The 144,179-nt window shown below is 32.8% G+C and overlaps 13 protein-coding genes and 1 long non-coding RNA gene across 21 annotated transcripts; 8 read left to right on the top strand and 6 right to left on the bottom strand.

Annotated features, from left to right (window-relative positions):
- Positions 1–2,491: 2,491 nt before the first annotated feature.
- Positions 2,492–3,967, top strand: LOC105802932 (transcription factor MYB108). The gene is made up of 3 exons (XM_012634840.2): positions 2,492–2,837; positions 2,938–3,067; positions 3,156–3,967. Exons 1-3 carry the CDS (start codon positions 2,678–2,680, stop codon positions 3,745–3,747), a joined length of 882 nt encoding a protein of 293 aa, XP_012490294.1. The 5' UTR covers positions 2,492–2,677; the 3' UTR covers positions 3,748–3,967.
- Positions 3,968–18,048: 14,081 nt separating this feature from the next.
- Positions 18,049–21,422, bottom strand: LOC105802933 (uncharacterized). 5 transcript variants are annotated; one of them, XR_008190797.1, is made up of 4 exons: positions 20,969–21,422; positions 19,766–20,373; positions 18,465–18,597; positions 18,049–18,313 (listed from the first exon to the last, which is right to left on the bottom strand). XR_008190797.1 is itself a non-coding variant. In XM_012634842.2 (3 exons), exons 2-3 carry the CDS (start codon positions 20,325–20,327, stop codon positions 18,515–18,517), a joined length of 645 nt encoding a protein of 214 aa, XP_012490296.1. In that variant the 5' UTR covers positions 20,328–20,497; positions 20,969–21,422; the 3' UTR covers positions 18,049–18,514. The 5 variants fall into 5 exon arrangements, 1 of the variants encoding a protein (XP_012490296.1); XR_001136334.2 differs by having other exon boundaries at positions 19,766–20,497; positions 20,879–21,421; XR_008190796.1 differs by having other exon boundaries at positions 19,766–20,497; positions 20,924–21,421.
- A 14,803-nt stretch (positions 21,423–36,225) lies between these two features.
- LOC105800945 (uncharacterized) lies at positions 36,226–40,711 on the bottom strand. Its single transcript, XM_052623692.1, has 5 exons — positions 40,346–40,711; positions 39,982–40,207; positions 37,446–37,540; positions 37,179–37,367; positions 36,226–36,909 (listed from the first exon to the last, which is right to left on the bottom strand). The coding sequence occupies exons 1-5, from the start codon at positions 40,709–40,711 to the stop codon at positions 36,226–36,228; spliced, it is 1,560 nt and encodes a 519-aa protein (XP_052479652.1).
- Positions 40,712–43,632: 2,921 nt separating this feature from the next.
- LOC105802930 (WRKY transcription factor 23) lies at positions 43,633–45,525 on the bottom strand. Its single transcript, XM_012634839.2, has 3 exons — positions 44,837–45,525; positions 44,465–44,608; positions 43,633–44,326 (listed from the first exon to the last, which is right to left on the bottom strand). Exons 1-3 carry the CDS (start codon positions 45,223–45,225, stop codon positions 43,921–43,923), a joined length of 939 nt encoding a protein of 312 aa, XP_012490293.1. The 5' UTR covers positions 45,226–45,525; the 3' UTR covers positions 43,633–43,920.
- A 17,525-nt stretch (positions 45,526–63,050) lies between these two features.
- Positions 63,051–64,698, bottom strand: LOC105802938 (uncharacterized). The gene is made up of 2 exons (XR_001136336.2): positions 64,152–64,698; positions 63,051–64,060 (listed from the first exon to the last, which is right to left on the bottom strand). It is a non-coding gene; the product is annotated as an uncharacterized LOC105802938 (long non-coding RNA).
- Positions 64,699–65,600: 902 nt separating this feature from the next.
- On the bottom strand, positions 65,601–69,343 carry LOC105802926 (pentatricopeptide repeat-containing protein GUN1, chloroplastic). The gene is made up of 4 exons (XM_012634834.2): positions 67,151–69,343; positions 66,371–66,587; positions 66,056–66,240; positions 65,601–65,963 (listed from the first exon to the last, which is right to left on the bottom strand). The coding sequence occupies exons 1-4, from the start codon at positions 69,070–69,072 to the stop codon at positions 65,699–65,701; spliced, it is 2,589 nt and encodes an 862-aa protein (XP_012490288.1). The 5' UTR covers positions 69,073–69,343; the 3' UTR covers positions 65,601–65,698.
- A 13,002-nt stretch (positions 69,344–82,345) lies between these two features.
- Positions 82,346–87,433, top strand: LOC105802939 (ribonucleases P/MRP protein subunit POP1). Of its 2 annotated transcripts, XM_012634851.2 has the most exons (11): positions 82,346–82,961; positions 83,057–83,153; positions 83,269–83,376; positions 83,459–83,689; positions 83,870–83,988; positions 84,072–84,593; positions 85,160–85,268; positions 85,351–85,705; positions 85,845–85,937; positions 86,282–86,449; positions 86,574–86,770. In XM_012634851.2, the coding sequence occupies exons 1-11, from the start codon at positions 82,504–82,506 to the stop codon at positions 86,624–86,626; spliced, it is 2,313 nt and encodes a 770-aa protein (XP_012490305.1). In that variant the 5' UTR covers positions 82,346–82,503; the 3' UTR covers positions 86,627–86,770. The 2 variants fall into 2 exon arrangements, with proteins under 2 accessions (XP_012490305.1, XP_012490303.1); XM_012634849.2 differs by having other exon boundaries at positions 82,347–82,961; positions 85,351–85,937; positions 86,574–87,433.
- A 927-nt stretch (positions 87,434–88,360) lies between these two features.
- On the top strand, positions 88,361–92,495 carry LOC105802942 (peptidyl-prolyl cis-trans isomerase CYP21-4). 2 transcript variants are annotated; one of them, XM_052623749.1, is made up of 8 exons: positions 88,361–88,522; positions 89,147–89,330; positions 89,539–89,578; positions 89,859–89,909; positions 90,627–90,712; positions 91,397–91,534; positions 91,664–91,814; positions 92,003–92,495. In XM_052623749.1, the coding sequence occupies exons 2-8, from the start codon at positions 89,179–89,181 to the stop codon at positions 92,087–92,089; spliced, it is 705 nt and encodes a 234-aa protein (XP_052479709.1). In that variant the 5' UTR covers positions 88,361–88,522; positions 89,147–89,178; the 3' UTR covers positions 92,090–92,495. The 2 variants fall into 2 exon arrangements, with proteins under 2 accessions (XP_052479709.1, XP_012490309.1); XM_012634855.2 differs by having other exon boundaries at positions 88,368–88,582.
- A 600-nt stretch (positions 92,496–93,095) lies between these two features.
- Positions 93,096–95,285, top strand: LOC105802941 (beta-carotene isomerase D27, chloroplastic). Of its 2 annotated transcripts, XM_012634853.2 has the most exons (9): positions 93,096–93,443; positions 93,517–93,603; positions 93,711–93,815; positions 93,896–93,995; positions 94,106–94,197; positions 94,281–94,361; positions 94,460–94,528; positions 94,637–94,762; positions 94,889–95,117. In XM_012634853.2, exons 1-8 carry the CDS (start codon positions 93,300–93,302, stop codon positions 94,736–94,738), a joined length of 780 nt encoding a protein of 259 aa, XP_012490307.1. In that variant the 5' UTR covers positions 93,096–93,299; the 3' UTR covers positions 94,739–94,762; positions 94,889–95,117. The 2 variants fall into 2 exon arrangements, with proteins under 2 accessions (XP_012490307.1, XP_012490306.1); XM_012634852.2 differs by lacking the exon at positions 94,637–94,762 and having other exon boundaries at positions 93,131–93,443; positions 94,889–95,285.
- Positions 95,286–102,566: 7,281 nt separating this feature from the next.
- Positions 102,567–103,409, top strand: LOC105802943 (uncharacterized). Its single transcript, XM_012634857.2, has one exon. The coding sequence runs from the start codon at positions 102,567–102,569 to the stop codon at positions 103,407–103,409; it is 843 nt and encodes a 280-aa protein (XP_012490311.1).
- A 979-nt stretch (positions 103,410–104,388) lies between these two features.
- Positions 104,389–105,207, top strand: LOC105801471 (uncharacterized). The gene has a single exon (XM_012632761.2). The coding sequence runs from the start codon at positions 104,389–104,391 to the stop codon at positions 105,205–105,207; it is 819 nt and encodes a 272-aa protein (XP_012488215.1).
- A 6,025-nt stretch (positions 105,208–111,232) lies between these two features.
- On the bottom strand, positions 111,233–112,207 carry LOC105802944 (uncharacterized). Its single transcript, XM_012634858.2, has one exon. The coding sequence runs from the start codon at positions 112,137–112,139 to the stop codon at positions 111,456–111,458; it is 684 nt and encodes a 227-aa protein (XP_012490312.1). The 5' UTR covers positions 112,140–112,207; the 3' UTR covers positions 111,233–111,455.
- Positions 112,208–126,316: 14,109 nt separating this feature from the next.
- Positions 126,317–126,739, top strand: LOC105800946 (uncharacterized). Its single transcript, XM_012632300.1, has one exon. It carries the CDS (start codon positions 126,317–126,319, stop codon positions 126,737–126,739), a length of 423 nt encoding a protein of 140 aa, XP_012487754.1.
- Positions 126,740–137,424: 10,685 nt separating this feature from the next.
- On the top strand, positions 137,425–138,304 carry LOC105802945 (uncharacterized). Its single transcript, XM_012634859.2, has one exon. The coding sequence runs from the start codon at positions 137,474–137,476 to the stop codon at positions 138,149–138,151; it is 678 nt and encodes a 225-aa protein (XP_012490313.1). The 5' UTR covers positions 137,425–137,473; the 3' UTR covers positions 138,152–138,304.
- The last annotated feature ends 5,875 nt before the right edge of the window (positions 138,305–144,179 follow it).

Raw genomic sequence — 144,179 nt, 5'->3', positions numbered from 1 at the left:
GGTCTTAAATTATTTAATTGGAACTATTACTTAGTGCCTTTCTCCCTTACATTTGATTAAGGGAACTCTATTGTTTAATGCTTTTCTTAAGTCAAAAGGAGATAGCATTAACATTATTGTAATAACTAATGGTCTTTGTTTTCATATATTTATAGTTTTGATGACTGTTAAAATACCTTACATGTAGAACAGGAGGTTTGAAATAGAATTTTAGTGCACGAAGCAAGAAGCTTCTATTTTGACTGCCAAACTGACTAGCAGTCAACCTACACGTCCATCCCTTGTTTTTCTTCTATCTATACTCGTATCTTTAAACGCAAACTTGTATTCTTAATACATGATTTTTATACTATAGTAAATTATAAAAGCGATTTTAATATTACGCGTAAGAAAAATTGCAACTGTTAATCCGGGGGTTCTTCCATCTTCCTCTTCATTTAAAAACTGCAAAAGGCTTAGGCTGGGGAGCAGATAACTGATTAGATACTGATAATTTTATATGAAATGGTAGGACAATTCATGAATATTATAGTCAATACCACCCTTACTGGTCTGAATTTACAAAATCATCCTTCTTCTGCTGATAATGACGAGGCAAGCTTAATTCAGGATTTTCAGTACAGGGATGAGGGAGACTCCCTGTTCAAGTAGGAGTAGTTGGTGATTTGTGTTATCCTGTATCAGATGTTGAACCACACTAATTACGACCAATATCTCATGATTGTATGGTAACACCTTCAAACTACTTTACGTGTGAAGAATTGAGAAAAGTTACTGTAGATTTGGAATTGTTGAACGAAAATGATGGGTGGCAAAAACTAGAAGAACCAACCCCATCATCCATTTATCAACGTAATTTTTTTTGGGGGCAAAAACAATATTTCATTTTCAGTTTCAGTTTGAAAATGGTACTTGCATGTATAAAACTTGATAATTTAAGAGAAAATCGTGGGGTTTTTTTTTGTTTTTTCTGTCAGCACACCATTCGCAGGAAAAAAAGTACACATTTTGCACCAATCTTGCTGATCCATTTCAGCTTTCAGTTCATCAGTGAAAAACAGTTTATACAAGTCACAATCCTTTACCAGCTACCAATTTGACTTCCCTTTGCTCTATCACCCTAAAATTCTTCCTACTACCCTAGCTCACCTAACTCATTTTTGTTTTAGGATTACTGGTTTCAGAAGCAAACAACATTTCGTTTGCAAGGCCTTTTGTCATATAATTAGGATACAAAATCCTGTGTGTTTCAATTTTCGAAGAGGCTGATCAATTGGCACTTAGTTTGCTTAGTAAGATAAAAAGAAAAAAAATGAAAAGATTGTAATTTGAGATAGAAAAAAAAAAAGAATAAAAATAATTTCTTTTTCACTCAATGCTCTATTAAGTTGATAAAGAAAGAAGAGAAAAAAGAAAGAAAATGGATGCAATTATTCTTCCAACACACCGTTTACTAGTTAATACCCATGCTAAGTTTCATGTTTATGGAATCAAGAACGGCATTCCCAATCCACGCAAGTCTCAATCAGACTGTTTCTTTTATCCTGTTAAGCACTTGGGTTGAGAAAAGGAGAGTAAAACTCTAGCTTAATTCAATTGGAAGAGGATGGATGTTTGAAATGTGATCCCAAGTTTATGTTACTACTCCAGTAGGGAGTGGTCAAACAAATAAAGATGAAGTGCATTGTCGTCGTAACTGTGGCAGAAACAGACTTCCCACTCCATGTTGCAAAGGCCTGCTATTCTTCTCACCAATCCCAGTCTGCTCCTTCTGGCATCCACGGAGCTAACCACGTTAATAACTTTGCGTTGGCCTCAATCCCCTGTAATCCTTGGCATATATATATTTATTTAATATTAATTATTACTAATCAATATAAATATAATATTAGGATAAATTTATTTTATTAAATATAAATATAATTTTTAATAGTTTTTATTATATATAATCATTTTAATATAATGTTGATTATTTTTACGATTAAATTCAAACACATATAAAGTAATTTGTCCCTAAAATAATTAATTTCACTACTTCCATTATTTTTAATTTTTCGTTCAACTCAACCGTTAAACTAAACAGATCAAATAGAATTAGACGTGATTGCAGTAATACTTGGCCCTTAAAAAAGGTGTAAGCAAAGTCGTCTCATCATCTTCACATGTTGCAAACCATATCAGAACAAAGTGAAGAAAACTATAGACATATGCGTAATAATAAACAAAGACAACTTGTCCCTATAAGAAGACCCTTTTTTTTTTTTATCTATTTGCCATTAGACTGTCGTTTTGGTCTTCACAATTCATACTCGTATGATTTGTCCAATTGTGCTCGTGAAACAGATATGAAAAGTCAGACAGTCAAATGCCAAAATAAAAAATAATAAAAAAATCACAAATGGGTCCAATAAAATAGTAGTATTCTGCTATCAACTTAATCAGTTTGATTACTATGATTAATCTCGTGGATCGTCAAACATGACCTTTTTTCTTGTTTATTAGGAGAAAAAAAACTATTGTTTAGTTTCAGTCTAAACCCATGTTTGCCGCTGTCTATATAATCATCCTCCTACCTAATGTACTCGTAAGCTATCTTCATCCCAAATTCAATTCTCAAATCAGCTTAGAGGTTTATCCTTGCCTCTCCGACTGTAATTAACCTGTTTTAAGTTGAGAAATGGATGTTTACAAGAGAGGTTTCATATCTGAAACTTCAAGAAGTGAAGAAGAGATGGAGCTAAGGAAAGGTCCATGGACTGAAGAAGAGGACTCCATGCTTAGGGCGTATGTCAATATCCACGGCGAAGGTCGCTGGAACGCTGTTGCTCGCTTATCAGGTTAATATATATAGCGTAGTTCCTTTCCCTGGTTATTGAAACAAATTTGGTTTTAGCTTTTATTCGTAATTTCTCACAGTATGAAATGAAATGTGCGCAGGATTGAGAAGAACCGGTAAAAGCTGCAGATTGAGATGGCTGAACTATATGCGACCAGAAATCAAACGAGGAAACATCAGCCTCGAAGAGCAGCTATTGATTCTTGAACTCCATTCTCGCTGGGGGAACAGGTTTTTTGCTGGCTTTCCTCCTTCCTGCAATTCAATAAACATAAGAATGATCTTAGGCTAATCTTTTTGACCTTTTGAAACTGTGAAGGTGGTCGAAAATTGCACAACACTTGCCTGGAAGAACAGACAATGAAATAAAGAATTATTGGAGAACAAGAGTCCAGAAGCAGGCCAAGCAGCTTAATTGTGACGTTAACAGCAAACAATTCAAGGACGCCATGCGTTACGTTTGGATCCCCCGTTTAGTTGAACGGATCCGTGCTTCATCCGAGTCTCCCTCGAGTCAGCCTTCTACCACCACCAACACCACCTACAATGATCGTATCAGCAACATAAGCAGCAGTCAAATGAGCTACGCAAATGCGAGTGGGTCGGTCCAGGTTGACCCAAGTCTTCTGCCCGAATTATCAGGCACGTCATCAGACTCCCTCGACACCCAAGTCTCTTCCGTTTCGGACCTGACCGATTGTTACAATCCACAAAGCCTTTCAAACTACTTACACAAGGGGTTAGGTTTGGAAAAGGAGGGAGCGGCCACATGGGGCAGAGATGAAGAATTCCAGGCGACAGAGGAGCATAGCAATGGTTGGTTGGTTGGTGGTGGGGAGTCATCGATGGACACTGTGTGGAATGAAGAGAATGTTTGGTTTTTACAGCAGCAGCTTCATGATGGGATCTAACCACATGAATTCGCTAGCGTGACGGTTCCACTTTTTCTATTTTAAACCATTGTCCCCATACTGTTATCGGATGATGGAGAATATGAAAAACACAAGTTTCGACTAACATCGCCAAATGCACTGCCTTTAGAATGTAAATGATTCACGCAACATTGTCAGGGTTTATATGTAGCATTAATTATTAGTGTGTTCTGAAGAAATATCTTTTGCTCTGCTCTAATCTACTTTGTTGTTTCTTTTTATCATTATTCGAGCATTCATAGTTTAATTTTTATTGAAAACAAATTTTACTAGTGTTACACAATTTGTCAATGGAAAATATTTTAAGATATGATGGTAGTATTTGTAAATACGTATTTTATTATATATTTAACATGTATCATACAATAAATTAAATAAAATTAGATAAAACACTCATAAAATAACAATAATAGTATTTGAGTAATATGGCAGTTTAATTTTTTCGAAAAGAGTGCTAAATAATCTAATTTCTATTATAGGCAGATGAATTGGAATTAGTTGTATGAAAGCTTGAAAAAATCTTTAGAAACTTGATAATAATTAAAGAAGAGAATTGCATAGGTGTGGAATATCCTGGAAGTACAATACATATATATCATGTATGTATGCTTGTTTTCTTGGTTTGTCTCTATAAGCAAATGCATGGTTTGACAGTTTGGGTGAGAATGTGGGATAAAAACTCTCCCTCCCCAACATTGTCTGTGGAGACAGATCCCATGGATCCTTCTTTTCTTTTGGCACATTTTCTTAATGTTTATCCAAGCAAAGAATTAGATCTCGTGAGTCGTGACTGCTGCTGCAACTTGGAGATTCTAGCAGAGGAACCTTTGTCATTGGTTTATTTAATTTAAAATTGGAATCAAAAAGAAGAGGGGCCTAAATATTCAGAGGGGAAAAAAGGGTTCATTTTGCATTGGATTTTCAACGGTAGCCGTAGGGTTCCAAGCACTAACTGCCGAAACCGTTGAAATCATGTCCAATTAACCAGTCACCCCCATTGAATCAGTAGTCAACTCTAACTCCCATCCATGCCACCCTGCCATTGAATCTATTCTTATTCAAATTTATATATCTAGACTCATTCCATGTTGGAAACAATCACACATTCTCCACGCTATGAGTCATTGCATGATGGAAAATTAAGTAACTCAATGTGAACGTGGATCGAAGAGAATGGCAAGTTGGGAAATACTATTTATCGGACAACAAAAACTCTTCAATGCATACACTAAACGAGCTGATTATTCCAAGCCAAAATTTAAACAGTAGGCAGGCACCCATTGGTGCTAGGCTTGACTCTTATAGCCTTTCCCCTAATTATAGGGTGAGATAATTATTAATCATATTGAAAATTGAAGGGAAAGCCAAGGCCTTGGTCTTTTTTCCCCAGATGCAGTAGCCAATTGTTTTATAAGTTGCTTCCTTCCAAGTAAACGTTTTAGTGGAGTTTAGAAATTGAATTGTGGGCTGAAAATGATTCTCCCTTTCTATCACGATGCTGTCACTGCTTACCTCAGCCTGCTGCCCGCGTTTTTGTTGTAGAGATAAATGTCATATTTTATACCCATATTTTTTTAAATGTTGAATTTTCTATTTGGTACTTATGTTTTCATAAAATATTTAATATGATACATGAAATATCAATTTGTGGTATCTAAAGTTAGCATTGTTAGTAAATACTAAATCAACCTACTAAAATTCAACATGTGAAAACTTTCTTCTTTTGAATCATAAATTCTACATGGATGATATATTATTAAATAAAACAAAAGATTAACCTATATTAAATTTTAAAAATAACTAAACTTAAACCTTTTAAAGTTAAACCATGTTGTTTATGTTTAGTTATTTTTAAATTTAATTCTAACATAATGTTATTTTATCTATATGAAATTGATGATTTGAGAAATCAACCCATGTGTCGAATTTTCATTTAGTAAAAGTGGTAACTCCAAGGACATTGATAATACATAGATTAATAGTTCAGGCACTACATTAAACATCTTCAAAGTACAAGTGCTATATTAAACATTTTATAAGAATATAAATACCAAATAATAGTTTAAGTACCACATTACGCATTTTCAAAGTACAAATAACATTATCTTATTATATTTTTGTTATCGGCCCGTTCGCATTTGGGCGATTATTGAGATTGAGCCCATTAATCTGCCCATCAAAACGCCTGCCTTTAAATTGGGTTTCATGAGCTTGGATCATCAGACCTGACCCTGCTCATTCTCTACTCCGTTATATCACTGACTCACTTCACCAGCAATAAACTCCACTTAACTCGCCTCCATTTATATAACTAATTATATGGAAAATATTTATATATTGTATATTAATATTATTATCATTAACACGTCTAAGACCCATTCTTTAATTCTGAAAATTAAACTAATTTTGATTACTAATAATAATTCAAAAGTTTTTAATAAAACATTAACATGTAGCCGTAGGGACATGCAAATTAAGGTCCCATGGTGGCTAAGAAAGTTCATATTTAATTTTTAAGACTTTCCAATATTTTTTATTTACTTTATTTAAAACATTAATAAAATGTTTCATAATATATAAAAATCACATACCGTCAGTTTCAAAAAGAAAAATGACATGCTGTCAAATGTCAATGCAAGCTTATATAGGGACTGGGAACAACTGAATTCTAATCTAGTTATATATGATCAAGGGTTAGATAAAGGCTGTGTTACTTCTTTCGGGGGTCTTTTTTCTGTTAAAAACACATACATCAGCTACCATCTGATCTGAAATTAAATAATTTTTGTTTCCAGGTTCCTTGTTATAAAGTATACAAGAATGTCATACACTTAATTCTTTACTCAGAGTAATGCAGAAAGGAGAAAAAGGAAAAAGACCAAGAAAGTAAACACCATACGTAGGGCTGGGTTGTCAAGGCCATATGCAAGGGTGATGAGCTATTTTCCAAGTGTGGGCATCCTCCTCCTTGCCCGTGGGCATCCAAATGCAGCCTTGGTGTCTCACATCATGGTTACTGTCTTCAATCTCTACCTTGTTCGACAAAAGATCATGATTTTGGCATCTGATCATAAGCGCCTTCGCTAACAAAATTAAAGAAGCCATGCTTTCCTCAATTGCGTCCCGGGCATATATAACACACTATCAACCAACGTCATTTCTAATTAGCTTCTCAGCCACTCCCCTAATATAAAATCCTTATCTCCTTAACTACTCATTTGAATTTGGCCAAGCAAATCCGAATTTATTCCCAAAAGGAAAAGACTGTGAATCAAATAATTTGGTTGGCTGGTAAGAAATGGAGTTGGTAAACTGTTTATGTACTGCTTTGCTTTGTTTAAAATTATAAGAGAGAGCTACTTTTTCATAAACAAATTGTAAGTTGGACGTCAGATATATTCATGCCATTGGTGCCAGTGTCAAGGGTTCTGATCTGATCACGTAATTTACATTAGTCAATGAGCGTTGGACGACTACCTCACACAACTTTTTGTAGTTTGAAAATATACATACAGGTGGGAATCAAAATTTATCATGGTTCGCCTACTCACAAAATTACCCTACATAAATTAAAATTAAATAAGCATATGAGTCCCATGCAAGATAATTAACATCATATTGGTGGGTATATCGTTTTTTTTTTTACTAAAATCCATATGTATTAATATTGATCTATTTCGGTATACCATTTTAATTTTATCGATATTTAAAAAAAATACTTAATGTATAAAAATATATTTGTAAATATCAACTTAACAAATAGAAATCTATCAAATTCAAAATTAATAATAAAAATCCATCATTCAATATGAAATTTTAAGGATTTAGCTCATTTCTTTTATTTTTTGATAAAAGAAGTGTTGGCCAATATATATATATTAAATTGGGTGAATAACTTTTTATTATATTTTAAATGCAAAAGAAATTTTTTTTCAAAACTTTACATGCCGGTAGTATGTTATTGGCTACATCCAATTAAGTTTTTAGCATAATAGTAAATAATTAAAAAAATAATTTTTAATATTATTCATGCTTCAATAGGTACACCATATTTCAACCAATGTGATTGAAATTAACCGAAACGAGTCAATGTAATTGATTTAGACTGCAAATGTTACCAAAATAGAAAGAAATATTAATTATTTCGATTTAGCACCAAAATAGTCCACACTGATCAACAATACTAAAATCGATGTGAAACCTACCACGATGACCATAAAATCATATCATAATGGGTATGATCATAGATTTTTGTCATTTTTATTATGAAGAAAAAGAGCTAGCTGTTTGATAAGTTAACTAAGTGATATAGTCACTTAGCGAATGTCTATCAACTATATCCTCTCTCTTTTTCATGAAAAACCATCAGGGTTTTGTAGGCTTTATTATTATTATTATTATTATTATTATTATTATTATTATTATTATTATTATTATATATATATGAAATAAAAAAATTATTTAGCAAAATAGATTGATTGAAACTATTTAGCATCATGGTTGAAATCAGCACCTGAAGTACCCGACTTCAAAATTAGAATATGCTATACAAATTTTTTGGTGCTCAAATGAAAAATGACACCCACAAAAGAAATTGATTTTGAACTCAAAATTTAATAAAAATAATTGATTCTGTTACTGACTCGAATTTAAATTAATCATTTTTTATTCTGTTCTTGAATCGAATCTAAATTTAATAAGAGTATTTTTGAAAATACTTCAAATTAAGGTAAAGCGATTGGGTCAGAACCCATTAGATTCAAGTCTTTTTTGCCAGTTGAATAATTTAGCTCAAATGACTTATTATCCAATCAAGCTATATGTCTAAATTAAACAATGAAATCAAAGTTTAGATCTCCTTCAATAAAATGTCCAACAAAATTAATTTTTCTAATTTTTTTTTATCATTGGAGAAGGGATGATTAGATAAATTTTTTTTTTTATCAAAGTTTAGAAGATGAAGCAAGTTGATGATGGGTTATGAGCTTCGAAGTGTGGGGCACCCAACCCATAGGAGGCTATATATTCCGCCAAGCGATCTAATCGACGGTGTCTTTCCAACGGTGAACTACGCAGGCACAATGCTTTGGAGTAGTACTTCCACATATCCGCAACAACAAACATGTACTACTTTCCTCTTAACGGACCGGGTTTAGATTGAATATATTAGTTCTTTATGTATCAAATTTATTCGGTTTGTATCACTCAATTCTATTCTTTTTTACGTTTTATATTAATAAAATGGAGTTCGAACCAAATTAATTTTTTATTAAATAGATTAATTTAATCTTTTTACTATTAAAAAGAGATTAATATTTATTTTTTAGTTTAAATTCAAATAAAATATTTTATTTATAAAATCATAAAAATTTTAAGAATATTAACAATTAAATAATAAATGATATATTTTAAAAATAATAAAGGTTAACTCTACAGATTGATTTCTTTTTAGTGCTAGCTGCTAGAGAAGACTATCCTCGTAACCTTCCAAAATAGAAGTTGATGCTGAATATAAAGATCTCCTTTTCATATCATTTTACTTTGGACAGTAGGTAGCCTAGTTTTCAAGTACACTTCTTACATGAAAACATATCCACTAAGCCAACCTTTACATTAATACCGCCTGTTGTCCGTCCATATAAAGATATCAGAATAGCCAGGTCTTGCCTCACATTAGAGGTGTTCATGGGCCGGGCCTCGGGCACAACTTTTTTGGCCCGGCCCGAATAATAAATATTTTTATTTTTTAACTTTAAAATACTTTTAAAATACTTTTTTAAATTTTTTTAAAATACTTTTTTTAATTTTTTTAATTTTAAAATATTTTAAAAATACTTTTTTTAATTTTTATTTTAATTTTTAAAATAAATTTTTAGTATTTATTTTAAAACGGGCGGGCGGGCCGGGCCGGCTTATGAATTTTTTCGGCCGGGCTGGGCAAAATTCTAGGCCCATATTTCGGGCAGGCAGGCCCTGCCTAGGACCCGGCCAAAAAATTTTTGGGCTGGCCTGCCTACCATGAACACCTCTACCTCACATACATATATAGAGGTTAAAACATGTTGTTAGTTCTCGTATTTTGATAAAATTTGAGATTTAGTCCTTAAGCTAAAAAGTTAAAAATTAATTACTACCTTTTTCATTTAAAATTTCAGTCCGATCTTTAATATAATAAGTACTTTCTATCAAAATTTGTCAATTTAGAGTTTGATTAGGTTGCCCTCATATAATGTGGCATATGGTTGATAAAAAATAAATATATTAAATTGACAAAAACTACCAACGAAGATTATGATTGGACTAAGATTTTTAAATTGAAAAAGTAGGAGAATTGAACTTTTAATGTTTAAAGTATAGGGACCAAATCTCAAATCCTATACAAGTACAGGGACTAACAACACTTTTCAACCATATATACATGTATGCTTGTGTGCGAGCGATGATCAGCTTAAAAAATGGGTTTATGCTAAACACATCTAGAGGATGCCAAAACATTGAAAAAACTTGTATTATAAGTAAATTCTGAACTTTTAGTCATTTTATTGAATAAGTTCTCCTTTTAAATCCTTTTGACTGTTCTACTTTTTGTTAATCCTTACACAACAACTATATGGAATAAACAAAAACACACAACCACAGGTCTATAAATTAAGCTTTTAACTTCTGTCTCTCAATCTGATCAGTTTTTAGATGAGAAATAATTCAGCTTTAGATCAAAATTCATCCACTAGTTTTATCATTTTGTATTTGTTCTACATTATGTTAAGAAAGAAACCCGACATTTTAGAAAATTATAAAAACAAAAGAACAAAAATGGATATTCCAACCTTACATTTTGAAGGTTTGAATTACTATTTCCAGGAAGGATTCTTATTAAGCTTTGGCCTGCATTGCAACAGGAGACCAGCAGCAGTTCAGCACAACACCAGCAGTAAAACTGTTTGAAGTGCAGAAATGGAGCTGAACCAAATGCAACAATATGTTTTGATCCTTTTGTTCCTATGTAACTTTGGCTAGTTCATTTGTAATTTGTTCACAAAGTTAGTAGGATTAGTTTATGATTTGAGTTGATGTAATAGCTGATCAGCTATCTTTTGTGTGTAATTCAAGCAAATTTTAGTCTTGTATTAGTGGGAGCAGTTAAGTCATTAGGCAACTGCCCATTACTTTGTAACTCATATATTATTCAAATTTTGAATGAAAAATTAAGGTGAATTTTTCAGTTATCATTCTCCCAATTATTTTCATTTTGTTTATGCTTCGATTTCTTTGCTTGGTCTGCTGCTTTTGTTTTTGTTTTACTGCTTAAGTTCCAACAAATGGTAATTAGAGCCTGTCATCTTTGAGGGCCTCTGTTGTTGGTTGTTTTTAGCCAAAACAAAACTTGAAAAGAGAGAAATCGAAGCTGTTGGGTTTGTTTCAGCAGGATAAGTTTCACACCACCTCCACCACCTATGTTCACTAGAGAGAACTACCACATTTGGGTAGTTAAGATGAGAACATACCTTTAGGCGCACGATTTGTGGAATGTGGTTGAAAATGATACTGAACCACCTCCATTGAGGGCCAATCCCACCATTGCTCAGATCAGGCAACATAGTGAAGAGTGCTCCAAGAAGCATAAAGTAATGGCCTGCTTGCAGAATGGAGTATCATTTGTTATCTTCACTAGGATAATGGCCTGGAACTCACCCAAGTGGGCATGAGAGAAGCTGAATGAGGAGTTCATGGGGGTCAGACAAAACAAGGCAACAACAAGTAATTAATCTCAGGAGAGATTTTGAGAATTTGAATATGAAAGAGTCAGAGACTATCAAGCAGTACTCAAACAGAATAATGGCCACTGTTAACAGCATTAGGCTCCTTGGAGAAGACTTCAGTGAGAGCAGAGTTGTTGAAAAGGTCATCACCACTCTCCCTGAGAAGTTTGAGTCAAAGATTTCATCATCTGAGGACTCGAGAGGCTTGTAAGCTATCTCATTGTCTGAGCTGATAAACTCTCTGTATGCACTTAAACAAAGGAGGGCCAATAGGCAGGAAGAGCATCCTGAAGGAGCTTTCTAGGTAAAGGCCAGAGTAGGCTCAGGTTCAAATTTGAAAGGGAAGAAGCCTTGGCTCGATAAAAGGGAGAAATCAAGAGAGATGCAGGCAAGAAAGTGTTCCCACCATGCATTCACTACAAGAAGACCATACATTTGGAGAGGTACTATTGGTACAGGCCAAACATTTAGTGCAAAAGCTGCAAACAATTTGGCCATGTTGAGAAAGTGTACAGAAGCAAGGGGAAGGAACCTATTCAGTAGCAAGCTCAAGCTGCTAAGGATCTTCAAGCTTAAGAGGAGCATGTTTTCACAGCTTCCTGCTTTGCAAGCTCAAGCTCAAACAAAATCATATGTGACTAGCTAGTAGACAGTGGTTGCTCACACCATATGACAGCTGATGAAAAGTTGTTCACGGAGCTTGATAGGAGTTTTATTGTAAATATCAGAATTGGTAATGGCAATCTGATTGAAGCTCAAGGCAAAGAAGATGTTGTGATCAACACATGTTTAGGTAACAAAATCATTTCTAATGTGTTTTTTGTGCCTGACATAGATCAGAATCTGCTTAGTGTTGGTCAGTTAGCGGAAAAAGGGTACTCATTGGTCTTTAAAGATGGCTCCTGCATTGTTAAAGACTCATTTGGTCAGGAGTTAGCCACAGTAGTAATGACAAATAGATGCTTTATGCTCGATGTGAATCAACTCGAGAAGAAGGCTTACATTAGTCTTGCTGATAACACTGTTCTTTGGCATAGGAGACTGGGCCATGTCAATTTTAGATCACTTGATTTGTTGCATAAGCTAAATTTGGTAGATGATATGTCAAAAGTTGAATCAAGAGACATTGTTTGTGAAGTTTGTCAGCTTAGTAAGCAGGCTAGATTGCCTTTTCCAGCTAACAATGCATGGAGAGCTTGAGAAAAGCTTGAATTAGTTCATTCTGATATTTGTGGACCAATGAAGACTCCTTCATTGAATGAAAATAAGTATTTTATTCTGTTCATAGATGACTTAACCAGGTTTTGTTAGATTTATTTCTTGAGGCAGAAATCTGAAGTGTTTCTGATAGATTTAAAGCCTTAGTTGAAAACCATACTGGCTATAAGATCAAAGCCTTGAGAACTGATAATTGCACTGAGTATTTGTCTGATAGATTTCAGAAGCTGTGTGAGCAAGTTAGGATTCATCATCAACTAACTACAGTTTATACTCCTCAACATAATGGAGTATGTGAGAGGAAGAATAGAACTATGCTTGATATGGCCAGATGTCTGTTATTTCAGAGTAAGTTGCCAAGCAAATTTTGGGCTGAGGCAGTCAATACCTCAGTGTATTTGCTCAACAAGCTGCCAACTCATACTGTCAAGGACAAGACCCCCTTTGAAGCTTGGCATGGACTCAAGCCAATTGTATCACACCTGAAAGTGTTTGGCTGTGTGTGTTATGCTCATATTCTAGTAGAAAAGATGACCAAGCTTGAAAGAAGAGTTGTTCTAGAGAGCTTTGTTGGCTATATGATTAAATACTAAAGTTACATATTTTATGTAATTAATTTGGTATATTTATGAGAATGCACCACTAATTTTGCCATATTTATTGAATTTTGTGCAGGAATGTAATTTGGGGCTAAATAGAAGAAAAAGGAAACAATTAGGCTGAATTGAAGAAAGAAGCGAAAAAGGAGGGCCAAAGAAGAATTTTTCCAAGATTAATTAGCTGAAATTTTTGAGTTAGTGGGAGAATATTTTGGGATTTATTTTATTTTGGGATATTTTTTCCTTAATTTCCTATGACTAGTTGGCTCCTAATTTAGTAAATCAACTAGTATAAATAGAGCTTGTATTGTTCATCATTTCATCAATCAAAAAAATATTTAGCTTTTATCTTTCAATTCTCTCCTTTCTCACGTAGCATTGTTTCTTTAGCTTCTTTACCTTCAATTTATTCCTAGCAGCAACCAACTTTAAATCATTTGCAATTCATTTTTCAAATTCCCTTTTCAACCACCCACTTTAACATATTCCAACCCTCATACTCAATCACATCACCCATCTTTTCACCCTTTCTACCTTATTTATCAAATACCAACATGTCCCAAACCTTAGCCAACTAAACCCATTTTCAGCTTTAGGCCGAAATTAGCCTCGTCAAAACCCGTGAGTTACGAACCCGAGCCATTTAACTCCTAAAATTCCAGTACTTATTACTTTTCTGGATTAAGAGTATGATTTTGTCAGCTCATAAAGTCAGATCAACACTAAGTCAAAAAAGGCGTCGTTTGATTTAGTGTGATTAGACGTACAGTTGGAATTCCGAAAGGAACGTTTCTAATCGTTTTCTGTGAACACATTGGCGTGCCAAGTGGAGATAGCTGTTTGGTTCCGTCAAGGGAAGTAGTAACCGGATTTGAATACCCCACGCGGTTGAGGGCACTGGTTCGAGTTAGGCTCTTCTAGAACGCAAAGCTGCCGGAGTTCTAAATCACGAACGTTTCGTGGTTGTTCAATCGGTAAGAGTTAGTTATTGGACGTTCCATAACTAATTTACACAAGGAAGAGTTGGTGTCCGAGGCGTCCTTGGTAGCTATAACTAGCTTATTGGAAAAGAGGAGTTCATCCAGTTTCGAGGATCAGTTCAAAGACGAGGAAAATTCGTGCCTAAAGCTGAGCTCATTCTAATTAATTTTTCTTAATATTTATTTCACAGTTATTATTATTCTGTTTTCAACTTTTACTTTTGACATTATTTTCTTTATTAATTTGTGTTTTCAAATTTTATCCCCAAACGTCTTGGGCACGACAATTTGCCCGACATAAATCTGATCAAACGAACAACAATTTACAGTAAACCAGTCTCTGAGGGATCGACCCTACTCCATATACTGCATAATTTGCAACTTAAGGCGTAGGTTTATATTGGTGGATTCGACACCCATCACTATAGCAGCACTAAAAAAGGCTACAAGGTATTTGATCCTTCAACAAAAAAGGATTTTAGTGAGTAGAGATGTAAGGTTTGATGAAAAAAAGGTTTGGAGCTGGAATAATGCAGATGCAAGATTGATTGAAGAAGATCAGATGAACTGCGACTTTAAACCTGCTAAAGTAGAGTCAAGAAATGAAACTGTTGATGATGCTCCTATGAGAGGTACCAGAACTATTGCTGACATCTACCAAAGATGTAATGTTGCAATAGTTGAACCCTCTGACTTTGAAGAAGCTCTCAGGGACAAGCACAGGAAGAAGGCCATAGAAGCTGAATTGGAGATGATCTACAAGAATGATACTTGGGAATTGGTGAGCAGACCTGATCATAAGAAGGTCATTGGTGTCAAGTGAGTGTTTAGAGCCAAGTACAATGCTGATGGCTCATTGAATAAACACAAGGCAAGGCTTGTGGTGAAAGGCTACAGTTAGCAATATGACATCGATTTCATGGAAACATTTGCTCCAGTAGCTGGAAACAATTAAGCTTCTGTTTGCCTTGGCTACTCACAAGCAATGGAGAGTTCACCAGTTAGATGTTAAGTCAGCATTTCTAAATGGTTTTCTCAATAAGGAAATTTTCATTGAGCAACCAGATGGGTTTAAGGTCCTAGGAGAAGAGGACAAAGTCTATAAGTTGAAAAAGGATCTATATGGCCTAAATCAGGTACTAAGAGCCTGGTATGATAGGGTTGACACATACCTATCTAGGCTCGGGTTTGAAAAAAGTGTTAGTGAAGCTACACTTTATGTGAAGAAGTCAGAAAATGAGACATTGCTGATTGTTTCTCTCTATGTGGATGACTTACTTGTGATTAGAAGTAAAGATGAATTGATTAGTGATTTCAAAGTGCAAATGCAAAAAGTGTTTGAACTGACAGATTTGGGAGTCATGACATATTTTCTTGGTATGAAAGTAAATCAATCAGATCAAGACATTTTCATTAGCCAACATGCCTTTGTTTTGAAGATTCTTAATAAATTTTGCATGCTAAATTGTAAGATAGTCAGTACACCTGTGGCTCAAAGGGAGAAGCTGACTAGTAGTGGGAATCAAGAAAGGGTTAATGAGAAGGAATATCGAAGCCTAGTAGGTTGCTTGCTCTATTTAACAACAACCGGGCCTTATATCATGTTTGGTGTTAGTCTTTTGTCAAGATTTATGCACTGTTGTGATGTGGTTCATTTCAAAGTAGCCAAGAGAATTCTCAGATATGTCAAGGGAACTTCAAGTTATGAAGTCAAGTTTGAGAAGGGAAAGGAGCTTAGGCTAGTAGGATACTGTGATAGTGATTGGGTTGGCTTTGTCGATGACATGAATAGCACCTCTGGTTACTTCTTTACCCTTGGATCAGGAGTTTTCTGTTGGAGTTCAAAGAAGCAACAAAGTTTACAGCTGAAGCAGAATACATTGCAGATGCTGCATCTGTTAATCAAGCCATTTGGCTTAAGAAGCTCCTATATGATCTTAATGAAGAACAAGCTGAACCAACTGAGATCAGGGTGGATAACCAATCTGCAGTTGCCATAGACAAAAATCCAGTCTTTCATGGTAAACATTTCAAGATCAAATTTCATTTTGTTCGAGAGGCTGAGCAATCAAAGGAAGTCAATCTTGTTCATTGTAGCACAAAAACTCAATTGGCTGATATTTTGACCAAGCCATTAGGAGCTATTAGATTTAAAAATTTGAGAAGGAAGATTGGTGTTTGTTGCATACAGTCCAAGGAGGAGTGTTAAGCTTTGGCCTGCATTGCAACAGGAGACTAACAGCAGTTCAGCACAACACCAGCAGCAAAACTGTTTGAAGTGAAGAAATGGAGCTGAACCGAATGCAACAATATGTTTTGATCATTTTGTTCCTATGTAACTTTGGCTAGTTCATTTGTAATTTGTTCACAAAGTTAGTAGGATAATAGCTGATCAGCTATCTTTTGTGTGTAATTCAAGCAAATTTTAGTCTTGTAGTAGTGGGAGCAGTTAAGTCATTAGGTAACTGCCTATTACCTTGCAACTCATATATTATTCAAATTTTGAATGAAAAATTAAGGTGAATTTTTCAGTTATCATTCTTGCAATTGTTTTCATTCTGTTTATGCTTTGATTTCTTTTCTTGGTCTGCTGCTTTTGTTTTTGTTTTACTGCTTAAGTTCCAACAATTCTCCATGCAGAAGTAGCAATATTAATAATGGTAAATAATATTGACATGAAACTAAACAAACAATTACAGAAAAAATGTCATCATAAATAGAAATTTGTATGCCTTTTGGCCTGATTGCGGGAACAAAGTTCTTAAAATTTTGTTGTCTATCCCCCTAAAAAAAAAGAACTTATGTAAGAAGTGTCTTTATAATTACACTTGCACATATGCCTGGTTTGGTTAATTAAAAGGGATTTCTTTGTCATTTCAAAAATCTTCTTCCTACACTTGAGTAAAGATGCTAACGGCAAGGAAGCATATCATGTTTATAGCTATCTTGGCAGTATGGTGGGAAGGCCAAGGTCAGTTGGCCCCACTCTTCGACATGATCATAGCACAGGATGGATCAGGAGATTTCACTACCACCACCCAAGGAATATCATCAGCTCCGAGCTTCGGTTCGAGCTAGTTCAGGATAAAATTATGTGCAGGTATTTACAATGAGAACATTGTCATTAACAAGGAGAAGACCAATCTGACAATCAGTGGGGAAGGGATGGAAAGAGGTATTATCACAGGCAGCAGGAGTTATGGTGATGGCATGAAAACATTCGAGACTGCAATAGTTGGTAAGTTAAAAAATCTTTTAGTTTTAGATAGAAAAAAATTAATTATATAAGTTTGGGTTTAATTTTTTGTTTTACTCCTCTTTCTTGAATCATCAAAATGACAGAGATAAATGGTGATGGCTTTGTTCCTTCGGGTATAACTTTTCAGATTACTGCTCGCCTTGAAAAAAGGCAAGCAGTGGCATTGCTAACTAAAGTCAACTACCCGGCTTTTTACAAGTGTAGAATAATCGGGTTCCAGAATACACTTTATGCCGAAAGAGGGTACTAGTTTTTCAGGGAGTGCGAATAAAAATAAGGTATGGAGCGAATGAAACAACTCGTTTGAAAAGACTAAACAGATGCGAGTGTTTCTTCTCTCATCAACCACATTCTAATAATGGCTTGTTAAACCCCCTTAGCTTATCGATATTTTAAGAAATTAGGATTTTATATTGTCACTTTCTGCAGGAATATCCCAGTTTTGAAAGGATCAAATAATAAAATTTTGTCCCAACAAATTACATTTCTAACTAAACTTGTACTGTACAATAACTGGAGTGCTTGGCATTCAACAGCTCAGATATACAGAAATCAGCAAAGCCAGGTATCGCATCAAAATTTATTTACTTAAAGATCAAGAAGATCAATTGTACGTGACATGCAAAATACCACAATGACTGGCAACTTCACCCATTTTTTTTGCATCATCAGTCAACTTTTCTAGTTTCTTCTCCAAGAATTGAACTAGAACCTTGCTGCTCTAACAAGCTGCATTATCAACATGTAACACTCAGAAAAACCATTCATTGCATTTTATGGTCACCATGAACAAAAATGGGCATCTCTTGAACTCATGTACCGTTGGGAATGAATTTTTTAATCCAAAAATGACGAGAGGAATTTGTAGAGGAATTTGTACCTAGGAGGATCATGGTCATGTTTTTCAGTTGTAGGAAAGGTTTTGTAAAATTAAACAGAAATCAAGCCTTCACCAACCGCTGGTGCAGCAGATCCCTGTAACATCACAGTTGTGCCGCGTCTATGACATATACCTGCAAGCAATGTCTGACATGTCAGAAATTCCTTCAAATGGTAGATGTTATGGATTGTGAACCTCAAATTTTCCAACAAAGAAGGGTCTGGTACATAAATGGATAACTGGAGAGCACTTCTAACATACATTAAATGCTTATCACATTCCATATGATGAAACAAGCTTCAGGTTCTGTTTCTATCATGAAAGGTTTATGACAAGAGCTAGAAGAGTTACTTCAGAAATTATACTTTGTCTAGGAATCAAATTGTCAAGCTTAATGATAATGGCTTAAAGAATTAGTAAGATGACAAAAAATGATACATGGAGGACCCAATGAATGCCCAAAGCTCAAAAGCTGATTAGGATCTTTATAAGCAGATAGAGATCTCTCAAAATAAAGCAAGATGATGAATCGACTGATGTCAACTCACTGACCTGTTCTTTTCCACTGTCTACCTGGGAAAATATTAACGCTCCAGCTCACTACTCAAGAGTTCTCTAAATTTGAAAAGAAATTTTCATTCTTCTACAGAAAACTTCATATAGCATTCCAAAAATAATCTATTTACAACATTCTCCGCAATGTAAGGCTTTTCATTCTGGACAAACAATTTAATAGAGAGTTGATGTAGCTCTTTTCAATTTTTCTTTTCATATTGAAGGCTTATCCAACATAAGAAGTTAGAATTTGAAATGTGCAAATACAAACTTCCTACTAGAGATGATTAACTTTACAATACTTTTGGAGGAGTTGACATTGTTCCATGTCAAGACACAATAAATTGATGCAGTTGAAACAGAGAAAGCTCGTCAACAAAGTTTAAGCTTCAAATACATGTAATTATACTGCCTAAGTTGTATTCAGCATGCTAATCTTTCTGAAAGAGTTGGAACTTGATAAATTGACTAAGTTTGTGATTGCCAAACTAACATGCTTCACCTCTGAGACTGGCTTCAATCATACTTGATTGCTCATGAAAGCTTATACTAGTAGATAGTACATTTTAATTACTATTACTAAGGGCTAGTTTTTCATTGCTTTTGGAAAGTGCTGTGAAAATGTGCTTGTGAAAAGTGTTTTTGAAAAGCTTGGTTTAAAATATAGGAGCCAAAGATTTATTCTTGTTAGGAAGAGAATAATTTTTATCTATGTTCTTTACTGGAACTCAAAAGATATCAAATACCTTGAAAGAGTATGACAAGGCAAAAGATAACTGTGATGACCATAGCAAAAAGGCTACTGCTTGATGATGGCGCAGCATTTGCAGCCTTCATCTTCTTCATTGCATTAATTCGTTTAATCCTAGCACGTTTTCTCATGGAAAGTTCAGCAATCTCCCTCACCAACCGCTGGTCAGCAGCATCCAACAAAGGAGCTTTCGATGGCCGTGGAGGCTTGGGAGGCTTCCTAGAGTTTTTATTCTTACAATTATCATCTGCAAAGTTCTTCTCCTCAAGCGCCATGAGATCATGATTATCTTCCCCTTCTGAACTCTTGTCCACCCAGAATTTCATATTCTCATTCTCAACTGAGCCAAACCTTGAGGAACTACTACAAGAGTTTACACCATATTTGCCCTTGCCAACGCTACCAAATCTCAAAAGATCAGTCCAAACTCTACTAAAAGTTCTATTTGTTTGCAAATTTGATGAACCATGACCTTTGGTTCTTTCATCTTCATTGACTGTTCCACCACTTTCAAGATCTACTTCAACACTTGTTTCTTTTAAATACGAGTGATCCATTCAAAGAAACCTTCAGTGCCTCTGAAACCTTAAGGTACCTATATCACTGTTAAACTACTTCAGTCCTTGCCTACATGAATCAATCTTTCACTTCAAATGAAAACAAAATCCAACTAAAGTTTGACACTTTTGATCAAAGCATAGCCTCGACTTTGAGCAAGCAAACGATCCTGAGTTTGTTAATGAAAAATCACATATTAGTTGTAGAAAATATAGGGAAATGGACGGTCAACAGAAATGTTAACTTGGAGAACAAAAGGAAGGAAATTTTAAGAGTGGACTAACAAAACGTCATAACCAGAGACCCAATGGAACAGACCAAAAGAGAAAATTAGTCGAATAAGTGAATTTTCACTTCTCCAGAAAAAAAATTAAGCTTGATTTTTTTTCTTTTAATTGGCAACCAGAAGCAGGACAACAATCAGCTCCCAACCACTACCTTATAATGCAGTTCCACAATTGTAAATAATAAAGAGGCAGAATAATAGAAACCGGAATAAACCCCGCAATTTTATATTTATATATTCAGAAAAAAAAGAAGAGCAGATAACCTTTGAAATTAAAAGCCAGAAAACAGGGGGAAACTACACCCTGACCTTGACAAACACTTGAAGGTGAGACATAGCTATGTGGGAATGTACCTCAACTAAAACCAAAACGAGCCCAATTGGATGTCTACCAGGAATCTCATATCTTTGAATATTTCACCAAACTTTTTATCTTCAAACCGGAGCTGGTGACCATCTCAGCAAGCGCATGTTATTCAATTTAATTAAATCCTTTGAAAAAAATGGCCTTTTTAATATTTTTTGTGGGTTTAAAATTTAAAACTTGGAAAGGTTTTTAATTGTTTATAAATAGAGTAAAGCACTAAAAACTAAAACAGGAAAACAAAAGGTGATTTTGAAAAGTAGATGTTGGTGAAGTTGGAAGTGTCAGGTTCTCCGAGGATGGATATGGGTTGTTGCCGGTTGATCACAAGACGTGTACTAGTCCAGAATATTCAAATAACTTTTAGGAAAGAGGAAACAAAAGTATATTGGGTTATTAGGAGTCTTAGTTTTGGAGAATGCTATGCTTTTTCTTTGACTAAAGCTAGATCAAAATTTCAACCCGAATTTATTTAAACAGCTTTATTTCATTTGATGATTCATTTTATCTTATCCACTAATGGGGGATAATTGTTATACGTCAATTCAAACAGGCATTGCTTATATAGAACCAAAAAACAAAGTGGGCATTGCAACTAACGAAGGTTCCACTGACAGTCCACATGTCACAACCACCTTTTGTGTTTAATTGATATTATCAAAGGGGACACATGTGTTTTGAATTGAATAACAGAGCCCTTCTCCATGTTTGTTTTAATTAAAAGGATTAAAGCAATTAAACACAGCCGCTCTGTGATCACCGTCGTTTCTCCATTCATTAGTCAAAAGAAGACTGCATGCATATGCATAAACAAGCTACAACCTCCATCGCAGAAACTACAAAGCAAAAGCAAAACCATTCCCAAATGAGCATGCACTGAAATTGATGGCCAGTGTTGATGCATTTTCATGTTTAGATCATATCTTCTAATATATTTGGATTTTGGAGCTGAAATTTCTGGAAAACGACTCGAAAGATGATAAAGAAGTGGGCTTAGCAATTTATTAGTAGTAAGTTTTTTGCATTGCCATTGTCCCTTCACAAACCTCTATAATTATGGTCTTTGTTTCAAAATAGGAGGATCTTGAAGTGAGATCAAAACCATTTTTTGTTCAGTGTTTTTCAATTTCTTTATTTGTGTAAACTCTTAAGTTTCTTATATCTAATATATCTTTTTCATCTAAGTTTGAGTTATTTAATTTTGTTATGTTCTTCTAAGTTTTCAATGTTGAGGTGAAAGGGTGAAACTCTTGACAAATATTAAGGTAAATTCCATACTTGTTAAGTAAGATCTTTTATTTGGTATAGACAATAGGTGGCACACTGAATGCTTGGATAAATTAACCTTGATTTGTTGTAGACATATAAAAATTGGCATAAACATTTGAAATCTTTGTCGAAACCACTTTTTTGTAAGTTTGAAAATGGGAATCGACTTTTAAAAATGAAAATGGGAGTCGCCACCGATCTTTTATTAAGGTGTGATCGGTTCACCATTAAAATAAATTTTAGGTCTGCGAGATTTGAGAAAATAGAGTCGGTTACGCACGAGGAAGGGTTAGCACCCTCGTAACGCCCAAAATTGGTACCGAATCGATTGTTTAATGTCTTAGTGTTGAAACTTTAAAAAGATTTTAAAATACGATCCTTTGAAAAGAAAATTTGAGTAAAATGAATTGGAAGATGAGATTCACTTATTTCAAAGAAATAAATCGTCACACTCAGTAAGTTAGAGTGCAACATTTTAAATCCTCAAAATTAAATTTATCTCTTGACTTTTAAAACCTATGCATTTTGAGAAGGATATCCGATTATTTGGGTCAAACGGAAAATTAAAACCCAATAAGTTAGGGTTTAATTTCCCGAAATTCTTAAACATCAAATATTGTCTTTATTTTAAAATCGAGGTAACAAAATGTCATATCCAGTAAGTTAGGATCTGACATCTAGAAATCTCAAAAATTTTATTTTGAAATTGTATGGTTTTAACAAAATAAGTACTTGGCCATCTAAATTCATGGAAAAGAATTGAAACCCAGTAAGTTAGGGCACAATCCAATCGAAAACGATGAACACTAAGCCTTTCTTTTGAAGATTATGAAATAGCATGATTGTAGCATAAATTATATGAGTAATAACAATGAAAATAAATTAGATAAACGGATAAACCAATAACATACAAAATAACAATGCATTTAAGGAAATAAAATTGGAACATTCATTCAAAATAATAATGAAAATAAATAAAATCATAAAAAAACATATGTGTATGAATACAACAAAGTTTGAAAAGAATAAAATATATAAACAAGTAAATAATGATAATGTGTATGTGTGTATACATATACACGTATAAAATTGTAAAATATATAAAATATAAAGGTAGGTATAAATATATATTTATGAAAATTAAAAAATATATATATAGGCATATGTACACTATAACAATATGTATGTACATATATATATGTAAATTACAAGGTGTATAAAAATGTTAATATGTACATATAAGAAAATTAAAAATATGTAAGTGTGTGTATATAAGAATATGTATATATAACAAAAATTAAAAAGTATAAATGAGTAAATGATCATAATAATAATAATAATAATAATAATAATAATAATAATAATAATAATAGTAATAATATAGCTAATTAATTTAATAATAATAATAATAATAATAAAATAACGGGACTAAATTTAAAACAAAACAAAATCCCAGGGAGAAAATAAAAATAAAATAAGGTAAAAGGTCAATCCATGACGCGCATAGAGGGAGAGGGACCGATTGGGCAATTACCCCTAGCCCTATGCGCAACGTTCCACGTGGGACTGAAATGAAACAACTATAAAATTATATGGCTAAATTAAAATAAAAGAAAAGAAGGAAAAATGGGCTAATTGTAACGCGCTGCAAAAGCGGAGGGACCCCGCGCGCAAATAACCCATTTCATGAAAACGCGCAGATCCCCCCTAGAGCGGGTCGGATCGCGCGCGAGTCATGGGAGCTAAAACGGTGCCGTTTAGTTGTGTATAAAAGCTAAGAAAAAAACCCTAAAACATTTTAATCAGCTACAAAAAAAAAAAGAAATGAAAAAAAGAGCATCTCACTGCTCCATAGCCACATGAAGTCCGGCCTAGGGCTCCGCCCTTGCGCTGCCTTGTCTCCACCGTGCACGGTGGTTGGCGATACGCAAAAGGGCACTTTTAGCCCTTGGGTCGCAAGATCTTTGAGGGTCAAGCCCTTTTAACCCTGAAGAACCGAAAGGAGGAGGCTCTCGGCGGTCTTTAGATTCGGCTCCGACAACGGAGGACTCTCCGATGGCACGAGAACAATGTAAACGGTAAACCCGTTTTCCTTTTTATTTTCTATTTAATGTAAAAAAATAAAAAATAAAAATAAAAAAGGAACTACAAATCTGATGAAAAAATATAACCTTGTATCTATTTTTTTATTTCTTGAAATCGTGAAAAAGGAGGCCCCCCCGACCTCTTACAAATGTTTGAATGGCTTTATAGCCAGAATTACAGAAAAATGAAAAGAAAAAATAAAATCCATCCCAAATCCCCTCTGTTTCCCATTTTCTGTCGTTTTTTGCTGTTGTGTGTTCGTTGCAGGTGTACGGGTACGGAGGCGCGGACGTGGCACGTACGTGGGGAGAGGCGTGCTCGTGCGGAGGTGACAGAGGCTAGGGCAGGAGCGGCGGCTAGCTAGGGTTTGCTCTAGAGTTTCCGCAATCTCTTTGTGTTGGGCTTGTAACACGATTGGGTAGGGATTGGGCCATTCGGGTTTAGTATTGGGTCAGATTAGGTTTGGGCTTAATTAGGTTTGGGTTATAATTTTGGGCTAGCTGAAATTTGTAAATGGACTGCTATTTCATGAGACTCTTTTTTAATTTGGTTTATTTTATTGTGTGGTCCCGGGTCAAAATTGGGCATTACAATCTTTTTTATAAGTGATTATAATACCATATGTTATATTTTTAGACTGAATTTAAACATTTGAACTTTCATATTGCACCATATTTTACTTATGCATTCATTTGTTAAACTCTTAACTTATTGGACAATCATATTGGACACTCATTTGATGGACATACATTTGCTCATGGATTTATATGCTTAATTGTTGAACGTACATTACTAGATTCTCTGATTAGGATCTATATTTTGTGTGGATTCTAATTGAGTAATAACATTGAGTACAAAAATTTAATCGACACCAATAGTTGATCCTCTAACTTAACATATTTTCTTCCACGTATGTAACAGCTCAATTTTGGGTCTAGTCGGAACAATGGTTTCAGGACCACAAATCCAACGAGGAAAAATGAAATTGTAATGGAATTTTCAGTGGTGTCGGAATGGTGATTCGAGATCACTAAATCTGACAAATGAGTAGAAAATATTATTAATTTAGTGAGTATAAGTTAAATTAAATGTGAAGTTAGGAAAATTTTTGAAATAGTGAATAGTGTACTAGGAATAAATATTAAAATAATTAGAATCAAAAATAAGGTATTGAAACTTCAAACTCATAAATCGAGCCATAAATATTTTTAGAAATATTTATAGAGTGTCATTGAGTTGGTATTAAAGTTCCGTTAGAAAATTCTAACGTTTGGGTGGTTAATTAATTAAAAAGGACTAAAATGAAAATAATGTAAAATTTGTTAAAAGTGATTAAATAGCTTAAGTGGTAAATAAGGAGGGACTTAAGGAATAAATATGCCAATATGGAATAGTTGAGACGGCATAAGAAAAGAAAAATCTGGAAAAGTGATGTAATAAGGGCAAAATTGGAAATTTTGCAAAAGTTAACAAATAAAAATCTTAACTAAAAGAGTTTCTAGTCAATTCTTCATATATCTAAGCAAAAAACGCCATTGAAGGGTCCCTCCAAGCTGGTTTTTCATATATTTGAATCATGTAAGTTCAATTCTTGATTATTTCTTAAATTTTTTGTGTTTTTGTGACTTTTACAACTAGATCCACTTGTTGAATTCATTAGTTTTTGATTTTATGAATGAAATTGAAAGTTGCTATGAATATGTGTTGTAAGTTTATGATGAAATAGCATGAAATTGAAGCTTTAATTTGTTTATGAGATGATTTTATTAGGTAATTTCGATAGAAATTGATTTGTAGGACCTAATTGTGAAAAAGTTTGGAATTAAAGTCTAGTGCTAAAATTCTGATTTCCAAAGGTTATAAAGTAGTTTAGAGTGATGGAATAATGTGTTAATTGAGAAAAATCAGCTCAATTGAGAGGCTAATTGAGCAGGGATGAAATTATCGTTTATTGAAAGCTTAGGGAAAAATGGTAATTAACATTATGCACAAAAACAGTTTGGACAGCTGCCATAGGTTAACTTTGAAAAATCATCATAAATTGTAGAAATTGAATTAGAGGATGAATAAAATATAAAATTAAAGCTTATTGAGTCTAATTTCTCATAGAAGAAACGTTGTAAGAAATAGAATTGTAAATCATGAGATATAATAGGTTTTGTTAGACAAGATCAGAATGAATTCGGGTTTCCTGTTCTGACTTTGTAAAATCATTAAAATTTGTACAAAAATAAATATGAATTATAATTTATATGCTTAGAATCCTTATTGAGTCTATTTTCATAATAAACAAACGGAAACATCATCCGAATTCTGTACCATGAGATAATTAATTTTTAGTGAAGAAGGGTCGGAACTATTGAACAGTGAAACAGGGGAAACTTTAAAGAATAAACTGTACTTATTGGCTAAACTAAAAATTTTGAAAAATTTATGGTAAGAAGATATGTGAGTCTAGCTTCAGATAAAATTTACGGATCTTAATTTGGAGTTTTGTAACTCAAGATATAAATAATTTGGTGACTCTGACTCGGATAGACAAATTTGAATTTACTTATAAGTAAATAGTGAAAATATAGTTAATGTTATTTAAGCGTGTTATATACATTATGGATGTGGAATGGAGAGGAGGAGGAGGAAAATTAGAAAATATATGGATGACTTGTGTATAAATCGGTCATATATTCGATCATAATCGATAAATGTTGAGTTAAATGGTAAATACGTATTAGTATTGAACTTAATGATATTGAATTGTATGAGAAGTAAATGGAAATGAAGCATTGAATTGTTAAGACTTGTGAATTGCATGAATATGAACCGGGTCTCATAGGCCATATTTATTATGAATATAATATTTAGAGGATATATTGTGAAGAATTATAAAAGCATGTTAAAAATTTGAAAGTTTTAATTTAGATGAAATTTTATAATACGGTTAAATACGTTTACAAGTGTATGTGTTTTGGTAATGCCTCGCACCCTATTCCGGCGACGGATATGGGTAAGGGGTGTTACAACGTATTTGTTTTTATTATTTTTAATTAGTTTATTTCGTTGATTTTTATTTTTATTTACGTTTTTTCTTACTCCTACTTTCGTTTTCGACACTCATTCCAAAGCTAAGTGTTAAATATTTGATCTAACATAATATTTGTAATTTTGTAAGTTTCAGTCAACTTCCTTGTTTCAAGATTTTATTTCTTGAATATAACATGCACTTGGATTATACACCTAAAAAGTCCTTGTCAAAGGGCTCTTACTAGATACTAACTTTTCCCTATCTTGAAATATGTACAAGCATTTGCCACAACAAATTTGATCTGTTTCATGTTAAGGCGTTGCTAACCCCATCACTAAATACAACGGAAGTCGGTTTGTCAAGCTTCCGTGAGTCAACCATATGATATGAACCAGAACATATACTCCACAAGAAGCTAAGCTAGGTATTTGCATAATGTTGACGGCCAATTGTCTCTACTCCACTACATTCTTGCATCCAACTCCATACTCTTTCTCTAACTTGGCAATGCTTTTTAGATCAAAATGCCGCCAAATGTGAAATTTGGTAGTTGAAGAAAATTAAGGACAGATTTTGGTATGGAATCAAGATAAGAAAGCTGAATTATAAGACATGAGGCGCCATCACAAAATTGCAAAATTGCCACTTCAGTTGTCATTTCTGAATTATCAGTCCCAGATCATTTTTCTTTGATCATAGCTGTTCTTATACGACCCTTTGTAGCAACCTTCATTTTCTTTAGAACCTTCAACTATTGCCTATTTGATGTCTAAGTCAATCACTTTCCAAACATTGTCCCTGTCAGACAGGAAGTTTTGTATGTGGCAATCCACATTTATTCACCTACGTTAACAAACATTTGAGAAAGAACAAGGATTGACAAATTGGAACGAACTTGGAACCTCATCAAGTGGTCACTTGATATATATATATATATATGGACTTAGAGACATCAGTACATTCAACTAGAATTAGGACGATTTTCTCCATCGCATGAATGAACATAAATTTTATTCATGACGTTGTTAGTGGTCTCAAAAGCCTTCGAATATGGATAGGTGATAGTAACCTTGGATCTTTTGGAATCTCCCAACACTGCGCATTCATCACTCAATAATAACTGGTTTTTGGCATCATTCATGACGTTAATGATCTTGAAAGTCAAGCATCCTAGCCTTCGTATATGGGTAGGTGATTTATAACCTTAGGTCTTTTGGACTTTCCTATCACTAATTTATTTGAGTGACAATCACTAATTTATTTACATCTCAATCTATATAATTCGAAATTAAGATCCGCTTTTTGTATTTGAAACTAGACCCAATGAGATTTATACCATAAAAATTTCATAATTTCTAGATAAGTCAATTAATACAGTGTTTTTCTTCAAGTCTTCTCTGTTCTGCTGCTAGGCAACTTTGACCCTTTTTCTCTAAAACTTAAATATCTTTCGGTATAAATCTAGTTTGATGTTTCCATTTGTTTCCCTTGAAAATAGCATTAATATCTTAGGCATATAAATTTCATTTCCTAAACATTTTTATACAATTTAAAATGATTTTTCCAAGTTAGAACAAGCGAACTCGAAATCATTCCGACCTTGTCTCATAAAATTTATTATATATCATAATCTACAATTACATTGCTTACAACTTTTCTTTTATGAAAACTAGACTCAATAAGTTCTAATTTAGTATTTGATTCAACCTCTAACTCGATTTCAAAAATATTTGGTGAATTTTCAAAGTTAAACCAACGTTGTTGTCCCGAAATTGTTTTAATGCTAATTTTACTCTTTCATGATTCTTTGTATTAACTTTCATTTAGATATACATAATCATTATACTTTTAATTATTTTTCAATTTAATCCTTAAAACTCACTTATCATAACATATAATTTTATCATAACTTCTCTTATTTCAATTATAAATTTCATAAGCTTACAATTTAATCTCTAACATTATGAAGATTCATTATTTACTATAATTTTACCTAACATTAATTCATTAACACTTACCACTTCATTTTAACCCTTTATCCTCATACTTTACTTAAATCAAAAAAATCACTCTTTACAATTTAGTCCCACTATCATAAATTCAATGTAACTTGGAAATTCATCACACATTCACTTTTTATGAAATCACTATATCATCGCACTTCATTTATATTCTCTTTTCAACATTCCATTCCATATATCTTATTTTTTATTTTACAATTTAGTCTTTTCTACTACTTCAATATAGTAATTTAATTTCATACATAACATTTGCACATTCATAATTAATTCAACAATTTAAAATTCTCTACACTTAGATGAAAATTCTTGAAGTACTTATCTTGTCTCTATAATCTCTTCATGTTTTCCACAACTTTCGCCACTTCCACTTCCACTTCAAATTTATTTCTTCTAATATTATATTCTAACTAATTTTGGAGTAAAATTTCTCTAGTTTACTTCTCATTTTGGGTGGCTATGGAAAATTTCAAAGAATTTGGGAGAAAAGTGGGATTTCATGGTAAAGGACCAAATTGTAATAAAATAAAAATCTCTTTGCATGTATATATAAGTGACGTTGGAAGCATGAGGACTTTTCTTCATGTTTCCATGTAAATATCTTAAAATATTATAATATAAAATATATTTATGTCATAATTTCAATCTAATGGCTAAGATTTCTTCTCACTTTTCAATTTGATCCAATGGTCCATATTTTGCCAACAACCATGATATTTTCTCATAATTATCCAATTTAGAAAATGATAATTTTATCCTTCATATTTCTTTAAAATTTCATCCTTAAATCACTGCTCACTTTTGGTAAAATTGAAATTTAGTCCCTAATATTTCTTCACTTATTCAATTTGGCCCTTGCACACCAATTTCATGTCATAAGAAATTTGGTAAATTTCAATTTTATTCCTTCAACTTGCTTATTTTTATACTTTAACCTTTTAATTTTGAATAATTGTTCTTAAACCTCAAAACTTTTTACATATTTACGATTTAATCCTTATTTAGTATACCACAACATACTTTTTAATTTAACTTTCTTTGATACTCCTCAACCTTCTATTTTATCACTTTCATTTCCTTATTTTACTTTATTGAAAAATCAATTATTCATAATCTCAATTTATTATTGCTTTTATAATACAATAATTTTAGGGTGTTACAAAATTACCAAGCTACCAATCGATTAAACTTGCTGTCATGGCACAAAGTCATGATATTTATTTTATTCCTTTTTACCGTATCTTGTACCTTGGTAGACCAGTGTATTCATTGTAAATTTTACTAGAAATCATAATTTATGTCTAGGCCTAGTCTGTTTTCCATTAATATTACAACAAGCTAACCGTATATAAATTCCCAAGAAAGCAGTTGTATTCATCAAGATCTAATTTTCTACCCAGGAATCGAATCAAAACATATAGGGAACATTTATCTAACAATGTCCAGTATTGTTTTTAGCTTTTGAATTGAGATTCCATCACTGTTTTTAGCTTATGAATTGAGATTCCATCACTGTTTTTAGCTTCTGAATTGAGTTTCCATCAATCTATTTTATAATAATGTAAAACCACAAGTGTAGATTATAACAAAAGAAAATCAGAAAGTACTAATAAGCAAAGGAGTGGTTGATGATTTGGTTCCCACAAGTGCAACATGCATAATTAATATTTTGCATAATACTGACATGTTTATCGTAAGTTTGTAAGTCATATCTCCACCAACTAAAGTGCTTCTTAAATTCCGTGAACTCCTTTGGCCTCTCCTCCGAGTATGAGAGACAAAACCCCGATAACAGTGCATTTGATAGACAAGAAAGCATCTCTCCAATTAGGTTTGATAGATAATATATTAATCTTTCAATTGATTTGCTCATTTCTGATTAGACTAAGGACATGTTTAGGTTCATCTACTAATATAAGTTGTCTTTCCGTATTACGATCCGACCATGTAATACTGCTTAGTATTAGTTACACATTAGACAACAAATGAGCTAATATTTGTTTCTATTTTGCTTTACATGCAAAATTCACGTGAGGACAACATAAAAAAAGGTACTAATGTAATTCATGAATAATTTTATTAACCAATATGTTCGAAAAAATTACAAATGGACAAACGAATATACTATACTTAAGGCACTAGATCCAACATCTTGTTCATTTGCCATTTAAGGCACTTGCTAATTTAAAAATCAATTTTCATTCATTTTGCTCACTTAACAATTTAGTCTTTATACTATTTTTATTAGTCATTTTAATTTAATATAACTTAATAATTAAATTTCACCCTCCCATACTCGACACGTAATTATTCGATTCTAATTTCTTATTAACTTGATTTACAAATTCGACCCTAAAATTGATTTTTTTTCGACGTCATTGAAAATTGGGTTGTTATACAATTGTTATGGGTTCAAATCTCAGCATATACATATTTTTATTAGTTTTTTAGTGAAAAGAGTGAAATACCCTTAAATAATATTACTTATTTTAATTACAAAATGACATTCTCGTAATTTTCTAACCGAGTTGTTACTCGGTTGAGGATGACACCGACTCAATAAAACAGTTAAATAATAGCAAGTATAGATATACAACTGATAAATGTAGTAAAGTGTGCATAATAAAATTAAAATGTATAAAAATATAAAAAAAAAAGTTGTAGTTGAATGGTAAATTAAAGGTTTAACTAAAGTAATTGGTGTAAATTCAAATCTCACTAAATTCATATTTTTATAGTTTTTTAAAGTGAAAAGACTAAAATACTCTCAAATAATATTACTTATTTTAATTACGAAAGGGCATTCTCGTGACTTCTTAACCAAGTTGATGACTCGGTTGAGGGTGACAATGACTCAACCAAGAGCTTAATTATAGTATAGAAGTAGAGATATACAATCGATGAAGGTAATAAAGTGTGCATAATAAAATTAAAATGTATAAAAATATATTTTTTAAAACTTTAGTTGAATGATAAATTAAAGGTTTTATTAATGCAATTGGTGTGGATTCAAACTTTGCCATATGCATATATTTATTGGTTTTTAAGTGAAAAGACTAAAATGCTCTCAAATAATATTACTTATTTTAATTAAATATTATGAAAGGGCATTCTCATAACTTCTTAATCGAGTTTGGTGACCCGATTAAGGGTGACACCAATTCAATCAAGAGCTTAAATAATAATATAAATATACAACTAATGGAGGTAATAAATTGTACATAATAAAATTAAAATGTATAAAATATTAATAAAAAGTTTTAGTTGACAGAAGTTTTATTAATGTTATTTGGTGTGAATTCAAATCATACTATATGCATATTTTTATTGATTTTTTTAGTAAAACTGACTGATATTATTACTAACTCGGCTCAAGGCAGAAACAATAGCTTAAAAGCCACAATACACGGCAACATGAAAAGACAAAATAACAAAAGAAAAGGGGAACAACTGTCTAAGCAGACAAATCAATTAAAACTCCTAGAAACTACCAACCCAAAGAATCAGAAAGTAAAACGTCTTAAGCCAACAACCAGCACCGCTTCAGAAACCAAATATCAGCCAAAATCTCTCCTCACCATTTGAAAAAACTGAAACAAGTAAAAAGGAGAGAACGATAGTTTTGAACTCAAGCACTGGAGATTCATCGAACCTTCTCTATTTTTAAAGCAAAACAAGAGGAACCTTAGTATAACACCCCTAACCCGTATCCGTCGCCGAAGTAGGGTTACGAGGCATTACTGAACAAACACAACCATTTTTAAAATCAAACTGATCACAAATATGAAAATTTAATGACTTTTGCATAGCTATTTATAATTTACAATCAAAATATAATCAACATCGTACTCAAACCTATACATGCCATAAGATTGAGTTCAAATATTTAACAAAATACCAAAAGTAGTCGATAGTGTGATAGACTATGCTGATGATCCCCGAGCTCGTAACGCGTCTCTAAAATCTATAAAAACAAATGGGCAAAAACAAACAAAGTAAGCTTTTATAGCTTAGTAAGTCTATAGCATACCTAAAATACATATAAAAGAATCATATAATTCTTTAAGAAAATTTATTGAAATCACAATTATCAATTATAATTACTAATCAAACATTTGTTTAAATTTTAAAAGAATGTGTATTTATCTAATACACCCAAACAGACAAATGTATATACATTTTATGCATATAATCTACAACCATGAATCATGAATGCATATATACATATATGCATGACAAATATTAGAACCAAATGTATATACACTTTAAACATATTAGCGAGTGCATATATACATAAGCTTAACAAATATTATAACCAAATGTGTACATGTATTTACCACATACATTTATCCAAAGTCATATATGTAATTATCATGCACACACAATCGAATATATATATAACTTTATCAATCACATTTCATATCTCATTATACATGTATATATATATATATATATATATATATCGATCATAAACTTTTAACCTAACTCATATTTATGCCTATAACCGAATACATTCGCATTCAACTTTTACTTATAAACAAATATTTACACATATATGTATTAGCAATTGCACATAAGATTACTCATCAGTTTCTTATACCAAATGCATCCATAAATAAATATATATATATATATATATATATATATATATATATCAACCACCTATGTCGAGTTTATGCACAACATCTTCAAACACATAAATCTGAACAATTCACACAATTTCAACAGATTCACCGGCACTTAGCCTGCTAGGCTTAAAACCTGATTCAATACACTGGCAATTAGCCTGCTAGACGTAAAGTCCGAAATATTTCACCGGCGTCAAGCCTGCTAGACGTATAGTCTGAAACATTTCACCGGCATCAAGCCTGCTAGACGTAAAGTCTGAATTATCTCATTGACAATAATCATTTTAGGCCCCAAGCTCAAACACTCAATTCACCCAAATATTACTCATTTTCGAACTATATAGGTATATAAATTCCATGCTTAAATATTCAGCTCGAAACTCAAAATTTATATCATAGAAACACACGAATATATATATAAAACTCAACCACCAAATCCAATTTGACAATTCAATAAATCAACTGAACATATTTATGCATAACCTTATACTTCAAATCCTACTACAAATATAATACTATTTAACTAAAAATATTCTTGAATAATATACACTTTACATTCCAACATATTAAAATTTTACACACATATATATACATGATCAAAACTAACATATGCAAATATCATCTAATAACAAATTTCAAAACTAAATCTTATACATGCATACATATACACTCAAACCGCACATACTTTTATAATGACACATCTTAATTGATTCAAAAGTGTATATATACATGTATATTTACATGTTTAATAATAAAACTCTTATATCTATGTATATTTACGAATCTCTAAGTACACATATATACATATACATATCTTTGATTAAATCAATAATTTATACATGTATATACGTGTATGAATTGAACCACATATATATATAAAACTCTTATACTTCAACTAGATTCATTAACATTTATGTATATACTTATTTACCTTTGCACTTTAGCTAAATTCAATTACCTATATAAGTATAAACCTCTAGGTTCGAATATAAAAGAAAATACATATAAGCCAATCATACTTTTAATTTATTCAACCGATATACTTTAAATTATAATTCATCAAAAATAAATACATATACATACTTATATATTGTTTTTATGACATTAAATAGCTAATAGACTTACCTCGGAAGATGGAAAATCGAAGTCGGACGATTATTCGACTAATTTGGCTTTCCCCGATCTAACTCCGATTTCTTTGGTTCTCGATCTAAATATATTCAAAATAAGATAATTTATTTATTAACACATTCAATTTAATCCAAAAATACATAATTTGGCAAATTACTATTTTGCCCCTAATATTTACACTTTTTGCTATTTAGTCCTTTTTGCACAAAATACAAAATACACAAAATTTTCCCTCACTAAGCTAGGGCCGAATGTTCCTTGTCTTCATACTAGTCCACACATTTCATTTATTTCACATTTTAGTCCCCCAAAAATTTAATTTCACAATTTAGCCCTATTTACTCAATTTCACTAAAAATCCCAATACAAAACATATTAATCTATCACATATCTTTCATTTTTCATCATCAACTATCACAAAGTCCAAGCATTCATCAATGGCACATTTCAAAATCGTCAACAATTCACAAAATTAAAACATGGGTTTTGAAGAACACAAAGCAACGATCTCAAAAACGTAAAAATTATTAAAAATTAAAACCTAAACATACCTTAATCAAGCAAAATAACTGTCGAACCTAGCTTGCTATTTTTTTTCTTCTTTTTCTTTTGTATATTCGGCAATGAGAAAGATAACATGCATGGCTTTGTTTATTTTAAGTTTTATTATTTTTAATATATTATACCATTATTATTTTACTTTTATATTTAATATATATAATATGTATATAATAGCCATCACTGCCGTCCACTACCATTAATATTGGCTAAATTTCAACATGAAACCTCCAAATTATAAAGACAAAAATAATTAAGCACTTTCATATTTAGCCATCAAATTTTTATTTTATGCGATTTAGCCATTTTCTCAAATTAAGCACACAACAATAAAATTAATTCATGAAACTTTCACACAAGTAAATTCACACATAATAAACACGTAAAATAATATTAAAATATTTTTCAGACTCGGATTTGTGGTCCCGAAACCACTGTTCCGATTAGGGTCAAAACCGAGTTATTACACTTAGAGACACTGGTTCCAAGACAAACGGTCCTTCATCGCCACCATCATCACTGATTCAAGCACTCCATTAACCCAGCCACCACAAAGTGTGAGCCGCTCCATTAACCGTTTGGGGCACAAAAAGGTAAGATACCTCATCAAAATGTAAACCCATTTTACAAATATGATGTGTAATCGGCCTGAGAACCGATTTATCTTCCCCCTTCTTCTTAATACTTTTGATAACTGTCAAAGAGTCTCCTTCCACGATCAGACGCCAAAAGCCCATCATACTCGCAAAGATTAATGCCTTTTTGCAAGCCCATGCTTCTGCCACAAATGCGTCAACAACATCCTCAAAAAGATAAGTTTCCGCCCCTACGATTTCTCCTGTAGAGTCTCTGGCTAAAATTGTTGTTGTAGCGAGTGCTTCTTCTTTTTGGAAAGTCACATCAAAGTTTATCTTAATAACTCTATACTCTCGGGGTCTCCAAAGATCCTTTACCATAGATCTAAGAGAATGACGGAGATTCTCTTGATTTTGACTAAGATCTTGTTCATATCCTCGAATAAACCCCAACAATTCTTGCAATGAAAATTTTACCCCTTCATAGATCATTTTTTTTCTACGAAACCATAGGCCCCATATGGAAATTACAATGATTCGTTTTTGTTGTTCATTTGCTGCAGAAAACGTTCTAACAAAGTGATTCTTGTAACACAACGAAGCTTCGAATAACGGAATCTTTACTTGTAAGGAAGTCCACACACACTGTAGAGTACCACAAGACAACATCAGATGATCTGAATCCTCCAGATCTGCCTTACACAGTGGGCAAACAACTTCCACGCACAAAGTTTTGCGCACCAGATTACCAAAGTGGGGCACCAAATTATTGACCAACCTCCAACTGTGTATTTTAATTTTTTTTGGAATATTCAACGACCATAAGGCTTTGTAAAATTCTTTGTAATCATCATCATTAGAGGAAGTGTGCGTAGTGTACTGTAAATATGCTATAGTTAGGGCCCGATACCCACTCTTTTTGTGTATTCCCCAGAACCTTCATGTTTCCAAACTATCATGTCCTCCGAGCTACTTCCAGAAATAGGAATAGAAATTCGAGCTGCTGTAGTTTCGTCAACTAAATTATGAACTAGCTCCCCATTCCAAGTATTAGTCTCAGTCTCAATTAGTTGATTAACAGTCGTCCAAGTAGGCTTAATCTCCTAAACAGAAATTCTGTTGTTCTCTCTTCCAGGTAGCCAAGGATCATTCCATATGTTGATGCGATCACCATTACCAACCCGCCACAAAATCGCTTCTCCAATCAACTCCTGAGCGCTACAAATGCTTCTCCAGGTAAATGAAGGGTAAGAACCAACTTTCGCTGATAGTATATCTGAAAAAGGGAAGTAACGAGTGTAACACCCCCAACTCGTATCCCTCGCCGGAACCGGGTTACGGAGCATTACCAGAGATTACAGATCAAACAGACAGAAATCTCAAACATTTTATATCATCAAAACAAGTCATCAAGCATTATTTTAATCCAAATTATAAACTCTCAAAAATATATCTTATAACTTCATTTACAATCAAACCACAAAATAACTAATATTTAGACACTCTAGGTACATGCCGACATAAAGAAATAAACATCACAATATTTAAGTTCGGGATCGTTGTTGGATGTTGAATCAGCGATTAAACTTAAGTACTTAACCTGCGCACGGAAAACAAAACTGTACGCTGAGTAAAAACTCAGTGGTATTTCTATAATCCAAATATTTAAAAATAAAACAATAAAATATGTATAATAAAATGTTAAGCACAATTGAACATTTAAAATCGCACAATACTCAACTTTCATCACTTGCTATATATAACACGTTTCCATAATTTATTCACGTATCATTTAAACAATAGCACTATCCATTCCACAATCAATTTATGAGTATATAACTCGTGTATTCCATGTATTTACAACATATTTCACATTCTATTTTCAGTTTACTATCTCATATTCTTATTCTTAGCCCAAAGTAGATTTTATAGAACACACCGGATATACGGAACAAATACAGAGGTGCATTATTATGCACTAATGAACAGAGAGCACTGAAGTGCTATACAGAGAGCACAGATATGCTAATCAGAGAGCACTGACGTGCTAGTAATCAGAGAGCACCAACGTCCTAATAAACAGATAGCGAGCTAAAGTTCCTTAATGGCATGCCACTAATATCCCAGTAGTTCTAAATTCCATTTACTTGGGCATTAAGGCTAAATTTTATACATATAAAAAATAATTCAATTATCATATTTGCACAATTTCACATTTACACATATATATTCATAATATATATTCCACTTTAATTCAACCAATATAATTTCATCACATATCAAGACAATCCATTTCAATTGTAAAAAAAAAAAACAATAATTCTCACCTCAATCACTTACCATAACATTTAATTAAAAATACAACAATTAATAATTAGATTCGGATTATAGAAATACAAACCAAGAGTTCCGAGCTATTCCTCGTCGACTATATTTTCCCCTTTTTAGTCGAGAATTTCTGTACGACGATTGCTACGGAATTAAAACAATTAAAAATCATCAATACAACACCATTCAATCTCACATTAAATATTTTAATTTTTACTCAATATTTGCCTAAATTCCAATTTAGTCCCTGAATCGAGACTAACTTTTATTCTCAAAACTAATTTCATATTTTCATTCCATTCCCACTTTAAACTAATTTAACTCTCTAATTTCACCATAAATCCTTAATTTCAAATTCTCTCAATTTATTCCTATTAATTCAAAACCTATAATTTATTTTACAAATCAACCCTTTACTAACTTCTAACTTGAAATTCAATCAATTTAACCCCAAATTAGTCAAATAATTCAACATAACTCATGTCTAAAAATCAACTATCTTTCAAAATTTCAACATAAACCATGAAATATTTTGTTCTAGAACTCCAAAAACTCAAAAATTACAAGAAAATGGATTAAATTGACTTACCAAATTAACTTTGAACTTTGAAAACCCAAATTTTCCTTTTTCTTTTCTTTCTTTCCTTCTCCCTGTTTCTTCTTTGTTTTCGTTTTTCAATTCTGTTTCAATTCTTTTTTCTATCTTTTATTTCTTTTATAATATAATATGATATAATATATAATATATAACTTAACTTAACTTGTAAGTAATATTATTATAATAATATATTTTAACTTTAGATTTTTTTTTAAAAATCTACTTATGCCGCCTCAACTTTAAAAAAGGCATAATTGCTTATTTGGTCCTTTTAACTTTTCTTTAATCTTTAATTAAACTTTTATTTCTATTGCAATTTAATCCTTTTTAATCAATTAACCATCGAAACGTTAAAATTTCTTAACGAAACTTTAATACTACCCTAATGACACTCCGTAAATATTTATAAAAATATTTACGGCTCAGTTTATAATATCGAGGTCTCGATACCTCGTTTTCGACCCAATTTACCTAATAATTTCTTTTAAATCACAAAATTCACTAATTCAAAAATATTTCTAAAATCACACTTAACTTATAATTATTAATTAATAAATTTTTCTAACTTTTTCATCGAATTTAGTGATCTCAAATCACTGTTCTGACACTACTGAAAATTGGGTTGTTACAATGGGCTTTTAAAACTCTGGCTAAAAGACAATGAGGTTGAGATAAAATACGCCAAACCTGTTTTGCTAATAAGGCCTTATTAAACAAAAATAAGTTTTTAAAACCTAACCCCCCAATGCACTTCGGTTTGCATAACATTTCCCAACTGCTCCAATGAACACCTTTCAATGTCTTGTTGTTAGTCCACCAGAACCTATTCATAATGCCTTCAAGCTTACGACATAACGATTTGGGCAAAAGAAAGTATTGCATAGCATAAAGCGGTGTTGCCTGCAAGACCGATTTAATAAAGATCTCCTTACCCCCTATTGACAGATAGCGCAAACTCCACCCTTCGACTCGTTTTCTGAACCGATCAGCAAAATTAGCAAAAGCCCATGTTTTTCTCTGACCCACCATCATAGGCAAACCTAGATACTTCTCAGGGTTTAAAGCCACCCGAACTCCTAACAAATTGATAATATCCTCCTAGACACTAGAGGCCACATTTGCTCCAAAATAAATAAGAGATTTGTCAAAATTTACCCGCTGCCTCGAGACCATCTTATATTCCCGAATGACATCACGAACCACTCTGGCCCCCTCACACGAGGCATCTCTGAAAAGGATGCAATCATCTGCAAAAAACAAATGATTAATAGATAATCTCTCCCTACCAATAGGTGCGCCCAACATCCAACCTTTCTGTTTGGCATCCTGAATAAGCGTAGAAAAACCCTCAGCACAAATCAGAAACAGATAGGGGCTAAGAGGGTCTCCTTGTCTTAAGCCTCTTGATGGAGAAAACCATTCACTATTAATCCCATTAAGGTTAACAGAATAGGAAACAGAACAAACGCATCTCATGATGAGAACGATCCAATCACCATGAAAACCCAAATGCTTCATCATTCCCGCCAAAAAATCTCATTTTACACAGTCATATGCTTTACTCATATCTAGTTTAAGCGCAAAACTCCCACTCCCGCCACTCTTCTTCATTTTGAGAGAATGAAGGACCTCATAAGCGATCAACACATTATCCGAAATAAGTCTTCCTGGGATAAAAGCACCTTGAGCTTCATTAATACAACTACCCAAAATAGCACTCATACGAATTACCAAGACTTTCACAATAATTTTATAAACGACATTACAAAGACTTATGGGTCTGGATTGTGACATATTTTTTGGTTTATCAACCTTAGGGATCAAAATAATGCGTGTTTTATTAATATCTCCTACTTCAGACTGACCATTCAAAATAGATAAACAATAACGGGAAATCTCTGGTCTAATAATATGCCAGTACCTTTAGAAAAAAATTGCGGGGAACCCATCAACGCCAGGGACTTTTAAAGGCGCCATTATCTTTACTGCATAGGCGATATCCTCCTCAGTGAACTGGTTTAGCAAATTATCATTCATGCTAACAGTAACTATTTTCTCTACTAGGCCAAATAAGTGCTCATCCAAACCTATATCAGAAGCTGAAAATAGTTTTCCAAAATAATCCGAAACAATATTTATAATCTCCTCGATCAATGTAGTCATTCCACCATTCTCATCTTCTAACTCAGAGATTCGACCACGAAACTGACGTTGAACGGCAATCTTATAAAAGTAACTGGTGTTCCGATCACCATTCTTCAGCTAGTTGGCTCGGGCTCGTTGCTCCCAAAATAACTCTTCCTTATCAGCCTCCAAATTAAGCCCTAATTGAACCTCCGTAATTTCAGCTAAAGTCTCATCAGAAAGTTCCTAATTATAAAGACAATTCAATCTGTCTTCTAAATCTACCCGATTTCTCTTCTCCTCTCTACTTCTGGATTTACTCCATTTTTGCATTTGGTGACCCATTCTCTCAAGCTTACTCGGTATACTTCGAGGAGTATCTTCCCACCATCTTTTAATCATCTCCTCAAAAGAACTTTCTAAACACCATTTGGCCTCAAACCGAAACATTTTTGCATTACTACACTGATCATTCCATCTCACTCCCACGGTATCTAGAAGAATGGGACAATGGTCAGAAAATGAATGACTTAAGTGTTCAACCTGATAACTTGGGAAGAGATTTACCCAATTTAACGTAGCAACTCCACGATCCAGACGCTCTCTTATATTTGTAGATATGAACCTTCCACTTTCCCATGTGAACCACCGGCTGATAAAACCTAAATCATTGAGACTGCAATCCTCTAACGCCGTACGGAATTCCATCATTTGACGTTCTGACCTAAGGCGACCTCCTTTCTTCCCAAAAGAATTTGCAATCTCATTAAAATCCCCCAAAACAACCCAAGGAATAGAGTGGTCGTAGCTTAGCTGTCTAAGCAAATCCCAAGAAGCACCTTTACAACTTTCATCCGGATTCCCATAGAACCCCGTTAACCGCCAAGTGTCACCGCATTTATTATCATGAACCTCAACGTCAATGCGAAAAGAGGAGAAACTCTTAAGCTTGACCAAAGAATTCCCTCTCCAGCCCAATGATAACCCTCCTCTAGAACCTATCGCCCCAATGTCCCATTCTCAAAACCGCACTTCAACCTGACCAATTTCATCTTTTTAGAACTTAATTTTGTTGATTTTTATTGATTTTTAAGTGAAAAGATTAAAATACCTCAAATAATATTATTTGTTTTAATTATGGAAGGACATTCTCATAACTTTTTAACCAAATTGATGACTCGATTGAGGGTGATGCCGACTCAATAAAATACATAAATAATAGTATAGTATAGACTTTCGAAGTGAAATTGAATTAAAGAGCTGTTGGTCTATGTTCGCTGCTGTCAGGCCAAGATTGGTTCCTCATATTTTAGGTTGTTACAACATAGCAATTTCTTATTACGCCATAAACATTAGGCAACGTCATGTTTCCACCCTTTGGTAACATATGAAATGATTGCAGCCCAAGGATAAGTTTAGGTTTCAACTTAGATGACCGAATGGAATGGCCGAGGTTAATCATGCTTCCAACCTTCAAGACTATAGCTTACCTGTTATATTCGCTCCTATGTTGCTGCAACAAATATTTGTTAAGCAGGATAAAAGTGGGGATTATGTCCTGGGTTGGGGGGCGGCAGTAGGCCCTAGCGATCACGGAATGGATTATCTCGACGTTATTCTTTATGCTATCTATACCCTAGAAAGGCAACTGATTTTCCCTTTTGTATTCAGTACCATTTCTTTCCCAATAATCAACCTGGCACTGGCGACAATATTATTCTTTAACAGTGACTAATATTCACATGCCCAGTAGACATCACATATACAACCGCGAAGAAGCTGTCGATAGCGATGTTCAATTCAGACCCCATAATATAATTAGAATAAAAGAATCATTGCTCCATATATATGTGTAATGTATAGTGCGTGAATAGGTAACATGACTTCAATCTCCCTTTAATTAAACAATACACTGAATCCCCCCATCTCACCATTCAATGAACCAAATCTTTGAGATGTAGACTTAAGAAAAGGAGAGTTATTATTATGCAAGTCGATCTCGAGTTATTGTTCCATCTGCCCCAACCCAACTCAAGCATATTTAGCTACTGCACATTCATATTCTTTCTCACTAAATTCTAACCCCGCCCCCCCCCCCTTTTTTTTTGCAGGGCCTCATTAGTGCTACGAACATTTTGGATTTGGCTGGTTCCCAGACAAATAGAAAATAGAAAGCTTTCTAGCTTCTGCATTAATTGTTCTCTGAAGAACCCTAGCCCTCAAGCACTACTTAGTTTCATACGGGAATCAATGCATATTCCTTTGAAAATAACAAAAACAAAGGTATAGGACAAACAAAGGGTCAGAACTCAGAAGAGTTAAAGAAAGAACCATTTCCCTGGTGCATAATCTCTACATATCCAGAGCAACTAAATGTGGCAAAAAAACATTTAAAAAAAACCCAATTAAGAAACTAAAACCAAGTCCAATTTACAGTAATATTAATCAAGCTTTGCATAAAAGGGGCAGCGGGTTCCTTGTTCAATAAAAATGCCACCTCTCAGCAAAAAAAAAAAAAAAGCTACATACCAGTGAACTGATCATTTCGCTATACCTCTTTTCATCCCAAGTGGAGAATTACATATAAAGGTAATGGATGTTCTAATCTACTCTTCCTTCAGCATATGGGATGGCAGAATGTCCTGAAGAAGGCCATGGTCTTTAAGCAAAGATGGTCCTGGTCCTGGCCCTGGGGTGCAAAAGCGCTTCTGATGAAGAAAAGTGGCGTTAAGGGACCCATTATGGCCAAAGTTCAAAGGAGACAAGTTATCGGTAAAAGGCTGTTGAAAATGCTGGTGATAGTGAGATGGAGTAGTTTGCATTGACATGCCAAAACTTGCGGCGGAGATGGCTGAATTCAGATGAGAACCAACAAGGTTGGGACGAGGCATGACCGGACTGGGGTGAGTATGTTGGCCTTCGTAAGTGGTTACCACGATGCTTGGATCACTGAAACATCTCTCAACTCTTTTCTTCACATTACATGAGATGGTGGTGCAACGATAATAACTCCTAAGAGAATTAAACAGTGTAAACATTATAACCTATGGAAGTTGCCTGTCTCTGTGATTTTAACTAAATTGGTGAAAAGGATAACATACAGAATGAGGGAACTAAAATAGGTTGAAGTTGGGACATTGAAGTTAGTACCTAGGGAAGGGGCTGTTTTTTACAGCTTTTTGTCCGTACTTTCTCCATCTATAACCATCTTCCAAATGATCAACCTCGCTCTTTGTCATGAACGCGAATCTCGGCTCTCTCTGTCTCTTCTGATTTGTCTTCTTGGGTTTCAACCTAAACCCACAAATGCCAAAACAACAAAAAATAATCTTCATGATCAGCTTCAAATCACTTTGATGGAAATCAAAACCCTGATTTCTTATCCAAATTAGTTTCAAAATGGGACACCTGTTTAGCAGTAAACAGGAACACTGGCTCACATAGACGGAAAATACCCATCTTCGTCTCTTTCTCTCTCTTCTTAAGAAAAGAAAATAGTGTAAGATAAAGAGTTGAACTCACTGTTTCTTGGTTTTTCGCTGGTCCTCTTCTTGGTCATCTAGTTTAGCAGGTTCATCATGAACAGCCTCACTTGATGCAGATGAAATCGTGGAAGAGTTAGGAGTGGCAGGCTGATTGAAAACCTCATGAGGAGATCCGATCTTCGTGGAAGAAGAAGGATTGGGTGGTTGGGTTGCCATTCGAGAGGGAACCTGCTGTGCTGCCATGATGTCCAATAAAGGACTACTGATCAAGTCTTGAACACCCAGCAAGTCCATGAACCCTAACGACCGGATCTTCTCTTCTTCGTTGCTGCTCAAATCAAATATACTTTGTAATGGGAAATCATTCACCGAACACGATGAGTTTCCCAATACATCTTCCACCTTTACACCCTCTTTTCTCTCCATGTATCAATCAAACACTCCAGTTCTTGTTCATCAAAAAGAGCTTGCACACCACAGAAAAAGAAGAAGAAGAATGCTTTGTTTAGTGAGAGAAAGAAAGGAAGAGAGGTTTAAAGGAAAGTGAGATTTTTGGCTACTGAGAAGGGAGAGAGAGAGTTATTAAAGGATCGACGGGCAATTGTAGGTCAAACACTTGTACGGATATTGAACAGTGCCGGTTGTCATTTATTGCATGAGGCATGAGCGCCCCATTGTTGGTCGGACAGTGGGGTGGAGGCTTTCATACGTAGATTTTTGGGCGGTCTTTTAACTGGTTCAAGTGTGAACGGAGTTCACCCCCATGTGATATTCTTACGGCATAACCCATAATGATAAAGCTCTTGGCTTTGGTTTGGGTGTATAAATAATTAAAATTATGTTTTTTGTTTATTTAAATTAAATTAAACCATACCTATCTTTATTGTGCATGTGAATCAAACAATACTTTGGATAGCAGGAATAAATTGAAGAAATAAGTTTCGGAAATACAAAAGAAAATTATTTATATACAATTCAAAAATTACATTTAATTTTTGCATTACACTCGTACTTTTTTCTTCAGACTTCTTGGCCACTTGTAAATGAAATAAAAAATATTTTTTAGCATGTACTCTTCTAGTCTATATTATTATATAGGGGGACGTGTACGGTTGTGAATTTGGCTTAAGAAGATAAGATAACGTATGTATTAATGTAATGCTTAAATAATTAAATAATATATAAAATTAGTGAGGGGGACTTTCAGTCGTGATGTAATTGTAGGGACAACATGTACGATCCATTGTTTATTTAATTGCATAGGTAATGGGAAAAATAGTAGCCTTCTTCCCAGCGAAAAAGAGAAGGAAAAGAAGATCGGAAATCTGTTTGTTTGGGGAGAGGAAAGCTAAAGTAGGTGCACGTGGGGGTGGTGTAGCATATTGCGGAGGCACACTATAATCGTTAACCAACTGCAAATGCAAATGTAAAATCCAAATGGAAATTAAATGAATGGGAATGGGAAGCCGTGATATGATATATGTAATAATTTGCGTGTAAGCTGGACTTAGCTTTGCATGCTTCCATTATTAGGTTCCTAACTCTTTTGGGTAAGGAAATTAAGGATTCATTTAGAGGCTTCTTTTCACACATCATTTCTATCTTTTTCCTTTTTCAGTCATTGATTCTCACATACACACATCTTAATTACTAACACCCCCATCATCTCAACATGGATAAACATGAGATGAGACTGTTTTTATTCTGATAAATAAAAATAAATTTTGAAATTAAAACTAATTATACTCTAAACACATCTTATTTAGCTCTTCCACATTCAGACTACAACAACCTAATTCTGAATATAAATATACAAATTTCTTCTTCTGCCCCAAAGTTTATCTAAGATGGAGATGATTAAAAGTTAAGATGGAAAACCCAAAATGATGTTCCTTCACTCGATTCCATGTCAACTACTCCCACCTACCATCTCGTGAGAAGCATAAGACGCCTAGCTTCCCCAATGAGATCTGTACAAATAGGACCATATAATTATGCTTGTATAACGCAAACTAGGCAAATGATTCTATGAAAAAACCTTTTATATCCATTCTCCAAATAAAATATTAGTACCTTATTTTCACATGAAATTCTCCCTCTAAGACCCCAAACGAAACGACAGTCTTATCCACTTGTAGCTTTCACTAGAGATACGGCATTAATTTTCATCTACTACCATATCCAACACGATTCCGTATTATAATCAACTTTCTGAATCCAACAAGGATAGAAATAATACTTGTATGTAAAATCCAAGCTAAAGACTAGAAGCCGAGAACTCTTTTTCTTGTTTTGTTGTATTACCAAAGCGGCGGCCATGAATCATGATGATAAAGGACCGGCCTGGCCGTCTGTGCCCATAGAGGACCGCACACCGATAGCATGCGACCGTTGGAGCCTTTCGCCACCTTTCTCGATCGCACACGTGGTCTTTGCCTTTGCCTACGGACTTTGCTTTTGTGGGACCGGACCTCCTTATTTTCTTTTTTATTTTTTGTGGGAGGTCACCGCTAGCTTCCACGTGGCTGATCCAACGGGTGAGATTTTCGTGAAGATGATGACATCAGGAAGCACGTGGCCTTGATTGTGCCGTGACTTTGGCTTTTTGGCCGAGAATGTATATGTTACATTTCATGCCTTCTCCTCCTATCACGTTACAAGATTTGGGATCATTCATTTTAATTGGACCGTTCTTGCCTTTTTCCAAAAATTCAAAGCCTTGTTTTGGAAATTTATTTCTCAGTTTTTTTTTTTTCATTTTATTTCTCTTGATTTAGTAATAACAATAATACTAACTTCATGTTAATACAAAAATCCAATCTGATTCCAGAAATTTTATCTTTTATTAATTTATAACTTCATCCCTTTTGAAACAATTAAATAAAATATTTTTTATTTTGAAAGATTAAAGTGTAATTTTATTATATAATAATTTTTCTTTTGGTAATTTATGGAAAGATTAAAGCCCTTGATGATATTATTTAAATAATAAAACAATATTGATCCTTTTTTTAACTTGATATGAACTTTGGGAGAAGTTTAATCTAAGTTTTATTCTTCTTTAAATGGGAACTTGAACTTACTTTTTAAGAACGTAATTATTGACATTCTAGCCCTAGGAGTTCAATATGGTAATACCAATCATAATTAAATAAAGAAAATGGATAATCATAGTGACCATCAAATTTATAATTTTGTCAAGATTTTTTAGAAATATTTTATTGGGTTCAATAATATTAATTGCATCTTGTAATTTATACAATTAATAAAATTGCTGATTAAATTGGTGTCATAAATCAATCGAGTATTAGATCGTTAGTAAAATACAAAATGATCTTTTGTATTTAAAACAAATTATATTATTCAATGATACTTTAATCTTTTTAATTTTTTTAAAATAATAATAATATGCATATGGTGGGATTTCAACTCATGTCTATTACATTGAAGAAACTCTACTCAACCAAGTCTTTATATTGACTTATTTATACATTTTAATTTTGCTATACACATTCTATTATTTTCATCACTTAACAATTATATGTTATTTTAAACACACATCAATCTTCTGAAGCCATGGTTTCCACATGCATACATGTGTGATAGGATTTCTAGCTGTAATAAAGTATCTATTTTTTTTTATTTTTTTCACGAGTGTTAACAAAACAATATTGATCCTTTTTTTTTATCATCCATGTTCAGTTTAATTCGAGTTTTGTGGGTAACTTTCCTAACAATATCATCGACAAGGTTGAAACTCGCGTTTTGTTATTGAGAGTACGATGTGTCTTATTGTTAACATACTTTCTAAAAACAATGCAAGTAATTTATAATATTATTCACATCTCCTATTTAATGTTTAAATTTGTAATTTGTATTAAGTAAGAGTGATGTGAAGGAGGTTTGACACTGTGATTATGACTCCTAAAACTCTCTCAACATATACTTTAGCTCAGCCTTGCAATTCACCATTTCTTTTACTGTGTTTGCTTCAATCTTCCTCTCCATCTTTTTCATAATACATTTTCACTTGTTTGTAATAATTTTCTCAATCCTAAATAGTGATTCATGCATCTACTCTGGAACTCTTAATTTCTGGAAAACATGTTAAAAAGACTTGGCATATAGTTGTACTTCTTTTTGGACTTGAATAAGAAGAACCAAGTGCTTGGGAAATTCAAGGGAAGTCAAATTTATACGCAGCATGGGAATATTCTTTGCCAGGCTGCTTTGTTTTGTTTTTGCAGCACATTCATCCATATTTGATGTAATACTAAATTAATCAAATAAGTAGTTTCATTATTTAAATTATTCACAATTTACCAAATTGAACCATACACGCTATATAAACAACTTAATTTACGTTTTTCATGATCTACGGGCACAAGGTTAGCTGCACTGTATGATAAACTATTTTGGGTATTTCTTAAATGAATCCTTTTACATATTACTATTATAATTAGGGCCCAAAATTACTCCATATTTACACGTTTTATGGAAAGCAAGTTAAAAATCTATATAATTAATTTTAATTTTTAAGATATAAAATATTTAAAATGGTAAAAATAACTTCAATGTTTTAGAGAAAATATTGTTTTTAAAATATTTATTAAAAGGACCTTGAGAATTTATTAAATAATATTTAAATGCCATAAAACAAAGCTCATTTTATAAAAATAAATTTAAAAAATTAAAAACAAACAGTTAATCTAAAAAAACTTCACCTCACGGATAAGTTTGGGAGCTCAAGAAACAGGCAAGGTATATGCCTTGCTCTTGCATTTTTTTTGAATTTATTAAACTCATCATCGTCTATTACCTTGGAAGCCAATAGACTCAACACGGTTTTATTAATGATTTTCATAATTAATTACTAAATCTTACATGTGAATTACAATATCCATCTAATTAATTGATATTACACTTTTGTTCCTTTCAAATCTTCTTTTTGGTTGGTTTTAAAGAAGTTAATGGGTTACAATTAAGAAAAAGAATTGTTGGCTTGAATTTAAGCTATTTATTTCCCCTTCTTCTTATAATAGTAATAAGTATATTAATGGCTCTCTAAGGATACTGTACAAATAAAATCATTCATGAGAAGATGATCAAGAAATTTGTGATCCAACGTCAATGAAATTGTTTGTCTGGTTAATAATTTAAAAGTGCTAATAGAGTGTGCAATAAGGAGGATAAAAAGGTCAAGAGTTGAAACAAGAATAAAAGGACAGGTTGATTGTTGATGGAGTATTTGCTCACAATGACTCTTCTTGTCCATTAGTGTGACGTAGTAAATTGTTACGAAGAAAGTTATCATCATCCAATCCATGAAAGACGTGCATCGTGAGCCCATTTCTCCATTCATTCAATTAATACGAAGTTGTTACGCTTAAGTAGGTACCTATGACCTTGAGGACGGTTCACATTTGAAAAGTATTCACCCTTTCTGAGAAGAGTGAAGGGTCAATGACGCAAGAGATTGATGCTACTTTAATCAAAACAAAAGGTGAAGTAAGATATTGTTTCAGATGGAGGGTATAACCAAAAAAAAAAAAGTATAGTACATTATACGCGTATATATGGTTTTGCAAATTTTAATTCTAATAAATATATTCAATATAAATATGAGGATATTTAAGCATTTAATATACAGTTGACTATTTGTTAATTGAGAGGATGAATATGGACAACGTTTTAAATTAAAAAGTTAGGCAAGATTCAAATTAAAATATGATCTGTGTAACACATTTTTGTACTCATGTGATAATAAAATAAGTATAAATATCCATAAAATGGCAATTAGCCTTCATTATCGGCGGGCCAAGGTGTTTATGTAAACAGATTTGCCAACTATATGATTAAAAAACTCACCAACTTGGAAAGGAAGCCGTGAACTTATCCTTTTTCGTTACCATGTTATATAGGTCGTGAATGAGAGTGGAACATTTTTCAGTTTCATCTTTTTGTGAATCATACATTGATTGTTGACCCATTTCAAGAGCAGGAGAGTTGCACATGGCAATGGCATGGGCATGGGCAAGTCAAAGCCGAAAAGGGTTTTGGCATGTTCAACATGATCTTCTTTTAATAATAGTAGAATAATAAAATGTATTGAGGACTGGAGGGACCGACTCGTAGTAAAATCTGTTTGGAAGAGAGCGAAGGAGGCAAAGGGAAAGAGACAAAATGTCGAAAATTTACTGTGGTGTGGCAGAAATCTGGTTGATGGGATTGGGATCCTATGATCTGCTTTCCTTTCTACTTTCTGCTGTCTGCATGTGTGCGTCTAATGTCTCTACCAGAGAGAAAGACTGATCGGAGTCGGAGGATGTCTCTATTTGACTTTGACCCAAATTGAATCCCGCATTTAAATGTGACGCTGCAAGCAGCCAAGCACCAACATGTTTCTATGATTTTTATTTCAACCAAAAACATAAACCTGTTACTACCACCTTTTACCACATACCAGACACTTTTCTGACAAACCAAAATAAATACAAATTTACCGACAAACACAGTAAACATTGTCTTTGTAGTTTGATGCTGCTGTCTTGGAAATTTTAGAATGGAATCCCAAAATCTGAAACTTTTGTCATAGAGATCGGTGCTTTTTTTATTTATTTAAATTCATAAAAATAATATAGGTCATAAATTAATTATTGAATTTCAAAGTCACATGTTGAATGAGTATTGTAATAAATTTCAACTGAGAGATTAAAAAGAATGAATCTGCAACTATCACAGTATATAGAGTTTTTATTAGATTTCAACGAGGTTGTGAACTGAAGAAAGAAAGCACGCCCCCCGTCCCCTCTACTTAGTGAAGATTGAATATATAGAGAGAAAAAGAAAGCAATAGCTTTATGGCCGTAAATTACACTACTGGTCACTTAATTCTTGCTTTTAATTTTTTTATCATTTAATTATCAATTTTTTAAATTTGATCACTCCACCTTTTTTTTTTTTACCAAACTATCCATCTTTTTAATTTCATCACTCGATTTGCTTTTTAGTTCATTTCTGTTGATGATCATATCAAGTTATGGAACACCCATCATCATCATGAGCTTTGCCTCACCGAACAAGCAACCTGTTAAAAAATAAAAAACAGAAAACTCATTGTTGACACTATTTTTTTTTTAAACAGGGTCGACTTGGATTTTAAAAACAAAAACGAAAAAATCGGGAGTCACCACTAATCTTTTTTTGATGAGGTGTGATCGGGTCACCTCGTAAAACGGTTGTTTTTAATAAACGATTTAGATTTTATTAAAACAACGATTTTGGTCCACGAAATTCAGAAAAACAGGTTCGGGGGTCGATTACGCACGAGGAAGGGTTAGCACCCTCGATACGCCCAAAATTGGTACCTAGTCGATTACTTAATGTCTTGGTATCGAAAATTAAAAACTCGAAAAGAATTTAAAAATACGATCCCTCTTTATTGTGTTATTTTAAAATTACTCGAATAAATCAAAATAGAAAATGCCTCCTTATCTCGAAGTAACAAGATGTCATATCCAGTAAACTAGGACCCAACATCTCGTATTTTGAGAGTAAGCTTGCCTTTTATTTTTCGTTTAAACCTCATTTATTTTAATTTTTAAAGGATATTCGGTTATTTAGGATCAACGCGAGAAAAATTGAAGCTCAGTAAGTTAGGGCACGATTTCTTGAATTTTCTAAATATGGAATATTGCCTTTATTTTCGAAAAATCCTCGTATCGAGAAAACAACGTGTCATATCCAATGCGTTAGGACACAACATATTGAAATCCCGATAATGAGCTTTTATTTATTTTTGATTAAAGAGCATTCTCGATTATTTAGATTCAACGAAGAAAATTGGAACCCAACACGTTAGGGCTCAACTCTCCCGAAGATCCCAAGTATCGAATATAGTCTTTATTTCCAAATTTTCCATTTTCTGCGAATTTGGGTAAAAATTGATGTAATGTTAAATTTGATGTGTGAATAAATGGTTACATTGACAAATGACAATAATATTAAAATACGAATAAACAATTCATAGTACACATAATGGTAATAAGCACACAACATACATTATTTAAAGACTAGCATTAATAATCAAAGACGAATAAATTAAATAACATATATAACAATTTCAAGATGAGTAGTATAGAGCAAATTAAAATAAATAAAATGTAGAACAAATTTAAAATGATAATAAATGAGTTTTAAATAAATAATGTAAAAACAAGATTTGAAATCAACTATATACAAAATAATTTAAAAATATTATATATGAAAAATTTAACATAAATAATAACATATATGTACATATGAAAGCATAAAATAAGGAATATCTAAAAATCTTGAAATGGATAACAAATGATTTAAACAAATAGTAAAATAAAAAAAAAGGTACAAAGCAGTTTTAAAATAATTAATATATACAATACATTTTAACATAAGATAAAATAATATATAAAATACTTAAAGTAATAGCTAAAATTTTTACATTATCATATAAAAATGTAAAAAGGAAAAATTGTTCTTATATTAAACAATAAAACAAGGAACTAGAATAGATAGTGTGTGTATACATATATTTAAAATATTTAATGTATATAAAACTTAAAATAAATAGTAATAAATCTAAAATAGTTTAAAATAATATAATACATAAAAGAAAATACTAAATATCAACAACGAAAATACAAATACAATTTAGAGAAAAGAAAAGAAACTATATATAAAATGGAGATAAAAAAAAATCAAGGACATGATTGAAATCAGAATGAAAATTAAGGGGCTAAATCTTAAAAAAAAGGCAAAGAGGAAAAAGGGACCAATTCGCCACACGTTGAAAGTATCAGGGAGCGAAGGAGAAATATCCCAAGAACCTTATACACGGCGTTTCAATGTGAATGATCGCACATAGTCAAAGGACCTGCTTGAAGCAGAAACAAAACTCGCAGCCCAAATCAAAAAGAATAAAAAGGTTATATTGCACTTCAGTCAAGATGGAGGGACTAAATGCATAAATTACCCATTAAGGGCCAGAATGCGCAGGCCTCCCCTCCTCAAACGACGCTGTTTTATATTCACCATAAAAGCTAAAACACTTTGTTTTTTTTACTGTCACATTTTCTGCAAAGAATACAAAAAAAATAAAAAAATAAAAGGGAGTTTCCTCTTTTCTGCTAGGGTTTCAACCTAACTTTAGTGCCGCCGTCAGTCCCCTTGCATCTCCACCACGGCTCCACCGTAGACGGTGGCCGGAGGAGCACAGAAGAGGCGTTTCAGCCTCGCTTCGAAGCACCCACGAAGGCCAAACTCCCTTGGTCTGAAAACCAATAGAAAAGGACCCCGAAACCCACATTTCAAGGCCGATCTCGACGACGGAGAGATCTCCGACGACGCGACCGATGGTGTTTCAGGTAAGTTTCCCTTCCTTTTTCTCTTTTTATGTTTGTTATTTAGTATGCGAAAAGAAAATAAAAATAAAAGAATCGAACAAAAAGGAAAAAATAGAAGTTTCTCCTCTGAAAATCAGTATTCTGATTCTTTTTTATTAATGTTGGCCGAAGCCGAAGAAGAAAATACAAAAATGGCTCTTGTTGTTTTTATAGGCCATTACAAACTGTTTTTTTCATCTTTTTTGTTTGCTCTTTATTTCTTTGTGTTCTTCTACTGCTTTGCATTCACTCTTCTCTGCAGGTGTCAGAGATGTCGGGGCATGCGGAGGAGGGGACGTGCGTTAGAGGTGTGCGGCTAGGTGTGGCAGACGAGGAGGCCCCGCGAGGCATGCGGCACTAGGGTTTGGGGGAGGCAACTTTCTGCCAAAAATGTTAATGTTTTTGGGCTAGGTTTTTATTTTTATTTTTTTTGGCCTGCTAAGTGTGCTTTGGGCTGTTTGGGTTTGTTTCTGTTTGCCTGGGCCCGGGCGAAAATTGGGTCTTACACTCATGTTTATTCAACAATTAATCAAGCCTTTATATAGGCTAAAGTACAACTAAAAATAACAAAAAAATAGCAACTAAGTTGATACTAAATCCCTAGAAAATAGGAACTAATCAAATACTCTTAAACAACATTTGACTAAACTTAATTTATTCAAAATAACATCTAACATGCTCTCCCTTAAACTGATATTGCTACTAATCAGTTTAAACAAGACATAAGGTGAAAACACTCTAAGCTGAGGCATCCATCGAACAAACACCAAGGAGCTTCCTTAACTTCTGAAATGTTGCAATTTTGAGGGGCTTCGTAAATAAATCAGCAACTTGATCTTCACTTCTGCAGAAAACAAGATCAATCACACCATCTTTAGAAAGATCCCTTAAAAAATGATACTTCACATCTATATGCTTGCTCCTCCCATGTAGAACCGGATTTTTTGATAATTTGATGGCTGAATTATTGTCACAAAACATTGTTGTTGCCTCTTGCTGTACGAACTGAATTTGTGCAAGAATCTTCTTCAACCAAAAAGCTTGACAAGCACTTGATGTAGCTGCTACATATTTGGCTTCTGTTGTTGAAAGAGTAACTATGGGTTGCTTCTTTGAAGACCATGAAATAGTTGTTGATCCAAGCATAAATACATAGCCTGAAGTACTTTTTCGATCCTCAATAGCCCCTGCATAATCACTATCTGTGAAACCAAACAAATCTGAATTTTCTCCTTTCTTGTAAAGTAGTCCGAAAGATGCAGTCCCTTTTAAATAGCGCAGAATACGCTTAGCAGCCTGAAGATGTTTTTCAGTGGGACTCTTCATGTATCTACTAATGAGACTAACACTATACACGATGCCTGGCCTTGTTGTCGTTAAGTACATCAGACTCCCCACAATTTGCTTGTACATGGTGCAGTCTACTTTCTTTCCATCGGGCTCTTTGGTGAGCTTTAATCCAACTTCAGTTGGTGTGGTAACTGGATTACAATCCTTCAACCGAAATTTTTCTAAAACCTCCTGTACATATTTCTTTTGACAAATAAAAGTACCGGCAGCAAATTGATGTACTTCAATGCCTAAGAAATAGTTCATCAAGCTGAGATCTGTCATCTCAAATTCATTCATTATGGATTGCTTAAATCTCTCCATCAAGGCACCATCATTCCCTGTGTAAATGAGATCGTCTACATACAAGCATATTAAAAGCAATTTTCCATCATAACCAGCCTTAATAAACAAAGTATGCTCATAAGGACACCTGGTAAAACCTTCCTTCAAAAAATAAGCTTCAATTCTACTGTACCAAGCACGAGGAGCTTGCCGTAATCCATATAAAGCCTTCTTTAGTTTGTATACCTTATGCTCACAACCAGACTTCACATATCCAGGGGGTTGGTCGATTTCACATCTAAAAAGGCAGATTTCACATCTAATTGATGAATCGGCCAAGATTTCTGAGTTGCTAATGCAATCACCAACCGAATCGTGTCAAGTCTTGCAACCGGCGCGAACACCTCTTTGTAGTCCACTCCAAATTCTTGCTTGTAGCCTTTTGCTACTAGACGTGATTTGTATTTGTCAACGCCGCCATCCTTGTTCAGCTTAGTCTTGTAGACCCATTTGACACCAATAGTGTTTTGGCCTTTGGGAAGATTTGTTAATTCCCAAGTGTTATTTTTCTCAATTGCTTCAATTTCATTATTCATTGCTTCTCTCCACCTTTTATGCTTCACTGCCTCATCAAAAGTAATTGGATCACTATCCACGAACAAGGCAAAATGGATTAGTGGATCTTCACTTTGATCGATTCCAGACACCTGATAATCTTGCATCCAAGCTGGACTTTGTCGATGGCGATGAGGGCGTCCACCAGGTGTTGTAGCTCTTTCAGAATCAGGCTGATGCATCACCACTTCAACAGGATCAGTTTTGTTATTGATTAAATTATGATCTTAATGTGTCTCCTCAATTTCTTCAAAATCAACCGCTATTGATGCTGCACTCTGAACTTGATCATTCCAGGGCTAAAACTTTTTTTCATCGAATACTACATCACGACTAATTATAATTTTCTTGGTTACAGGATCATAGAGTTTGTAAGCTTTTGTTTGATCACTTACTCCAAGAAAAACACACTTTTCCCCCTTGTCTTCTAGTTTTTTCCTTTTTTGATCTGGAACATGGACATATGCTATACATCCAAAAATTCTGAAGTAATCAATCGTTGGCCTCTGTCCACTCCAAGCTTCTTCAGGAGTCATATTCAAAACAGCTAGTGTGAGGCTTCTGTTCAAGAGATGGATACTCCAAATTACTGCCTCTGGCCAAAAATTCTTTGGAATGGCGCTTCTTCGCAGTAGACTACGAACCATGTTGAGAATAGTTCGATTTTTCCTCTCGCATACACCATTTTGTTGTGGTGTATAGGCTACTGTAAGTTGCCTACGGATTCCATGCTTCATGCAAAAATCATTAAATTCAAGAGACATGTACTCACCTCCACGATCAGTCGAAGAACTTTGATAGGATTGCCACTCTCCCTTTCGACAAGACTCTTGAAATTCTTAAATGTTTCGAAAGCTTCAGCCTTTTCTTTTAAGAAGTATACCCACACCTTTTGACTAAAATCATCAATGAATGTGATCAGATATCGTTGACCTCCATTTGAAACCGATGTGATTGGACCGCAAAGATCTGAATGGACTAGCTCAAGTTACTTCTTTGCTCTCCATGCTTTGCCTTGTGGAAATTGAGCTCGATGTTGTTTGCTAACAACACAATCTTTGCAAACTCCTGATGGGATTGTAATTGGAGGAAGCCCCTCCACCATCTTCTTTTGGTGTAGTGTCCGCAAGCCACCGAAATTAAGATGCCCATATTTGAAATGCCAAATCCACGCTTCCTCCTTTAATTTTGCTGTGTAGTAAGTATGAACAGAATCATGAAGAAAGAGAGGAAACATTCTATTCGATGTCATATCAACTTGAACAAGAAAATTCTGCTGCTGATCATAAATCTTGCAAGCTCCACTTTTAAATATAATTTCATACCCCTTCTCAAGTAATTGGCCGGCACTCAAGAGGTTTGATTTCAATTCAGGAACATAAAAAACATCGTTAATGGTCTGTGTTTTACCCTTTGAAGAAACTTGGATAGTTCCTTTTCCGATGACTGTAAGGGTAAAAGCATCTCCAAGCTTCACTTGGGTACAGTGGGATTCATCGATTGAAGAAAATACCTCCTTGGTGCCACACATATGGTTGCTACAACCAGTGTCAAGGTACCATAAAGTTGGCGAAGATGCCTCTTTCTCTTGACATGCCATTAGGAGTATCTCTCATTCTTCCTTTTCTACAGCAAAATTCGTTGTCTCCACATGTCACTCGAGATTGGTTCTACACTCAGATTTGTAGTGCCCATACTTGTGACATCTAAAGCATTCAACTTTAGACTTGTCGATTGGCCTGAAACCTGTTGAACGTCGTCCTCGGCCTCTACTTCTCGTATAATCAGAGGAAGAGCCTTCTATTTTCTGATCGTTGAAGTTGTTGCGTTGGTGGAATCCTCGTCCCCTCCCTCTACCACGTTCGTGGTTTTTTGAATTAGTTGCTACCCTCAATGCTTGTTCCTCTTGGTCTTGGTGTTGGAGTTTCTTCTCATGAACTAATACCGAACCTTGCATCTCATCAATTGAAAGTTCTTCAATGTCATTGGCTTCTTCTATGGCGCAGACAACATAATTGAATTTCGGCGTCAATGATCGAAGAATTTTTTCAACAATGGCGGTGTCCCCCGTCTTGTCACCATGGATCCGCATCTTATTGACGATTGCCATCATTCTTGAAAAATAATTTGTGACTGACTCCCCTGAATTCATTCGTAGCGTTTCAAATTCTGTACGAAGAGCTTGTAGCTGCTGCCTCCTTGCTCTTGTAGACCCTTGATACTTCCTCTCCATAGAATCTCAAATTTGTTTGGAAGTGTCCTTGCAAAGGATTGTCTCCATGATGGACCTGTCTATTGCTTGAAACAGGTAGTTCTTTGTTTTAAGATCCTTCAGCTTTGCCGCTTCATGAGTTGATCGTTGCGCTGGTGTCAAAGTTGCTCCTTCCGGTTCAACAATGCCGGAAGAAACAACATCCCAATATTCTTTCGACCTTAGGAAGATCTCCATCAACATGCTCCAATGATCGTAATGACCATCAAAGCATGGGATTGCTGGTTGAACAAAATTATCCGTGGCCATTGCTCCTGCTGCAAACTTTGCTGTTTTAAACTCTCAACTTTTTACTTTCACTCACACTCACGGTTTTGCTAACTTGGCTCTTGATACCAATGTTAAGAAATAAAAAACAAAAAACTCATGTTTATTCAACAATTAATCAAGCCTTTATATAGGATGAAGTACAACTAAAAATAACAAAAAAATAGCAACTAAGTTGATACTAAATCCCTAGAAAATAGGAACTAATCAAATACTCCTAAACAAGATTTGACTAAACTTAATTTATTCAAAATAGCATCTAACACAACCGCACTTGCCAAGAAAGTGACCTAAAATATCCGACAACCTGCTCTTTGTTAACACCTCGGTGACCAAAGGATCAACTCCTTTTTGTGGCTTTAACATGGGTGCCTTCTTTATCGTTCAAGTTCATTGAAGAGAGGAGCATAAGTAAGGCCTTTTTTGTTCGCTTGGTATGGCGATCCCTATAGGTGTTTGGTCCAAAGCTGAAATAGCAATCTCAACCAATTTTTGGCAATACCTAACGGAGTCAACCCCACTGGCAACGGCGTTACTATTGTCCAAAGCCTTGACAGCGCGTTCTAGGAATTCAGGGATCAAGCGATCAAAAAGAGGCTTAGAGAGCTGGGAAGGGTCACAATCCATAATGAGAATAGCCTAGAATTCAGCTTCGCAATAAAGGAAAACATCGATGAATCTGCGTAGCCAGGAAATTGAGAGAAGGGCATTGTCCTCTGGTGGTGATGAGAGTTCGGTGAAGAGATGAGAAACATATTTTATTAGGGTTAATTTTTAAAAATTATGATTAAATCAATATAATATATAGAAATCGAAAGTTAAATTTATTATTATACCTATTTCTTAATTGCCACATCATCCGTAAGATATTTAACGATACTTATTGAAAATGAATAAATAATAATAATTTAGATTAGTTAGGTGACCAAGTTAAAAAGAAAAATCAATAATTCAGTAACAAAAAAGAAATAGGACAATAAATGAGTGATTTGTGATATAATTTACCTGAGGTTTTTATTTACATAATATAAAAATATTTTAAAAAAATAAAACGAGATGGGTGAAGTTGATAATCTATTAGCTGGTCCAATATGATTACCTTGTTTGTAATTTGGTAGGTGCCGACGCATTTTGCACGATTTCTTCTTCATTGGAAATTTCGGCTATGACGACTGACCAGAATGTCGGTCTTGTTTAATTCTTTCCACATCCAGTTTTGTTTCTCAATTAAAACGTGTTGGTGTTCGTCATCAACAACATCATAGAGTTTGCCAACTATTCTGTTAGCTTCGAATTCCAGTTTTATGCGAAGTTTTAACTTTATCACACACTTCGTCCAAAGGCAAAAGGTTAACAAGTTTAAAATTACTTGATATTGTTGCGTATTAAAAGCTTAGCAAGGTGATGCTCCCACAATGATGCGTTCATACGGCAGTGGAAAGGTTCCACATCTTGAAACACTGCCTGATATCACGAGGGAAAGATCCTGTCCTGTCTAAGCCTTTACCCTTTCATTCTACTTTGCCGGGCCATCCAAATCTTTTCTTAAACTTAAACTTTGTTTGAAAATGCATCCACATATCACCCCCTCCAAGAAAAGAAAAACAAAAATCCCTACCAAATTGTCATCATTTCATAGAGATCAAAGACAACTTTCCTCCGGCTCATGTGCACTTGGATAACCGAAAGTTCTCAAATCCTACCTGGATCCTCGTCCGAGCGATACCATGGTGACCAGCTTAAGAGTTGGGTGGTCGATGTTACTAATCATACAAAGAGGGACACACAAGGGCAGATAGAAATTTACACACCATGTCCATAGTTCAATTTTTCTGCATTTCATTGAAACCCCTTAAGTTGGAAGAGCTGTACCAAGCTCAGTCTTACTGCTGAATTGTAAGAGGAGAAAATTATAAAAGTGAGTCCCCCTCTAGTCAAGAGATCGTAAATAGGATTATAAGAATGCTCACTCTAGTTGCCAGTATCAGTATATGACATAATTGACATGTTCAAAACTAGATGTTTTTAGGTTATATATCCTTTACTTAAATTGACTAAAGTAATAACATTAAATTTATATCACCTATTCTGTTCAGAAGCTCCCTAATCAGGAAAAATGACACCAGGATTAATACCAAAATGTAAAACAAACTTTATGAATGAGGCGAGAGAGAACCTGAAAAGGTGACCCTAACACCCTAGATTATAGAAGCCATTTCTGCTGCAACCAAAGATTCATAACTCTCCTTTTTCATATGTCAGGTTCAAGTATCAACGATACAGAATCATGTGGTGCTCAATGTTTGCAAAAAATCACCCACCAGAAGATATGTTCAATTTTCTGCTTCCTTCATCAAATAAAGGCAAGGAGCAAATCCTGGTGGAAGCAAACTATAGAAACCAAAAAGCAAGTGTCAGCTCTTGTTTTGGAAATCTTACTAAAAGTTCATATTTAAGCAATTTATAGAAGAAAATTTCTTAACGTCGTTTGCAGAACCATTAATTACTGGCACATTGCAATTGCACTAAGCTTGGAAAAGAATCTATAATTAATGAAACATCGACAGAGCTTATAATAAATCTGCCTTAGATGGCTACCCATAGCATATGTGATACAAGAGTAAAAACCAGTAATGCCATAAAAGGGTGACAACATTCCAAAATAGAAAAAACAGAGTAGTTGGTTTATGCTATTGGTTACTCCTTATGAGGAAAAGCATTTCAAATACGACAAGAATAAGTTAGCAAGTCTTTTCCTTTAGTACGTAGGAGTCAAAATGCCATATTTCTATCAAAGATGACTCTTCAAAGTTCAAACCAAGGAAAAGACTGCAAACTGACCAATTTCAATCAGGTTGTAACATAAAATTGAGTTTTCTATTGGTATTACTATTAAAAATCAGAAACTTATTTGTGAATGCTAATGAATGATCCGCGAGTAAAATTCAATTCAATTTGAAAAAATCAAAAAAAATAAATAAATTTCAAATTATTCAAATTAAATTAATTAAGTTAATCGACTCAATCCGATTTTTTTTCAAATTTCAATTTCGAATCGAGAATTTTCGAATTCGAATAACTCGAATAATTTGAATAAATCAAATACCAAACCAATGTGCTTCCCTTTTGTTTTTCCCCCAAAACTTTCCTCCAAACTCCAAAAACTTATTAATGATACTTAAAATTTTCTGTTGGTATCAATTTTATATTTTATTTTTAAAGTAACTTTTATTAAAAAATCACATTTTTTACATTTAATATATTTTTTAGTTTCAAAATACATGGTGACAAATAAATAAATTACGAGGGGATAAAAGTTAATAACAAATTTAATTATGGTGGGTGACAATGGTTACAAGGACCCAAAGCCATTTTTTAAATTTAGCTCGAACAAATATATTCAATTTGGTTCGAATCCCATCTCACTCGACTCGACTCGATTCGAGAAAATTTCAAATCGATTAAAGATGATAAAATAGAATTCGTCAACTCGATCAACTTAAAATTTTTTCATTTAATTCGATTTAACGCTCATTCCTAATGACATCTAACGGAAGGCAAAGAAAGTTGAAGAGACAGAATATGGATTGAAAGATCTAAAAAAAAACTCTGATATTTCCAAAGACCCACCAAAGGATGGCTAAATCAATTTACAGAACTTGGCAATTAGTAGCCATCTGGTGAGAAGGATAAAAATAGAACGGAGGACACTGAATACAAGTGTCCCAGAATTCTACTTCTGTTAGGGGCTCTTGATGGCATCCCTTATCAATATGGTCCTTCTACTTAGACATACAATCTTCCTCCTAGAATTGTTTAATGTGGCAAATGAAGCTTAACATTTGCGTACGTAGAAAGATTTTCCTCGGCATATTGATTTTTTGGAAAGGAGAAGCATACGAGGTTGGTTTTTAAACACATACATCATATTACATGTATCATGGGACTAGAACTTTAGTCTGACAAACGATGTGACCTAAGTAAATTTTAGTTTCGAAAAATGAGAATTGGATTAAGAAGTCACGAATGAATAGTAAAGCCATAAAAAAATAATGCACATTAGGTGTTTGAGTAAATGCTCGAGTGTTACAAATGAGGAGAATGTCTCTATTTAAAATTAAACTTCCTTATATTCAATGGTACAGATCGAATTATATCGATGACTAAGATTAATGCTTATCTACAAGATGAGAGTCCCAAAGAATTTAAAGTCTATATATCTTTATCTTTTTAAGATTTACAACAATTACTATGATAGAGCTACTGATGAATTTTTCATTGTTACACGAATCGGATCATTTCACGTGAATTAAACGAGTCTCATTTGATCAGTTGACCTTCATGAGAGGTTCCATGCAACGAATTCCATATGCACTCGTCACAGGCTTTGATCTACGGCCCATGACACAAATATCAGTTTCCCTTCAGAGTTAGTTTTGAATCCCAAGCCCTACTTCAATGAAGCTGGTTTGCACCATTCCTATATAGTTCCCCTCAATCGCAGTCCCAAAGGAACAAGGAACAAATGTTATCCAAAGAACGGGTTTCTGTTCAGGGTTTAGTTTTGGATGCCCAGAACTACTTCAATGAAGCTGGAATGCAATGGGCTATATATTTCACCCTATCGCAATCCCAAAGGTCAAGCCAATACAAATATTCATCGAAAACTACTTGACCACGTCTGCCATACTCAAAAGGGCATGAAATTCTTTAAGATTTCGTGGCAGAGGATTACACATGCTGGTCAGCAAAATTTTAAGGAATTACATAACTAAAATGAATAGAAAGGAATTGTTTCTTCAATTCGTGCCAGCTTTCAAAGAGAAGTAGTTTTTTTTTAATCAGGTTGGAAAGGAAATTCATAGCGATATCTAATTGATGATGCAAGATCAAAAAAGGATGAAAATAAAATATCAAAAGTTTTCAACAACTTCATCTACCTAGTTTGCATTGAAAGAGTATGGTGTTTTGCTGGACAGAACTACTAGAAAAGTCGAATCATAATCTCGTTTCCAATCACCATTTTTTTTACCTTGTTTTCCTATTATTGTTTGATTCAAGTCACTTCACCAAACTGAGATTAAAAAAAAAAATCAAATCCTACAATAATTCCCAAAAACAACCATTAATTATTAAATAAAAGTAGTAAAATTAGACAACATTACCCTGAAATTTTAGAGAGTCGACGCCTCTTTTAACTCAACATGCAGGCTTGCATCAACTATCTGTTTCCCTTTTTGTTCTCCACAATTAAAGAGCTAAAATTGGCAATTTATGGAAGAGGGGTAAAAAGAAAAAGGATGTTGACAGATAACAACTTGAAGAAACGATGAGGCGGTGAAATGAAAAGACAGATTACGAGTTTGTGCGTGAATCTAACATGAAACAAATCCACCTTTCCATCTTCTTTTTCTAGCTTATGGTTTTATTAGATTCATACACAAACCTGAAATATGCCTCCTCTTTTTGCGTGTGTGTGTTTTGCTTTGAGTGACAAGGGAAAGCTGGAAAGGTTTATGCCTCTTTATAATAGTGTATTGTTTAGAAAGGAGGGTGTGATGAACCCTAATTTAAGGTTTTTGAATGTGACGCCACGCCAGCAATATCCATCTCGTGAATTATTTTACAGTTGGTGAGATGAGGTGAGAAGTAAGAGCCGGGAAAAGTATTGCTCTGCACCTCCCGCCGCTAAGACGATTAAACCTATTGCTTTGGGGCTAGCTAACTGAACCCAGCTGGGCCTGCTATGATCCTCTTCTGTTGAACCAAGCGCACATGGGCCAGGCCTTAGATAAGATGCTTTTCATTCTAGGCTCGCTTCAGCCAATCCGAGTCTATAATTTATGATATGTATAACAACTATATAAGGGTAGCAGTAGCACCGTAGATGTGACTAGAAGGGAAAGAGAGGAAAACGAAGAGACAAAATTGAAAGTATTGTAGTGTAAAATTATTAATTTAAACTTATAAATATAAGTTGTTATTTTTATATTTTCATTTCATGCTCAATTTTATTTATATTTTTAGAAGTAAAAATACTGTATGCATTAATTTATAAAGGTACATGTTATTATTTTTGTATATCCTGCCTGATTTATTATTAAAATTAAATACATCATGAAAAACTTGAAACCCCAGACAATGGAGATTCAGTACAGACAGTCGGCCGTGTTTAATTCGTATAAAATATTTTTTGATTACCAACTCATAGTGGCACATCAACAAATCTAATAATGCTAAACTTCAATTTGAGATTAGCTAGAAAGATCACAGTCCTCCAATAATTAGCTATTACTGAACCATCAAGCCAAGAAATGTAGGTGCTGTATTATAGGAGCCAAGCCATCATGAAACAACATTTTTCATGTTTTATTTAGGGTCAACACTGTTACTTTCAAAGTTCCAACTTATATCTCTTCTTAAAAATGTAATGCACTCTAGTGACACGTGATTAAACATGCATGGCACATGAAGTTGAAAGCTTGGTTCTTCCATGAACCTTGGATTTGACCAAGCTAACTCGAAACAGTACAACAAATACCCAGTTCAAAACTGAGAGCAAACGATGCATTAGTGCCTACATTAACAGGCGAAAGGAGATAGCAAGCGAGATAGAGACACGAACGTCAATTCTTCGATAATTTGTAAAATTTACATGAGGAAAACTCTTTTTTAAGTTTTAAATAAAGGGTTCATTATATTATACATACTACTATAAAGTAAGTGTCTGTAAATTTGAGATTTCTTCAAACCTTGTGTTTTCAGGCTGTGTTCTATTATCATGAAGAACAAGCAAGTTTTTGGTGCCAGATTCTCTTAACCAGGCTGTAACTACAGGACCTGTCGAGACGAATCTACCTAAGTTACACTTGGCAAGCTGAAAGGGTGCACCCATGCCAGTAAGGAGTGCCTCAACAGCTCGCCTTAGTGCACCATCACCGACTACTTTGCTATGTTTGCCCCAACCTGTCAAAATGCTGGAAAAACAAGGAAACAAATTCATTTTTGAATCAAGAAGGTATAGGGAACAAGTTAATCAGTTCATTAAATGCAAAACCACTTTGGTTACCTTAACAGCTTCGGCAATTCATGACCTTCAAAAACAGTAGAATGTATGTTTAACAACCATGAATGCACCATTGCTCTAGCCGCACCAGAGGACATAAGATGCAAATCTAAGCAAGAATTAGACCATACATTGTCCCACACTTGCCGGCGTTTTCCTTCAAGCACAACCAGCTGGGCTCCCCGTTTCTGTACAGCAAAATAGTAATAGTGTCAAGCTATTAAATTATACAAGTTTCAGAAATCATAAATATAGCGGAAGAGAAGTGAGCTACAAGTGTATCAAACTAGCGGAGCAACAGCATTACAAAAAGCTAACCTGACCAAAGTGCCACAGCATGTCAGTCAGAGCATTATAAAAGGCAGAAGCAGTTGAAGAGTCCATCAACTTCACTTCATCAAATAGGGATTGAGCTTGGATCCAAACATTCTCCCTATAGCCCATAAGAAGACCATAGGCAACACCATAGACCTGATTATCAAACAACCGGAGCTCTTCCAACAACATTGAAGCATCCTCAAAGGAATCACAGCGACTGCATCCAAGGCAATAAATTCAAATGATCATCCATGTTTTCCAGATCAATATTATTTAATACGTACAACAAGAAAAGAGGAAAATTCACAAATAAACTCCCACTATTTGCAAATAAAATAAACCTGAAAAATCAAGTAAATCTCGAGGCCGCTTGATTTGTTCAATGCAAGTGGATAATGAGTAAGCTAATGGAACGAAAATCAAGTTTCAGACAATATTATTTTTCTTTAACAGCTAGAACATAGTCAGTAATCATAGTGCACATATATCATTCCTGCATTAGGCAATGACAACTCAGGCTCTAGACTTTAATAACAAGCAATTGCCGTGCTCATACATAGCTGAGAAAATTTTAAGCACAAGTATAAAAAAAGGAATGAACCTTTCAAGTCACGGCATCAAATAGATTTAAACATACACATGAAATTGCCAAAAATGCTCAATGGAGCTAGAAAGAAACAGGACACTGGGACTATTGCACTAAGTCCAGATTTTTCACTGAACAAGATATGAAAAGGAACAAATGAATTGACAGGCAAAGGAAAAAGCAAATAATTATACCTGCATGCGTTTAGGATGGCTGAGAAGGTGACAACATTTGGTCTAATTTCTAGCTCATGCATCTTCTGAAAAATTCCCAAGATGCACAGGATTTCCCGCTTGCCACCAAAATCCTTCTTTGCTTGGCCTCCTTTTTCAGCGGCCAGCTGCCCAAAAATTTTTACAATCCGGTTATCCTCCCTATCTACTGCCCTGCCATGAATACATTGCTTGATGACCAATGAAGAAGAAGAGTCAGCTAGTGACTCACGGATCCCACCAGCATCAAACACATGTTCTGAAGTTGCAGACCGACCAAAAGCATCAATGATAGAATTGTATGTAACAACATTAGGCCTAATCCCTTCCTTTGTCATCTCATCAAGCAAGGATACAGCATATTCCACCAACCCATTCTTGCATAAAGCATCGATTAATGCACTGTATAGTACAACATCAGCCTTCAATCCTGCCCGCTTAAACTCCCTAAAAACATCCATAGCCTCGTCATACAAACCACCCTTCGAATACACATCAATCACTGTGGAGTAAGTTAATAAATTAGGTGACACCTTTTGAGCTTTCATTTCATCAAACAGTGCTCTAACTTCATCATACTTTCCTTGTTTTCCGTATCCACCCAAAAGTGCATTGTAAGTAACAACATCTCTCCTCATCCCTGAATCCTCCATCTCCCTGCAAATATCTAGAGCCTCCTCAAACCTACCAAGCTTTGCATAAATAGAAAGTAAAGTATTATATGAAACTCTATCCAAACCAATACCCAAAAATTTCATTTCATTGAACAAATTGAGTGCATCATCAAATCTACCAGCCTTTGCATACCCATCAACCATGGTACTATAGGTAATAACATTAGGGAAAATGTTTTTAGCAGGCATTTCTGCCATAATCTCAAAAGCCAAATCCATTTGTCCACCTTTACAAACTGCATCCAAAAATGTATTATAAGTGAAAATATCTCGATCAATCCCTCTATCAACCATCTCACTAAACAAATTACTAGCAGCCTCCCATAAACCCCCTCTACTACAAACCGCAAGCAAGGAATTAAAAGTGATTCGATCTGGCTGCACACCGCTCCTTAACATCTCATCAAAAATCTCCACGACTCTTTTAAACTCCAATCCTCCTTTCCCACAAGCATCAATCACAGCATTATAAATAACTAGATTAGGCTTCAACCCATAGTTTTTCATGGAATCGAAAACCTTTAAGGCCTCATCACAATACCCACTTCTTCCGAAAGCACTAATTAGAGCAGAGAAAGCATAAACAGTCTTTCCATAACCCTCATTTAAAGCAGTATGGAAGACGCCCCTGGCAAGTTCCACTTTTCCTAATCTACCAAGAATACTAATCATGGCAGTAGCTAGTTTCCCTTGCTCAGTTCTCCTGGTCTCCCTTCTAACCGCGAAGTTAAAACATTTAATGGCTTTTTCATACTCACTTCTGTTTCCAAGCTCTCGAAGCAAGAAAGTGTAGTCATCGGAGCCGCTAAGCTTAGATTCGAAGGAGACGAGAATGCTTTCAAGGCCAGCTAGAGCGTTATGTAAGGCGAGTTGAAGGACTTCTTCAGCTATAGAGGTGTGGCGGGTGTTGATACTGGTTTTGGGACGGCCCAAGTGCATTTTTGAGACAAACCGAGTCGACCGGCGGCCAGAGAAATCGGGATCGAGGGAAGGGAAAGGGGTGGAGACCTGCGAGAGGGGAGCGCGGACGGTGGAGGCGGATGCTGCGGCGGCGGTGTGTTTCGCTGCATTGCAAGGTGAAGGAAGGGGGTTGGAAAGGGAAAACTTTCGGGGAAGAGGATGATTCCGGTGGTTATTCTGGTGGTTTTTGAAATGATTTTTTGGGTATTGACGGTTCTTGTAGGACTTTGTTGAAGCTGTGATTGAACAGTGCGGTGGCGTTGACGCCATTCAATGATTTTCAATTTTATGAGACAAAAAAAAGAAGACTTAAGTGGTATACTGGAAAGCGAGGGTGGAGGAGAGATTAGCTAGCTATAACGGATTCGATAATGAAAAGGAAGGGGAGGGGGGGGGCAAATGAAAGTGGGATGGAGGAGAGTGAAGGAGAAAGTATGGTGTTTTCGTTTTGCCCTATGAGATAAGAAGAGCCGAAGTGTATCTATCTACTTCAGACATTGATATCTACGCCCACTCGTGTCAGTACTGTTTGAGTTCTACTCGACTTTGTAGTTTTGTTTCTAGTTTTAGGCTTTTCAACGATAGATATTTTCGGTTTAGGGGTTTGTTTAACCTATTTGGTTCGGACAAAAAAAATAGATGAATGAATCAATTGGTGTTTGGCTAAAATATCGGAGAATTTGATCCAATCACAATATCTTTTTCTTTTTCCTGTGATTGGTTGGATTTAGTGGGTCCATTTGCTGATATGGACGACCATGTGATTCGTGTCGGAATCCAAGTGGTTGAATTGAGGGAGCAGGGTAGGTGATGATGTTTCAACCAATAATAGATTCGGAACAGATAATAGAGAGAGGGCGGAGTTTGACTCTGGCCTCTGCTTAGGTCAATGACTTTTTTCTAAAAGGCAACGAGGGATTTTTGTTTGTAAACTGGAGTGGTGAGCACGTAAAGCACACGGCTGGCACTGGAACTGGCAAATTTTAAAGTAAATATGAATAGTTGAAAAAAAATCAATTTAGCCTGATGAATTTGCAGTTAATTGAATTTTTAAATAATTAAATTTTTATTAATGTGGTTGATAGATTAATCGAGCGGTGACAAGTGACTGTCACATATATATTATGCTGATGTGATAAAATGTTGCATTAGCAAATATTAAAAAACTAATAAATAAATGTTTTTTAAAATAAATTTAAAAATCGAATCTAGAAATTCAAACGACAATTTACCTAAATTCATCCTCGTAGTGATTTTTTAGATAATCATAAAAATATTTAAAATATAAAAAAACCTAGTTTTCTTACATGTATAGTGCACGGTGTAGACACAAATTTCGAGTTAAAAGTTTATTTGAAAATTCGAAATTAATTTTATTGAAAATTTAAAAGAAAGTTACAATTTCTGAAATTTTCTTTACAAAGAAAATTCCTCTTTAGTTTGACTTTGATCTAATGGTCGTCTGACTTGATCTTGAATGGATGTAAATTGTTTTAAAGGTCATATTGGCATGCTCTTGACATGTTCTTAAAATGGATTTGGACCTCCTTCAATTAATTGGATCGAAAGGCAACTTTAGAAACAATTATTGGCTTCTTCTCTTCAGTTGAATTGGGTCGAAAGGCGACTTTTCTTTAAAAAAGCATGACCCCTTTTCATAGTGTCAATTACTCGAATAAAAAAGAGTTTTTTATAGAATTTAATTGTTTTATTTAATTATTCTACAATAATTTAAACTGGTTAATTTATCAAAATATGCTAAAAAACACAATTGAGAAAGTATGTTGAAATTTTTAAAATTTACTGATCTACGTTGTTTTTTGAGAGAGAAAGGAAAACACATTCTATAAGGCACGTTTTCACTTTGGAAAAAATTTGTTTTTTTTCTTTTTTTTCTTACGGTTGGAAATTAAAAGTTTGTAGATTTATTTTTGTTTGGATTTGAGATATAGTTTTAAGGAATGTTTGAATTTACGGTCATGCTGTGGAGTTGGGTGACTTACAAATTTCATTTGCTATGTGAGTATGGCGCCATCACCTGAGAAATCGGATTGTCTTGCAACTCAATGTCCCAGTTGACGGTGATTATACGATTTGAGGTTGAAATGTAACTAAGGCTTCAAGGTTACAAAGGTTATACTAACAAATGATGGATCATAATTGGGGCCCTAGTTGACGGTGATTATGCGAGCACGACAACCAATTTTTCCTCGTCAGAAGAGGATGCTTTATAAAACCCAAACAAATATACAAAGAAGAAAAATGCAGTGGTCTTTTAGTATAATCAAGTATTTTGTTTTATCCAGATCCAACAAAAACGGTGGCCCAGTTATTAAAACCTATGACATAATTGGGGTGTAACAGGTTTTACTAACAAGGTCATTGCCTTTAGTGGACATGGATATGGAAGGCCTTTCCGTTTTTCTTCTTCGCAATTCCGTGTGGGTTTTATAAAGCATGCTCCTCCGACGAAAAGAAACTAGTTGTCGTGCCTGCATGACCATCGTCAACTAGGGCCCCAGTTATACTCCATCATTTGACAGCATAACTTTTGTAACCTTGAAGCCCTAGTTACACTTCAACCTGAGACTGTATAATCATTTTCAATTTGGATCTCGAGTTACAAAGTGATATCAGTTTCTCAGGTGATGGCGCCATACTCATATGACAAGTGAACTTTGTAGGTTATCGAGCTCCATGACATCACCCTAAACCCAAACGCTACTTAAAACTATGACTATGTCTCCCTTGAAGCGAGAGAGAAATAAATCTTTAAACTCGAAAATTTCAACATGCAAGAAAAAATTAAAAAAAACAATTTAGGATATTGAATTAAAGGGATGGGAATGTGCATTTATATAGGGGATGATGCGAGGTAAAAAGGGAAATTTTTTTATCTTGGGAATCCTAAGTTGTAGGGGTTCAGAGGCAAAAGCAATCGAGTTAGCTAGGAGGTAGAAATAGCTAGAGAGAAAACGCTCCCTATAGGAGACATTTTCATTTGACATGTCAGTGAAACCTGTAATACGCCTAACCCGTATCCGCCGTCGGATTAGGGTTATAGAGTATTATTGTAAAAAATAGAACATTCAACTTAAAAACAGAAACAATTATGCAATTTAAATATTATCATTTAATATCTCAATTCACTTGTAGTAAAAATACACTTATAGGCATTAAATCGAGTCTACGAGGCCATAAAAATAGTTTGAGAACATTCAGGGATCAATTTGAAATGAAACAGAAAATTTTAGAAAATCTTGAAATTTTGGAAATAAAAAGAAAATTTTAGAACATCAAGATTTCAATATATTTTTAAGTTTGTTATTGTTGAAAAAGTATGGAAATGATGTTATAGTAGAGTTTTCTTAAATAAAGTTTTATGTTCTTTATATATTAGTGAAGGAAATAAGTGAAAATGATGGGAAATATTATAGAAAGGGAATAAGGGAGTTATAAATTTAGTAATCAACATCTTGCACTAAAACAGTTTTGGATAGCAGCAGAGGTTAACTTTGAAAAATCACCATAAATTGTGTAAATTTAATTAGAGAATGAAAAAATATGGAATTAAATATTATAAATTCTAGTTTCTCATAGAAGAAATGGTGTAAGTAATGGAATTGTAAATCATGAGATATAATAAATTTTGTGAGACAAGGTCGAGAATGAATTTGGGTTCCCTATTCGACTTTGGAAAATCATAAAAATTGAATAAAAATAATTAGAGGCTTAATTTTATATGTTTAAAATCCTGAATGAGTCTATTTTCAATAGAAAGAAACAGAAACATTATCCAAATTCTGTACAAATAGATAATTTATTTTTATTGAAGAGGGTCGGAACTGTCAAACAATAAAATAGGGAAACTTTAAAGAATAAACTGTACTTATTGGCTACACCAAAATCCTGAAAATTTTATGGTAAGAAGATATGTGAGTCTAGTTTCATAGGAATTTAGAAGATCTTAATTCAAAGTTTTTATCTCAAGATATAAATAATTTAGTGACTATGACTCAAGTGGACAGCTTTGAATTAATATATAAATAAATGATAGAATTATAAATAATGTTACATATAAGCATATTATACATTAAGGATGTGGAATGGAGAGGAAGAGGATGAAAATAAATGATTATTCAACTAGCATGAGTTTTCATTAAAATGGCCAATTTGCATGTTTTAGGTTTAAGGACTAAATTGAATAAAAGTAATATTTTAAGGGTAAATAGGTAAAATGTCAAAAAGTGACCAAATTGCATGAAATGAATTTTTTATTATTTAAATTAATAAATTGAATGAAATATTAATTTAGATCATGATTGGGTGGAAATTCAAGGAAAATAGAAAATTACCAAAATGTCCACGAATTTTTGGTATTTCGCAATTTAGTCTCGTAAGTTCGTGTAACTTGAATTATATTCTTAAATGCTTGAAATGTATGTTATTGATGTGAATATGATTTGAATGTTCATTGTATGAAAATTGATGAAACATTGATATATTTGATAAAAAGGAATAATGCATTGAATGGATGTATGAATGTTTATCACACTATCCATTAATTTTATCAGTAATTTTGGATGTTTTGATTCTGATTATAATGACATGTATGAGTTAAATTGGCCAACGTTAGGTCATTAATGTTTTGATTTTGATTGATTTTAAATATGAATGCTTGATGAAATGAAATGTCTGTAAATTAATTTGTAAACTCCGGTAATGCTCTATAACCCTATTATGGAGATGGATACGGGTTAGGGGTGTTACAATTCTTGCACACCAAGACACACCATTTCCACAAATATTTATATGACCAAAACACATTTTAAACACACTTAAAACATATCAATTCCATCAATCTATAAGACTAACCAATGTACCAACAAAAGTACCACAATTACAAACCAAACATAATCTCATTCAACATTACAAGTTCATCCAATAAACTTAGATCAAACATATCAACAACATTTCAAAAGCATACCATTCAATCATGACTTGCCTAATATAAGATAAAACATGTATAAGAACAACTTCACCTATTTACATCACACCATCTACAACACAACACCAACTAAACACTTTATCATAATAAGCTTATCATAAACTCAAAACATTAATGGAACCAATATTACATTTAAGCCCTATACATGCCATTTATAACCATAAGCCAAAATAATCAAAAACTACCAAAATGGTCGACGGATAGTGTGATAAAGCTTCGACAAGATTCCAATCATCGAGCTTTTGATGATTTACAAAACAAAAAAAAAAAACTAAATAAGCAACTAATGCTTAGTAAACTTGTATAAAGTGTAACAACCCGATAGTCAGGGGTGTCGAAAAGTGTATTCCCGAGACTCCGTTCCCGTAAATCAGACTCGTAAATATTTATTAAAATATTTACGAAGCTAATTGTGTAGTTAATTAGGTTTTGGTTAGGTGAATTTGCATGAATTAAGAGTAATTAAGTATAAGGACTAAATTGCATAATGGGTGAAAGTTGAATTATAAATTAAAGAAAAATTAAAGGACTAAATAAAAAATTATGCCATTGCTTATAAATGAAGCGGCATAAGATAAATATTTATAAAACTTAAAGTTAAAATATATATTATAATATTATATCTTAATTATTAAGTGTATATATATTATATTATATATTATAATAAGTAAATATAATAAATAAAAGAAACAAAAAGAAAGACATAAGGTTAAACAAAATAGAAAGAAAAAGAAAGAAGGAAGTCATGGCCAAGGGTTTCAAAGTTTCCAAGTTCAATTGGTTAGTCAATTTAGTCCATTTTTCTTATAATTTTTATGTTTTTGGAATTCCAGTGTTAAATACTACCCTACCTATGCCGAAATTTTAGAAATTATTGAGTTTTTAAGTGTTGTCTATGTTGAATAATTTTAGTATTATGGACTAAATTGATAGATTTTAAGTTAGAAATGAAAAAGGATTGAATTGTAAAATAAATTGTAATTTTTAGTATTAGGGACTAAATTGTGAAAATCAAAATTTAGTGATTTTAGTGAAAATAGGGAGTTGAATTTAATTTAAAGTAGAATTTGTATGAAAATATAAGATTAATTGTGAAGAAATAAAATTAGTCTCGATTTAGGGACTAAATTAAAATTTAGGCAAATATTGAGTAAAAATTGAAATATTAAATATGATATTGAATTGTATTGTATTGATGAATTTTAATTGTTCTAATTCCGTAGCTAACGTCGTACCGGAATCCTCGACTAAAAAGGGAAAAGATAAAGTCAACAAGGAATAGCTCGGAATTTCCGGTTTGTATTTCTAAAATCTGAATCTAATTATTAATTGTTATATTTTGATTTAATGCTTATGGTATAGTGGCCTGAATTTTCAGTGGTGCCGGAATGGTGATTCGAGATCACTAAATCTGACAAATGAGTAGAAAATATTATTAATTTAGTGAGTATAAGTTAAATGTGAAGTTAGGAAATTTTTTGAAATAGTGAATAGTGTATTAAGAATAAATATTAAAATAATTAGAATAAAAAATGAGGTATCGAAACCTCAAACTCATAAATCAAGCCATAAATATTTTTAGAAATATTTATAAAGTGTCATTGAGTTGGTATTAAAGTTTCGTTAGAAAATTCTAACATTTGGGTGGTCAATTAATTAAAAAGGACTAAACTGAAAATAATGTAAAATTTGTTAAAAGTGATTAAATAGCTTAAGTGGTAAATAAGGAGGGACTTAAGGCATAAATATGCCAATATGAAATAGTTGAGACGGCATAAGGGAAGAAAAGGGCAAATTACACATAAAAGCCCTATTTTTTTAAAATTTACCGAAATGGGCCCGATATTTTATTATTTACCGGAATAGGCCATTTTCCCCGAAATCGCGTTCACGTCAGCGCGATGTCAGGGGACGTGTCAGCAAATCGCGTCCACGTCAGCACGATTACTTACGTGGCAACAAATCGCGTCCACGTAAGCGTGATTTGCTGACGTGGAAGCAAATCACGCTTACGTGGACGGGATTTGCGCGGCACGTGAACAGTACCCACCGGTCAAAAAATTGACCGTTTATATTTTTTAGCTTGGAAAACTTTGAAAGGTCATAACTTTTCGCTCGGTTGTCCGATTGAGACGTTTTTTTATTTCGAATAACTTTTCGAGATCTACACGCTGGCAAACAGCCGAAGGCGGTTTGCCATAGTTTTCATCGAAAAAGATCCTTTTTTACCTCTAAATTTTGATTTTTTTCGGTTTAAAATTGAAGTTTGAAACATTCAAATCATTATTTTCCTTATTTATTTGAAGTAAACACCGAATTTTTTTTACAGAATTGTTGTATTATTTTTCTGATTTGACACGTGTATGGAATAGGTCCGATAAATCGTTAGAACGTAAGTAATATAATTAAGATAATAACAATATTTTTATAATATGTCAATTAATTAGTTTAGTTTAGTTGGTTAAGATGCTTGCTCTTTTCCCTTAGTATCTTGGTTCAAATCTTATTGGTAATAATTTTGAATCTTTTTTGTACTTATTGTATTTATTTTTTTAATCAATTAACTATTCAATATTACATTAATATATATTATTAGTACAATAGTATAGACGGATTGACAATTTGAGCTACAATATTATGAATATTAACTACAATACATAATTTGAGCTACATATTACAATAATACATATTGGGGCAAAATACCAAAAAAGCCCTATTTTTTAAAAAATTACCGAAATGGGCCCGATATTTTATTATTTACCAGAATGGGCCATTTTCCCCGAAATCGCGTCCACGTCAGCGCGATGTGTCAGCAAATCGTATCCTCGTAGGCGCAATTTGTGTCCACGTAAGCAAAGAGCCCTAACGTGGACGCGATTTTCTGACACGTCCCCTGACATCGCGCTGACGTGGACGCAATTTCGGGGAAAATGACCCATTCGGTAAATTTTAAAAAAATATGGCTTTTTTTGGTATTTTGCCCGGAAGAAAAATCTGAAAAGTGATGTAATAAGGGCAAAATTGGAAATTTTGTAAAAATTAACAAATAAAAATCTTAATTAAAAGAGTTCTAGGCAATTCTTCATATTTCTCAGCAAAAAAAAGCTATTGAAGGGTCCCTCAAAGCTGGTTTTTCATATATTTGAATCATGTAAGTTTAATTCTTGATTATTCCTTCTAATTTTTGTGATTTTGATACTTTTACAATTAGGTCCAACTAATTATTTCATTAGTTTTTGATTTCATGGCTGATTTTGAGAGTTACCATTGATGAGTGCTGAATTTTTATGATGAATGAACATGGAATTAAAGCTTTAATTTTATTATATGATGATTTTATTAAGTAATTTTGATAGAAATTGATTTTAGGGACCTAATTGTGAAAAAAGTTTGGAATTAGGGTTTGGTGTTGCGGTTTTGAATATCAAAGGCTATATAGTAGTCTAAAATAGTTGGACAAGGTGTTAATTGAGAAAAATTAGATCAATTGAGAGGTTAATTGAGTAGGGATCAGATTGTAAAAACTTTAAAGTTTGGGGTAAAAGTGTAATTTTGAAAATTAAAGGGGTATAAATTGTGAAATGAATTAGAATTGAATTAGATGCTGATGAATGAATAAATTTGTATTTTAGATTAAGAACCCGAAGATAAACGAGGAAAAGAAAAAAATACCGATTAGTCACTAAACTTCCGCAACTTTTCTAAAGTAGTCAGGTAAGTTCATATGGCTGAAATTTAACGATTAAATGTTAATTTCATGAATTATATAGTGTATGATGATATATATTTGTTGATGGATTAAAAATAAAATAACAATACGAAAATCGAATAAATGATCAAATTGAGCGAAACGTCGGATTTGAATACTTTTGATTAGTGACAAGTGATAAGTGGTAGCTTTAGCTGCACTTATCTGATCAGTGACAAGTGACAAGTGATAAGTGATAAGTGGCAGCTTAGCTACACTTATCTGATCAGTGACAAGTGATGAGTGATAAGTGGTAGCTTAGCTACACTTATCTGATCAGTGATAAGAGATAAATGATAAGTGATTCCGTGTAAGACCATAGCTGGGCTATGGCATCGGTATGTGTTACGTGATTATGTGTAAGACCATAGTTGGACTGTGGCATCAAGGAAATGAAGTACTCAATTTCGTAAGACGTTCACTAATTTGATAAAGTCGGTAAGTGTTACATAGACTCATATTCAAGTGGTAGATTTATCGTAGTTGTTGAAATTGGGCTCAATTAAATTATTTCATCAATTGGATATTGTGTATGGCAGGAAGTGTAGTGAATAATAAGATGTGAATTATTATGATTAGTTCGATAAGATTTATCTTAAATGCCTATGAACTTACTAAGCTTTCTATAAGCTTACTTGTGTGTGTTTATTGTTTCTTGTAGATTGACATATAAATACGTTCGGAGGATCGGATCTACATCAAGAATCACACTATCCAGATTTACTCTGATAGATTTTGTTAAACAACTTTTTGATTTATATGGCATGTATAGGGAATTGAATTAAAAAGTAATAGTATGAATGATTAAGAATGCTAAAGTAAATCGAATGTGATGGCTATGTTAGAAAATGAAATATATATGTTTTAGCTTGGAATGGTTGATTGGTTGAACTTTATTAGTATTTAAATAAATTAGTTGAAATACTGAAATTGGTTGTAATTTGAAATTTGCAGGGAAGGTTAAATAATTATAAAGGGTTATATTGAATTTTTATTAAATAATAAAATTTCAATGGAACAATTTTTAGATAGCATATTGTCGTAACTTTGAAAAATCACCAAAATGATGGAAATTGAATTAGAAGCTGAGCGAGATATGAAATTAAAGCTGAATGAGTATACTTTAACATGAAAGAAATAGAGTAAGCAGAAGAGTTATATATTTTTAGATATTTGAATTTTAGTGAGACAGGGTAAGAATGTTTTTTGAAGTCCCCTGTTTTGAATTTAGAAATTCATTAAAAATTGTACATAAAGAATTTTGAGTTATAGTTTATATTTTTAGATTCCTTAATGAGTCTATTTTAAGTAGAAATAAGTAGAAGCACCATATGAAGTCTGTACAATGAGATAATTTAATTTTAGTGACGAGAGGTCAGGATAGTCGATCAGTGAAACATGGGAGACTTTAACTAATAAACTATACTAATTGGCTTAACCAAAAATTCTAAAAAATTTATGGTAAAAATATATATGAGTCTAGTTTCAGGGAAGATTTACAGATTTAAATTTTGATTTTCGTAGCTTGAGTTATAATTAATTTAGTGACTACTGCGCAGGTGGACAACCTTATTATGAACAGTGAAATAACTTTTAAAAGTAAATTTTTATGCCCCAAACTTTTAAGTTAAGTCAAGTAACGCCTCATGCTCGACTCCGGAAACGGTCTCGGGTAAGGGGTGTTACATATGGTAAGTGATTGAGGTGAGTATTTGGCATTTTGATATTGAATTGAATTTATATGTATACGTGATTATGTGAAAAATTGATACTGGATATTGATTATTTTTTTTAATTGTGAAATTAAACCCTATTAACTGTATCGGGTTGAGTCGAATATAGATGGCATGCCATAGGATTGGAAGAGTTCAAGGATTTCTTCGACTTCAAGTCGATGAGACACTGGGTGTCAATTTATTACTTCGGATTAATGGTGCACTAGGTGCCAAATTACTTCGGTTTAGCTGATGAGACCCTGGGTGTCAAATTATTACTTCGAATTATCCGATGAGGCACTGGGTGCCAAACTAGTTTGTTGGCTGGATCCGTATATCTATCTGAGTCGTGTTAATAAGGGAAAACATATAATAAAGTTTTATATTGATATTTAAATGACGTGATATGAGAAATAAACTTGATATAGTGAATTGAAAATAGAATGTTAAATATGTTGTAAATACATGGAATACATGAGTTATATACTTATGAATTGAATATGAAATGGATAGTGCCATTGTTTAATTGATATGTGAACAAATTATGGAAAACTATTATATAGCAAGTGATGAAAATTGAGTATGGTATATAATGATGTATTCATGAATTGAGTATTGCATGACTAATGCCATTGTATGAATAAATATGGTTTGATATGTGATTAACCATTTATATAACAATTGTGTGAATTAGGATATTGTTTAATAAAAAAAATGATAGTCATGATACTAGACATTAATATGTCCTTATAATTTAATTGTGCCAATTATATTATCTTGTCTTTAAATATTCGGATTATAGAAATACCACTGAGTTTTTACTCAGCGTACGGTTTTATTTTCCGTGCGCAGATTAGGTACAGTGATTTTGAAGAGTTGTAATTGAGATTGTGAGCATCCATCTCATCACATCTCCAAATGCCAAGAGGGTATGTTTCAAAATTTTGAATAGAATAACATGTACTTAGAAAGATCAAGTGTGTTCCAATTAGTAGGGACTAAAATATAAGTTATAATTTTTTTTAATGTTCAAATATATTAGTGATTAGCCAAAATCACTTTGGCACCAAATGTAATATTCCTATATCAGGTTCCTTGAGTCGAACCGGGTATAAGGGTGTTACATAAAGGAACTTAACTTAGTGAACATAAATGATTAAATCATTAAAGCATTTCTTATATACTTAAGCATACTTTCCTTTCCTGATCACAACACCACAATGTTAGTAGTTACATTTGAGAACATACCAACCAATGAAACATGACACATATCATGGAAAGAATTTCACTATATAAATTACTCATTCACATAATTCAATTGTTACATTTTCAATCCAAATACTTACAATATTACATTTTCCATTCTGTATTCTCAATAACATAGCTCATTTATATACGTACCTTTTCATTTTAAACCTTAATTGTCCGTTGAACCAAATAGAATAACATTGGATACTCGGGAAATGTCTACATAAAGTGTCTTTACATGTAACCGTAACCATCATCTATAATACTCACACGAGCTTTGAAATGGGCTTGCTCACACGAGTTGTGGGTCTGGATGTTTGCTACACTATGCTACTCATAGGAGCGGTGGAGAATCCGCAACAAATATGGGACCTTAACCATCGGTAGGACATCTAGGACCAACACCCGAAACCGTGTAATCCTAATAACATGTCATTTGTGTCATAAGTATTCACAAGGTTCAAACGAGACATTTTCCATATCCAACATTTAACTTCTTTCCATTATAATATTTCTAATACACACATCTGTAAATTTCCACATTCTTCATAAATATGCATCAATTGAATAAACATTACGATTTACTCCAAATTACAAGTTAACAGTTTATATTCAATAAAAGTTAAAGAAAGCATAACCTTAATTAATCGTTTATCCAAAATAGAAATGAACCAGTTTACCATTATACAAACTTACCTTAACAAAAACTGTTGTAAAAACGAAGCTGACGACTAATCTGACACTTTAGCTTTTCCTCGGTCTAGATTCGTTTGGTTCGTTTCTTGATATAAATAATAATTTTCATTCAATTAAACCATTCAAATAACTTAATATAATCAATTCAACTTATAACCCTTATCAATAAGAAAATTACAAAATTACTCCAAATGTTTTACCTTTTATGCAATATAGTCCCTGAACCCGGAACTCACAAATTAACCACAATCAATGGAAAACCAAGCTAGCCGATTTTTCCTAGGGTCCATTATAGTCTATTTTCTCATCATTTCACACTATTTTCATGAAATTTTACTATTTTCACAAATAAATCCCTAAATACTAAAATCATAAAAATCACTTAACAAAATACTTATACTTAACTACCAAACTTAATAATCTATCAATTAAATTCACAAATACTTCCAATTCATTCATGGTAAACCCCTAAATTGTTAACAATTTTAAGAATTGACCCCCCAAATTAGTTAAATTAAGCTAAATCGATCACAAAAACATAAAAATCATTAAAAACGAGCTTAATAACACTTACATGCAATTGACCGAATGACAAGAGAGCTTGAAAATTGCGTTGATTTTGATACGAAAATGGAGACACACTTTCAAATTATCATTCCCAAACTAGTTGGGACATGTTTATGTTTGAATTAGGAGAAAAAGAAAATCTTAATTGCTAGTGAGCTTCGAAACTTTTAAGTAAGTGTTAAAAAATCAAAAGGTGAACTAAAGGACTAAAAATATTTTAAAAAATATATTTTTTTGAAATTTTAGAATTATAATTAAATTGTCAAATTTTATAAATATTGAGGGTTAAATTTATTAATTTTTAGAATTTGAACTAAAATGACAAATTTTATAAACATTAAGAGTTAAATTTAAAATCAAATTAATAAAATATATAAACATTATAAAACTAAATTTATTATTAAATCAATAAAAAAAACTCATGTTAGTTTTCTATCACTCGTCCAAGGAGAACTAATGAGAGAAGGATTAAAACAAAATGTAATTTTAAAAAATATAAACAAAAAGTGTCTTAGTTTGGCACTTCCGTAATTTGCTATAGAAAGGAGTCGCTCTAAACATTCGCTCCAAAAGCAAAAACCCTAAACCCTTTGTGTTTTTTTTTCTCTCGAAAGCTGGTCTGTTTTATTTACTGGCTGTTCTCAAAAGAGTAAAAAACAGTGTTGATTTCTCGGCTAGATCCTTGCTCAATGATTTATATCTTTTAAAACTTTCCTACAATGGCTGTTGAAGGAAGTAAAAAACCTCAAGCTTCAGCGTCTCAACCCCCGCGCAAAATCAACTTACAAAAATTCGCAGAATCCAGAGCTGCCGAGCTCGAGTCGCTTCACTCAACTGTGTCCGCTCGACTCAATAACGATTTTAGGTCTCGTAGAAACAAGAGGAGGAGAACCACAGCATTCGACAATGAAGCTTCCAAGAAGAGAAACAGAAAGAGGCAGAGATTAATTAAGGTTGATAAGAGCAATGTTTCAGGTTTAGAGACGGAGCAGAAGAAGAATGAATCTCCCCTTCCACGTCGCCTTCGTCGGAGATTGGAGCTTAAAAACAATCCCCAAAGCGGTTTCGTTACTTCAGGGGATGGTACCAAGCGGTTGAGAACGCACGTTTGGCACGCGAAGCGGTTCACAATGGCTAAACGGTGGGGGTTTTACCTTCCCTTAGGATTGCATGGCAGGTACTTAAATTTATCGTTTAAGCGTTTTGATAGTCTAGAAAGAGCCCGAATTTTTAGAGTTCCTTATTCGAAATTCCCGTGTTTATATGATATAGAGGAGGGGGGTCGAGGGCGGTTTTGAGGTGGTTCAAACAGGGAGTGCTTCTCCATGATGCGAGCTATAACATTGCTGTTCAACTAGAAGGTCCAGAGGCAGGCGCTTTCCTTTTCTTGTTGAATCTAATTTACTCCTCTTTGTGTTTCTTTTAGTAGATTTTAGTAATAATTGGATCATACATTTTACTTTATTATTTTTGTTTGCTTCCAGGATTATTTAGTGGCAACATTAGAGATGGTTTTAGTCCCTTTTACATCTGTTAAATCTGAAGGTGTTTCTGATTCTGTTCTTTCCGGTGTTACTTATGGGACTGCTATGGTAGGTCATTCTTGCACCCTTTCTTATTATTAAGAAATAATAATACTAAATCGTTTACTTGCTACTTGATTTTTTTTTTCAGCTTTATCATGTTGGAGCACCTCTTTCACAGCCAATTGCACCTGTAACTTATATGTGGCGTCCTCATCAGGGGAGTAAAAAAGATGACAACAATAATTGCCTTGATGTGGTTGGAAGTAAGGAGCAATGTAGAACCAACTCTGGTTCTTGCTTTCGCCAACTTTGGGTTTGGATCCATGCCTCAGCTTTTAATGAGGGATATGATGCTCTAAAATGTGCTTGTCAGAAGCTGGTAAATCACCCATCTTTGAACTTTATAAGAATGTTTAAATTATAGTACAATTTCATGGAACTCATGAATGTGAGCAAGCTCTTTCATTTGGTCTTACATAGACATTAAACAGAAAGAGTTGTATGTATCACAAGCCGTTATTGGGTTAGATGCTAAGTTCTGCATCTAATTATTTTCCAGATGATTGAGAGAGGCATCACCATTAATTGTTTTTCAAATGAGGGTCAACTTGCAAAATTGGAATTAATTGGGTCCAAGGCATTTCAACTTCTTCAGAAGACTGTTCATCCTGTCTCTTGGTTAGTTATTTAGGATAGATTCTGGTCATTTTGTACTAAGATAGGAATTTAAAGTGAGCTGAATGAGTTGGTTGCCTTTGCAGCATCGTGGAGAATTCTTGGCAACTGCAAAAGTGTTCATTTCAGAGGGATAGGGATGACTTTCAAAATAAAAACTCTTTTACACTTGAAGATGAGGAATGTAGTCCTTCTTGTGCAATTTTATCTTTTACCGTCAAGGATCCTCGTCTATTGCTCACAAAAGAGACCAAAGATTTTCATGAGCCAGATTCTATAATTGATATGCAAGAAGTTGGAGCCAGTGACTGTATTACTTTAACTGGAAATTTAGATAAGAACGAAGAGGTAGCCTCAACCTCATGTCCAAAACCTGAAGGAATTGAAAATTTATCTGGTGGGAGGAATTTGTGGGATTCTAGCAGTAGAATAGATCCTCCAGAGGAAGAAAATGAACTTTGCATGGAAAAGCATCAGCAGCGGATGGGTTTCTTTTGCCTTGATGAACCAAAACCAGGGCCCCCAAAGACTTCAAACAAGGTGCAGTGCTCGCGTTCTTGCCCTATTTTGCTTCTAAAAAATAATAACAAGAAGGGCTCTCCAATGGGGTAACTACTTTGTTCCTTCCCCCCCATATATTAATTATCTCTAGAAATAAATTGATCACTAAAATTTTGATGCACAAGAATTTGTTTCTGCATTATCCTTGCATTTAAGAATCATATAACATACCAATTTAAATAAGGACAAAAGTGTTTGAGTTCATTCTTACGTTACATAACATTTTGGTGTAGTGTTGTGATATGTCTTCTATTTCACAAAAAAGAATTATCTTGAGCCAAAGGCAGCAGTGCCACAAAAGAGAGAGAGGGGAGGCCTTTACTCTAGACACAAGCACAATGGAGACAAAAGGTCTAGTGCACACAAGGACAAGAGCTCTAAGCTCAGCTCACTTGTGCCCTATTTTGTTTTAAGTTTAGGCATGAGAATTGGAGCTTGGATGTTTAACGCAACAGTTTTCTATGCTGCTTTAGGATAGATCCAGCAGGATTTGTCAATTTTCTTATACACATTATCTCGTTTTGCCTGCCACCATGGAGGCAATTTTCTTTGAAAAATCTTGATTCAGAAATGTCAACTCATGAATAATTTTTTCCCTCATTCTTTGTTGCAGATGGTCTATTGTAGTACCTATAAGTTGGGCTAGGGTCTTCTGGAATTTTCTTGTCTCCAAAGGGGCCCATGTGATTGGGCTGAGAGAAAAACACTGGATTGCTTGTGAAGTAAGTGTTTGGTCCTAAGAATCCTCTCTTGGAATACCCACTTATCCAGCGCTGCATGTTAATTTTTTTTTCTTTATTACAGATTGGATTGCCTTATTTTCCTTCTGATTTCCCCGATTGCAATTCATACTTAACCTTAAATGAAATTGAAGCCACTACCTCTAGGAAAAATGCGGAGCAGCATCCTCCTGCTGTAAGACCTTTTAGAATTCCTATTCCATCACCTTGGAATGTTGTCCATACTGCTTTTGACAAGCTGTCCAGGAGGGTTAAAGAAGCTCAAGTTTCAAGTGGAGAAAATATAGTTCGGAAATACTCGATGAGTAATTCAAGTTGTGAAAGAAGTGATGTTACATCATTGAGACATCGTGATTCATTTGGTGGCATTGTTGCGAGGACATCTAGTTTGCTGACTGAATTCTTGAATGGCATTCAGGGTGAACATTTACTTCTATTTCCTCAATTGCAAAATAGAAAATTAAGTCTTGTTAAGGTTATGAAGGACAAAAACATGATGGAAAAAGGCCAAAATGGGATTACTCAAATTAGCTATAACCACAAGTTATGTTTTGTAAGGGTTCATCTTCATGCATACAAGGAGGGTGTTTTTGAAGATGGAGCTGTTATATGTGCTCCACGTCTCACTGATATATCAATGTGGACTTGCAGGTAGTGATTCGATTAAACTGTGTATATTCCAAGTGATAATTTGAAATCTGCTATCTTGCTTGGTTGTGAATGCATAAACCTGCATGTATGTCTTCTAATTATTGGGGCTTTGCTAATGGAGTTATCTACCTGAAATGTATTCACTCCAACATGTTTGGTACATCTAGAGCGCCTTTGCAAGGATAATATAAGTTCATGCTCTGATCCCTTTTTCTGGGTGAAAGTATCACCCGTTTTTAATCTAATAAGATTTACTTTTGTTTTGTCCTTGACACTTCTTTGCGTACGATTGATAAATTTCTTTTATTTGTGAGATTAATATGTTGAATTTGGATATATTGCAGCACAGGCAGCATTGAAGGTAGACTCGAAATGCCTAATTCTGCTGTGGGGTCATACTTCAAGGAACAACCTTCTGGTAAGTGGGAACTCAATGTACCAGATGACCCTGCTTCTAGAGAATATCATCGGTGGCCAGTTGGTTTTGTCACAACTGGATTTGTTCGAGGGAGGTTAGTACCGGCTTTTTCCAATATCAGCACCGCAAAACTTGGATTCTATTCAGTATCCAGTATAGTAATTTTATTAAAACCTATGTGGCTTTGCATATAGTGATTACCCTTTTTATATACACAGCAAAAAGCCAACGGCAGAGGCGTTCTGTGAGGCTGTCTTGCTTGCTAGTCTGAGAGAAGAGCAGTGGAAGGAGATGACAGTGAATCGTAGGAGGAAGGAGATATATGTCCTTGTTAGGAACCTTAGGTCTTCAGCATATAGACTTGCTCTTGCCACCATTATCCTGGAAGAAGAAGAAGAAGATGTCAGATTCTTATGACATTGTTTCTCTTTGCTTGACCAATACATTATTTCAGAAAACATGTTTTTCCTTTCTAAATGGTGGGAAAAGCCATTGGGAGATTATATGAAGACGTATATACGTCTTGTTTCCCACGCAACCTGGCGACGAGGAATCATTTTTCATTTTTCTCGGTAAATTATTTAGTATGAAAATCATTTTTGTTGAAATAATAATAATAAGCAGCTTCGTTGGGTGAATAGTTTGTTTATTAATTGTTTTTAGTCTTAATGGTTCTCGAAAATTAATTTTCTACAAAGATTTCAGTGAAGTTACGGAGAGAAACAAAATCAACCGGTAAAGCTGCAAAGACAATGCTAGATTGGAGATATCTTTTTAAGGGTGTTATTAACTTTAACCGTTTTGAGGAGAGAACTACTTCATGAAAGCCAAGTTGGCATTGAAGAAATCCATGGGGGGTACAGTGTGCTTTTCATCACCCATAACATGACCAAAGAGTGGGACGATCCTTACTCAACTTCGGGTGGGGGAGGACATGGTTTTCGGCTTCTACTATTGCTGCAAAGTTTTTCAAACCTTGTGCCTTCTCATATTTGTCTGAGTAAGGGACTGTACCTGCTTATTCTTACATCTTTCAGCTTTACTTCAATCCTTATCTAGTTCAACTCTTCTTTACTCACCATTGATTTTCCTCATCCATTTCAATCTTTATTCCTTGGCATTGTTGATTTACCAGTATTCTTGGTGCGCTGAGAGTTGAACCATTTTGGATGGTGGTTCATCGTTATTTTTACAAATTATGCTTTGTTTTCTTCTTTCTTGTACTACAAATGACCAAAATTTTTCTCTTTTAGCCAAAACTTTGAAAAAATAGGTTTATACCTTATTTTAACCCCTCCCCCCAATATACCAATAGTGTGCCACGTGTTATGTTCTTATCAGTATTTTTCTTTTGTAAAATAGAACAAAAATGATAGTTGGCTTATTAAAGTGAAATAAAAAAAAGCTTAATTCTAATTTTACAAACAGAAAAGGTTGATTTTAGCCTTCTATTTAACTTTTTACTTTTTTAGTTCTTAATTTTACTTTTTTTGTCAAATTACTCAAAATAAATATAAAAGTTAAATTTTTTAACTTTGCTACATTGCATGCACGTGAATTATTATGTGGATTTTATGTCATTATTTAATTAATTTTAAAATTTAAAATTTAAAAAATATAAAACTAATTTTAAAAATTAGAAGTCATTAAAATTATTTAAAATTCTGAAAATCATAAAAATATTTTAAAACATTTTAAAAGATTAAAAATTAATTAAATATTGACATGTCATCTACATAACAATTCATGGGTATGTCATGTTAGCAAAGTTAACAAATATTAAAATTTCTATTAATTTTGAGTTGATTTAATAGAAAATGTGAGTTAAAGAACTAAAAAGCTAAAAACTTAAATGAAAAATTAAAAGAATAATTTTTCGGGCAAAAGAGTCACCCTAAAAAATTAAGTATCAAAATAATTAGAGGGTAAATGGTGACTTAAAAGCATAAAGTTAATATATTGTGAAGTTAAAAAAAAAAAAAAAAGGATAAAAGGTCCATTAATAGAAAAGGTTATGGACCCAACTCTCTAAAATTCCCGTTATCTATTTCTGTGAATAATGAGGATTAACTGGTAGAACACTGGAAGAATCGTAAAACGCTTTGGCTGGATCTTCTCGTTGCGGAGCCTATACGAAGGGATCAACAACTCCAGACACCAGAAAAAAGTAACAAATACTCTCACTTTTTTCCTTTTTCATTTCGACGGGACTAACGCTAAATTGCCGGTACTTTCTCTCTCTCCATTGATTTGAAGTTAACCGATTTGAACTTTGATGTCTTATAATTGTTTTCCTCCAATTTCTGCTTTTTCGTCCCAGAAGATTCTCTTTTCTAGGGTTTTTATTTCCAACTGGATGAAAAATTCAAGTCAGGAGTTATTATTTTATATTTTTTCCTTTCTTAAGTTTCCATATATTTCAATTTTCAACTCTTAGATCTTAGGATGTTCAACTTCACCCTTGATTCTTGATACTGTAAACTTTGAAAAATTATTGTAGCTTTGAAAAATTTAGTTTTAATCTATGTTACGCGGACCGGAGGATGAGTTTCACGAGAATACTATAATTTTCCTAAGCCTTTTTATATATTTGGAAGATCATGACCTGCACTTATATCCGAATTATATGGCACACTGGCCAATTATGAGTTTATTTTTCCTACGCTCAATAAATCCTTTTTTTCCGGTACATATTTGAACTAAAAGAGTTCGTGGTTTATTTACTGCTTCATAGCTAGTAATGCATTTATTACCTCCAGGATTTGACACGAATTTTTGTTTCTAAATTCAGGATTTTATTGTTGGAACTGAAGTTTTAAGGTGATGGCGAGGATCAAACCACAAGCTCTGCTACAACAGAGCAAAAGGAAGAAAGGGCCAGCTCGAATAAGTCTTACAACAATTATTATGTTGACTTTGATTGTCGTTTTGATTCTGTTTTTTGTGTATGCCACCTACAGACACTGGACTCAAAGGTTCGTTGCAATTCGGCTGTTGGCCATGGGATTTAGTGCTGCAATGCTTTTAAACTTGATTATGTGCATACTTTGTTTATTCATGTAATTTACTGTATGACTTGCAAATTGCAGAGCAGTGCATTTAAAAATAAAACTGCTTGTGGAGAATAAATTATGGTTTATATTTAGTAGTCAGTGGAATTTGACTCAATTTTCTTGTCTTTAGGTCAAGAATTCATATTGAAAACAGGGAATCAGTTATTGAGGTACACTCTTTAAGAACCTTATTTATTCTAAATGGTTTTCTTGATCCTCATGGTCTCATATTTGTTTTAAGTCTTGGTTTCATCAATTACGGTAGAACTCTTTACTCAGTGCCCTGTATCAACGTATCATCCTTTCAGGATTTTTGAAGGCAATTTTTCTCTGTTCTTTTGTGAATGTATCCTTGTTTATGAGGCTTTCTATGATGAGGCATTTTGCCTGTTTGTTATTATTATGTCTAACTTTATATCCTCTCTAATGATTGTGGCTTGTATTTGGTAGGGTGACAACTCTTTCATGGATTCAAAGAAGTCTGATCTTCCAGGATATGCTGTAGGTTCCTTACTTGCTAAGCTCTTTCCTAATTAATATTTGGTGCCTGTGTGAATAATGTCTACTTTCTTGTAATACTGGCCTGCAACGTGCTGTGCCTAGTTCTGAGAAACAATATTGACCTAGGTGATTAACTTACAATGTGTTTTTTTATCCAATGCATATATATATATTTATCTATTTAACCAGCTTTCAGCGACTAATATTTTTTTCAGCTTGCACATGTGTCTTGTGAGCACTTGAATTCATCAAAAGACATTACAGAAGAAATTCTTTTATCATGTTCTTGGTTGCATCACCTATTAAGGAAACATATATTTCCTTAGTATGTCTCTCCATAACGCATTTCTTTTATCTATTTAACAAGCTTTCTACAAGTAAATTTTTCCTTCATCTTGCAGGCACGTGTCTTGTGAGTACATGAATTCATCTAAAGACATTACAAAAGAAATTCTTTTATCATGTTCTCGGTAGCATCACCTATTAAGAAAACATTTCATTAGCATGTCTCTCAATAAAGCATCTTTTTTTGGTATTCTTTTGAGGTTTTTCAATTGTATCCTACAATCTTGACAGGTTGGCTTTTTGTGATGAATGAAATTTAGCTGAGTTGTTCATTTATTACTTTGTTTTACTTTTAGGCTTTTATATCGAAATCTTATTCAGAATGAGTTTTATCCACTGAATTAACTCTGTTTTACCCCTTCTTATTACTAGATTTTAGATACTGCGAAAGGCTATATAACAGTGGAGCTCTTCAAGGACAGTTCTCCTGAAGTTGTTGATCAATTCCTTGATTTATGGTAAGTACTGGAATCAGTAAAGTCTATGTGATCAATATTTGAATTGAAGAAAAATGATGTTGGTAGAGCTGAGCAGTTCATACTTGCTTGTGAAACAGTCAGCAATAGTTTTAAATTATTTTTCTAGATCAAATTGCAGTTTTATTTTCTAAATTGTTAGGCTCTAATCTTGTAGCATTGCCGTCTATTTGGGCATCATGGTGTTGTTTTTGTTGGTTGAGTGTTATGCATCTGTCTATCTATCAAGAATGCATGGAATTTATCACTATAGTTTTAATTCTTAAGATTCATTCTCAGAGTTTGGTGTAAACTGGCAAATTTGTTTAATGGAATTGATGTAAGCTCCATCTAATTTAGGTTTAGTGCTAAATCATGTTTAGCCATATTTTTATATTCTAATCTAGCTTCTTTTGGAATAAAAACAGATCCATTTCTTTTGTACTTTCAAGTAGTTGGTCTAGGTGGGATGTGCAAATGCATGGTTTGTTGAATCATGGGATAGGCGGGCAGCCAAACACTTCTAGGAAGTGCAGTGCAAGAATTTCTTTCTTTTTATGTTTAAAAATATATTATTTTCCCTTTTTTCCTGTTGAACATGGTGTGCTACTGAATTTCATTAGCCGGTTCAAAGGAAGACCCGTGTCTTCCAAAGTCATCCTCACGAATCATGTGATTGATATGCAGTCAGAGAGGACACTTCAATGGAATGCTTTTTCGCCATGTGATAAAGCACTATGTGATTCAGGCTGGTGATAGTGATAAGCTGGGAGCTGTAGAGGACTGGACTTTGAAAGGAAAGCAATACAGCCAACTTGATACAAGGTTAGTACATTGATGATTGAACTCAATCACTCATATTGTCCTCTTTACTTCTTCGTTGATTGACCATCCTAACTAAGGCCAGACGTGCATACTTCTTGTTGTAACTTACATCCTCTGATGTTCAACCAGTTTGAAGCATGAAGCATTCATGCTTGGAACTTCTAAGGTAAAGCATGATAAGAAAGAATTTGAGCTTTTCATCACAACTGCACCAATCCCAGATCTAAATGAGAAGCTTATTGTCTTTGGGAAGGTCATTAAGGGAGAAGACATTGTTCAGGTAACAAGCAAGCTATTGTTTATTTCCATTGAATTGTTTGTGCATTACTTTTTTCAAAATTGGTTGGAGGCATTTAAAATGTTTCCAGATTTCTTTCATATGGTTATCATTTTCAGATACCATATGCTTCATAAACCTAGAAGCTGGTTGAAGTTATATCTATTGTGTTGGTACAATATTTTGCCCAGGAAATTGAAGAGGTGGACACAGATGAGCATTATCGACCTAAATCTTCTATAGGGATCCGCAGTGTGAATCTGAAACAAAGCATCTAAAATCAAAACATAAGCAAATAAGTATTCTACATGTATGTTCTGTTATTCCAAACAAAGTTTCAGCACCATCATAAGAATCAATGGTGCATCCTTTTTTGAACTTCATACTTCATGGGGGATGGTAGTGGTATTTACTCAAAGTCAAGGTCTATAGGTCAGTGTCCTTGGTATTGTTCTGGCTCTTTTTTGGGTTGTCCTTTTTTGTTTTACTAACCTTCTAGCATTTTCTTTTTTTTTTTTTTTCTGGCGGGGGTGGGGTTTGCAAGTCTGTTTCGATATGGACACTGTATTTGTAGTTTAATAAAATTGGATGAGATGTAATTTACAAGTCCAACTCCAAATAGATAAATTGAGAAAGGTGTCTGTAATTTCGGAGAGTGATATCATTAGTGTTCCTTTTAGACTCGATTTTGATATGCAAGTTTTAGGTCCGTGAGTGTGTGTGCAGAACTTTCGTTGCCTCTTTCACAATCGTATCCCAAAGTTGATCCATTCATAGAGAGCTATTTGGAAGTTGGAACATTAGTGAAGCAGCTAAAGCATTACAGCAGAAATACTTAAATGCTGTAGCTTTTGTATTTTCGGGTAAAATAAAACTACGGTAAGAATTAAGAAATGGAAACTCCAAAACATCCACATGTTTGTCGGTTGTGGGGATTCGGAAACATTTGGAGAGATCCGAAGAATGATCAAACAATTTTTTATAACATTTGATCGCTGGATTTTATTTTATACAACTTTATATGAAGTGATATTTTGCAGGTAAGGATGATTTAAAAGTGTACTTTATTAATTGCTATTGATCACAAATGAGGGTAAAAAATGTTATTAAACTATGAGAGTGGAATAATAATAATAATAAGACGATAGCGATAACAAGAATACAAAATATTCTACATGATTAAATAATGAAGGCATCGCCAAGAATTCTTGTATATGCAAAAATATTCTTAAGAAAGAAACTGATTGAGTTGAATTCCAGCGCATCACCAAGAATGAGGAAGAGGAACTACCTATATTGATCCGTGATGTCTTATTTTATCCAATCAGGAGGAAATGTAAAATTTATGGTTGGTGATGCAGAAACGAAAACTCTAATGACTCACTCTACCCGCAATCTTTTATTTGCCTTGGCACTCGTCTCTATCCATCTCAAGTTTAAAACGCCAAAATAAAGGGGAAAAGAGTGATAATTAGTTTGGCAAGTGAAATGAAAATGACGCCTCTGGCTCTGACTCTTCCTGCTCCGCAAACTGTGATGGTATCTTCATCTCCTATTTACCTTCTTCCAACATCTTCACTGCAAAATCGAACATCTTTCCGCGCCTTTTGCTCCTCTGTCTCTCCCGAAACGGTGGGTTTCCATTCATCTACTCTACTCTGTAATTTGAAATCTTTCATTTACTACTTCTCCTATTTGTTTTCAGATACACAGTGAAGGTTCAAAGGCTGAGTATAAGCCAGGAATCTTGGACCATTTTTTCCTGAATTCCTTTCGTGACAAATTGGTAAAGGTAAGTTTGGGGGAAATTGTTTCAGTCCAGCCACTCAATTTGTTGTATGACAAGTCAAATAAGAAACATTTATTCGGTGTTTTTTTTTGTTTTAAGGGCTGTTACAGGAAGTTGGATGGGATTCGGAGAAGCCTGGATATGGTGGACTTATTGAATTGGCGAAAGCCCTCATGATGAACAGCAGAAGCAATTCTCACACCAAAGATGCTGCGGTGTTCCAATCTGAACTCTTTCTTCTCCCTGTTTTGCTCATTATATATCTTATTGGTGGTTGTTGCTTTGGACATGACAGGTTCGAATATTGAAGTCACTGTTTCCGCCATTATTGTTAGAGCTTTACAAAATCCTTATAGCTCCTATAGATGGAGGGAGGGTCGCTGCAATGATGATTGGTGAGTTGAATCTTCATTCATAACATAGGACAGTTTTCTCTCAGATGGTACTTGATGTTAAATTAAATGGCTATGACTTCAATTTTTTCTTCTCTGTGTGTGTTGTTAAGCAAGGGTGACTGTGCTTACCTGTCAGTGGCTTATGGGCACATGCAAGGTTAATTCTGTGGATCTTCCTGATGGAACCTCTTGCAATAGCGGGGTAAACTTTGATTTAAGATTCACATGATAATGTGAGCAAAATGAGGTTCATTTTCATGATCGGAGCACTTCAATTTCTTGCAGGTTTTTGTAGAGAGATGCAAGTACTTAGAGGAAAGTAAGTGCGTAGGGATTTGTATCAATACTTGTAAGCTTCCAACACAGGTTAGTAATTATTATATTTATATGCATGAAATTTTTCAGCGTACCTGCAATCTAAGTGGACTTTTACCTTGAGAGTTGTTGCATTACTGGTTTTGCAGAGTTTCTTCAAGGACTACATGGGGGTCCCTCTGCTGATGGAGCCTAACTTCTGCGATTATAGCTGTCAGGTAACTCCAACGACTCGAGCCCCATCCCTTTCTTCATAAAATTTTGGTACATTGAAGTGCGTTCAATCTTCTGAAACTCATTTTGGTTATGGGGAGTAACATTGTCAGCAAAATCAGATTGAGCCGGTGACATGTAATTTCACCCGTTCACTTTCATTTGTTTATCATCGGCAAGCCTCCTTTTCTGCAGAAGAAGTAAAAATCTATTAACCAGATTTTTACCTCAAAAAAGTGGTTAGGTTTTCATTAAAGCCAAAGTACCTCTAATGATGCACTATTATATTCTTGTTATCTCTGCAACTGCTGATTTCTAGGGTCACCAATTGGCTGTTTTAAGTTGTTTTAACTTTGCTATGGCAGTTCAAATTTGGGGTTAGCCCACCATTGCCGGAGAATGATGACACCCTAAAAGAGCCCTGCCTGGATGTATGCCCAATTGCTAATAAACGACGTGAAATTCGAAGAAACGTGGATGTGATGAAATGTCCAAAGGCATAACATCTTGATTTAGGCTTCCAACCTACCCTAATGTGGGTGTGTACGAATTGTTGATATATAAAGATTTCTCTATAGCTGAACTCCCCTGCAACTATCTCTCCCTTAATCGTTTATGGGATAAAATCAAAATCTTATTGCTAGGACAAGTTACCATGTGCTTATCAATATTTGCCGGCTTATTTGACAGCCAATAACGAGCCTCACCAGTGTGCTGTACCTTTACAATTGAAGCAACGATGAATTGAGCATTTCCCAGCCATTGCTTCTTGTTTGCTATGTGTAACGGAATGGTTCTCGTAGTTTACCGCAGTGAATGACGCACTATTTGACCTTTTTCCCCTAAAGATTTTGCTGCTCTTAAAAATTATTTGTTGCCCCTATCAGCAAACTAAAGATTCTCCTCAAATAAGAACACACGACCAAGGAAAGATAGAGAGCAAATAAAAATGCAGAAAGTGAAAATTCAAGACCATAAATATGAAATTTAACTGAATTTATGATTAAACAGAAAGCAACAAGGGGACTAACTAAGCTTGATAATTATACAGACAAGGCTAATTCAAGATTTGAAGAAAAAAATTCTTGTTTATGTAAATGGCATCAGCCATAAGTTTTTTAGGGAAAACATATAAAACAAACTGGTTATCGAAACTCTTTCTTAGTTGCTTCACATTTCATTTCACAAAAGCTTAAACAGAATTGTAGCTGCATATAAACAAGCATAGATATACAGCTGCATTGGCATGTCATAATAGAATCATACCTCCTTTTCTTGCATCCTATCCTATTTATGGACACGGCAAACGCGACAACTTTAAAGGACATGTAAATCATATCAAGTGGCCACAATTTCAAGAATGAAGGAAAGCTAGGGAAGTAATTAAGAGAGTTCCATCAATCACAGGTATTGTTGTTGGCAAGCAATCTAGAAATGAAGAGCAAAAAGCGTACCCCATTTTGCTTTTTAACAACTTTAATGAATGCCATTGACTACAAAACAAATATTAAATGAAGTAATTGAATTAGCTTCATAGCAAGATCCATGAGTTCCATTGGGACTTCTGACCAGCGGCAATCAAACTGTTAACCGCGCCTCCTTTTGAGTTATCAAAGTATATGCAGTGCCATCTTTATCACCAGCACAACCTGTCCCACCAATAGGTCTCTTTTGCAATATCAAAGTTCACAATTGAGTTGATGTCAAGATGACGGGCAGCAACATCAGTCGCTACAAGAACATGGTAGATGCCATATTTAAACTTTTGTAGAATTTCCATTAGTGAAGCCTGATAAAGGCGGCAACCTAAAAACCCCTGTGAGAGAGCCGTGATTCAATCTCAACAACACAAGCTTTCTTGGAATAGAAGCAAAACATCACCCTCATCAATAGTACCGGGTAGCTTCTCTACAAGACAGGGTAACTTCTCGGAATTACATGAACAACCTGGGTAATATCCTCATTAGTCATTCCCACTTCTCCAACTGTAACTCTGTCTGGGCCACTGTAACAATGGACCTTATTTGCTGAAGGTCAAACATTCGACTAGCTTCATCAAGCACCAATAAAGTTGCTTTCATCGTTTTCAGGGCCTTCATTTTAATCATGTCTGTATTGGCTTCGATCCCCACTTATACGCGCAGGTGTCTGCTGGAAAAGATGATTAGAAGCTTCATTTGGGGATATTCGAATACTCAGAGAGCTATTAATTTGGTTAAGTGGAAGGATGTATCGTTTGCAAACCAACTTCAGAAGGTTTTTGAGCATTTTGAGAGTTATTTGACTGGAGTTATGAGACTAAGAATGCTTTATTTTTCATTTTGTTTTTGGAGTTAAATATTTAATTGATTTGTTGGTTTATGGATCTTGTTGATATTATAGTTTTAATTAATCAATGTTTTTGCTCCAGCCCTACGAGAAGCAATGAGCTCAAGTTTGATGTTTATCAAACATGATGGTAAATGTTTCACTTTTTTTCTTTGTCAATCTAGTTTTTCAATTTAAAATTGTTCAAAAATTAGCACTTTGGCCGCTTGGTTATTCTTCAAAATATTTTTAAATGTATCAACACATTCCAGAACAAAAACTTACCATGTTTAAGAAATACAATCTTACAAAAACGTCAATTTGTGATATTAAAAATAATTAAAATTATCATAAATACAAAATCTATGTGTAAACTTAACATGTAACATCCAATTTCTTTGAATAAGTGATTTATAAATAAATAGTAGTATAAAAATTGTAGTCGTTTGTAGAGAAAACTGTCATACATGAAAACATAGAGAATTATTAGTAGGAGTATGTGGTTAAGTTGAAAACTCGGTTTGAGTTCATGGACTAAATTAAATAAATTGAGAAAGTATAGAAATTAAAATGCAAGTATTTCATTTTATTTTAATGGAAAGGACTTGATGACAATTTTACCATTACTTAAAAAATCAATAACATGATGACTTTTAAATGATATTTTATTAAATAATAATATTTTATTAATTAATATTATAATACATAAAAGAGAGAAAGATGGACATCTTTCTCATTTTCTTTCTTTTACCAAAGCTAGACAAAATTTCTTTCATTATTTTCCTTTAAATTCAAGTATAATGTATGGTTTTTTTCAAAATTTCCTTGATTTTGAAGTTTTGAAGCTTGTTCTACATATATGTACCAACAGATTTTGATTTTATCAAGTATTTTAAAATTACTATTAAAAGATATTGATGGAAGTTTATGAAATATTGGAGAAATAAGTCAAAATTTTTTTTAAAAAAAAATGGAAAATGGTTAGGAGATAATTTTTAACTTTTTGGAAGTGTGAAAATGAAATAAAAGTGGATAGAAAACCACTTTTCCATATTCGGCCATGGTGAAGGGGATGTAGTTAATTTTGGCCACTTTGTGTAATATTGGTGCTAAATGATAGTTTGTGAAGCAATGGGTATTCTGGTGAAGACGGAATTAGAAAAGAATAATCGAGTCGAAAGATATGTAAATTTTAGACTAAGAAACTTAAGTTGTTAACTAGATGAATCATGCATATTTAAGTTTGTTATTATTAGTTTTAGTATTAGAATGAATAAATGACATTGTTTCATATTGAATTGCTCCTATTATAGCTAAAACTAAACAAGATCTTGAAAAGAAAGACGAAGAAAAGGAGTAAAGCGATTGAAATTTCGGTTTCGCTAATATCTTATTTTCATTACATAATACTTTTAATATTTATTTTACTATGATTAGCTTTCTAAATTTTATTTTTATGATTTTTCAATGATTTAATTAGTATTAAGATCATGTTTTAAATTGAAAACTATGACTTCAACGATAAAATTAGTAAATTTATAATTCGAGTTGAATTTGAATATTAAGATTTCAAATGGTGAAAGTAAATGTATAGTATGTTTTGCATTGGAAGCCTAATTTTACATTAGGCAATATATGATTTGAACATGAAATGAAACTGAAATGAGAATGATATGAAAATGGAATTGAATTAAAACGGATCATGAAATTTGGTTTTTACCTTGTTACACTAAGTTAGGCTAAATCAAATATAGTTGGCATGCCATAGAATCTTTATATTAGATGATTTAGAACTCTCCAATTCCCAGAGGATCGAGGGAGAAAAGGCCAAATTGGTTAGTTATTATTATTATTAGCCTCAATCCCTAGAGGGTCATGGACTATTCTGATAGCCATTATTGTCGAACAACTTGGGGTGACGGATTCATATTTCTGGTTATGAGTCTAAACCTTAGAGCGGGGTCTAAATTGAAAGAAAAGCAAAAACAAAAGTTAAATTTATTTGAAATTTCATATTTTAAGAATTAAATTAATTACGCGATTTTGAATTTGATTAAAAAACTTATTTTTTTATTCGGTTTGTCAATATTGTAATATTAAAATTTATTAATATTAGAATTTCATTTTAGTGTGATGTTATTAATGCTATTTACAATCTAAGTTTTAATTTATTTCTATCAATTAATTTTTGTTCAATACTTATCCAAATTTTCGCATACAGTTTATCTAAATTTTCGTGTGCAGGTAGTTAGATTCGGTAGGCAATTCCAACAGCATCCGAAGAATCGAAGATCAACTCAAATAATGTTGATAAAAAAATTACTTTATAGTTGATATAAATGGTAGATACCTAGACTTGTATATAAATATATATATAATGCCGTGTCGTAAACTGAATTTAAATATTTTTGTTATGTTTTCTTTGTTAGTATTTTATAACTAATGTTTTGATGAATTAGTAAAGCGTAGAATTCTAGTTTATTGGTATGTTTCAATAAATAGAAGTGCGAAAAATTGATTTAAGAGATGATTTGAATGTGGATATATTGTGAAATCTAAATTTTGCAGGTTTTTTTACGTAAAATAAATAAATATGTTGCCAAAATTTTTATAAAATAATTTTATCACTATGTTTCCATTTCAAAAAGTAAGATAGAAAAGTAAGTTGTTTCGGCAATGGAATGTGACATTTTATATTCGGATCCAACAATTGGTTCGAGTAGAAGGTGTCACATAATATGAGATTAATTTAATTCTTCGATTATTTTAACTATTTTGAAATTTAATTATGCCAAAAATAATTGTATTATCCAAAATACATAAAATATTATATTTTAGTCATGTTTTGCATATTTATAGATGCATTTTTTACTTGTGATTTTCAATTTGAATTTTTATTTAAGGATTATATCTATTTAAATTTTAAAAAATAAAATATAAAAGTTTGATATATGATTTTAAGTTTTAAATACTAATAACAGTAGACTAAATAAAAGTTTAACATGATTTAGTTGAGGGACGAAATTTTTAGGGGTCGGAATTAAATTATAATTTTTACGATTGTAAAAATATAATTATTAAAGGATTAAATAAAAATTTATCATTTTTGGGCTAAAATTAAATTATAATTTTTACGATTGTAAAATATAATTATTAAATGATTAAATCAAAATTTTATCATTTTTAGGGGGTCAAAATGTAATTTTACCTTTATTAATTTAAAATTTTAAAATTTTTAAAGGACCAAAATTAAAAATTTTCTATTTTAAGGGGCTGGGACCCCTACTAGCCCCCTAGATTCGCCCCCGGATTAGTTTGACTAAATTAATGAAAATACTTTGATCATTAAAATATATATTTTAAATACTTGATAAAAAATAATCAAATGAGCAGCTCATTTTGTTGATGAATTGTTTTACCCCAAATTTTTTTAGAGATATTCTAGGATGAATGTGAGATATAGAGGTGTTGTTTTGAGATATACTTTTAGGTATTTATAAGCCATGATCATAAATTTAACTTTCAACATTTATCTTTTCTATGAATTTAACAAAATTTTTGAACTAAATTTGATGATTAACCTTTCAAAAGTGTCAAATCGTTTTTAAAAGAAAATGCTAAGTAAAACATTATTTTTAACGATTTTGGTGTGGAAACCAATATGGCAATTCACGATACTCCATACTTGACATGATACTAAAAATTGAAATTCAAAAATATATAAAAGTTCAAAAAAATTAGCATGAAGTAGATGTAAATTGCGATATAGATTGATATGTTTAAAATTTAACGTTTTAGTCTTTATTTGAATAAAAAAAAAGAACCAAATTGACAAAGATGTAAACGTTAAAGGACAAATTCTATTATTATGCCAATAAATAATCAAATCTCAATTACAAATAGAAAAGGACTGGAAATAGAAAATTTTAATTAACTAAATATGGAATCGACTGCAATCTTAGGAAAGAAATTTAATTAATTAAAAGTTTAGAAGTAAAGATGAGAAAAGAGAAATAGAAATCAAATATTCATATTGAATTCCATCAATTCAACTTTATTTTTACATTTTCTAACTTTTCTCAAAAATAAAACCTTTAAACTCTCGCTTTGTTCCATCATCTTCTCCAAAGCTCCCCAAAATGGAAATCTTTGTTTTAGTCTTTTTAAAATTAAATTATTTTAACTAATACAATGGTAAAACGTATTTTTCACCCTTAAAATTTTATAATTTGATTCTAACCTTCCAAAAATAAAAAAATTATAATTTAATCATTCTAGAAAAATTTTAAACTAATATAACTTAATTTTGGTCCCCATAATCTTTTTTTTTTTTTGGCATCTCTTTCATCTCAACCTTTTGTTCTCGCTATATTATTTTTTTCTTGACTCACTATTCTAATTTAAGCATTGAAAAGCATCTCACAACAGGGCTTCGTTGCCCCTTAGCTCTCCCATGTATTGCAAGAGTCTTAGAATATTTAAGTCCATCCCACCTCCATCAAAGATCACTCTCCTACCTAATCCATTAGAAACTGCATCAACACTGATCATCTTTAGTAGGGAATGAGCAAAATCCATGGCTCAACTGCTTAATGCGTCAATCTTCAGCTTGAACAATATTAAATTTTGTTTTTTCACCATATTATGTTTAAAGTCATATGTTACATTAATTTCTCTGAACTTTGTGGGAGTTTTTCCACCATATGTTACAAAAAATGAGTTACCATGTCTAAGAAATATAATATTACAAAAAATGTCAATTTGTGAATCAAAATTAATTTGATTTGGTTATTCGAAAATAATTAAAATTATCATCAACACAAAATGTATATATATATATATATATATATATTGCTATGCGTTTTAAGTTTTATGTTAACACGAAATTAATTCAATTCTTTGATTATTTTAAATAAATTGAGATTTAATTATGCGAAAAATGATTGTATCATCTAAAATACAATATTTTAGTCATTATAAAATATTGTGTATCTTTTCAATTTGAATATTTATTTAATGATTATAGTCAGGGTAGAGTGAATAAAACTTGATTAATTCGACTGAGTTAATGAAAATATATTTGATCAGCTGGTTGTTAGTTTCCAGAATCGAATGGTAAACAGGACGAGACATTAATGAGTTTGAAAATGTTGATGCCGGTTGTGGGTCAGGAGATGAACACATCATGTCGAGATGCAAAAGCAGCTAAAGGACTCGTATTGGCTAAAAACCAGTAATAATAATAAATAAATAATTTCATTCACATACATACATGTGTTGCTGCATAAAAAATAATAATTTGTTAGAAGCAACCGGATCTTGCCTCCTTGCAGAACCTGATCGACAATACAGCAATAACAACAAGAAGACGAGACAAGTTAAAAGCAAATGATTCATTAATACAAGGCATTGAATGTAGTACCACCGTGCGCATTATTGTATGATATTTGTATATATGGATATTATGGCATTGAAAACTAGTAGTGTTTGTTGCTACCGAAGGGTGATGAGTTGTTGTGATTGTGGAGAGGAGACACAGCAGAAACATTTTGGCGATAGTTGTGGGGATCGAGATCCAGTTAGTTCATGTTGCTTGCTTCCAATTGATATTTAAAATGATTGAGATTCCTCATGTCTGCCCTCAACATGTAATATATATGTTGAGCAGATGTTAAGGGGCTACAGCAAATAGCTAAGCAGAGTTGAAAACACAAATCGCTTTTGCAAAACAAGAAAATGGCAGCCTCTTACCATGCTCGATCAAACAGCTTGCCCTCAAGGCAACACCCCATCGCTTCACAAATAGACGACGACTTGAACCGATTGAGGGCATCTCAATCAGCCTCTACATCATCATCGATAGGCCACAATCTAAATGGTCTTCAGAATTTGCATGATTGTGTTGATGTATTGCTTCAATTTCCACTCACTCAACAAGCTCTAGCCCAAGAGAAGCAAAGGGAAATGGTTGAAGAGCTTTTGGATGGATCTCTCATGCTCTTGGATGTATGTACCACTGCTAAGGATGCCTTGTTGCAGACAAAGGAATGCACACAAGAGCTTCAATCAATTTTGCGCAGAAGACGTGGAGCCGAAAGGCTTGCTAATGAGTTTAGGAACTACTTAACATCTAGGAAAGCCATGAAAAAGGCAATCTGGAAGGCCTTAGCGAACTTGAAGCATATACAGAATAAACTCAGTACTCCTGGCGAGAATGGAGCTGTGATTAGCATCTTAAGAGATGTAGAAGCAGTTACCATCAGCGTGCTAGAATCCGTATTGTCCTTTATTTCAGCGTCAGAGGCAGAATCAAAATCGAGCCGTTGGTCGCTGGTTTCGAAGCTAATGCACCAGAAGAAAGTAATGTGCGAGGAAGAACAGAAAGCAAATGAAATTTTGAGTGCTGAAGCTGCAGTGCGTTCCTGCATTAAATCCGAAAACATGAAGCATGTCGAGAACGTACAAAAGGAGCTTCAAAGCTCAGAGTTGAGCATCCAAGATCTTGAAGAAGGCCTTGAAACCCTCTCCAGGCGTATGATCAAAACTAGAGTTACTGTTCTTAATATCATCAGCTGTTAAATATGGGCATCGCAGTTGTACATATACTGTAATTTTACAGAGGTTATACAATAGAAAAGAAATACAAAGATTATACAATCTTCATTCTCAAAATTCTACCTCTTGTGAAATCATTTAGTTATATTTCCAAAATGGTTGCAGGAATTTTTTACTTCAAGCATATTCAACAACGAACAAGAAAAAACTTGAAAAATACTTTTATCCAGTACATGCTAATATCCAAAACTTACACCTGAATCTGAGTAACTTAGACCTACCTTTAATTTTACCAAGTTGAATTATAGAGCCTCATCATCACAATTGGTATCTTGGAATATCTCATGAAACATTTCTATGAATATGTGAGCTGCCAGGATTCCTCTTGTCCCACTGAAGACAATGGAAGACTTGCTAAAAACTAAAAGCTCGATGCCCATTAATTTATTACATGGAAAATGGCAATGAAAAGATGCTAATTTGATATTATGTTAATCATAAAATTTTCTTATGTTAGGGGAAAAGGAAGCAAGGATCATAAGTGGATCTTGTTCAACTTCAAACCCTTCTTTACTTGCTTATCAAATTACATGAAAAATAATGTAAGTGCTAACACACACGTGGAAATAATGGATTGGTTGTCTGTTTTTCCTTAATATATTTGAAAAATGTCACCAACTCCCGTGCATTGGCAACTAGGATGGTTTCAACGTGTGCAAAGAAATGGAAAGGATATATATATATATATATATTGAAGTGCTTGGATAGTGAGCTGGAGAGATGGTAAAGGGGAGACATTGCATGAACATTGCTGTCACCGTTTGATCGAGATCTTAATCATGTTAACATTAGCATATAGAAGAAGCATTTGAGATTCCCTTTGTCTCCATGGATTGATATGCATATACATATATATAACTTGGGAGCAGATGCCTAGTATTTCAGTGAAAATTGCAAGAAACATTGATTCGACAAATAGGCTTCTTTGTTCAGAAGAAAAACAATGGCAGCCACTCGATCCAACAGTTTCCCCCGCTCATCTAGACAACATCCACTAGCAACAGAAGTTAATGAGCATTTGAATAGATTGAGGACTTCTATAGAGGCATCTACTTCATCATCATCAATAAGCCATAAACTAAATGGCTTTCAAGATTTGTATGATTGTGTTGTTAAGTTTCTTCAGCTGCATCTGTCCCACCATGCTTTAACCCATGAATGCGCTGATGAGTTGTTGGATGGTTCTTTTAGACTCCTCGACCTTTGCAGCACTACGAAAGATATTGTGCTGCAAACAAAAGAAAGCACAAATGAACTTCAATCGGCTTTGCGTCGAAGGAAAATCGGTGAATCCGAGATTGCAAGTGAAGTGAGGAAATACATAAGCTCCAGGAAAGTTTCCAAAAAGACTATCCACAAGGCATTGGGGAACTTGAAGGTCGTACAAAGGAAAAACACAGTCTCACCTTCAGAGACTGTTAGCATGCTGAAGGAGATTGAAGCAGTGACATGTTCTATGTTTGAGGATTTGTTATCTCTCATCACCGGACCAAAGCCTAGAAGTTGGTTATCAGTTTCAAAACTATTGCATCAAAGAAGAATAGCGTGCGAAGATGCTTCAAGAAACGTGAATGAATTCGGAAAGGTTGATGTTGCTTTGAAATCCTTCGGAACAACCAAATCTGAGATCATAAATCTTGAGATGCAAAACCAGCTAAAAGATTTGGAGCTGTTTATTCAAGATCTTGAAGATGGACTTGAATGCCTCTTCAGGTGTATGATCAAAGCAAGAGTCTCGCTTCTTAACATCCTTACCCTGTAAAAAACCAAACCAAATTTTGTATTACATGATGTATAGAAATCTTATACATACATACATACATACATACATACATACATACATACATACATACATACATACATACATACATACATACATACATACATACATACATACATACATACATACATACTCTTTACCATTTCCATACGACAAAAGCTCTCTGTTTTGCTAATACTATTACCATCATTGCCAGTTATTTTTCCTCTTCAGTAGCATTTGTTTTAACCTTCTTTTCATCCAAGAAAACAAAAAAGTTTCGTAAAACATTAATTAGATAGTACTGATGTAACACCCAAAATTCGGTCTAAACGTTATGACTAAATCTGGCGATGTCACATTGTAACACCCCTTACCCGTATTCGACGCCGGAATACGGTACAAGGCATTACCAGAACATATACACTTATAAACATGTTAAACCGAGTTATAAAATTTCATTCAAATTTAAACTCTTCAAATTTTTAACTTGCTTTTATAAATCTTCACGTTATAACTTCGTTATAACTTCAAAATACTATATTTGTAACAAATAGGGCTTCTGAGACCCAATACATACTCATGCAATTCAATACTTCATTTCCATTTCATTTAATTCACGATTCTCATGTTCACGATTCAATTCAATTTCTCAATCCAATATACATTTCAATACCACAATAATTCATTTAATTCAAATCATATCATTTGTAATTTCCATTTAATTCACGTACAATTCAATTTCATTAAGTTCAATACTAATATATATTTATCGTTTAACTTAACGTCCCCTTTTTGCATCATTTTACACTTCAAGCATGAACCTAGTATTTCATTTCCTTTCCACTCCCGTTTCCTATGCATATCACACAAGATATAAACATTACACTCAACTATAGTTGCAAGCTAGTCTTTTTGAAGACTAACCACATGATAAACCATTTTAATAAAGATTACAAACTTTAAACCTTACCACCCTTTTATGATCACAAGCATATTTCCATCTAGACATTTACCATCTCAATGCATAATTTTATAAATTTAATGTGGCGTAATCCAGCCACAACTTGGCCAAAGCCTAAGCATACACACCAAACATGCTAGCCAAATAAACATATAGTATAAGCATTATAAGCATGGATAAGCACCACATTTATTTATGTATCAAACTTATCAACATGATTTAATTCATAAACCATTTCTGAAATTGCTACATACCAAATCATATACCAAGTATACCACATACACATACTTTGAAACTTTATTTTCTCACATGAACTTTAACTATAACTAATAATGCACAATTATAAACATCATTTCTTTTCAATCGTTTATCGATTATAATCGAGCATATGGCCAATTATACACAAATCATTTATATGTTCTTCCAATTTTCCTCCTCCTCTCCATTCCACATCCTTAATGTGCATAACACACTTAAACAACATTAACTACAATTTCACTATTCACTCACATGTATATTCAAAGCTGTCTATTCGAGTCAGAGTCACTAAATTATTTTTACCTAGAGCTACAGAACTCCAAATTAAGATCCATAAATTTTTCCCGAAACTAGATTCATATATCTTACTACCATAAAATTTTCAGAATTTTTGGTTTAGCCAAATAGTACAGTTTATTCTTTAAAGTTTCCTCTATTTCACTGCTTGACAGTTCTGACCTCTCTTCACTAAAAATTAATTATCTAATTGTACAGAATTCGGATATTGTTTCTGTTTGTTTCTCTTGAAAATAGGTTCACTGAGAATTCTAAAAATATAAACTTTATCTCATAATTATTTTTTTAAAATTTTTTACAATTTTCCAAAGTCAGAACAGGGGATTCCGAACTCATTCTGACTCTGTCTAACTAAAATTCAAAAATCTCAAAATATATAACTCTTTTGCTTGCTCTGTTAGACTCATTCAACTTCAATTTCATATATTATTCAGCCTCTAATTCAATCTCCACCATTTTTGTGATTTTTCAAAGTCACACAACTGTTGCTGTCTAAACTGTTTTATTGCTAAATGTACTCTTTCATAATTTCACTTTTTCACTTTCAATCACAATTCAATTCAAAATTCACTTTTCCATTTCTAAGTCGATATTTAATTTAATTCCACACCTATATTCATTATTCAATTACACTTAGTCAATTTACCGATGAACACTTCGAAATAATAACAGATACTCGGTGGATTCAGCACATAGCAACCACCTTATTAATCAATGATGTCCGGTGGAATCAGCACATAGCAACCACCTTACTAATTAATGATGTTCGGTTCACATAGTAGCCTGCACATAGTACTATACATGTGACCATTACCATCCGATACACGTAGTAGCCTGCACATAGTACTACACGTGATCGAAACTATCCGGTACACATAGTAGCCTGCACATAGTACTACACACGTGACCATCACTTTCACTTTTACATAGTGGCTTACACACAATCCATGCCACACATGTGATCATTTTTGTCACTTCATTCGTATCCTTTTTTATTCCAAAGGTTCATTCGAGAATTTTTCACTTTTTCTCACTTTTCTTTTTATCGATCAATTTCAATTTCTCGTCTTTCTTGATTTATAACAATACATTTAACTTATATAACATTCACACTATTCATTCCAGTCCAAAAATCATACTTTGGAAAAATTATGTTTTTGCCCCTAAAGTTTCACAAAATTATGATTTTGCCCCTAGGCTCGTAAAATAATTTTTATTCAATTTCCTTGCATTTTAGGCCTAGCTGAACCATTTTCATAACTATAGCAGTCCACAATACTCACTTATTCACACACTTGTGACATATTTTGTAACTTTTACAAATTAATCCTTTTAGGTATTTTCATCGAAAATTACTTAGTACAAATCGTTTATCACACTCCAAACATTCATATTCTTCCATAAAAAATCAAAATACATGCATATCATTCATGGGTAAATTTTTAAACACAAACCCTAGTTCAAAACAATGGTAAAAATAGGTAAATCTTGTTACTAGGATTTTAAAAACGTAAAAATCATTAAAAACGGGGATAGAACGGACTTACAATCGAGCTTGGAAGCTTGAAAAACCCTAGCCATGGTTTCTCCATGCAATTTTCAGCCTAGGGGTTGAAGATGGACAAAAATTGGCTTTTAATTTTGTTTTTAATTCATTTTAATAACTAAATGACCAAAATGCCCTTAATGAAAAACTTTGGAAACAAGCCTAACCATACCCATTTTTGTCCACCAACTTAACCAATGGTCTAATTACCATATAAAGACCTCCAATTTAAAATTTCATTACAATTGGACACCTCTAACATATAGAACTCAACTTTTGCACTTTTTACAATTTAGTCCTTTTGACTAAATTGAGTGCCCAAACGTCAAAATTTTTGAACGAAATTTTCACGAAATCATTTTGTGAAATCATAGACCATAAAAATATAATGAAAATAAATTTTTTTCTCGTCGAATTTGTGGTCCCGAAACCAATATTCCAATTAGCCCCAAATTCGGGCTATTACAACTGAAACAAAGTTAACCTTGGTTTTTTGTATTTTACTTTCTTCGATGCAATTAATTTATCAAGTTTGAGGTTGTTAAGATTCCTTTATTAATTCATTCACTCGGATACATGCACTAATAGTGATAACAACAAGCTCAAATTCATATCTACCACACGTTTCGATTGATGAAAAATGGTGAGGCCAGTTTATTGCCAAATATCAACCATTAAACTCCACCCTTTTTTTAATTTGTAGGCAATATGTGTAGAAATTATTAAGCTTGCATGCAGATATTGCCTCCCTCCGCCACAACAAGATAATCATATAATAAACTCCACCCATTTTTCTATTTGTTGGCAACATGTGAAACATGCACATACAGCATGCAAACCCCTTGTTTCCAAATGGTTGAATTCTAGTAGGAACAAGAAAAAAATAAAACGACTCTCCAAATATATAGGGGAGGTGAGTTTATGTCAATAGAATTCAACACTTTTTGTGAAGCAAATAGCATCAACAAAGAGTTCACAACACCTTATACATCTGAGTAGAATCGCGTAGCAAAATGCAAGAGTTGCACTGTTGTTGAAATGTGTAGAACCATGGTGAAGCAGTTACCACAACAATTCTTTAATTTAATAATCTTCTAGCCTATAGAGACTAGATTTCTTCAAAAATGATAAGTATAGTGACTAAATGGTAAATTTTTTATTTCTACTGAAGAAGGGCAACGATGTAATTTTTGCCCCAATGGATTCAAATTAAAGGTTGAATGTGAGTTATGGGATTTGAGTGGCCAAGACTTGTGGGAGGTGGTGAACAGAAGTGAAACCATGCAACCGACGACAGAGTCGTAACAACCCGTTTTTCAGTGGTGTCGGAAGTAGTGGTTTCATAACCCCATTTTCGATATTCGAGTCCTTAAATATCATTATTTAATATTTACGAGGTTAGTATAAAGTTTACTTAAAGTTTAATCCCTTAATTTTGTCAATTGAGTAGTTAATTAAGATATAAGGACTAAATTATCGCTATAAATTTTTAATTAATTGAAGGAGCAATTGATCAATTGGGCCTCTTTTTGATATAGTGAATGGTGATGGTGTACAACTATCATCCACCTAATTCGCTAATTAAGGCTAACATTATTAATTGTTAATTAATTAAGTTAATTATAATTAATTAAAGTTTAATTTTTAGTATAAAAGATAAATTAAAGAAAAAATGGTCATTTTCCATGTTCATATTCTCCCCACTGTAGCTAAGAAGAAAAAAAAGGGTTTCAAAGCTTTCAAACTTTGGTCCCTAAATTGGAAAGTGATTTTAAGTCCGTTTCTTGTAAATTTTATATTTTTGAGGTTCCGGAAGCTTAATTTAGCTAATCTGTGTACCAATTTGTAAAATTGTTAAAGTTTTTATTTTTGATTTTTTGAAGTTTTTGGTGCTAAATTGTTAGATTTTAAGCTTAGAAGTGAAAAATGACAAGTTTGTAAAGTTTAATTGTTAGTTTTGAAAATCAGGACAAAAATGCATGAATTTTGAAATTGGTATAATATTTCTATAATTTTTTATAATATAGGGTTATAGAAGGATGGAATTGAAATTAGTTGAGTTTATACATGTAATTGAAAATCGATTACATATGTACTCAATTGAGTTTATCACATGATGTAAAATTAATATTTTCTAATTTTATAAAATATTCACAATTTTAAAATTTTTCTTTTAAAATTAATTGCATTTAGTGCGACATAAACAAATAAGTCAGACATTTTACGTCCAAATTTTATCAATTTAACCAAACTTGAAAGATGTAGGGCTCAATTGATTAAAAAGAAGGCCAAAATGACTAATGTGATTCGAAATTTATAATATTAATGAAAAAAGTAAATATTCTAAATAACAATAGAGCTTATATGTGATTTTGTTTGACGAGATAAACTATCTGATTAGAACATTAAAATACTTAAAATCTGTTATTTATTTTAAGATAACTATGATGCAAAGAAAAGCAAGTTAATTTATTGATTCTTTGTAAAGAAAAATGACTTTTTGCTTATGAAGTTAAACGAAGAAATTGCATTACAAATTCAACAACTTGACAAGCAGGAATCCTTATTCATCGGAGATGATTGAGGAAAAAATCAAGAATTATAATATTTAAATATTTTTTAATATTAATTATATTTATTTCAAACTAATTTTGGGAAGTTGGATTTTTTATTTTATCTAAAACAATTTTTAATATTATTTAATTTGTTTTAATTTATTCTCAAAATTTAATGAAGTGTTACCAATTATGTTTTAAGCTTAAATACATCAATAGCGGATTAAATTTAATGATATTAAATTTAAAAATTAATAGTTAGCCTCGAATTCTTGGTGTACATAATAAACTTTGATCTTATCTCAAAATACTTAATTAATTTTTAAAGTTAATCTTTGAAATATTTACATGAAAGTTCAAGATAATGTTATTCTTTTACTCTTCTTCAAACCTAACCTAAAGCAATGGTTGAAGCAAGAACAATTTTTGTAATATTATTATCAATATTTATATAGGGTAAATTACAAAAACTATCATCCAAATATTAGAGTGCTTCTATTTTGGTCACCAAATAAAAACAAATTTTCAGTGTCACATTTGAATTTTTTTTCTTGTTCCATTAATTTGCTAAAAGAATGTTGATATGGCCTTCTTTATTGGCTTAATAACAAACTTTTAATAAGTTCTTCCTTTAAAAGTGGACCATGTCGACACCAATGGTCAAGGTGTTGCTAACAATCTTTGCAAGCATTGCATCCATCTTCTTTATCGGCGATTCGAGCTTAGCCTGTTTGAATGCATTGTCACAGCCAAGTACGTTTTCCACATTAGCGCCTAGCTCTATGCTCAATTGGACAAGGTTTCGATTGGAGATGGCTTCAAGGGATTTTTGATCACTATTAAGAATGTTATTGTAGACATCGATGCATTTTTGAAGTATAGGAACAACATTTTTAGGGGTAGTAGGGTCCATAGAGAGCTTTGTAACCTCAGCCAAAGCATCTTTGGTTTGGTTATCCATTGCTTCAATCCCAGCTTTAAGGACAGAAAGAGGCTCAATAGGAGTTTTCTCATCTAGGAACAGCATAGTTGCTTTTATACATTCAACGGGGTGATCGGTGTTCCCACAGATTTTCTGAAGGGCAGGGTCGACGCTGCCAGGTAGTATGCTTAATACATCATCAATACTTTCCAACGTTGTACCATCAAATGCAAATGGAGATGGCGATTCAAACATGACCTCAATCATATCATGAAGTTTTGAAGAAGTAGGGCTAGAAGCGTCGGAAAGGGGTAGAGGTGCATTGGTAGAGGCTGAGAAGGAGAAGAGACAAGTGAGGGAGATAAGTGCAATGATGAAATGGTTGATTCCCATGGTCTTTTCTCTTCTCCACTCTTGGACAAAAGTGACACAATAAGAGAAAAAGGGTAAAGTGGTTTGATGTGTTAGGGAATTGGAATTAATGCAAATTTTATAGTGTTTTCTAAGCATGTATTGTGCAAGGTAATTATGTCCGCACAATCTAATTTTAGCATATAGTTGGTTTTACATATATTTTAATGGTTGAATTTCACTTCTTCAATTTTCCTTCACATAAATTGGAGGAGAAATGGGAAATATAAAACAAGAAAATTATAAATTAATGGTAATATGTATGTCTAAAACTTTAAGAAAACGAGATGTTCTTTACATTTGGAAATGTTGAAATTAGTGAATAAAATAAAAGATTCTAAGGTAATTACCTAAATTTGCAACGTTTTGTTATGTTTGTTCAATACAAGTTATGGCTTATATGATTGACAATTATTATGTCAAAATAAGAAGGCTAGTTGTCAAACATGATAAATATTGTTTTCAATAGTTTGACATAGTACATTTAGTAATCAATGGTTGTCAAGCCAAGAGTTAGCTATTTGTCACACCCAGATTTCCTTTAGGACTCGAACTTAAAGGAACCTTGGGAGTTAATTGAGCAAATTAGTGAGTTGGCGAACTTTACTGGGAATTTTTGGAAAGCTTTGTAACTACCAGGCAAATAATTAGATTTCGATTCTAGTTTGGTTAGGTTGGAATCGGCCGGTTCCTTAGTGGTGGATAGAATAATAAGCGATGGTTGGCTTGGATGGACTATGGAATCTGTGTTAAATTAGGATATATATATGTTTATGTGTGTGTGTGTGTCTGAGGAATTCTCCTCAATCAGTTTATAACCTTCTTTTTCCTTATATCGTCTTCTTCAATTGTTCCGAATAAGAGGAAGATCTAAGAGAGCCCTGCATGGAGTGAAAGTCGCAAGAATTTAAGTCTGGAAGTAGAGAAATAGGGGAACCGATAAGTTTTCTTATCTTTCTATACTCAAGTATTCGAGGAAGGGAGAGAATAAAGATTTCCTATTAAGTTTTTGTAAAGTGGGTTATGGGTTTTAAGGTTTAAACGTCTTCGATTTAACTGATATATGATTGTCATGCTCAACTGCCAGGACGAAGAAGACTCTGGCATTTGGACAAGCTAAGCTAACAAGGAGAAATGATTTAAGGTGAGTTTCTGTATTACCAGTTGGCATTGGGACAACCTGTAACACCCCTAACCCATATCCGTCGTCGGATTACAAGGCATTACGAACAGTACACAACTTAGGAGAGTTGTCCATTACTATTCATGTTTAAGGTAATATAAACCCAATTATACAAATCATAAGTACATTTCATTTTAATCATTCAAATAATCAAATTTTAAATGATCTTAATAGATGATAATTTCCCTGTGCATACATAAAGGCATTCAAACATATATGTAACCTTAATGTCATTACCATATATCCGAACATATTTCTAATGTAACATATATTATGCGCATTTTATCCTATCACTATAAACCATAATAAAAGCACAAAATACAATCGTAATACACCCATTTGCATGCTAATTATGATGCCAAAAATTTGCACTCACACAACCAATTCACTTATTACCTATTACGGCTATTAAATTTAAACTTGAAAGTAACACAACCATTTTACCATTCAATATTAATCTAACCTTGTCATTAGAAATCATGATTATTTCTAGCCATCACAAGCCGAATTTATAACCAAATACACATGATCTTAACGTTAGCAAGCACATTTATTTTACTTATAACTAGTCGTTTATAACCGTTAACTAACATTGTTATCTATCTAAATGGTCATAAATTCAATCACCAAATATAAACAAAAATTTCATACCATTCCATCCCATATCATATGCCACAAACATACTTTAAAATAAGTTAACATCTTGGTCGAATGTACATTATGCTTATCATTATTCCATACCAAATCACATAACAAACATCATACACATATATACTCGGAAATAAGCTTAATAACTTAAACTAGTTCAGTGATTCGATCACACTGTTATGAAGATCTTAGGCTTACCAAAATAAACCATATATCTAAACTAAATTTACAAGCACACATATGTGCATACCTATTATAATATTAACATTATTTTGATACTTTTAACTATCCATTTAATCTACCCAAAACATACCAAATTCATAATCATCATTTACCATTTAGATTCGTACTAAAACAATCAACCAAATAACATATGTTCAACCGTTTCATTTTTCATATATTCGGTCCAGAAATTCAAACTCTTATGATCAAACCAAGCCACCATAAAACATATCCATAATTTACTATCACCATTCGCATCTAAATAACCAATCAAAAATAATGACTTAACCGTTACTTGACCTATGTTCCATAAACCAAGCTTGTAATCATCCATTACCGAATCATACTTTAAAACAACACAAGCATATATACAATGGAACATTTTTCTATAATAAACTCAAGTAATAAGCAAATACCAAAGTGAACTAATCATAAGTCACATATCTATATATCATTACTTCATACCAAAATCAAATACTAACACACCACATAATATACACCATTACCGAAAATACATAACATAAACTTCATTAACAATCAAAACACATCTATATATTAAGATTTCCACACGCATGTTTCATGATAAAAAATCACTTAAACATTAGAGCTTTAGCATAAAGATTGAGCCATTTTCGCATGGCTAAATATATACAAGTTTCAAGACCAACCAAAACAAATACTAGCCTATACATGCCATATGTTCAAAGTTTCAAGCTTTTAAAATACCGAAATAAAAATCGATAGTGTGACGGACTTTCTTGACGATCCCCAAGCTCGTAGCTAGCTTCCAAAATCTATAAAATAATGAACAAACAAACACACACAGTAAGCTAAATAGCTTAGTAAGTCATAAGCAAATAATTTTCTTTTCAAAGAATATATATAATTCATAATCAAGTGATTAGTTCATACTTTTATGTTATACTACACTACTTACCTTTACTTCCCAATTTCATATAACTCAAACATACATGAATCATTTAATTTGAATTCACATTCGGTTTTTTTCCGTATCATTTCCCTTTGTACCATTCAGAATCAAAAAGGTTACTCAGATAGTTCAAAAAGCTTGTACAATGCCAACATCCCAGACGTGGTCTTACATGTAATCAAATAACGATGCCACTGTCCCAGACAGGGTCTTACACGTAATCATATACGATGGCAATGTCCCAGACATGATCTTACACGTAAATCTCAAATAGATGCCAACGTCCCAGACGTGGTCTTACACGATATCACATATCGGATTTCCTGTGGTTCGAACAGCTTTTGGATGTTGTAAATCAATCAAATTAAGCTCGTAACTAATCAATCTATGCTAAATTTAATTCGACAATATAGTTATACCTATATACAATTCAGCTATGTATAAAATAAATACATTCAATTTAACATCATTTATTCACTTACGAACTTACCTCGGACGAAGACGAACGGAACGGGGCGACTATTCGACAACTTTTGATTTCCCCCGATCTAAATCCGATTTCTTCTTTTCTTGATCTAATTCAATAAAATTTTGACTTGTTTAATCATATATTTATTCAAATTCATCCAAAAACACATAAATGGGCAAATTGCATTTTAGCCCCTAATATTTCACATTTTTCACAATTTAGTCCCTAATTCACAAAACACAAAATATTCAACATTTTACCACACCTAAGCTTGGCTGAATATTCCATTGGTTCATATAAGCCCATATATTTAATTTATTTTACATTTTGATCCTTCAATTTAAAAAATTCACAATTTAATCCTTAATACACATTTTTACTAAAAATCACTTAATTAAACATAATAATCTATCAACAAGAATTTATTTTTCATCATCAAACAACAAAAACAACAAGCCCTCATCAATGGCAAATAAAAAAATCCACAACAAATTCAAAAATTCAAGCATGGGCTTTCTAGTATTCAGAACAACGATCTCAAAAACGTAAGAATTATAAAAAACCGAGCAAAGAACATACCTTAATCTAGCTATACAAGTGCCTAACTTAATGAAGCTTCAAAAATTTCTTTTTCTTTTGTTTTTCGGCAATGGTGATGAAAAATATGAACAAAAAATTTGTTTTGTTTTATTAATTTAATTCCCAAATTACCTAAAAGCCATTAATGAAATAACATGCAAAAATCTTATATAAGGTCATTATTGTCCATCATCATCAAGCAAGGTCTTATTGCATAATGAGGATTTCATATTACTCAACGATCATCATTTAAGCACTTTAACAAATAGCATGCAACTTTTGCATTTTATGCGATTAAACCCTTTTATCAAATTGAGCACACAAACGATAAAATTTTCACACGAAATTTTCACACATTTTAATTCACATACTGTAAACATCAAAAATAATATTAAAATAATTTTTACGACTTCAAATTTATGATTTAGCTAAAATCGGGCTGTTACACAACCGATATATGGTTGTCATATAAACTGTGGACTCGCTTCGAATTAGAAAATATTTCACAAAAATTACCAATGGGGTAATTTTGCAATTTCTCTAAATTTTTGAGCCAAGTTGTAAATAAGAAAAATAACTCTAGAAATTTTTTAAAATAATATCTTCAAAGAATTTTCTCTCTAAACTTTCTCTTGAATTCAAGTGTGTGTTAATAATGACCCAAGACTATCTTTATATAGGAGAGTTTAAACAGTTCAACTATGATTAAACTTAATCATTTTAATATTAGATTAATATAATATTTATCTTGGATTAAATTTAATATTAAATCTTATTAAATTAATAGAATATTTATCTACAAGATAAATATTAAATTAAATTTAATATTAAGATAATCACTTTAATATTAAATTAATAAAATATTTTTAAGATACGTATTAAATTAAATTTAATATTAAATCTATTAAAATAATATTATTTTTGTAATAGTTAATCTGAAATAAAATTCTTTGGTAGAGTCCCAATACGAGTGTAATTCTTCCACTACTCAACCACTGAAAAACATTCGCCGTCGACCATTTGCCGGGCAATCAAATGCATGATCAGAAAGCAACCAAGACCCGAGTAGGTTCGATTGTCGCTAGTTCGATCCGAGCCAGTGATAGCTCGACCACTCCAATCCAGCCACCGATTGGACGATCGGCCCGATTTCATGTATCAAACCCGATTCAACTAGTTTTTGGGTCTTGGTCTCGATTTTAGGCTATCGGGCCCAATTTACAATGTCAAGTCCAATTTCCAAGTTCAATTACCCATTAAGCCAATTGTCTGACTTGAAAATTAATTTCTAAAAATATCATATTAATTTTAATTAATTTGATTAATTTAATTTTACTTGACCAAAATTAATTTTCCAAAAAATCACATAGATTTTCCATATTAAATTTTCAAGAAAATTCTTTAATCAAATTCTCTAGTTGAACAATTTTTACGACCGCCCAATTTAATTCCACATCGAATAAATCGACTCAATTAAATTATTTTCAAAGTCGTAGAATTTTCTTCTGATTCAAAAGCAGTCCGATTGAGCTTTTGTTGAGCTAGTAGAGGGACCAATCAGACATATACAATTAGGCTCTAGTAATTGCAATTTTGTCCGGAAGCATCGTTTCGATAACTCGTCATTACTTAATCATGGAGTCAGTCCACAAGAAGTACCATGATTGAAAACTCCTTATTGTATACTCTTTACGAAAGCAATTCATCCAATTACTTTATCCAATGACCTCGTTATGTATGTGTTACCCTTATATGATGTCATTGATTCCTTTGAGTTAAATATATTCACTTAATACAATCCTATTTTATCTCATTGTCACAATTTTTTTTAATGATTAATATGATCACTGTCAACAAATGACTGTGATAAATTGCTCATTCGAGAACAAGCAACTCGTGACCACGTTCCATATTTATCAATCCACACAATACCAATGAGAGGATATCGTTAAATCTTTAATTGAGTTATGAATTCCACTGTTGTAGCACCCCTAACCCGAATCCATCGCCGGAACAGGATTACGGAGCATTACCAAAATTTATAGATCAATTAATCAGAAATTTCACATAATATAACATTCATATCAAAAATCAATCGAAATCATACATATTGTCCCATATACGCGCCCTCGGGGCCCAAAATACACGTTAAAATCAAGTCGGGACTAAATCGGGTACTCAAAGAATTTTTCAAAAAACATTAAAATTTTCAAAGTTGCACGGCTGAGACACACGCCCGTGTCCCTGCCCGTGTGGATAAAAATAGGTCATTTTCCAAGCCACATTTCTTACCCAATTTGACATCAACTTAACCCAATATTTTTGCACATCAACAAGCCACAACAAGCCATTCAAAACAAACCAAATTCAAGTCTTAATCATGAATTATAATCACATACAACCAATGTGCCCTTAGGCACCTCAAATGACAACTTAAAAACATGTCAACCAAATATTCAAATTTACCTAAATGACCAAATTCATATATGCGTTGACATTTACCTAAATGAACAAATTCATATATACCTAAATGACAACTTAAGCATAGTAAGTTCGTATAATACAAAATTTAACTTACCATTTAATCACATTTAAGGTAAGAATATAAACATATCCAAACCATTTTGGCCAAAAGCCTAAACACATATCTTCAACATGTTAGCCATGTAATTCACATATAAGATTCATCTCACATGGATGAATTCATCAAGTAATCACATTTCATGAATTTCATGTATATACCGGTAATAGTTCATATCGGACTCATATAATTTCAAAACAGATTGTGCCTGTTGAACCATTTAGAATATTGTTGGATGCACGGGTAGTACACACAAGGTGTACTGAACTGTAATTCGTCAATACATATTCATGTATGCTCATACAAGCTATAAACGGGAAGCTCCTTCGAGCTGAATAACGGGAAGCTCTTGCGAGCTGTATAACAGGAAGCTCATGCGAGCTGAATAACGGGAAGTTCATGTGAGAAAATTATCGGAAAGCTCATAAGAGCTGTGGTGTGTCCGCAACACATGCAAGACTCCAACCAAAATTGGTAACCCTAATGACATGTCATTTGTATCCTACGGATTTCATAAAGTTCAAACTAGACTCGATAATCATCGGATATGCGATCGGTACTTATACATGATAATTGTACAATTCACAAACAATAAATCAATTTAACACATGTTAATGTACAATTTAATTACACGAACTTACCTCAATAAGTGTACGTAGATACAGAGGCAACTAATCTGATATTTTCTCTTTATCTCGATTTAGCTCTGTACGAGGTCTGACAAGATCTATACGAATGAATTTAACTCAATTTAATATAATTCATATTCAATTTAGTCCAACACATATTTTTGGCAAAATTACTATTTTTCCCCTATACTGTTAATTTATTACAATTTAGTCCTTAGGCTCGGAATATAACTTTCATGCAATTTAATCCTTACTCAAGCCTAGCAAATTTTTATACCTATTAATAGAAGCCCATAGATTTTATAAAATTTACAATTTTACCATAAATTTCTCATATTTTCAATTTAGTCCCTAATTAATAATTTCAAAGAAAATTCTCTTTACAAAAGTTGTTTATCTAACAACAACCTTTCATTTTCTATCATAAAAGTAATAATTAAAGCATACTCATCAATGGAAAACCCTAATACTTTAATTATTTTGCAAATTAATCCCGAGTTAGGTAGATTAAGCTACTACGATCTCGAAACATATAAATCATTAAAACGTGACAATTATACATACTTAATTGAGCAAAATAAGCTTGCTAATATCTCAAGCTTCCATGGCTAAGGTTTCTTTTTTTTCTTTTATTTTGGTGGATGATAATGATAATAGATTTTTTATTTAATATAACTTTAATCATTACTTTCCAAAATTACTTTTAATAATTCATTAAAGTCATGCTTATCCATTAAGCATTTTAATGGTTATTTACTATATAAGGACCTCCAATTTAAAATTCTATAGCTATTTAATACCAATAGCTATTAGAACTCAACTTTTGTACTTAATGCAATTTAGTCCTTTTATCAAATTAGGTATGTAAACGGTAAAATTTCTTAACGAAATTTTTATACTGTATTTTTATCATACAGTAGACCATAAAATAATAATAAAATAAATTCTTTCTCTGACTTCAGATTTGTGGTTCTGAAACTACTGTTCTGATTTTATTGAAAACGAGCTGTTACAATTGTTGCTAGTAAAGTCATGCCATACACAAGTCATGTACCAAACATACCGGCTATCGGCTCGATCATCTTTAGAGCATAAGCCTCCACTTATAAAAGCACATGAGTTACATACGCATGGTCAGTGACTAACTCAGGATTTAGGTAAATCACACCATGAATGTCACAAGTGAATTCATTCACAAACGAATTTAGAATTAGTTCATCTTGAGTCTAGTCCAATGTATCATTCTGCCAATAAATACATCTATGTCTCTACCCGTGGAGGCAACTGCTCCGGTAGCCAAGACTAGCCATCTCCTCAATTGGAATTGTAAACGACATAATAATCATTCTCAATATTTGAATCAAATGCTCACTTTGATTCTTTTACGGAACTACAGACTCGTTTAGATTATCTACTGAAGTAAGTTATCTTTATTGTAATGTAAATGTTCTTACAATGCCACTTATCATCAGTTTGAACTTAAATAATCAATGAGCTAATATTTGATTGTCACAATTTTTCTATGCATGTAAAATATGAGAGATAGAAATAAAAAAGACATAACAGTGAAATTTGAAATTTATTTATTCATCGTTTAAATACATAGAAAATAACTACATGTTTACTACAATATGGGCACATTTCCCAAAAGTCCGTTAGGACATTAAATTAGAGGTATGTTGTGTAAGACCATAGCTGGGCTATGACGTCAGATAAAGTCTACCAGGATGATGAACCAATAAGCTAATAGGGCAGGAAAAGGGAGATCATTGTATGACTCATGTAGAGAGTAGTAAATTTGGATGAATGCGACGTGTCTAAGAATGCGGGTAAATGGGATAGTAAGAGAATCTGCCTATGTAACACCCCTAACCCATATCCGTCGCCGAATTAGGATTAAGGAGTGATACTAAATATTGAAATATTACACTTAACAGAATGAACCAAATATCAAGCTGTATATAAATATGTGTTTTGAATATGTAAATATATAAATTTAAAATCCTAATTTATTTCACTTAATTATCAAAAACAATTTATTCGCCAAAAATATAAGTCATTAACAATTCACATCAAATATCAATCATGTACTTAAAACATTTTAAAATTTACATTTATCAATAAATATCCTATGCCGAGCCAATATTAAAACTACTATTTGCATACATTTATTTCATTAATAAATGATTAACTATGTAACATACTACAGACATAAGGAACCAACCCTATTTTGGACAGTGATTATTCAGCAAATTGGACAGCAATAATATGCTCAAAATGGACAGCATTATACATCAAATTAGACAGCATCAATATACTTAAAATCGGACAGCATTATACATTAAAAATGGACAGCATCAATACACTCAAAATTCGATAGCATTATACATTAAAATGGGCAGCATCAATATACTCAAAATTGGACAGCATCAATACACTCAAAATTGAACAGCATTATACATTAAAATGGGCAGCATCAATATAATTAAAATTGGACAGCATTATACATTAAAATGGACAGCATCAATACACTCAAAATTGGACAGCATTATACATTAAAATGGACAGCATCAATATACTCAAAATGGACAGCATTATACATCAAATTATAACACAAAAATGTACCTATTTTCTCACTACCATTTTTAAAGCATATGACCTTGATAAACTTGAACCATATTATACACTATTAACCTCTAATTTTATACCCAATTTACATGCTTAATATGCATACACTAAATCAAACCTACACCACACAATCGGTCATCACATCCTTAAAAAGAAAAAAAAATATTGAACTTATATCTAAGCCAAATATATACATTATCCAAATCTAATTAATCATGCACATGATACATAAGCATATACCCCAAATTGTCCATTAAACTATATGTATCAAAATCAAATTCAAACAAAAAGAGATAAGCCATTTTCGCATGGCTTTTAATTACACAAACACATTGGTTTCAAAATCAACATTTTTAACTATGCATACATGCCATATATTTGAAAACAATGTAGCAAAATACCAAAAGAAGACACCGATAGTGTGATGAGCTTAGCTGACGACACCCGAACACGTAGCGATCACCAAAATCTATACATCAAAACAATAATCCAACACATTGTAAGCTAATTTAGCTTAGTAAGTTACAAGCAAATAAACTCTACAATTTAACTTGACATCTAGAATAATATTTAACCAATTCATACTTCTAAATCATCTTACCTTTAGCTTACCATAGCATAATATAATTATTCAATTCATACTATGATTTACAAAAAAAAAAAAAAACAATATAATAACACAACTATAAGCATTTCTTCAAATTTAAGTACAAGGCCAAGTACATTATGCATTTTATTATCATAAAATATAAAGAATCATCTTAAATAAATATGATTCCAATTATAATCACCACCTAGGTTTAATACTTACAAAACTTAATCTTGAATACCACCAAAATAATTATTACTCACTTTATTACTCATGATTTCTCGATAAATCAAATACTGATATTAATAATCTTTCGAAAATATTTAATAAGTACGCACACTTAGTGCTTAATAATCAAACTCGCACACTTAGTGCTTTACCCTTATACTCGAACACTTAGTGCATTTCAATTAAACTCGCACACTTAGTGCTAATCTCATTATCGTATATTTTCATACTCGCACACTTAGTGTTGGAAGTTGACAACTCAATTCGTCATATTTCAAAAATTTTATCACTACATATATATATCAATTCAATTCAGCATAATTACCTAGATGTTAAGATAATTTAAAACGACACAAATATGTATGCTTAATAACTTACCTCGGATATCGTCGACTAATAGATCGACTACTCAACTACCTTTGATTTCCCCCGATCTAAATCTGATTTCTTGGTTTCTTGATCTAAACATATTCAAATAAATCTCATTTAAACATATTTTCATTCAATTTAGTCTAAGAACATATAAATGGGCAAATTACATTTTTAACCCCAATATTTCACATTTTCACAATTTAATCCTTTTGCTCAAAACACAAAATACACAAAATTTGACTACACTCCTTAAGGGCGAATATTCCTAGTGTCTATACAAACCCACACATTTCATTTATTTCACATTTTAGTCCTCAAAATTTTATTTTACAACTTAACCCTAATTACTCAAATTCATCAAAATTCAAAGACAAAGCATGTTAATCTTTCACATATCTTTCATATTTCATCATCAACTATCACAAGCTCAAGCATTCATCAATGGCATTTCTCAAATCATCAACAATTCACAAAATTAAGACATGGGTTTTGAAGTATTCAAAGCAACGATCACAAAAACGTAAAAATTATCAAAACTAAAATCAAACTAACCTTGAATTGAAATCCCTAAGATGGCGAATGCTAAAGCTTGAAGAACAAAGTTTCTTTCTTTTGTTTTCATGATACAAACAATGAAGAAAAAAAACTTATTTCTTTTATGTTTTAATGATATAATAATATAATATTATACTATTACTATTATAACTTTTATATTTAATATATAAAAACTATATATTAACTATCATTGCCGTCCACTATCTTTTAAAATGGGCTAATTGCCCTTTAAGAACCTCATATTTAAAAGCCACCATTAAATAAACACTTTACACCTTAATAATCAAACTTCACATTTTATGCAATTTGATACTTTTGTCAAATTAAACACATAAAAAAAACAAAATTAATTCACGAAACTTTCACACATTTAAATTCACACATCATAAACACACAAAATAATATTAAAATATTTTTCAAACTCAGATTTGTGGTCTCAAAACCACTATTTCGATTAGGGTCAAAATTGGGCTGTTACAGCCTAACTATGAAGAGGAGAATAGCTAATAGAAGTGCCCGAGAATGCGGGTAAGCCTGTTAATAGGGGAATTCGCCACATTGTGACGGAAAAAGGAATTTGGTATATATGTGGTATTATCAAGGCAAGGGTAATAGAAGGGGTACCCTATTTAAGGTATGGGATATCCTTCATTATTAGTTCACCAACGATTGGCGAATAATCTAACAATGGGTACAATGGGTGAGTCAATGAAGTAGATTTTAAGCTAAATGATTTGATCGACAAGTCCACCAGAGATCTTCAAAGAAAGAGGATGTTAGGCTAAGACTTGTTAGTGTGAAAAAGTCTATGGGGACCATTTATCAAAGAAGCCTGTGAAGGACTATTTTGAATCCGTTAAAAACTATTGGAAGAAACAAAAGTCCATCAAGACTATATAGCATTGGGAAGACTATGTCGGACTACCAAAGGTAAAGTTTGGTAGGAATAGTCCATTAAGAACTGTTAAGAAATTGGAGTATCTTAAGAAGATTGGGATCTAGAGAGTAAGCACTCTAGGGTTACATTACGGGTACGAGTCCGCTAGGGAAAGAAATGAGGGTGCTGATTCATTCAACCAATTATCTTATTCAAGTCCGCGAATGAGGATGATAAAAAAAAGACTTTATATAAAAAAAGGATACATGTATAGGTTAAGTCAAAAAGAAGGTTACTGCTGAAATAGTACAACAAATTTGCATAGAGATCAGGGTAGATCAAAAGGATCAAGGAAGAGATTTGCTGCTATGGCGAGGTTTAGGTTAAAATGCCAGTTGGTTGTGCCACATCCATGGTAGCAAATGCGGAAAATCCGTGTTGAGGCATATCCTGACGGGTTTAAGAGAAGTTTGGAATAATGATAAACATGGTTAAGACCCATAAGAAAATAATTTTTAGAACATAGTTTTGGCGAGTGGTAATGTCCACTGACAATTTTTTTGAAAAAAACAAGGCAATGGCTACGCTAGAGAAATTATAGATCTTCCTACGAGTTTCAGGGAGTTTTTCATCTGTGCTTAAATATTCATTTTTCTTAATTTCAAAGAAATATTCTATGGATACCATTGTATAGGATCTTGCTAAGTTCTCCCGAACTTATAACTTTTACTGATTTTATGCAGGGTAGGTGATGACTCAGGAATTTAGTGGAGGGACTAAGCTCTACACTGCCAGAGACTAGTGATGGGCGGGGTTGTTGTTCATGTATATAGAGGGGCATCCCTAAAGGTCATGCCTCAGGGTTTAAGTTTCTTATATATGTATTTGAGTCTTAATTTACAATTTTTAAATAGTTTTTGGGATCGAAGTAGTAAGAATTTATCACTGATTATGTATGAGTTTTAATAACAGTTGGATTTTGAAATTTAAGTCATTTAAGCATGTAATTAAAGCAAAATCAGAAATATCATTAAGTTATTTGGGTTATTGTATCATCCGATACCCGAACCTGGCGAGTGTCAGGTATAGTTTTTTAGGGCTGTTGCCTTTTAGTGCTGTTCCTCCCTATAGGTGTCTCTACCTGGTTCTTAGGCTGCTTAACTACTTTTTGTTGGTTTGCCTCATTACCAATAACTAACTCTTGGCTTAATGACCTTGATTGCTAAGTGTATTGTGTCAAACTTTTGAAAACAATATTTTTTTCATGTTTGACAACTAGCCTTGTTACGATGTAATTTTAGGTAATTACCTGGGAATTTTTATTTTTATTTTATTCACTAATTTCAACATTTTCAAATTTAAATAAAGTCTCATTTTCTTAAATGTCTAAACCTACATATTACAATTAATTTATATATTTCTTGTTTTATACTTCCAATTTCTCTAATTTATGTGAAGGAAAATTGATAAAAGTGAACTTCAACTGTTAAAATAGGTGTAAAACTAACTATATGCTAAAATTAAATTGTGTGGCATAATTACCATCCACAATACATGCCTAGAAAACACTATAAATTTTGCACTAATTTCAACTCCCTAACACACCAAACCCTCTTACCTATAATTTATTGTGTTGCTTTGGTCCAAGAGAGGAGAAGAGAAGGGACCATGGGGATCAACCATTTCATCCTTGCACTTATCTCTTTCACTTGTCTCTTGTCCTTCTCAACCTCTACCAATGCACCTCCATCCCTTTCCGACGCTTCTAGCCCTACTTTTTCAGAACTTTATGATATGATTGAGGTTATGTCTGAATCACCATCTCCATTTGCATTTGATGGTATAACATTGGAAAGTATTGACAATTTATTAAGCATACTACCTAGCGGTGTCAACCCTACCCTTCAGCAAATTTGTGGGAACACTGATCACCCCGTCGAATGTATAATAGCAACTATGCCATTCCTAGATGAGAAAACTCCTATTGAGCCTCTTTCTGTCCTTAAAGCTGGGATTGAAGCAATGGATAACCAGACCAAAGATGCATTAGCTGAGGTTACAAAGCTCTCAATGGACCCTACTACCCCCTAAGAATGTTGTTCCCATCCTTCAAACATGCATCGACGTCTACAATAACATTCTTAACAGTGATCAGAAATCCTTTGAAGCTATCTCCAATCATAACCTTGTCCAATTGAGCACAGAGCTAGGCACTAATGTGGAAAACATACTAGGCTGTGACAATGCATTCAAACAGGCTAAGCTCGAATCGCCGATGAAAGAGATGGATGCAATGCTTGGAAAGATCATTAGCAACACCTTGACCATTGGTCTCGACATGGTCCACTTTTAAAGGAACAACTTATTAAATGTTTGTGATTAGGCCAATAAAATAGGCCATGTCAGCGTTCTTTAATTATTTAATGGAAAAGCGATTAAAAAAATCAATTGTTGAAAATATTAATGATGAAATTGAAATTTGTTTTTGTTTAGAGACTAAAATAGAATCACTCTAATATATTATGCTATTTTTTTAGTAGAAATTTTAAAAGATATGGCCATATTAATTAATTTCACATTGACATATTATCATATTAATTAATATTACTTTTATTATTATCATATAATAAATGATATTTTCAAATCCAAATTTTTTCAAAACACGTGCTTTTATATATATCATAGATGTAATTGTTACTTTAGAAATGCAAAAAGGTACATGTATTTAAAAACAGTAAATAAATTATGTAATATATATTTATTATTGAAAACATTTAATTATGTACTTAAGATATTTGAAAATTAAATATATATATATGATATATGTTATATACATTAGATAATAAAATATTAATAGAAATAAGATAAATATATACTTCATTTTACTTAAATTATATTCAACTCATCCTTCCTAATATATTTAGATTAATTTGCAACGTATTTATTAAATTCTTTTGGAATTTAAATTATTTAAATAATTTAAAATTATCATAATAGATAATAAGAACTTAATATGGTAAAGTGAAGTTCTTTTTCAATAAAACTATAATTATAACAATAATTAAAAATATCATAAAACAAAGATTATAAGAACATACCAATAACTCATGTTATTTATCTTTTATTTACTAGATTTTAAAATTTTAGTCTAGAAACATTTTTATTAGATATTATAAGGGGTAAAATGGTAATTTAAAGAGTCAAGGATGGATAGAGCGGAGCAAATATTTACCACAACTTCCTCATTCAATTTTGCTGACCTACCATTTAAAAGAAAACCCTCTTATTTAGAGTAGAGTATTACAAAAGTTATAGAGCAATTTAGATTTTGTCATCCTAACAAGAACTCTGAATATAGTTAAAGCCTAGTATTGCCCGACCAGTAATGAATACAATTCTATTTGAGATTAATCCCTCCTTATTGACATGGTTAAGAACTAATAAGCAGTTTAATGACGACTCAACCATGGACTATGTAGCTTTTCCGAGACAGTTTGAACAAATATGTATCATGGTAGGCTATGTTGGAGTTTCAGAAGAAGCAATCAAGTTACTGCTGATCCCTTTTGCCCTTAGAGGCTAGATTCAAGAATGGTTAGAAGCGTTGCCTCCGGGAACTATTACAATATGGGAAGTTTTTTTGCAATGATTCTTACTAAGGATTATATCCATGCTTGTGATGTTAAAGACAAATGATGAGCTATTGCAATTTAAACAAAGTCCCATCGAAATGCTTGGTCAAACATGAGATAGATTCAAAATAATTGTGCAAAATGCTCTGGAGGATGGAATTAATACAATCATTCAATTACAACACTTTTCTGTAGGTTTAGATTAGAAGAGCAAAGAATAATTTGATGTAATGGTTAGAGGAAGCGTTTGGTCAAAAACTGCTCAGGAAATTGTTATGCACCTTGAAATAGTGAGCAGTAATGATTATACTTGGAGAAAAATCAGAGAAATAGAATTGATAGAAGAAGTAATGAGAACTGATGAGACGAAAAAAGCAACGAGGAAGACATGCAAGAACAATTGAGCGAAGATGAAGATTGCACTTCAGATTTTGAAGAAACCCTAGAAGACGAATTTTTTGAGAAACTGCTCGAAAAGCAGTTAAAACACATCTATCAACTGGACTGGAAAAGACAATATAAAAAACCTCTACACCAATCAGATAATCTTTCAGCCAAGATGACTCTGTCAATTATCAAAGCACCCGTGTTGGGATTAAACCCCTTTCTCGCACACTTAAAATGCGAGTATTTGGGTGATAATAACACTTTACTAGTAGTCATTGCACAAGGCTTATCGGTGGAATAGTAGAAAACACTCTTGGATTTACTCAATGCTCATAAAAATCTATTGGGTGGAAAATTGCAAACATTAAAGGAATCAATCCAATTTTATATCAGCATAAAATAAGATTGGATGAAGGAAAAAATCCAGTGGTCAACATTCAGTGATGTCTTAATCCAACAATGAAGAAGGTGGTCAAGAAGAAACTGATAAAGTGTTGGGATGCAGGAATTGTCTACCTCATCTATGATAGCAAATGGGTGAGGCCAACACAATATGTTCCAAAAAAAAGGAGGAATGACAATGGTGACAAACGAGAAGAATGAATTGATTCCTACTTGGACAGTTACAAGATGGAGGGTATGTTTTGACTACAAGAAACATAATAACACAACTAAAAAGCATCACTTTCCACTGCCATTTATAGACCAAATGCTTGACCAGATGGTAGGTAAGGAATTCCTATGGATATCATCAAATCCCTATCCATCCGGGTAATCAGGAAAAGAATACGTTTACATGTCCTTTTGGAATGTATGTTTTTCGAAGGATGTCGTTTGGACTATGCAACACTCCAGCTACATTCATGTGTTGTATGACTGCAATTTTTGCGGACATGTTAGAAGAAGGATTAGACATATTCATGGATGATTTTTTTTGTTTATAGAGATTCATTCATAGAATGTCTACACAATCTTGAACGAGTTCTAAAAAGATGTGAAGAAACTAATTTGGTGCTCAATTAGGAAAATAAAGTTTTATTGTAAAATAAGGAATTGTTCTCGGACATCATATTTCCAAAAAAGGTTTGAAGGTTGATAAAGCCAAGATTGAAGTGATGGAGAAGCTAACATACCCAACAAATGTTCGAAGAGTGAAAATTTCTTAAGACACGCTGACTTTTATAGACGATTCATAAAAGACTTTGCACAAGTCTTAAAATCGTTGAGCCAACTATTGTAGAAAGATGTCCCTTTCGATTTCAACGAAAAATGCATCGAGGCTTTCGACATTCTAAACTAGAAATTAGTCTCCGCACCCTGATAAGTGCTAAAAGTAACATATTTTAACCTTGTTTTTAAGGCTTTTTTGGGTGATTATTCAATGTTAATTGTGAATTTTATGCCTCTAATCTTTCAAAGTCATGTTTTTATGCCTAGTAGAGAATTTGGGAGCAAAAAGAGCAAAAAAAGTGTAAAAATCAAAAAATCAGAGCAAGCTACAAGAGTCACATGGGCTGACCCATTCCACACAACCATTTGACCCACTCGGGCTACCAGACGGCCATGTGTTAGGCTATGTCGATTGCGCGAATTTGTACACTGAACAGAGAAAAAACGTAATTTTTAGGTTTTTCGAGCATTCTAAGACGTATATATATGACAAAAAGAAGAAAATAGAAGGGAGTCGTCATAGAATATTCAAGAAAACAACTCGAAAAACACCATTGAAGCTGATCATGAAGCAAATTTTTGTCAAGATTGAAGATTCCCAGTTGATTTCTTAGGAGATTATCATGAGTTCTTTATTTCTTTCGGTTATACTGTGTCTTGGATGTTTCTATTTTCAAGCAGGAACTAATTTTCTAAATATTTAGGGGAGATGAACCCTATGATGAATTTTGTCTTTTGATTTTTATTTTACGCAATAAATACTTAAATATTATTCTCAATTATGTGTACTTAATTCTTTGTTTGATATTTCTAAATTATTGATCCATGTTTGATGTTCTTCAATCAGTGGTTGAATAGAACCTGTTTAAGATTAGATTTTGAGCAATTGACTGAAGTTGCATGGAATCCTAGAAATAGGATGACATAAATCTACTAGATTAGAGTCAAATCTAATAGAGGAATCTATAATTTAAGGATTTCTACGGATCAAGATACTAAGTAAAGGAATTGCGTAATTTAGATTGGTAGTGACAGATGAAATCTAGGCGGATTCTTTCATGGGTATTATTTTTAATTGATCACTCGAATTATTTAGTTAAATAATAGAAATACGGTAATTACTAGTACTTATAGTCCTCGTGGGAATTGCTCATCGTAGCTATACTATTAATTGATAGGTGCACTTGCCTTAGTCAAACTTTTAGTTAGTTTCGTGGACATCACAACCATCATAGCCAGCCCTAATTGGACAAAGCCTTTTGTTATTATGTTCAATGCAAGTGATCATGCATTTGGAGTAGTATTGGGACAAGACAAAAACAAGGTATTTCACGTTATTCATTACGCAAGTAAGACACTTAATCCAACTCAATGCAATTACACTACCAAGGAGAAAGAAATGTTAGCAATTGTATTTTCATGTGAGAAATTCATATTGTATCTGATGTCAAACTGAGTTTATGTCTATATGGACCACTAAACATTGAAGTACATGATGAAGAAAAAAGAAACAAAAGTGAGACTAATGAGATGAGTGTTGCTTCTCCAAGAATTTGATTTATGGATCCTTGATAGAAAAGGGACAAAAAATCAAGTTACTGATCATTTGTCATGATTGGAATTAGAAGCTGAAGGAAAAAGGGAAATGGAAATAAACAAAAACTTTTTTGAGGAGCAGTTATTTCAACTTAAGACGATTTCTAAAACACGTTGGTATGCAGACATTGTCAATTATTTAGCCCAAGTCATTTTCCCAGTTGATGCAACATGGGCGCAAAAAAAGAAGATTAAGTACGATGCCAGAAAATATACATGACAGGAACCATATGCTTTCAAGCCAGATCAAATGAGATTCAGGTCACACAACTCTAACATTTAATATATTGGTAATTTATTGAATTGTTTATTTGGGCTATGTTGATTATACGATTAATTTCTAGCCCATGGATTTAAATGTTTGATTGGATCGTGATTCTGTTGGATATGCTGCCAAGAGTCCTTATTTAAATTATGCTTTATTATAATGTATTATGTTATTGTTGATTTAGTGGGATTGAATTGGATCTTTATGTGTAAGCAAGTCTCAATATTAATTTCATACATTTAAGAGACTTGCATAGGCAAATGTATTGAGAGTTTTAGGCACTTAATTTGTTCTTGTGATAATATTAGTGTGCGCGTGCTATTTTGTTAGTAAAACCTTGTCTCGTAGTTTTACTTGCTAAATTCATTATGAATTTAGTGGTAAGAATATTGATGTAACATCCCGATTTTTAGAGATGTCGAAAATAATGGTTCGAGGCCACCAAATCTGGCGATTAAGCTCGTACATTTTATTATTTAATATTTACGAGTCAAATATGATTTTAGAAAGGTTTTTGAATTAGTAATTTGTGCTTTATAATGATTTATTCGATTAAGTGGTTTTAGAAAATAAGGTATCGGGACCTTGTTTCTATAAACCGAGCCGTAAATATTTTTATAAATATTTACGGAGTGTCAATAAGGTAGTATTAAAGTTTCGTTGAAAAATTTTATTGTTTTGGTAGTCAATTAATTAAAAGGACTAAATTGAAAATGTGCAAAATTTGCTAATTATAATAACTAAATGATTAAATGGAATGATTAATAAATAAAGAATGATCTAAATAGCAATTTTTCCTAAAGGAAAAGGATGAGGCAAAGATAAGAGAAGAAAATAATAAAATAAAGCCATTTAATGGCAAAATGGTAAATAATTTGAAATTAAATAAGACAAATTGAATTTAAAAGAATTTCTAGACATTTCTTCTTCATATTTTCGGTTCAAATAGAGAAGGAGGAGTGGTCAAGCTGGTTTTCATATTTTTGCTACAGATTAAGATTGAGAGGAAAATCGAGAAAAATATAAAATTATCAAAATGCCCCTGAATCTTGGTATTTCTACAGTTTAGCCTGGTAAGTTCATATGGCTAAATTCAATATTTTGTTATGAAAATTTCATGAATATTATGGTATATTATTGTATATAAATGTTATAAAATTTTGATTATTGTAAAATAATGCTTAAGTAAAAGTACAAATTAGTTGGAACGATGGATTTGAGTACTTTCGTTCAAAGGCCAAGATGAATTGATGGAAAAGACCATGGTTGGACCATGGAAACATGTGATATGTGATTTCCGTATAAGACCATAGCTGGGATATGGCATCGGTGTGATGTGATTATGAGTTTCTGCATAAGACCATATTTGGGATATGGCATTAGTGTGATATGTGCTACTGTGTAAGACCATATCCCATAGCTGGACTATGGCATTCTGATGATAAGACCATAACTAGGTTATGGCACTATGAACGTAAGATCATGGTTGGATTATGACAGTGTTTATATGTAAGACCATAGCTGGCTTATGGCATTCTGATGATAAGACCATAACACAGTTATGGCACTACGAATGTAAAGAATGAATTGACGAAAAATGTAAAAGATGAATTGACGACAAATTACCCAAGTAAACCGAGGTTCAACATTTGTTGTGAACTTTTGTGTTTACTATCTGTTTAGCTCTCATGAGCTTCTATTCAGCCTTCGGGCTTCTAAAAACGAGGTACTCATATCCGTAAGTCGTTCTTCGAAAGGTAAAATATCGGGAGTTGTCTTGAATATTATATATATGTATATGAAGAAATGGTAAGAGAATGATATGTATTATGATATGTATTTATATCAATATCTTGATATGTTGATATATGGAAATTATGTAAGTGGAGACAAGTAATGAACTCAAGTGTAACATGTTGAGATAGTAAGGTTATCGATGTTGAAATTATATGAAATATGTTCAAGTACGCTAACAAATGTTGTTGTTTGATGCTTACGCAAATGCCAAGCTATTGATTGAATGGTGATATGTTTAATTATAAGATGCATTGAAATGGTAAGTGCTCAAATGAAAATATGCTTGTGTTCATGAAAGAGTGGTAAGTTTAAAGTTATGTAATTTCTTAAGAAAAGACTTATTATACGATTAATTCGAAAAAGGCTATGTTTAAATGCATTAGCTTGTGGCTATGGTTGAATGATATGGTCATGACTGGTGTGTTATGCATATGGAATAAGTGTAGAAAGTAAAGAAATGTAAATGAAAATAAAGAAATTCGAAAGAGTATAAAGTTGTTTAAAATCCTATATTACTAGGGATAATATGTACAAGCGATGATGTGGATTTATTTACCTTGTGAGTTTATGAATATAGCCACATGAGCATTGTGGTATCAATATTAAATTATTCTTGATATTTATAAATTTCATATTTGAAATGAATGGTCATGATTAAAGTTTATACGAGCTTACTAAGCATTTATTGCTTACGTACTTGTTTTTCTTTACTTTTCAGATTATCAGAAGCTCGATTGGGTTGGAAGCTTGTCGGAGTTTTATCACACTATCCATTGGTTCTATCGGTAATTTTGGATGATTTGATTTTGGTTATAATGGCATGTATAAGTTAATTTGGCCAACGTTGGCTCATTAATATTTTTTTTATTTTGATTGGTTTCAAATATGAATGCTAGATGAAATGAAATGTCTGATAATTAATTTGTAAATTTTGGTAATGCTCCGTAACCCTGTTCTGGCAATGGATTCGGGTTAAGGGTGTTACATTTATTGGTATCAAAGCTATGATTTAGTCGGGTCTCAACTAAACGTAGCATATGAGAAGTTTAGAAATACATGCCATTATATAACCAATGATAGTGTGATATCTCCCGACTATAATGAGATTTGTTTTATTTTTAGACAGAGATACTTTCCAATCGAGCTAATTTCGATAATGCTGAAAGTGATACTCAAGTATTTGATTAAAAAGTTGTTTATGATGGGTAGAGACGGAACTTATAAAGGTATGAAATAAATGTTTTATAATACATGTCAATGATGAATGTTATGTTATATGTTTGTGTATATGAGAGTCAAATTTAAGGCTTTACGACCTTCACCCCCTTACTTGTGCGTCTTATACAGTGGAAATTCACAAGATTTATAGTGATTAAGTTTACAAGTGTGAAATCAAAGAGTTAAGTGGCTGAATGATTAATAATGCGGTCAGAACTGAGAATGGGTTAACAAGTAAAGACGGTTTTAAAAGAGATATCAGATTTTTCTGAAGATTATTCGAGATACATAATGTTGTTATTAAGGAAGAAGTTATTCACGAGTAATCAACTTATTAAGGTATGGTATCTAAAGAATGGGTTAACTGGAAAATTCTTTTCAATTGATTTCTTTAGTGATTGGGATAATGTAAGAATATTGATGACTTTAGTAGTCAGAGGAATAGTGTTAAAATTTCAAAAATATCTCAATGCAGCTGTTATATTCGAGTATCTTAGAGTGATCTCTTATGGGTATTCTATATTCTTTTATCTTCAGAGGTATATGAAATTGTTCATTTTCAGATGTGATTCTTATCATATGGAAAGGCTAGCTAATCATAACGTTGGACGAAAGTATTGTTGGTCTGGTTGATTTATGATTGGCATTGCTCTATCTTTCTTTGGCATTCTATTATATTATGTTTGGTAGAAGATTTAATGATAAAACACATATAATGTTATTTTATTTCTTCTACTGGTTGAAGCTCTGAAATATATATTTGTAATTTATGTTGTCTCTGTCACAACTAATTTCAGTGCATATGAGCGATATTCTTCTTCTGGATTTTCTCTGGGATATTATCGATCTCTTTATTATTCAATGTGGTTTATATTCTCGAAAATTCAGTATAGCTTCATATTTGGGATTTTATTATCTCAGTTTTTTTATCATTCTTATGGTTTAATCTTATCTATCAAACATGGTTCGTCTGTAAAAGATATTTATGGGCCATAGATAATTACATATATTACTATTATAAATTCTGGTTTGAACATGGAAGCATGGAAATGTAGATCTCAGAGTATAAAGATCTTAGAGTGCATTATTGATATTGAGGTATTATTCTATCTATATGGTTGAAACGTTGGTCCCATTATAGTATTATGGTTTGTAATCTATCTGATGGTTGTGGTTTTGGTATAGCTCAAAGCTTCGATGTTAATAATTGAAATAGCCCTATAATATATAATCCCTCTTTAGTTTTCGAGACAAAGGTTGACATCGGCAAAAGTGTAGATGGTGGAAGATTGAGCTCAAATTTGTACATTGGTTTTCATTCTTTAGGTAATCTCGAATTATGTCAACAAGTAAATAACGAGATGTCATAATTCGTTTGAGTTAGTGCAGTTTGTGGTAATTTTCGGTTGGTATTCCGAGAGAATTATAATATATGGTATATCTGGATTGTCTTAACAATAAGAAGGGATTATTCTAAAAAATTATTCTTTGATAGATATAATCGACTCAGTCATTCTAATCAGAGTGGGTTATTCATTTGAAAGGTTAATTGAGTTATACACATTTGAGTTTATCTTCAGGTCCGAAAATAAATTTTGTGCATTCACGGGTAAATTGACGAACCGTCAGAATAAGCGATTCATATTCTAGTAGACATGATACAGAAATCTATCTATTAGATCAGTTCTAATCAGGAAATGGTATTATGGACTAAAGTCGTTTCAATAGTGAAGCTATTGTGCTTGTGTTAAACAATATTGCTTGACACTTTCCATCTAAGGAGAAATAAATATAAGTTGAGAGTTACAGATGTAGACATGCTAGAAGCATTAGTTTTGATAAATAAGGTTTCTTGGTTATGTTTCGTTAGACGATTACTAGGAGTTTCTCGATAATTGTGTTACTGATGATAAAGACATGACGGGAGAAGATCATAGTTGTTCAGTTAAGTTCTGAAATGATATCAATTTTAATATGAATTCTAATGTGATAAATTTCGAGGACGAAATTTCCTAAGGGGGAGAGTTATAATAAAATTTACGGGCTTACTCGCTGGATTTGGTGGCCTCGAACCATTGTTTCCGACATCACTGAAAATCGAGCTGTTACAATCGAGCCTTCAAAAATACAAACGTAAGGGAAATTATTATAGGGTGCGACTGATTAGGTTCACTTTGTATAATTGTTAAAGAGAGTGGATATTTCTCTCTAATCTAGGCTCCACAGACATAGAAAAATCGAACTGCGTGAACAACTCCATGTTTTCCCGTGTTTACTATTTTACAATTGGTGGTTTAAAGAGTGCCCACCTTCTTAAGCACCACTTCACCTGAGCAAGTACGATTCTCAACAATGTCTAAATTATTTCAACCTCATAGGTTTTTATTTTTATTTTTATTTTTATTTTCATTTTCTTAACAATTTTGAATGATTTCAAATTTCAAATTTACTTTTCTTTTGCTTGTAACATGGTAATTTTGTCATTTTATTAATAAATTATTTTTTGTTGGAATTTTTTTTTTAGGATTTTCTTGTTTCATATATCTGTTTTTTCTCTAACTAAGAAGGGAAATTAAATAAAATAAAAAGTAGTTAATTATATGCTAAAATTAGATTGTGTGGACATATCTTACGGTGAGACACTATTTTTATGAGGGTCGAAAAAATACTATAAAAGCTTCACTAGTTCCACTTCCTTAATTCACCTCTTTCATTTTATTTTCCTATTGTGTTTCATCCAAAATAAGAGAAGAGACCATGGAGGTCAACCATTTCATCCTCGCCCTTATCTCTCTCTCTTGTCTCTTCTCTGTCTCTGCTAATGCCCCTCCACCCCTTTCCAATGCTTCTAGCCCTGCTTCTTCAGAACTTTATGATATGATCGAGGTCATGTCTGAATCACCGTCACCATTTGCATTTGATGGTACAACATTGGAAAGCATTGATGATTTATTGAGCATACTACCTGGTGGTGTTGACCCTGCCCTTCAGCAAATCTGTGGGAACACCGATCACCCCGTCGAATGTATCATAGCAACTATGCCATTCCTAGATGAGAATGCTCCTATTGAGCCTCTTTCTGTCCTTAAAGCTGGGATTAAAGCAATGGATAACCAGACCAAAAATGCATTGGCGGAGGTTACAAAGCTTTCAATGGACCCCACTACCCCTAAAACTATTGTTCCCATCCTTCAAACATGCATTGATGTCTACAATAGCATTCTTAACAGTGATCAAAAATCCCTTGAAGCCATCTCCAACCATAACCTTGTTCAGTTGAGCACAGAGCTAGGCACCAATGTGGAAAATGTACTCGGTTGTGACAATGCTTTCAAACAGGCTAAGCTTGAATCTCCAATGAAGGACATGGATGCAATGCTTGCAAGTATCATTAGCAACACCTTGACCATTGGTGTCGACATGGTCCACTTTTAGAGGAACAAACGATTAAAAGGACGACTACAAACACATGAAGCCTAAGTGGGATATTATAATTTTATTGTTTCATCCTTTGAAAAGAAGCAGGAAGTATATAAGAACCTTAGTCACTATTTCTTATTGTTAAATGAAGATATAATTTGCTCAAGAGTTACTTTTCATGTTTATAATTTCTCCATTTAGTTACCTTCCACGCTATTGGATCATCAAATTAACTACATTAATATCTTCTTTTGAACGTCTAACTTTCATCTTCAATAGCGAAACCTGATGCTGAAATTCTAGAGCCTAATTATTAATTCCTATGATGCCCTTAATCATCAAACTTTGTTAAGAAGAGATTTCATATTTGAAAACTGAAGACCCCAATTAGTGCAAGCATAAGAATTCAACTCCTCATACTAATCTATTTACCTTTTCTGGCATGTATGTTATTCCAATTTGGAGTCAACAGAATTAATCAAGTGAAATTGAAAATTAATTCATTTATTTCATCAATTATTTAAGTCGTCGCTTTTTCTTTATAAAGATTTTAAATTTATTATTATCAAATTTAATTTGATTTAGTTATTCAAAATAATTAACAATTATCATAAATACAAAATGTTATACATATTTTTTTGCAATGTGTTTTAATGAATCTAATTCTGTAACAATTTGATTCTCGTCGGGGTTGGAAAAGTCAAATTCGAACTGAAATAATAAGATGGGTTGCTTGGAGTCAAATAGGGGTTAAGAAATGAAAATTTGTTAGTAAGTTGATTATTTCATTAATTAGATAGTACAAAGACTAAATCTCAAGTATCTTAAATTATAAAATTTAATTGAAGAAATATTAGAGAAAAATATGTAATACCCCAAAAATTTTACAATAAGATATTATCTTTGATATAATAAAATAAGGAAATAAAGCGACAAAAAGAGAAAATTTTGGAGTTATGTCAACATTGAGAAGTATATTATAACATATTAGTTCAAGAAAAGATTAAATCGTAAAAGTGAGAAAAGTTTTGTTGCCCAAGAGTAAATGCTCAAAATTTAAGGGGTTAAAGTGTAAATATGAAAAAGTTGAAGGACCAATGGTGTAAATATTTTAAGGGTGGAATGATCAAGAAACTAAGGAAAATGGATGGATTAGGACCAAATTGAAAAAGGTGAAGAATTTTGAGGGATTAAATCGTAATTTTACCAAATTAAGTGATGACTCAAAGGATGAAATTTTAAAAGATCATAAAGGGAAAAATGGTCAATTAGAAGAGAGAGAAATTTAGAAGATAATGATGATGTTGGAGATATTTTACATTAATTAAATAAATAAATATTAGTTTATTAATATTTTAATTTGATTTTTAAATGATATTTTATTATTTTATTATTATTTTATTTAGTATATATATATGGAAGGAAAGATGAAGAATCATCATTTTCTCCCATGCATTCCAACGTATGAAGAGAAAATAGAGAAAGAAACTTTCTTTTCTTTACAATTTGGTCCTTTCACCAAAAAATTACCATTTTCATCTAGAAATCAAAAGAATTTCCATATCCATGAAGAGAGAAAGATAACAAGGAGACTATGGGGAGCTAGAATATCAAGTTAGATTCAAGAAATAGAAGCTGGAGGAGAGAGAAAATCAAGTTAAAGATTGAAATCAATATGACAAGGTAAGAACATCAAGATTTTAATATATTTTTAAGTTTGATATTATTGAAAAGTATGGAAATGATGTTAATGTAAAGTTTTCGTATATATGGTCCTATGTTCTTGATATGTTAGTTAAGAGAAAATAAGAGAAAGTGATGAGAAATAGTGTAGAGAAAGAAAATAAGGGTGTTATAAACATGGTAATAAATATCTTGCACTAAAACAGTTTTGGACAGCAATAGTAGGTTAAATTTGAAAAATCACCATAAATTATGGGAATCAAATTAGAGGATGAAAAAATATGGAATTAAATCTTATTAATTATAGTTTCTCATAGAAGAAATGGTGTAAGTAATGGAATTTTAAATCATGAGATATAATAAATTTTGTGAGACAATGTCGAATGAATTCGGGTTCCCCTGTTTTGAATTTTAAAAATCATAAAAAATTTAATAAAAATAATTAGAGGCTTAAATTTATATGTTTAAAATATTGAATGAGTCTATTTTCAATAGAAACAAACAGAAACATCATCCGAATTTTGTAAAAAGAGATAATTAAGTTTTAGTGAAGAAGGGTCGAAATTGTCAGACAGCAGAACAGAGGTGACTTTAAAGAATAAACTGTACTTATTGGATAAACCAAAAATTCTGAAAATTTTATGGTAAGAAGATATGTGAGTCTAGTTTCAGGTAAAATTAGCGGATCCTAATTTGGAGTTTTTTATCTCAAGATAAAAATAATTTAGTGACTATGACTCAAATAGACAGCTTTGAATAAATTTACAAGTAAATAATGAAATCATAGATAATGTTACTTATAAGCATGTTATATAAATTAAGGATGTGGAATGGAGAGGAGGAGGAAAAAATAAATAAATCTATATATATATATATATGAATGAATATTCAGATAGCATGGATAATTTGCACGTTTTAGGCTCAAGGACTAAATTGAATAAAAGTAAAATTTTATGGGTAATTTTGTAAAATGTCAAAATGACCAAATTGCATGAAATGGATTTTTATTTATTTAAATTACAAAATTGAATGAAATTAGAACAAGATCGGGTGAAAACATGTTTTAGGGATTAAATTGAAAAGTGTTGAAATTATGAAAAAATTTGATATTTTATAGAATTCATGGGTTGTTATCAACATGTATGGGAATAATTAGGCTTAAAACAAGGATTAAAATTACAAGAATTTATTTTTCTGATCCTAAGGATTAAAATCGTCATTAATTAAAAGCTTAGGGGCAAAATAGTAATCTTGCCTAGAGCATTAATTGAATGTATCAGAATATGAAATGAATGAAAATGATGATTAAATTTATTTATAAAGATCCGAATGACTCAAATACGAGACTTGAACATGGAAAAGAAAAAACATCGGATTAGTGAAATTGTAAACACGAACAAGTAACGAGGTAAGTTCGTGTAACCTGAATTATATTCTTAAATGCTTGAAATGTATGTTATTGATGTGAATATGATTTAAATGTTCATTGAAACATTGATATAATTGATAAAAAGGGGAAGAAATCCCGGTTGAATGAAAGGAAAATTTGATGGATCTTTGAAAAGGAATTGACGGTAAAAAGGATCTAGCCCGGACGGCTGATCCTATCCTGATATAGCCCTCCCGAAGAATATGTGTGAAAAAGATCTAGCCCGGACGGGTGATCTTGATATAGCCCTCCCGAAGAATATGTGGAAAATAGATTTAGCCCGGACGGGTAATCCGAATTAGGGTCTGAATTTAGCCTGAACTGGTAATTCAGATCCAAGCTCATTAGAGTAATTGTCATTGCAGGGGATTTAGCCTAGACTGGTAATCCCGACAATACTCTATGAATTTATATTACAGGGGATTTAGCCTGGACTGGTAATCCCACTGTAAGAAATGAGATTAGCGGGAGTGTGCTCTCTTAAAGGGGATTTAGCCTGGACTGGTAATCCCGCTGTAAGAAATGAGGTTCGCGAGAGTGTGCTCTCTGAATTGGAAAATGTGCGCACATTAATATGAATTGACGGACCCGAATTTGTACACTAAAGTGTACCCCTGAAAATCCATCAAAATTCTGATAAATTCAACGGGATAAAAATAGAAAATGATAAGTACTTAAAATCATGAAATTAAACTTGAAATACATAGAAATGATAATTATTTGATATACTGAAATATGACATGGAAAATACATGTATGTGAAACTTGCCTGATAATTATGCATATTCAAGATTATGAACTGCTACTGGAATAAATATACATTGAACTTATAAAAATTATGGTACATGAAATATTGTCATAATGAATTGAATGATTTATATTTAAGAAGAAACAACAAGAAAATGATATGTATCATGACATGTAAATATGAGACTATCTTTGATACGTTGATACAAGGAAATTTATGTGTATTAAGACGAGTAATAAATTTAAGTGAGACATGGCGAGAAAATAAGTTTGTCAATATTAAAGTACGCTAACCAATGTTGTTGCTTGAAGTTTTGGCAAGAGCCAAATTACTGTTGAATGGTAATATGTTTAATTATAAGGTACATTGGAATGGTAAGTGCTTAGATGAAAATATAATTGAGCTTATGAAAGAGTGGAAAGGTTTCAGTTATGCAATTTCTTATGAAAAGATTTGTTATGTGATACGCCCGTATGAATCCTGCACCTAATTCGGAAATAAAAAAATTTCTAAAATCTATATATATATATATATATATATATATATATTTAGGATTTTGCGAAAAATTCTCTATGATTCCGAGTTAATCCCAGTAGGTTCCTAATGAATGTTTTGGGCTTCGAGGGCCCAATAGAGGGACGTTATGATTATTTTCAGAATATGAATAATAAATGACTCAGAATTATTGAAAATGTTCAGTAAACTCCGGTAATGCCTCGTGCCCTATTCCGACAACGGATACAGGTAGGAGGTGTTACAAAATATCCTCAATTTATAAAAAAATGATTTCAATGAAAATCTTTTCACTTTTTTTTCATTTCTTTTTTTGCGAAAAGTCTTATTATCATATTGTCTAATAAAAAAGCTTCAGTTTATAATAATATGTATTAGTCGAATATCACACACGTAAATATATATATTAAAACAAGTGATATAAAACATAATTTTCACAAAAAACTATTACTAATTATAATGCTAATTACTAACTATTATTCTATAATATATCCAAATAAATGGACAATACATTTTAAATAAACAATCAAGGATTTCATTTTCATCCAATACATTAGCTAAATATTTTATCTCCATTCAAATTATCCTAACAGGGTTTATTAACCACTTGGGTACTATATTTACTTAATTGTCTTTCAAATAATTAAACAACTAACTTAATTTAATTATTGAGTTATATTCCAAATTGATTATAAACAAACTCAAATTTTGGCTACCCATGTTAATTAGGTATATTCCTATCCTAATTACAAATCAAAGCTTGACTTATTTAAAGTAGATCAAGAGTTATTCATTGCTATTCATTCTAGACCTAAAATGTAAAGTCATTTTTCATTTATTTTAGGTTTTGTTAGATTAATAGTTAATTACAATATTATCGTAAATAATTAAATCTCTATTAACAATTAAAAGAATATGGAAATTAAAAAACTCAATTAACTAAATATGGTATCCACAAAATCCTAGAAAATTTTGGGTAAATTATACCGAGGTCACTAAACTATTACGTTTTGGTCACTCAACTTCAAAAAGTTACAAAATGATCATTGAACTATTTAAAATTTTATTTTAATTATTAGATTGTTAAAACCGTTGTTGTACAACATTCTCTGCTTACGCCAATTTAATAATTACAATCACTTTTCGAAATGAAATATTCTATAATTACTTTAATAATGATTTAAAATTGTTTTTTTAGAACATTTATGTATTTTAATTAATTTGATAGTGATCATGTTGGCTGATTTACTCGAACCTTGTTTTATATATATACAGGAGAAGGCTGTTAAAGATGAGATGCTTGCATTAAATACCATTAGAATGGTGATGGGTCTTATAGGGACGGCATACGGGTTTCCCTCTCGGCCTCTAGGTAGGTATAAAACTGATTCAATTTCCAGTTTTTGCTTTATTCTGATCGTCCACTAACCCATACAAGTATCACGATTCCCCTTTGTAGTCTACGGTTGCAAGCTGAACCTTTCTGCTAATGTACAACATAACAAAATCCACCCAAGATGATATCTATAATGGCATAACTTTCAACTTGGTTAAACTATGTATTCATTCCAATTTTTGATATACACAAGTTTTGCTCCCCTTAAATTAGTGAAATTTTATTACTAAAAAAGTGTAATATATGCATATTCTTGAATATTCAGGTTTGAGATT

Source organism: Gossypium raimondii, chromosome 11 (genome assembly GCF_025698545.1).
Source record: "Gossypium raimondii isolate GPD5lz chromosome 11, ASM2569854v1, whole genome shotgun sequence".
Taxonomy (NCBI): Eukaryota; Viridiplantae; Streptophyta; class Magnoliopsida; order Malvales; family Malvaceae; genus Gossypium; species Gossypium raimondii.
Note: the sequence above shows the minus strand (reverse complement) of the source record. Positions and strands in the feature narration are given on the sequence as shown.

What these genes read in the sequence shown, in the direction of transcription:
- LOC105802932 (XM_012634840.2), top strand. Translation starts at nt 2,678, where the DNA reads ATGGATGTTTACAAGAGAGGTTTCATATCTGAAACTTCAAGAAGTGAA. An exon ending in CGCTGTTGCTCGCTTATCAG is followed by an intron (nt 2,838 to 2,937) that starts GTTAATATATAT and finishes AAATGTGCGCAG; the next exon opens with GATTGAGAAGAACCGGTAAA. An exon ending in CATTCTCGCTGGGGGAACAG is followed by an intron (nt 3,068 to 3,155) that starts GTTTTTTGCTGG and finishes GAAACTGTGAAG; the next exon opens with GTGGTCGAAAATTGCACAAC.
- LOC105802933 (XM_012634842.2), bottom strand. Translation starts at nt 20,327, where the DNA reads ATGGATCACTCGTATTTAAAAGAAACAAGTGTTGAAGTAGATCTTGAA. An exon ending in CCTTGTCATACTCTTTCAAG is followed by an intron (nt 18,598 to 19,765) that starts GTATTTGATATC and finishes CATTGCTTGCAG; the next exon opens with GTATATGTCATAGACGCGGC.
- LOC105800945 (XM_052623692.1), bottom strand. Translation starts at nt 40,711, where the DNA reads ATGATGAAGCATTTGGGTTTTCATGGTGATTGGATCGTTCTCATCATG. An exon ending in AGATGGTCTCGAGGCAGCGG is followed by an intron (nt 40,208 to 40,345) that starts GTAAATTTTGAC and finishes ATGGTGGGTCAG; the next exon opens with AGAAAAACATGGGCTTTTGC. An exon ending in CTGGGGAATACACAAAAAGA is followed by an intron (nt 36,910 to 37,178) that starts GTGGGTATCGGG and finishes GGTACTCTACAG; the next exon opens with TGTGTGTGGACTTCCTTACA.
- LOC105802930 (XM_012634839.2), bottom strand. Translation starts at nt 45,225, where the DNA reads ATGGAGAGAAAAGAGGGTGTAAAGGTGGAAGATGTATTGGGAAACTCA. An exon ending in CAGCGAAAAACCAAGAAACA is followed by an intron (nt 44,609 to 44,836) that starts GTGAGTTCAACT and finishes TTGTGGGTTTAG; the next exon opens with GTTGAAACCCAAGAAGACAA. An exon ending in AAAAACAGCCCCTTCCCTAG is followed by an intron (nt 44,327 to 44,464) that starts GTACTAACTTCA and finishes TAATTCTCTTAG; the next exon opens with GAGTTATTATCGTTGCACCA.
- LOC105802926 (XM_012634834.2), bottom strand. Translation starts at nt 69,072, where the DNA reads ATGGCGTCAACGCCACCGCACTGTTCAATCACAGCTTCAACAAAGTCC. An exon ending in GCCATCCTAAACGCATGCAG is followed by an intron (nt 66,588 to 67,150) that starts GTATAATTATTT and finishes CCTTGGATGCAG; the next exon opens with TCGCTGTGATTCCTTTGAGG. An exon ending in GAATTGCCGAAGCTGTTAAG is followed by an intron (nt 65,964 to 66,055) that starts GTAACCAAAGTG and finishes TTGTTTTTCCAG; the next exon opens with CATTTTGACAGGTTGGGGCA.
- LOC105802939 (XM_012634849.2), top strand. Translation starts at nt 82,504, where the DNA reads ATGGCTGTTGAAGGAAGTAAAAAACCTCAAGCTTCAGCGTCTCAACCC. An exon ending in TTACTTATGGGACTGCTATG is followed by an intron (nt 83,377 to 83,458) that starts GTAGGTCATTCT and finishes TTTTTTTTTCAG; the next exon opens with CTTTATCATGTTGGAGCACC. An exon ending in AAGAAGGGCTCTCCAATGGG is followed by an intron (nt 84,594 to 85,159) that starts GTAACTACTTTG and finishes TCTTTGTTGCAG; the next exon opens with ATGGTCTATTGTAGTACCTA.
- LOC105802942 (XM_052623749.1), top strand. Translation starts at nt 89,179, where the DNA reads ATGGCGAGGATCAAACCACAAGCTCTGCTACAACAGAGCAAAAGGAAG. An exon ending in TACAGACACTGGACTCAAAG is followed by an intron (nt 89,331 to 89,538) that starts GTTCGTTGCAAT and finishes TCTTGTCTTTAG; the next exon opens with GTCAAGAATTCATATTGAAA. An exon ending in ACAGGGAATCAGTTATTGAG is followed by an intron (nt 89,579 to 89,858) that starts GTACACTCTTTA and finishes TGTATTTGGTAG; the next exon opens with GGTGACAACTCTTTCATGGA.
- LOC105802941 (XM_012634852.2), top strand. Translation starts at nt 93,300, where the DNA reads ATGAAAATGACGCCTCTGGCTCTGACTCTTCCTGCTCCGCAAACTGTG. An exon ending in CCTCTGTCTCTCCCGAAACG is followed by an intron (nt 93,444 to 93,516) that starts GTGGGTTTCCAT and finishes ATTTGTTTTCAG; the next exon opens with ATACACAGTGAAGGTTCAAA. An exon ending in GGTCGCTGCAATGATGATTG is followed by an intron (nt 93,996 to 94,105) that starts GTGAGTTGAATC and finishes TGTGTTGTTAAG; the next exon opens with CAAGGGTGACTGTGCTTACC.
- LOC105802943 (XM_012634857.2), top strand. Translation starts at nt 102,567, where the DNA reads ATGGCAGCCTCTTACCATGCTCGATCAAACAGCTTGCCCTCAAGGCAA.
- LOC105801471 (XM_012632761.2), top strand. Translation starts at nt 104,389, where the DNA reads ATGGCAGCCACTCGATCCAACAGTTTCCCCCGCTCATCTAGACAACAT.
- LOC105802944 (XM_012634858.2), bottom strand. Translation starts at nt 112,139, where the DNA reads ATGGGAATCAACCATTTCATCATTGCACTTATCTCCCTCACTTGTCTC.
- LOC105800946 (XM_012632300.1), top strand. Translation starts at nt 126,317, where the DNA reads ATGGGGATCAACCATTTCATCCTTGCACTTATCTCTTTCACTTGTCTC.
- LOC105802945 (XM_012634859.2), top strand. Translation starts at nt 137,474, where the DNA reads ATGGAGGTCAACCATTTCATCCTCGCCCTTATCTCTCTCTCTTGTCTC.